The sequence below is a fragment of the Pygocentrus nattereri genome, chromosome 10 (assembly GCF_015220715.1).
Source record: "Pygocentrus nattereri isolate fPygNat1 chromosome 10, fPygNat1.pri, whole genome shotgun sequence".
Taxonomy (NCBI): domain Eukaryota; kingdom Metazoa; phylum Chordata; class Actinopteri; order Characiformes; family Serrasalmidae; genus Pygocentrus; species Pygocentrus nattereri.
The window spans coordinates 24,024,650-24,149,742 of record NC_051220.1 but is presented as its reverse complement, the minus strand read 5'-3'; the positions used below and the strand labels follow the sequence as shown (position 1 = coordinate 24,149,742).

At 39.9% G+C, this 125,093-nt stretch overlaps 1 pseudogene; it reads right to left on the bottom strand.

The window, feature by feature from the left end:
• Positions 1–63,810: 63,810 nt before the first annotated feature.
• On the bottom strand, positions 63,811–122,789 carry LOC108425587 (annotated as a pseudogene).
• Positions 122,790–125,093: the final 2,304 nt, after the last annotated feature.

Here is a 125,093-nt window from a genome sequence, read left to right as displayed (position 1 = left end):
TGTTGGGGGAGGAGTGGGTAGTTGGCAATGTTATTTTTTAAATATATATATATATATATATATATATATATATATATATATATATATATATATATATATATATGAGAGAGAGAGAGAGAACTATGCAGGTGCACTTATTGTTCATCAAGGCACAAACAATGTAAATGTATCTCAAAGGCACAACAATGGTTCTAAGGTCCAAATGTGTATCTTAAATAAGTTTCTCCCAGGTGAAAATGACATATTTGTTCATTTTCATAATCTAATGCTTTAAAATAGAAAAATAAAATAAAAAAAGCCTGGAGACGAGACTGGGTGTGTGAAGTAAATTCAGTTTAGAAAACATAATTTCAATGGTTTATGGTATGATTATGTTCCCTCACTGGGATGAGATGTACCTCTGAGGGTACCACCCAGAGTGACAAGAGGGGTACTGCCCCAGTGATAGTTTCATACTTTTATTTCTGAGGGTGTAGTTTATACCATAAAAGCAATTTTCTCTACGTTCAACAAAAAGGACTTTATCAGATGAAATTTTTTTTGGAAATATAATGATATTATCACCATTATCTTTGCCTTTCTTGGTCCGAAAGATCCATACCATATAGGTGTACTTTGTAGATCTACAATTACAGCCTGTAGTTCATCTGTTTTTCTGTATTTTTTGGTAGCTCCCTTTTGCCCTGTTCTTTAATGTTCAGGACCCGCAACGGGACCATCACAGAGCAGGTATCATTTGAATGGTGGATATTTCTCAGCACTGCTGTGACACTGATGTCATGCTGTTGTGTTAGTGTGTGTTGTACTGGCACAAGTGGATCAGACACGTAGCAGTGGTGAGGGAGTTCACAACTGATCTCAGTGGTAAAGAGAGACCAGAGCTAGAGTTCACTTTGGAGCATTTTTATAGTGAAGCTGTTGGGAGTTGAGAAAGGATCTTACCAGGCTGCCTGAAAAAAATTCAAAGATCAAGAATAGTAGTGTGCAGTACTGGAGATGTCTGAACGTGTTGAAACAGGCATTTGGTTTTCTTGGGAAATAACTTTTGAGCATTTTTTCTCTCAATGATGGAAGGAATCAGACTGCATCCAAGGGATGAGCTGATAACTGTGGTCAGAAACAGAGCAGGGACCTTGGAAATCATACAAAGGAGTGTAGTTGGGATGGTCCAGCAGGCAATTCATTATTCTGGGCAAGAAACATACAATATACAGTAGAAAAAAATATGACAAAACCCCCAAGAAACACACACACATTTTCTGAAACCGCTTATCCTTCTGGTTTGTGGGGGCTCCAAAACACAGATGTCAGAAAAAATTCTACTTCCTGAAGAAATGACCCCTGTTAAATCAGGAATTATAATACAGCTTTGGGATGGACATGTCACCAGAAAATAATTTAATGTGTCTCCCACCACTCCAAGATTGATGTAACAAGATTTCAACAGGTATTTAAACATACCAAAATTGTACTCCCCATGATATCATCCCTCTTGTTGACCTTGAAACCACACACTTTATAAATAAATTATATAAATAAAAGATAAATACCTGTAACCAGAATTCACTGAGAATAAATCTGTGTCTGAGACCTTGCAAGCCAGAGATAACAACACACAGAATTTCAACAAAATTTTACAATCTCCGATAAAATCCAAACTAACCTAAGACCTAGAGAAATATTTCGTTATATTAGTTTTCTGGGGGAATGTAATTTCAACAAGTGCCAAAATAAATTCTACTTCCCCTACACCAAAGGCCAAATTACAATTTCAAAAACAGACCTGAAATCACTGGTAAACTTTGACAAAAATCTCTTAAATAGTTTGTAGTGTTTGGCTTCAATAAAGTATTATAGAAAAAAAACGTGTTTTTGCAGATTGCTCTGGCTGGTTGCTGTAACTCAGAGGAGCGATGTTGAGGTGGACACACACGCTGAGAGAAGCGAGATTTATTAGGGATAAATCCAGACTCAAGGTCAAAATGGTCCAGGGTCAGATAACCAACATGGATAGATGGAGGGACAGACGTAACAAAAAGGAAAACAGGGAAAACACACAATAGAGGCCGGAAGAACGACGTTAAACACCACAATACAAAACAAAGACTAAACGAAGACCAGCAAAATAAAACGCAGGGCTTAAATATGGAGACTGGTTAACGAGACACAGGTGGTTAACAAGAGGGTTTGCAAGACATAGGTGAAAATGATCAAGGGTGGAGTTTAGAAACAAGGGGGCAGGACTAGGAAGAATCAAAACAAAAGCACATGGAGGACTGGGAGGGGCCAATCATGACACTTGCACAGACATTGATAAGGGGTGGAGGGTCTTTTCTCACTTACAGCTTTACCAGCAAACTGACTGGTTCTTTTTATTGAAGGGTGGGACTTTGCCTATAAACAGACACCTTGTTAAGCGTTACCTGCTTTCCTATTTATTTTTTCAACCCGTGACCTGTCTATAACATCTCTGTCTGTATTCAGTGTTCATAATTCTCTTATACTTATCATTGATGAAACACATTAAATCAAACTTTCTCTGTCAGATTCTTTGTTAGGCTTTAAACACTGTTTTGTTGTTTGAATGAAAACTCAAGATTATTTGCTATTTATGCATAGCAACACCAGAAATCGTGAGTGTGTGTGTGTGTGTGTGTGTGTGTGTGTTTGTGTGTCTGCCCTAATTTCAAAATTACAAGTGCTCTTTTTTATGAGTGTTATGTTTGCACAGACGTGATAGTGCTGCATCCATGTTTTTCATGTGTTCAGCTATCCTGCAAATGTTTAGCAGTGCCTGATGTGAAGGATCTGTGTTGATTACACTGCCAGGTTTTTGCCTGGTGTTGAGTTGTTAAGTTGGAGCTGACCCACATTCCATTCCACAGGGTTCCTAAGCAGTACTGTTATATTCCCTAGACACTTGAATACAGGATGCCAGTAAAGGGGATTGCAGTTGATAAATGCCTTCATTCAGATTGTCCTACAGCATCATGATCACACATCACACATTCAAGAGATGCGCAATTACTCATGGGTCATTTTTTACTGCAGCTTCCTGTAAAGTGATAAACCATTGTTTACTTCACTTCTTTGAAGTTCCCTTCCAACTGAACTTTTCAACTCCCTATGGTTAGGAATCATTCTGGTTCACCCAATACAGTACACTTTGCTGGGAACTATGAGGACGATTGGACCAGATTTCTGAAATGAAAACCGGGGATATTTCCAGTTCAGAGGGCAATATATCATTAAAATATCCAGTGTTTTTATCTGTGAAATAAAACGAAGGGACAGTTCAAGTGTTATGTATTTTGACTATGGTAACTGTTGTACCGTGATAAACTATGGTAAAAGCCTACTGAGAAAATTGAGTACTTTGTAAACCATGTCAGAAAATCCTACTTTACAGAGTCGGGGCCTGACAAAAAATTTAACTGTACTTTGGTCCAACGAAAAAGTCAAAAGTCTACTTGAAAAAGTGATTGAAAATGCTACAACTTTTACCTGATTTTCTGAGAAGATGAGTGAGAGAGAGGATCGTTTTTCTCTGTTCAAACAGAAAATGCTACCTGCCAAATTGACAATACGCCATCACACCAACACGTCAGGCACACACTCACACTCATCAACCCACATAGGTGATGATGACAGGACTAAGGAGTCATACAAAGTTCTTTAGTTTGCTCACTAAATTGCAATGTGAAACCAAAGCTAATAGGATCAGTTGTATACAATGTAACAAAAACATAAACCTTGGTTTGGACTTTTAAGTGTGAAGATGCCCATAGTCTAGCAGCTTAGGCAGGAATGAGACAGGTCTACATTTACCACAAAGGATTTAGTGGTTGTATGAACCCATGATTCATATTCATGTTAAATATTTTGGCAGTAAAAAGAGACCTGTGACTACAAAAAAAGTCCATGACCCAGTATGGCCCTAAACACACCACTGGACTAGCTCCAGTTCTGGAGAGACATTGATGGCTGCTATTAACATATGTGTCTTTTATAGATGGCTGAAAAAGTGATGACGTTAAAAAAAAAGATGCACTATTTGTAGATCGCATGGTACCCTACCTTAAAGTAGACTGCCTATACAAATCAGATAAGTAGGCTGATTCAAATCCTGTAATTCCACCCCTTCTTTTATTCCCTGGGTTAATTTTTGTCTTGAAAAGACATATGTAGTGATGTGGACTCACTTAACACTTGCTAGCTTCATATCAATTTCTATACAGCTGTATTTTCTAAAATTAGGTGAGCAAGTGGAAGAAATTCTTAGCAGATAGTACATTTACGGCATTTGGCTGACGCTCTTATCCAGAGCGACTTACAATTTGATCATTTTACACAATCGGCCTGACTGCATGTCTTTGGACTGTGGGAGGAAACCGTAGAACCCGGAGGAAACCCATGCAGACACGGGGAGAACATGCACACTCCACACAGAGAGGACCCTGGTCACCCGGCCGGGGAATCGAACACAGGCCCTCCTTGCTGTGAGGCGACAGCGCTACCCACCACGCCACCGTGCCACCACGCCACCACGCCATAGTAGCAGCCAGCTCCCTCTGTTGGCCAAAACAAGCGCAATGCAAAATTTCTGCCCGTCTGCTCTGCTGTCTGGTCTTTCTTGTGTATTAATTAATTTTGTGTGTATTAATTCATAGTTAAAAATTTCTGGGGACAGCTCCAGCTTGAGACAGGCCACCAAAATGTGCATTGTCTGCAGAAAAGAGGGATGTCTGGTCACCCTAGATTGGAAAGCACCTACTGTGTCAGTTTGTGCTCATTGAGAGCATAATAATGAGCTCTAGATGTTTAATATGCTGTTGTGAATCCCTTGTTTAAAACTTAACATTTTCCATGGAAGACTGGCATAGCTTGATTGCATTTGTAACTTTCTAAAGTTAGCCTGATCACACCCATTCCCTTTTTATGGCAATACAGACATCAACTTCAAAATGCACTGTAACGTTAGCTTAACTTTCACGGAGCACAAGACTTTTAACTGTTTTAACAGTTTGTTTTAACTTTAGTTCAGGGCAGGTTAACTTGTGTGTTTTATATTGAGGGTTGGTCTATCATGAGTGTGAAGCCTGTAGTTAGTGATAACCTCCCCTGCAGGGTTGACTGTACATTATGTGTGCTTCTGCCCTGGTGTTTAATAAAGAACACTTGGTGGAATCAATGCCTTCCCTGTGTCTTAATTTGAAACAATTCAGCCACTGTGTTTGATAAAGTCTCTGCACACCACTAATATGACAAAACTTCAATGTAGCCGCTGGATCATGAGCCCATTATAGCTGTAGTAGTTACACTCGTAATCATATTCAGTTTGCAACATAAATCATTTGCTTTTATTAACATTTACTCTCACCAAGCACTTTATTAGGAACGCTATGCAATTATCTAATCAACCAGTCATACGGCAGCAGTGCAGTAATGCAATTACACAGTAATGTTTACATCAACCATCAGAACGGGGAAAAATTGTGATATTAGTGATTTTGACAGTTGCATGATTGTTGGTGCCAGACGGGCTCATTTGAGCATTTCTACATCTACTGATCTCAACTGCTGGTGCTTCGGGTTTCCTCAGAATTGTGCAGTAAAGAAAAACAGAAATTAAGCAGCAGTTCTACAGATGGAAATGGCTTGTCGATAAGAGTGGTCAATGGAGAATGGCCAGACTGGATAGAGCTGACAGAACGGCTATGGTAACTCAGTAGTCAGTCTGTACAATTGTAATGATCATAAAAGCATCTTAGAATGCACAACATATTGAATATTGAGGCAGATGGGCTACAACAGCAGAAGACCACATCAGATTCCACTTCTATCAGCCAGAAACAGAAAACTGAGGCTGCATTAGGCACAGGCTCACCTAAACTGGACAGCTGAAGAGTGGAAAAATGTAACCTGGTGTCATAAATCTGATCTCAATTCGCTAGCGCACAAGAAGGCGCTGTTTAACCTCCACCATGAAGCAGTGTGTGGATAACAACATCCACCAGCATCTCAGCTGGTACTACACTAGCTAATATTAAGCAAAACAATTAGACAGTTGTGTTGAACAAACACTTTGTGTTTGAGCTTTGAACAGTTGTACGCATATAATATAATTTTTTTTCTTGAAAATACAAAAACACTTCCTTAATTGCATAAACAAATGACAATTCTTGATGTTTCACACTGTTTTTAGTTTTTTTTTGGACACATTTAATTCAAAACATTAACTTCAAAATTAACAGCTCACCTTGTGGCCATGAGGGCCAAACTTCCTGCTCTAAAATGCAGCAAAGTGGCTAAAATAAGGCTTCGCCAATAGACTAAAACTCTTTGTGTGTTATTAGTGAAATGAAAGCAAGCAAGGTTTTTTTTAATTAAAAAATGAAACTTATAATAAATCTAAATCCTTCAGTGTTACTTTAAAGGAAATCAAGCAAATCTTAAAAACAAATAGTATTTTAACAAGTTGAAATTTAGGGGTTATTCTTTGAGACAACAACCTCCCAAAAGAAATGACCCTATAAATTGTGTTTTTTGTATATATTTAGGTATTAATGCCTTTGCCTAAACATAATTATTGTAAATACCTAAGATCTGAGTACTGGAGTTGGAAGTAATTCAGTAGAATCGTCCATAAACTCTTTTCTAGTAGCTCTTTTCAACAGTACATTGTCACCATTTGTAATTCATTGCACATAAAGTCACATTGTGAAGTGCTGCAATGGAGTTGTGCCTAAGATTGAAATGACTTTCCACTGCTGTATATTCAGTGAGCAGTCTGTCTGCCAAGATGTGCAATCAGACTACATGCTAATGCAACACTAAGATCCCCATGCTGAAGAAAGGAGTGGCCTCAATCTCACCTAAACTTGATTTTCATTCAAGTTTCAAATACTGCAGTACCATCATGGAGGAAGCTGCCTAATTCCTTTACAGGAAAGGACAGAGCAGACTCTACCTGCTCAAGAGATTGAGGTCGTTTGGAGTGCAGGGGCCACTCCTGAGGACCGTTTTTGACACAGTGGTGGCATCAGCCATCTTCTATGGAGTGGTCTGCTGGAGCGGCAGCATCTCCACTGCAGACAGGAAGAAACTGGACAAACTGATCAGGAGGGCCGGCTCGGTCCTGGGAACTCCTCTAGACCCAGTGCAGGTGGTGGGAGAAAGCAGGATGCTACACAAGCTAGCATCCATCCTGGAGAATGACTCCCACCCCATACGTGAGACTCTGGCAGCACTGGGCAATTCCTTCAGTGACCGGCTCCTTCACCCCAAGTGTGTGAAGGAGCGCTATCACAGGTCCTTCCTTCCTGCTGCTGTGAGACTGTTCAACCAGCACTGCTCCCAGTAGACCATACACACATACAAAACACACACACACACACACACACACACACACACACACACACACACACACACACACACACACACACACAATCACACAATATACACACATACAATATACACACATTCAGAATGCAAATATTTTTCATTGTGCAATATGTTCATAAGTGCAATACAGATCTTATGCAAGTCTTATTTTATTCTCATTCTTATTTTGTTGTAAATAGTTTTACTTTAATTTTTATTATTTATGATGTTTATAATGTTTATACTGTTTCCCGTTTACTGAGTGCCTTACTTCTATTACTCTGCTGCTGCTCTAATACTGTGAATTTCCCCGCTGTGGGACTAATAAAGGATTATCTTATCTTATCTTATCTTATCTTATCTTATCTTATCTTATCTTATCTTATCTCTAATTGAACATTAGCACAATTTTGATTGACTCGTATCTCAGTCTGTCACATTTATCTTTAAAGTTAAAGTTAATCCTGCTCCTGACAGCCCATAGCACTACACTACTTTTGGTTTGGTGGACCAGGAAAAGACAGCTGAGAGAGACATTTGAGAGAGCTGTAGAAATTTCTTTCACAGTTTTAGTACTCTGTACACGGCAAGCAATGCCTGCAATGCTATCCTGATCATCTGGAGGAAGGTGCAGTTTTTATTTAATTCCTGAAGCTGTCAGAACTAGTACCTAAATCTGGGTCACTATAGGCTACTGGCTTTATACTGCCAGCAACACATCTCAAAAGATGTTGGGATGGAGACAACAAAAGAAAGTTGTATAATGCTAAAAAACATCTGGTGTTTGATTAGCAACAGGTCAGTAACATTGAAGGGTATAAAAAGAGCGTCCCAGAGAGGCTGAGTTTTCCAGATAAAGATGAGTTTTTCACCATTCTGTGAAAGACTGCATGGGCAGGGCAGCTGATCATTTGTTGTAGTTAGGTCACATAAGTCAATCATTAATCAATGCCACTCAAAAATGATCAAAACTAAAGAATCCATCCTTCACATAACTGTCTACCTGTCATAAAATGATGAGAGCAGACCTTGAAATCAGTTCAATTCAAAGAATTCTCCTTTGCTGGCTCAACCCTTCAGCCTGTTTCCTCTAAAGGGACTGTGTCAAGGCGAGCATAAGACATGCATTAAAAACATGGATTTTAAGAGGCTTAAATGTGAAAAAGTGTTGCAGCCTAAATACTATTGTATCTTTAAACGTGGCCAACGTTTGGCATTTGTAAATGTGTTGCTTTATTACAATGTATTAGCCCAGAGGTTCTCAGCTCTAGTTCTGTCTTGCATATTTTAGTGTTTTCTCTGCTCTAACACACCTGATCTGACTAAACTGGCTCATTAACAAGGCCTTCCTGAGCTGAAGTGGGTGTGTTAGAGCAGGGCAGGAGTACTTCATGACCAGCACTGTATTGGCCTATGGATATGACAGAGCATTAAACCATTCATTGTTTTCAATCACTTTTATGCTCTGCATTAAGATAAAGACATGAAATACTACCAAGTCAATATTTTGTGTGTGCGTAAGCCACTACTGCACTAATGAAAGTGTCCTTCCGACGATTTTTACCACGCTGGCTGCTGGAGCCTTGCAGATTTGCCAGAGCATTAGCATTCAACTCAAAATGAGAGCAAGGCTGAGATACCACATCGCATTTATCTTTTCAAAAGGCAGAGACATAAAACCTAATAATGCCTGACGCTTCAGCAGGTAACACCTTACTCTGATGAAATATGGAAATGCCGCTTGTTTGTTCACTGAAGTCTGCAGTTGGGGGCTGACATTTTCACACATTAAGCCAGTGTAAGCCTATTAATCTGCAAAACAATTCCATATGTGAAATCACAGAGGCAGCAGAGAGGAAAAGAACCCAACTGAATTATACCAAAGTTGTGTGTGATGAATATGTAAAGCTTATCTGGAAGCAGGCTTTCTTTGTTGAAAGCCAAACTTCTCTTCTCCCTCCTTGTTCTTCCATCCCCTCCCTCCTTTTTGATGGTTGTATTAATTAATTAATCTGTGGAACATTTCAATTTCTCATAGTTTTCTGACAGCTTGTTTTATTATGTACTTGTGCTTTTCTTCTCAAAATAAGACTGCCAATAAAACACTGATCTGCCTGAAAATGTGTTGAAGCAGGAATAAAGAGAAAGATACTGGATGAAGGTAAAGAGAAAGATCCTGGATGAAGGTAAAGATTGTTTTCTGTAACAATGTAAGCATGGAGGGAAAACTCACTTCACTTCAAGGACAGCCATTCAAATACAATCATTCCAATGTGAGGTGCTCATCACTTCCTTCATTCCTTTCTGTTTCTTTGCAGTTAAACAAAATGGGGACCTGGTCATATCCTAATAACACCCCATGTCATGTATTTAATTGTCAGATTTGTCATGTCACCTAGATGGGAGGCCTCACTGAGAGGAGAGAGAAATTGCTTTGGACGTTTAACTCCATATTCTCATGTGGGAATAATGGATTCTATTGAAGAAATTGCTGCTCCAAACCTGCCCTCTGCGGCACCTCTACAACGACACAAAGGAAAGCCTAATTTACAGAATTGTCCTTTGAATAAACTGAATATATTTATATATATATATAGGAACATTGAACTATGGCAGGATGTGACCAGCAGATGGAGGTGTGTATCTGCAGATCATGCTTTTCTGGACTGGATTACTGTTCAGTTCTCTATGGTGCAGCAGTTAAACCGCTAAGGATACAAGCATAGAACCTTGGTGAAAGTATATGTATACAGAGCATTCTTAACTTGGACTGATTAGTAGCTTGTTTGGTCATAAGTGAAACTTCCACTACATCCTCTACAGAGAACTTAAAAATTGCATTTCTCTGTAAATTTTTTTGTATAATTTCTTGTTTAACATCCTGAAAAACTAGAAAGCGTACAAGTGTGCTAGAACTTTTTTTTCAATATGTTGAAGCAAATGCAGTAAAGTAAACTTTAACTGAGCCTTAAAATGTGAGAAGTGCATGAAAATTTTACTTCAACAAAACATGTAAGTAGACCAAAGGCGCCCAAACTTTTGCATATTAAACACACGTACTTTCAGAGTGTTGGTCAAATTAAACTACTATAAACTATAGAAAAGTTAAACAGAAAATTTAGATTTTTTCATTTATCCTCATTATCATTTACTCACTTTTGGTTCCAGGTTCTGAAATGTCCAATAGGTTCTGGTTTAGTCTCACCAGGTAGTGTGTTTGACTCAAAACCACAAAATATGCTGTCTCCATCTTTGTAAATGTGTATCACTTTAAAATAATTTTACCCTTTAATAATAACTTAACCCTTTAATATTAACAGGTGGAAAGGTCAGGACAGGGTCACTCTATTTGACACCTGCATATTAAACTCATATATCCAAAGATGGTACCATTATATGATGAGAAAAAAGATTAGTTTCAGTACACATTACAGAGGAATTTCATTGATTCATTTAAATATTTTTGTGTAATTAAATTGTTAAGGTGTTAAAAAAAAAAGAAGAACTAGAGTTTAATGCCTCTAAATGCTAAATCATTGAATTTTCAAATATTAAATTATTATATTGATTTTGAATAGTAAATAAATTGGCTATATTTGTGTTGTGAACATTGAGACCCTGGTTCCTATCTCCAACCCTGTAAAGAAATCTGAGCTGGTAAGTTTCAACCCTTATTGATTCTCTCCTAATGACTTACATCTCAATGATTGAATTGTTGAAACACATTTGAAAAAAACATACAGTGGGATTTTATGCCAAATAATTCTGGACCATTTCCATCAACCCATCAACCAAAAAAAATTTATGAAAATAAACAACAAGGTTTTGAGGTATATGGCTTTGATATGACAGTGAATATATGTTATTGCCTGGCAACTACCTTGGGTACCTTCATGCTCAAACCACTTTGCAGCCACCATTCCAATTTTGAATTTCAAGTATGCAGAGCACTTGACAGGTTATCACATAGTGGGAAGCATACAGCAGTATCTTTGCTGCCACTGCTATACCCAGGTTGGCGTCTGTAATATAAACCTTTGTATCTTTGTCTGATAAGTGTAAGTCCCTGCAATTCCAGTCCATGATGACAAGTTAAGAAATAGTGCTTTCCCTAGTGGTACATTTTCGGCCTGCCAGGGTTTTTTCTTTTTCTTTGAAACTTGCTGTGAGAGCGAGAGCAGCTTTGATTTCTCTGACAGAAGCAAACAGAAAAGCTATTAAAGGACACAGTAGCCTACTTGGCTGAGGTTTGAAAACAGCATACCAGCCCGAGCCCTGCATCGCCCTTATTACCTGAGAATGTCTTTGCTGAGTCGACCATTAGAGACTCCTGCTTTATGTTGAGTACAGCCAGGCTTTTCTACTCCTATTACACCATCACTTATTTACCACATACAGCACAGCAAGAGTACAGCATTCTCATGGTTCAAATGTAGCCAAGTGAAGAATGAATGAAGTATTGAAAGTGGTTGATCCATGCCAGCCTGCACAGTTGTAATTGCAAGTTTAGCACCATGCACTGCAGAGAATGAGAAAAATATTCAAAAGTTTACTCTGAGACACCTATTTGTATTCACCCAGCAGAAGCGACAATCCATGTGTGAAATGTCATTTGTATTAGCTGAACTGGAGCCCTCAGCAGCATCACCTGCACCAAAAATTGGTCAACAGGCCAAAAACAGGAGCAGTCCATGCAGGGATTTGTTTTAACTCCAGTAACACAGCACTTGTGGGTAAGCAATCCTCCAGATATGGGATTATGGACCTTCATTCTTAGCAGCCGGCTGCTTCTACAGAGCATGTATGATGTATGAGAGCCGAATCCACAGGCTTATCGTGCCATGTGTCACTCAGATAGCGCAGACCTGCCAGCCGCTGCAATTACAGAAAAACCTGAATTTAGACCCTTGAACGTGAGGGGGCAGTTAAGGCTCAACGTCTCCTATTAAAACACCATTACCTGAGATGGATTGAAGTATTTTCAACCAGGTTAATGGTCCCAGTGTTATTTTCCGTCGCACATATCGGTAACTGGAGGCTCGGCTGCCCTCACTTGAACCCTTTTCACCACAGAGATGATTTTGCAGAGGAAGGATATTTGTTTTCATAGTGCATTCTTGTGGGCTTTTTGGGGGAATCGCTGCAATATATTACTGACATCAATCCAGACAGAATATTTTTCAACAGTGCCAGCTTCACAACTGCCTGTCCACATGCAAGATGAATTTGCAGACCTTTGATTGAGTCTCTGCAGAGTATACAAAAAAATACAATGCAAATAAGCCTCGCTGTCATTGCTCGACTAATTTTCTCTCACATTATTCATGCACTGCAATAGATAATGACATGCTTTAAAAAACTTTAAGCTTATGTGTTCAGAATGTCTTTACTTACTGTTAAAACCAAGTGTCCATAAATAGATGGAATGGACTTGCATGTCTCATTTTCTCTAGACTGCTGGTGAAATCACATTAAACGGCTTGGTAATCGCATTAAATGACTCTGTTATGGGATTTGTCCATAATAATCTCTGGGCAGTCATTTTGCTAGATGGATAATAATACTCAAACATATCAATGCCACTCCTAATCATTTGTCTGGCTTAATCCATATTCATTCTTTTTCTCTCTTCTGAAAGGGTAACAGGACAGAAGAAGCATTATCCAACACATTTGAATTCTTACTCTGTTTATGTCTTATTAAATGTGATTGGAGGATTATGTAGAGAATCAAGCTGACGTAAAATTTCATTTACTTTCATTACAAACCTTATAACCTAATGCATAAATTATTTACCCGCTGGGCAAATCAGCACTCCAATTAACTTACACCTATTTGTAATTACAACTGATAAGTGCTGTAATGTAGCAAAACTTCAATTGAAAACAAAAGTCAGTCAACTTCTGACCAAACTGTGTTCGCTGAGTGCAGAAAAGAATCTGAGATCATATCTTCTCTCTTGTACTGCAAGGCCTGTCTGTGCTGCATAATATCATAAACCCCTCACAGGGGAGTGGGGCAGGCGAGGTCTCCTGAGGTTTCTCCCTTGGATCAATCATTTGCAATAAAGCCACTTTTGTGGAGCAGAGTAAATGAGCCGGACACTTTCACTGACATGTGCACTTTCGGCCCACCTGCTCCAGCTCAGCCTGGGTAATCACCGTCCTTTTCCAGACCCTGCAGCCACGTCAGGAGAACTGATCAGACAAAGAGAAAGAAAGAGAGCACATTTAGAGCTGGAAAATTGTCAGCATACACCAGTCACCACCATATTTACACAGGAATTAAAGGAAGCATGCAAAATTGCTCAGTGTCACCTAATTAATGATGCAACTGAAGGCTAATCATTGTATTCAACTGCCAGTTGTTTGATTTAATATGATGCTAATTTAAAACAAAGCCTAATTTTGCATGATGCGATTTCGTAGCAAAGACTGTTTATGAAACATACCCCAAAATGCACTGTTCTTCAAAAGGGCATCTGTGATATATAAACCTATCGGTCCAGTTTCTCTACAGTTTCAAATAAAAACATAGCAGCGCTTTATTTTGAGTGGTCCTTTGTAGATGATTAATAAACTCTTAATAGAGTATCACTAACATATCAGGAACAGTAACGTAGCAGTAGTGCGGCATCTGAATATATCGAGGTAAATATCTTGATGATGTATTGTTGATACTTACATTAAGTTGATGTATTGTTAATATAAAGAAGACTGTTACTTCCATTAAGCACAATCTATCCTTACCCACCTTTTCCCAAAACTTAACCCTCACTCTGGCCCTAACCTCAACCTCAAACACAAAACCTAATTCTAACCCTAAACCTGGACCTAATCTTAACCTTAACCTCAACCCAAACTTAACCCTCACTCTGGCCCTAACCTCAACCTCAACACAAAACCTAATTCTAACCCTAAACCTGGACCTAATCTTAACCTTAACCTCAACCCAAACCTTACCCTCACTCTGGCCCTAGTCCTAATCCTTACATTAACCTAAACCTATAGCATGGTGTCAACAGCATGTCTATAACAGCTTGTTGAGGATGTTGAGATGGTGTGTATTATACCTGTTACATGTTCAGTGACCTCTCAGATTAACATCTATGCATATGAACTTGGACACTCCAAATAAAGTGGAAAATAACTGAATTTAGCAGACTACAAATAAATTAAATGTATGCATTAATTTAAAAATCTCTTAATAATATACTGAATGTATTCACTGCTGCTATATCATTGATATGTTGCTGATATCTTATCAAGAGTCTGTTGAGTGCTTATTAAATTTAAAGGCCCGTCAAAATAAAGGGTCACCAAAGATGTAAATACACACTGTGTTATTTCACAAGTCCTTATGTCTGTAGTAGCGCAACGCACTATTGTGACTCTCATTCTACTTTCATGAGAATTCATGTTTCTGAGTGATATTAATCAGATATTACAAAGCTACCATGCAGCAAACTATTACATAAAATGGTTATGTTGCATGATGATAGAGACATTGGAAGGTTTGAGATCAGGTTTTGGCCTAAAATGTATTTTTAAATTATGTGGAGAGACGTAGACGTATGTCCCGAGCATCATAGAGCAAAAGAGTCCCGAGAGATTATTATTTTTTAGCACTATTTTACTACTATCAACATTACATATAAAAACTCATATAAAAGTTCATAGGTCTTCTTGTATAGTAAATAAAATTGATATATTTATGTTGTATACACTGTGATCCCTGGTTCCTATCACCACTACAGTAAAGAAATCTGAGTTGGTAAGTTTCACAACAATTAACCAGTTCATCTCAAACCACTCTGAATAATTATGTTTATATCCCAATGGTTGAATTATGCAGAAAAGTTGAAAAATTGGACTTTGGAATGTAGTTTATACAATAAATACTGAATGACAGAAATAACAGATAATATTTTAATAAACATGGCTGGAGCAGTTTTGCAGTACCATTGTTTTGAATAGTGTGAAAAGACTGATATGATTTTATGTGTTCAGTGAAAGTAAGGCTTCTGTTCCCTCTTACTCTTTTGGCTGACACCCAGAATAATCATTCTGGGTCCCTGCATTGCTTTGATATCATGCAGTGCTTATTCCTCTTGCTCTTTCCACTGTAGTATTCAGCTTGCTCATTAGGGCTGTGCACCTGATTTTCTGTAAAGATGATAAATTGTGATCATTTCTGTTGTAATAAGTACTACATAAATACAGCTGAAATAACATAAAAAAACATTTGAATTCAAAATTAGAATCTGAAAGTGCCATGTGTACAAGGAATTTCTCTTGGTGCAAGGGTCAACATGAAATTATATCCAATAAAATAAATAATGAAAGAGATATAATATGTATAAACATAAAATACACAGCACACAGACAAACTAGAAGTAAAATGATATGCAATGGGAGGTACAATCAAATACTGGTGTACAGAGGTACATATTTAGCAGCAAATATAAATGTAAATGTAAACATATTAACAAAATATGTATATTGCAACAAGATTGCTTTGAGGCTACTGATTGGCCGGCATTTGTGAGCTGCATGAAGAGGACATTGACAGGCTCACAGAGTGCATCACGGACTACATTAACTTCTGTGTGGACTACACTGTCCCAACCAGGACTGTTAAATGTTACTCAAACAACAAGCCGTGTGTAACAAAGGACATTAAAGCTGTCCTCAACAAGAAGAAGAGGGCCTTCAGAGCTGGAGACAAAGTGGAGGTGAGAACGATCCAAAGGGAACTGAAGACAGTTATCAAGGAGATGAAGAACAAATATAGGAGGAAGCTGGAGCGGAAACTCCAGCAGAACAACATGAGGGAGGTTTGGAGTGGAATGAGGACCATCACCAGCTTCAGGTCCAGCAACAACAGAGGAGTAGAGGGCAGTGTGGACGGGGCCAACAAGCTAAATCTGTTCTTTAACAGATTTGATGCTGCAGGCTCTGTCCTCCCCCATCCTGACCCCAGCTCCATCCTCTGCTGCCAGTCCTCAGCAGCCCATTCCAGCCCCTCCCCCTCCAGATAGCCTGCCCCCTTCCTGTGACAGTCCATCTCACACCTCCACTCCTCCCCCACCCATCACCTCTACAGTGAGTCTCACTGCTGACCAGGTGAGAAGACAAACGGAAGAGACTCCACACAAACAAGGCTGCAGGCCCTGATGGGGTCCCCCCCCCAGGGTGCTTAAAGCCTGTGCCTCCCAGCTTTGTGGAGTACTGCAACATGTCTTCAACATGAGCCTGAGCCAGCCTTCTCCCGGAACCCCCTCCAGTTTGCCTCTCCCTCCAGTCAGCCCCATCTGGGAGTTGAAGACGCCATCATATACCTGCTCAACCAAGTATACGTTCACTTGGATAAGCCAGCCAGCACTGTGAGGGTCATGTTTTTTGACGTCTCCAGCGCATTTAACATCATCTCGCCTGCTCTTCTGGGTGACTCAACAAACTGATCTGCAAGGCTGGTGATGTTGTGGGTGTGGAGCTGGACTCGCTGATGGCATTGTCGGAGAGGAGGACACTGTGTAAGCTGCAGGCCATTATGGACAATGGCTCCCACCAAAACTATGACACAGTGATGGAACACAGGAACTCATTCAGTACAACACTCATTCTACCAAAATGCACCACTGAGCACCACAGGAAGTCATTCTTACCTGTGGCCATCAAACTCTATAACTCCTCCCTCAGTGTGTGAAAGTGTTGTTCATCTGTGCAAAACTCATTACCTACCTGTACTGTTCATATGTGTAATAATAATAATTGTGTGCAATAAATCAGAGGTACAATAATTTGCCTTATACTAGATGTTTAATATTTATTATTACAGTCACTGCCACTTTACTGTATTGATAAGAACTTAAATCTCATGTACATATTGCAAATTTCTCTTTTTCTTTGTTTTAAATTATCAAAGTGTTTATTCTTTTATATAAATGGTTGCAACTGTAACAACTGCAATTTCCCTCTGGGATCTGATTCTGATTCTGATTCTGTTTAATGTGCATATGTGTGCTGACTACAGTAGAGGAAAGTAGGAAAGGTTCTTATGTATGCAGTAAGGATTATTTACAGTGAATAATGACTGTGTTCAAAACAGATACAAATACAGATATAAATAGGCAGGTTTGTATTTTTTTAAACTTCACAGGTCCCTTTGAGTGTTTTGATCTGTAGGAAATAACCTGCAATCTACTTTAATTTAGACCCACACTATGACAACCAAAGAGAAAAGATACACTGCAAATGCCTCTGTGCCTGTCACTCATCAATCCATTTCTCTTTCAGCCTGATTTCTGTCCTGCTAACCAGACCTAACACTGCAGTTTGTTTTGGTTGACAGGCAGGGTTTGTAGGCTTGTCAGATGGTCCAGTGTTGGAGTAGGAGTAGGTGTCAGGGCGTGATCCTACATCAGCCTTTATACGCTATATTTAGACAGTAGAGTGAAAGGCTTAAATCAGATTTGCTCATCTTTTGCTGATGGAATGAATTTAGATATGCTGTTGGCATGCGATCGTGTAATGAGACGACTGTCAGTGTGAAAGTTGTCCAAATCGGAACCGAAAAGATCTGATTAGATTTGACTGTTTTATTTTTGCTATTTCATAACATGCGCTCACTGAGAGATTAAACTTGCAGGCAGATGTGGCAAGACTTATGGAAAAGATCAGATATGCATTGCGATGTGTGAAAAGAATCCCATTGGACTGCTTGCCTAACCTAACAGACGTTTGACATGTGTGGGCTGGCAGTAGATACTGCTTAGCTCATGCAGGTCTGTGGTGGAGTTTGTGGTAGCTGATGCACCCACTATCTACATTTATGTCCTATGCCTTAAAGGATAATTTTGAGACATTATCAAAGTTTTGGCTTAATTAAATTTTTATTATGTAAACAACGTCATTCAGAGTAGCTCTGCTCTTGAGAAATCTACAAAGTAAAAAGTATTCACAGTGTTGGTGATAGGAACCAGACATTTGAAGCATTTTAGGCCCCTGAAAACTCCCTCAAAGAAAGATTATGACACAAAGTAGTTATGAATGTGTTCTCTGATGCCTGAAACATAATTTACAATAGTTTTGAGAGGATGTTTTGGCTGAAAATATACTTTTTTAAGTCATTCTGGGCTAAGAGGTACTTGTGTAGTACACAAAGAAACATATTATTTCAGATTTTCCACCATGTTACCATTATTAACATTACATACCAAAACCTAAGTGATGCATGTAGGTTCAACACCTACCTAAGGGATGCTCATATGCTGCTCACCGCTTAGCCTTGAGTTCTTGTTGCCATTCACACATTGTTCTGACTCCGCTGGTAACCTTGGTATCTGTATTGAGTTTTGAGTCTTTGCTTTTCACAAGTTGTACACCTGCGTAAGTAAATAAAAAACTCTTTTGAGTGCGTCTTGCTCTCTGTGTTTAATGAGAGGCGAGGGTAAGACTAAAGTAGGGAGTTTTTTGGATTCAGTTTTGTGGAGCTCCTAGGTTTGGGTTATCCTTTTACGTCTTTAACTAGCATGGCCATCATCCCCTTTGGTGGCACACTGCTTAGCATGTTAGTCTGGCAACATTACGTTTGAAGGTTAGATCCCCCACCCCCTCCACCCCGGATGACTAGTTGTTTCATTCGTTCCTTGCCTAGTTTGTTTTTCTAGCTCTTAGCCCCTTTCGTTTCTTATCTGAGTTGCACCTTTGTCCGCCAGGTGGTTTGTCTCATAGTGCTGCTGAGTTCTGACATAATGGTTGTGAGTTTCATCCTCACTCAGGCAAACCACATAGTGCGATACACTAGATAAACAGTAAATATGTACTGACTCCTGGTTCCTATCACCACTATTGTAAAGAATTGTTAAGAGTTGGTAAGTTTCTCCACTATTAACCAATTCATATCAAACCACTCTGACTGACTTTTTCTAACATCTTACTGACTGAATTATGCAGCAATTTTGAAAACTCACTGGAATTCCCTTTTAAAAATATGGGCACTAGAAAGGATCTTTGGTGCAATATCACAGAAAAAGCACTTTTCAGTGAATCAGATATGTGAACCTATTTAAAACAGAATTCCTTTGATTTTAAACATTTTTAAATCTATCTATCTTGCGAATGACAATAAAGCATTATCTATCTATCTATCTATCTATCTATCTATCTATCTATCTATCTATCTATCTATCTATCTATCTATCTATCTATCTAGCTATCTATCTAGCTATCTATCTAGCTAGCTAAGTTTTACAATGTAGTACTAATATTATTATTCCTTACAACTCTGCCATGAATATCTTTTAAAAAATACATTTGAGGCCAAAACCTTCTCTCAAAACTGTACTCATAATAATTTAATGTAATAGGCTTCTTTGAGGTGCTTTTACAGGCAACAACATGCTTCAGGCATCTGGTTTCCATCATCATCATCATCATTAACCGCTTAGTCCAGATAGGGTCGCGGTAGCAGTTGAGAGAGCAGCTGGTACACTCCCAATGGGAGGGGTCCGGGGGCATCGGGATCAGATGCCTGAACCACCTCAGGTGGTTCCTCTCAATGCAATTCCATCATCGCTATTGTAAATGATTCTGAATCAGTAAGTCCTTCTTGAATGATGGATTGATATTAAGTCACTATGAAGGACTTTGTTTACATCTTGATGATTTAATTATGCAGACATTTTAATAATTTGGTGGAATTCTCCTTTAACTTACCCCAAAGTTACATTTTCCTTGTCCTATAAATTTTACAGATACAAGGTTTTCTTATGCAGGTGAAGTTGATTAGTAGAGCTGACCCTGTGCTGACCTCTCCTGGTTCAAAGAACTTCCACATGATACAAAGGTTCTATATAAGTTTTCTCATAGAACTGTACGTCCAAGCAAAGAACCATTTAGGAAACTTTATTTTCAAGAGAGTACAGGACCATCAACACATTTTAGCAACATATCACCCTTTCAGTGTAGATTCTCCATTCTCTTGCTGTCAGTCTGCCTAGCAGAGATCTGCTGATAAACTCCCCACTTACACCCTTGACTTAAAGGTATGCTTTCATCTGTGGAGAGCACTACAACACCCAGCAGATCAAAGTCTTCCATCTAGTGTATGTGTGTGTGTGTAATGAGGGGGTGGAGGAGGTAAGGATGTACAGCAGGGCTGCAGTACAATTACCATGCTGGACAGCTGACGTTATCACAGAAAAGCCACCAACACAAAAGCCAAGGTGAACTAGGCTCTGGCTTGCGTATTCATCCAATTCATTCTAAAGAACCTGGTGTCCTTGATGCATGTCCTGCTCCTTTGCAGGACTCGCAAACTGCACAAATTTATGAGGTCGTACCTCTCAAGCGTGCCTTGACGACCTTGCATTTTTAAAATCAATATGTAGGATACACTCACATCAACTATACACTTGGTGAAGCAGAGCGACTGCTCGTAATCACCCTGAGCGGTTATGATTTTCAGATGTGATCATGTTTAAATGTAACAAAAATCAATGCAAACACCTAAATCAATCTGAATACTTACCCACTGCATGTAGCCTTGTGTAAATCAATGAAGAGGGTGCTTGGAGGGCCCTTGGGTTTTGTGTAAAGGCGCTATATAAGTTCAACTTATTATTATTATTATTATTATTATTATATAATGGAAACTTGAATTTCTCAAGGAATAAGGAGTTTCACGTGTGTAAAGTTTGAAAGATTAGAGTTCACTCCTTCGTCTATACAGTCCATATATCGAGGTTCCAAAGACAGTCTTTTTTAAATTTGTTGTATTTCATCATGTCATTAAGACCAGCATGTTTACATATTACCTCCCATTCAGCCCTACCAGTTCCAAAAGATAGGCAGCCGAGAAAGATGGGTCCTTGGTAGGACTGTATTATGAAGGCTACTGTTTGTATTAGATAATGCAAAACAATGACACTAGTCTAAGGCTGCTCACATCATTGAGGAGTCATCCCGTGAAAATGAATGGAAAAAATTCAATTGATGTGAATGAAAAGCTGGCAGGCGAAATGCTGATTTAAATGATTTGTTTGCAATAAATACTGTCCTGCAGCTAAAAACAGTTAAATTGATTTAAATCAGGTGCATTTCAACCTGTTCATTTAATATACACTCCTTAAACACACATGGAACTGAAGAAATAGTGTACTATATGGATTGTTATAATTAATAATAATAATAATAATAATATAACTTGCATTTAAATAGTGCCTTTCACAAACCCAAGGTCACTTTGCATAACACAGAAGACCAAAAAAAGGAAGCTAAGACTAAGCAGTAAAGGAGGAAGAGAATTGCTCATGAAAAAGAAAAGTCTTTAAATCAGATTTGAAAGTAGAAAAAGAAAAGCAGTCATGGAGAGATTGAGTTCCAGAGTTTGGGTTCCACAGCACTGAAGAACCTCCAAAGGTAGAAAGTCTGGTGTGTGGGACAGCAAGTAAGTCATTACAAGAAGACTTAAGAGAGCGAGAGGGAGAGTAAGGGGTCAGGAATTCTCTCAGGCAGAGGGAAGGGAGGTTACGCAGGCCTTTGAAAGTGAGAAGCAAAATTTTAAATTTTATACGGGACAGGACCAGTAGCCAGTGTAGCTGAGTGAGAATGGGGAGATGTGAGCTGAATGCTTAGTGTGGGTGAGAACTCTAGCTGCAGAGTTCTCAATATACTATAGCTTTTGAGTATATTTTACAATGAGACCAACAAAGAAAGAATTACAGTAATCAATACGAGACATAATGAAGGCAAAGTTTGCGCATCATCATGGGTGAATGTGAGCAACTCATTTTGGACATTTAACTGACCTGGACTTTAGACTAAAATTCTTTTGATTTGAGTTACCCTGTGCCTCTTTCATGTTTATTTTATGAAAGCAAAGCCACAAGCCAATACATGACTACAAAATGCATCTTTGAATTTTTCATTTGCATGCACATAAAATCATAATATTTTAATTAAAACATAAGTTTACATAATTTTGTAAAATATTAATTTCAATGTTACACAAAATGTTACAATTTTCATACTTTGGGACACATTTACTTAAAAAATGGGATCTAACTGTTCACCATGTGGGATGCAGTCTCACTTCCTGCTATAAAAGGTCATATTGTGAAGTTTGCGGCAGTGGTTGGATGCATCACAAATAGTGATGAGTCTGGCTATAGGCAGGAGGTGGAACACCTGGAGAGTTGGTGCAGTGAGAACAATCTCTGCATCAATGTGAAGAAAACAAAGGAGATGATTGTGGATTTCAGAAGGGGCAACACCATCCCTCCCCTCCCCCTACACATCGGAGGATCTGCAGTGGAAGTGGTCTCCAGTTATAGGTACTTGGGCGTACACCTAAGTAACAATCTTACCTGGAGTAATAACACTTCCAGCCTGATCAGGAAGGCACATCAGCACCTCTACGTCCGCAGGCGGTTGAGGCGTGCTGGACTTGGGAGCTCAGTCCTCACCTCATTTTACAGATGTGTGGTGGAGAGCGTTCTGTGCTCCAGCATCAGCGTGTGGCATGGAAGCTGCTCTGCGGCAGAAAGAAAAGCTCTGCAGAGGGTGGTGAAGGCTGCACAGAGGACTGTTGGAGTCAGCCTTCCCACCACTATGGACATTTACACCTCCAGATGCAGAAAAAGGACCACTGGCATCATGAAGGACCCCACTCACCCAGCACCACACTTTTTGTCCCGCTCCCCTCAGGTAGGAGGTTGCGGAGCATTAAGAGTAAAACAACCAGACTGAGGAACAGCTTCTTCCATGAAGCCGTAAGACTCTTAAATTGCAATTAGACGTCACTGCAATGGCACTTCGTGTCCACTTATTTATCTCTGCTGCTGTACTGAACTAGTGCCCCCACTATATCACCCCTAACACATGTCACTTTATACATGTCACTTTATACCTCTCACTTTATATATTACCAGTATTAAGATGTACACCTTCTACCTCGTACTCATGCTGCTGTGGTTCATGCTGCTGTTATTTGCACCCTTTATTTGCACCTTCTATTTATTGTTTTCACTTTAAAAGGAAAAAAAATCTTTAAAAAAAAATTCAAGTTGAAATTTATGGGTAAAGGTTTGGGACAGCCACCTCCCAAAAGAAAGTATCCTATAAGTAATGATTTTACATAAATTTAGCTTACTACTGTCTCAATTATTGCCTTGAATTTAAACAGATTATAAAATAATATAAGTAGATCTCTAAAGTCGGAATACTTAAAGGTTTTTTTTTTGTGGGTCCACAGTTTGAACTAATTCAGTGGAATGGTCCATATTTGTTAGTGTATATTTTACTAGCCTTTTTAAACAGTGTTAGCATCCACAAAAACTGTCAGAACATAATCTGCATGTCTTGGTTATATTTGAAGGATCCTTCTGATTGCAGCAGCCTTAAATGATGTAGTGGTCTAGAAATGTAGCCCATCTGTACCACAGCCCTTCTTTTAAAATACTGCTCAAGAGTGTTTCAACTCACACTGCTTCTTAAATGTAATATAATACAGGACAGCCAATCAAAAAAGAGGTCATTTTCATGTATCAGTCTTAATGCTGTGTTTACATTACGGTGAAGCAAAGCAGTTTTGTTTCTCTTCCCAATGCATCTTTCGGAGACAGGCAGCAAACCATATTGGACCTTTTCTAACCTGTTTTTAATCCATGCACTGAACTAGCTTACAACTCTGCAAACCCTTCTATGTTGAACAGCTACATTCTCTTGCATTTAAGGGACACTTCCCAAACAATGGCGAGGAAAGCTATCATTGTAATGTAACAAAACCTGTTCAATTTGAAGAGGTAAGTAGAGGTTGAAAAGGTAGCCATGTAAAATTGCATTGTTGCATAAATCATGACAGTTGATATATGGTACATAAAGCCATACAAAAAGTGGACCACAGTGAAAATACACAAGAAATGTAGAATATAGGCCTAATAATTTCTCTCCACTCTACCTTTCTCTATCTGTCTGTTTCTGTCACTCTCAAGAATTCAAAAGCTTTCCTGTGCATCAGCCTTGTGTGAGAAGCAGTGGAGGGTTTTTTTCTGTATGTGTTCTATGTGCTGTGAAAGTACAGGCACATGCCAGGGATATCAAACAGCTTTGAAGCAGTAGGGAATCTCGCTGGTTGTCGGCCTGCAGGCTTGGTTGAGCTCCTAATATCAAGCTGGCAGTGGACGGGCATCCGATCCCTCCGAGACAAATCTAAAAGCTCTGTCTAAAAAGGAGAGACCAAGCAGATGATCCGGGTGGGGAGATGAGTGTGTGTGAGTGTGAGTCGTGAAGGATGGCATGGTAGATCTCGATGAAATGCGTGTCTTTTGCAGTCAACTGTGCATTGCTGTTTATGGAAGCTTACGTTTATGTAAACCAGCTGAGCTTCTGAAATTATTTTTTTTACTGATTGCTGTGCACCATGAGCAACAAACCAAAAAACACTTACTCATGGAATAGCCACCCAATGACTGCTAGGATAGGCTCCAGCTTCCCTCTCGAACCAGAAGGATAAGTGGTTTAGAAGATGTATATATCTTTGACCAATGCCAGGGTGTGTAATCAGGAGAGTGAGGAGAATACCTGGTGGGCTGGTAGTGTTTTGAGCCTGTTAGTGTGAGCTAATGTATAAACACATGCATATGAGCAAAGGAACACTCAGATAAACTGAAAATTATCCAAGTATAAATCTGTAATAATTTAGAGGTGAAACCAGTGCACTCCCGCCCTGAAGAAGTACAGCCCCAATTTGCTGATAATAACTGGGTTTTATACAGTGGATGAAATTTAGATGAAGTTGAAGCTAGCTTCTTATTCCTATTTTCCATTCCAACAAAAATTTAGTTACAGTTACTTTGAGACACCTGTATAGGTGGCTAGCATGTAACTGCTGCTAACCTACTTGAGGAGGATGAGGACATAACTGAGCAAGTAGGCAGTCAAAAATGATGAGTTTGGAGCATATTGACAGTCACAATTACGTCATATTTAGACAAAAGTTTTAATCAGTTTTCATTTTTATTACTAGCTAGCAACCTTCTATTATCTAGGTGCAGCATATAAATATTTAATAATAGTAAGAAAAGAAGAAGCTCAAAATGTGCAGATTTCTGAAAAGTTATTTTGCACATAGTCAATGCTGTATGTGAGTGTATGTGTGTGTTTTAGGTTAAAAAGGCTAAATATATATATATATATATATATATATATATATATAGGGATACACTAATCAGGAATTGTTATTTGGCCAATGTCAATTTTGTTATCATGGCTTGATAGCCATTATTTGGAATGGCACCTAATAGCAATGTAATGCCCCATGATTTGAATTGATTCTTGATTCTCGAGTTCATGATAAAAATATTCTCACAGTATTTAGAAAGAAATTCGAATAAAGAAAAATGATGCCTGAATCTGTTGTTGCACAATTTACTAATGAACATACCAGTGTTGGCTGTTGATTGGTGCTGGTTGTTTGCAACTTCAAATAATGCAAAATATGGAATCAAATAAAGTTCACACATTCAGATATGTGCATGCAATGTTTTGTACACACACAAAATGTGATACACAACTGCAGGATGTGAAATTATTTGTGAATATTGTTTCATAAGCTTAAAATATTAATGATCCTTATTCGATTCCATAGTCTCATCTACACAATGAACATATTTGCATGTCACCAAAACATTAAACATTGTTACAACCTTACTCCTGATTTGCTGTTAAAAACACTTGAAAATCCTAAAAGCAATCACAAAATGTACGAGAAAAACTAGCTGTGCTGGAATCAATTGTATTTTTGCACATTCAGATGTATTCTCCTTAAAAAATTCTACTTTGTGCTAATTGCGCTTTCACCAGATGATACTGTTCTGCTTTGACACCTGAATGATAGCATTTCTTTGGTGGTACAAAACCCCTAAATACACATTTTATCCTGACGTTGTGTGTTGTTATGCCCACACTTAACCGAGGCAATGACATCAGCATGCAGCGTGCATGAGTGGCGCAGGGGGCCAAGTTAGAATGGCAAGGCAGGCGGTGGGGAGGAGGCCGTGATTTGTTTGCATGGCGAGCAGAAAGATTAGCGTCAGACGGAGCTGGAATTTCCCTCACCATGGGACACATTTGCATATTTTCTCTCATCTGTCCCAGGCTCAGCTCCATCCAACCTGCAGCTCTGGGGGGGCCGAGCCCAGAACACCCACCCCCACCTCCCCTCTCCAGTCACGCATAGCACAGGAATGTGCCTGATGGTGGTGTTCCTGAGGGCAGCATGAAACTGCCTGCAGCTCTTTAGCTTTGTGTCTTTGTTGTCAGTTCATTTTGATCGGAGTCAATGTCGATCAACGTCAGAGCCAATCACCGTTCTGGCACAAAGAACCCTCGTTTGCACTGGCCACACTGTGTGCTCCATTTGGAGGAATGTGTGTGTGTATTGGGGAAAGTAGGCGTGATGTTTAAGTTTAAGGAACGGGCTCTGATCCAGGCACGTCTATAGAATCACTTCTTAGAGCTTATGCACTTGGGATGCCAAGCAAAGAAAGCTTTTAAACGGTCCTGCCCTGACGTGCTGTTTCTGAGTGAAATTCTCCGCGCCATGTGTTCTTTTCCATTCTAAACGCGCTCGGCTCCCGCTGCTCGCCAAAGGAGCACATTATTTCTTTCTCTTCCACGTCACCTCAGGGCTTGCTTTACCCACATGAAGAGAAGTTTGCTACGGTGAGACTCAGGGAGAAACTGCTGGTGCTCCACCTTCTGCAAAAATAGCTTCCATTCTATTTTTCCCTTTAAAGCAGCTTTGCATTTAATGTTTTGTGATGTTCTGTGTATATAATATGAATATATACCATTAGTGTTTGGCTTAATACACAATCTACATTTGAATAAGCCTTTTCACTAGTACAATACATGGAAAAATGCATGTGAAGACCTTTTCGAATTAGTTGATGTAGCCATTTCAGGCACTTCCATTGCTAACTAGTGCAGAACCTCAAGCGTACAGTCATGCAATCTCCATAGACAAAGGTTATTGGTAGAATGGGTTGTACTGAAGAGCATAGGGTGCCAAATTTCTGCCCTGCTAAAGCTACCCCAGTCAGCTATAAGTGTTGTGATTGTGAAGTTTTCTCTTTTGGAATAATGCCCCTATAGTTTGTCAAGCTTGAAATGAACTTTACTGAATTGTACAGACCTCTGATCTCTATCCAGTCAAACACCTTTAGAAAGAACCCGACTATGAGCTTGGCCTCATCACCCAGCATCAGTGCCTGACATCACTAATGCTCTTGGTGCTTTCCAGAACACTGGAAGGTGTTACTGCAGTAAACAAACTCCATATTAATGTTCAAAAAGCATATATGTTAAAAAGATGAGAGAGGCCTGTAATTGACATCATAGGTAGACCTCAACTATGAGAGTCAAAATGAGGAAAAAAAATTCAGAAAATCACATTGTCTGATTTTTAAAGAATTTATTTGCAAATAATGGTGGAAAATAAGTATTTGGTCACCTACAGACAAGCAAGATTTCTGGCTGTCACAGACCTGTAACTTCTTGTTTAAGAGGCTCCTCTGTCCTCCACTCATTACCTGTATTAATGGCACCTGTTTGACCTCGTTATCTGTATAAAAGACACCTGCCCACAACCTCAAACAGTCACACTCCAAACTCCACTAGGGTGAAGACCAAAGAGTTGTCAAAGGACACCAGAAACAAGATTGTAGACCTGCACCAGGCTGGGAAGACTGCATCTGCAATAGGCAAGCAGCTTGGTGTGAAGAAATCTACTGTGGGAGCAATAATCAGAAAATGGAAGATCTACAAGACCCACTGCTAATCTCCCTCAATCAGGTGCTCCACGCAAGATCTCAGCCCGTGGGGTCAAAATGATCACAAGAACAGTGAGCAGAAATCCCAGAACCACACGGGGGGACCTAGTGAATGACCTGCAGAAAGCTGGGACCAACGCTACAAAGGCTACTGTCAGTAATACACTACGCCACCGGGGACTCAGATCTTGCAGTGCCAGACGTGTCCCCCTGCTTAAGCCAGTACATATCCGGGCGCGTCTGAAGTTTGCTAGAGAGCATTTGGATGTTCCGGAAGAGTATTGGGAGAATGTCATATGGTCAGATGAAACCAAAGTAGAACTGTTTGGTACAAACACAACTCGTTTGTATTTGGAGGAGAGTGAATGCTGAGTTGCATCCAAAGAACACCATACCAACTGTGAAGCATGGGGGTGGCAACATCATGCTTTGGGGCTGTTTCTCTGCAAAGGGACCAGGACGACTGGTCCGTGTACATGAAAGAATGAATGGGGCCATGTATTGTGAGATTTTGAGTGCAAACCTTCTTCCATCAGCAAGAGCATTGAAGATGAAACGTGGCTGGGTCTTTCAGCATGACAATGATCCCAAGCACACTGCCAGGGCAACAAAGGAGTGGCTTCGTAAGAAGCATTTCAAGGTCCTGGATTGGCCTAGCCAGTCTCCAGATCTCAACTCCATAGAAAACCTTTGGAGGGAGTTGAAAGACCGTGTTGCCCGCTGACAGCCCCAAAACATCACTGCTCTAGAGGAGATCTGCATGGAGGAATGGGCCAACATACCAGCCACGGTGTGTGCCAACCTTGTAAAGACTTACAGAAAAGGTTTGACCTCTGTCATTGCCAACAAAGGATATATAACAAAGTATTGAGGTGAACTTTTGTTATTGACCAAATACTTATTTTCCACCATTATTTGCAAATAAATTCTTTAAAAATCAGACAATGTGATTTTCTGAATTTTTTTTCCTCCTTTTGTCTCTCATAGTTGAGGTCTACCTATGATGTCAATTACAGGCCTCTCTCATCTTTTTAAGTGGGAGAACTTGCACAATTGGTGACTGACTAAATACTTTTTTCCCCACTGTAACTATTCTAGAGCTTGCTTTCAAATATTTTTTGGACTTTCAGCAGGCCTGTAGGAGCACTAAGAACTCCCAAGCAAACCAACTACATTAGGCCTGTTTACAGTTTTTATTCCCCCAACAGTGCTCGAAGACCTCTTCCCTCCAGGGAGCTGCACCTTCTCCAGCAGCACCTAATCTCCTCCTGATCCCTCGCTGCTCCTCACAGTCTCCCAAGTGGCTTCCCAGGCAGAATGCAGATGAGCTACCATGATCATAATCACCACTCTCATGCTTGTTCTCCATTTACAGCATACAGACATACAGTACCAATCAAAGGGTGCACATACTTGATTGAAAGTGTTTGTAATAATAGACATTTAAACCCAAAAGTGTATGCTTATTTGATTGAAGTAGGTTCCGAATGCATATATAAATAGTAAAGTTGGATGACTGAAATGGATAAATTTATATCCATAGTACAATTGTAAAGCTCTCTCTCTCTCTCTCTCTCTCTCTCTCTCTCTCTCTATATATATATATATATATATATATATATATATATATATATATATATATATATATATATATATATATATATATGTATATATATAGATAGATATAGATATATAGATATCTGATCTATAATACATTTTTTGGTCAAAACAGACAGAGGTGACATTACTGAGTCAGGTGGGGATAAAGCACACTAAAATATGGCTTTCATGTGCTGCTGCAGTCACACTGTAAAAAACGGAATGGTCATTTGAAATTCAGTGGTGTCGAGCCAGATTTCATGGGAGGTTTTTGGACTATGTTATATATCTTTAAGTATTAACATCACACACATGCTCACAAAAGAAGGTCCAGTGGCTCGATGTTCAGGTCTCAAATATCTCAAAAGTCAGCATTACTCTGTTGTTATATGTTCACCAAATTTTGACTAAGTTGTCCCTGAATACTCTTTGAACATGCTCACAATCATCAGATTTATCCACTTTGGGTGGTTCTGTAATTGTTCTGTAATTGCATGTTGCATGCAATTATAATCCCCAAAGTTTAAGATAGTGTAGCTTTAAATATAAAACTATGTTTAAGTAATATACGCATTAACAGAAGAGCTAACAAAGTGTTTTAGTGAGGTTTTGGGTCAAGACAGAACAACTTCAATTGTTATACAAGTCTCAGGAACTGTATTAAAGACACAGAACAACATCTTCCATAGTTGTTCAGTTTGGTTGAAGGACGACGACTCTGAAGGCCATAACATTTGATTTTCAACATTTTTATAGTCACCAAACCATTCAGTAACCCCTCGTGCCCTGTGGATGGGGGCATTGCCATCTGCAAGAAAGCACTCCCATTAGGATAGAAAGGTTTCATCATAGAATAAAGGTGATCAGTAAGAGCAAATGCAATGTCTTGCAGTGACCATCATTCTAAGGGGATTAGTGGATCCAAACCATTCCAACACATCTGTATTCTCTTGGTCTGTGCCACACCTTGTAGAGAGTATAAGTGAAGGATGACACTGAACTGTCAAATGTGTTTGTCTTTTTAATGAGTGGTTTATGCACTGCAGTTCTTCTAACATCACTCTCTCTACAGATTTTTCTTGCTGACACAGTCTGATCACGTCCTGCATTGACATTTCCAGTCACCTGAGGAACAGATGTTTCTGGTTTTTTTTGTTTTTTGTTTTTAACGTAGCGCACTAATGTGCAGTGAGCATCACAATCATTAATTGTGTGCTTTAACCCACAATTTCTAAAATTTATCATTCGTTTGTTTAACACTTTTTTGGTCACTGCACAGTTCCATGTGTGTCATTTCATAATCTCAATGTCTTCACTGTTGTAAATAGTTAGAAAAGACATATGCTGAAGAAAATCCTCCACAAATAAGTGGAGGACCCTCTGTATGTTCTGCACAGAGGGAGTCCAGCATTAACATGAAGGCCTTTAATGTCTTTAAATATACTCGCTTACAATGGAAAATTATTCACAGAACGGCCAGTCACTTATGGGGACGGTTGAGATCTTCAGCTGCCTCAGAAGGGTATAAATAAGTCATGAGTAAATGTTCTGATGAAGTGGAGGTGTCTTGGCCTCTCCTACTATTAATGCGATCTAAAGCAGCTTCATGTATGTTGGATGATTATTGAGTGTAGCGAAAAGCTTGAGTCATGTCAAACTCTGCAGGGCACCAGAGTACTTTGGATCAATACCACTGAGGGAATAACTCCTTAACCTCCCTCTCCCTCTCTCCCTCTATTTCGCACACGCTCTCTCAGTTTATGCAGCAGAGTCATTTAAAAATCGCTCCCCGACTTTGTATAATCTGTTTAAGTGTTTTTCATCAAAATGTTCCCGGTTCTCATAGTGTCGGCGGTCCTGGAGAAGCGTCACCCCTGGCTTTTAAATCCAAAAACGCTCCAGAGGGCTTTTGTGACATTATCCACTTTGCCCCTTCACGCTGATAACTGCTTCGCCAAGGTGTTAAACAACAGCCTCACAGCCACTTTCTCCTCGCCTAATCCCACTCACTGTGGCAGTGCTAACAGCGCTAACAGTCTTACCTGAAAAGATACATGCCTGATCTAAATCTCTTGATGTCCCTGCTGGAAAAAAAAAACAGCACAGATTAGGATGCATTTAATGCTGGTCTAAGCTGGTTTATGCTGATCTACTGCTGGTCTGGTGTTAGTTTAGCTGGTCTCCAGCATGCCAGCATCCAAAACATGACAGATGCTAGTTTTGCTCGTGAACAGCATATTAACGTCCATTGCTGCTGACCAGCATATCAGCATCTAAAACACATACATGCTAGTGGCCAGCTGCTGGTCAATCCTGATTTTTCAAAACCAAAATTTGTGAAAACATTGTCTCTTTCACTATGTAGACGAATGACAGAATTGAGAATTATTCGGATAGGATTCGTTTACAGTATCATCACTGGGTGTCTGTAATAGTTATGAACAATTTGTACAGCATAAGTGATCTTAATATAAATCACAAAGGTGGTAGTGGCTACTCGATTTACTTGATCTGCTTGGTTCAGCCTAACCATCTACCCATCTACCTTCATGCCAAAAAAGAGTAGAAAACAAAGTTATTTTGTTTAGCTACCTATCTGTCTTAAGTGAATGTGTCACTAGCACTGTCATTAGCTTGGGTCAGCTAACAGTCCCTGTATAAAATCAACCTTTTTTTTCATTTCATGTTTTAATGTTCAGAGAGAACAAAACAAAACATATAGGCTTGATTTGAGCCTACATTTTTGTAGTTGATTTGTGTCCCTACTTAAGAAAAGCTCTGAAAACTTTTTTCTTACAACTTTTTTCTTTCTTTTTTTCTTACCCTTTTCTTACGATATGATAACATTTTTACTGACGTCAATTCACACTGGATTAACCCGAGGTTCTTTTTACAGTTCATCTTAGAGTAGATAAAAGCCCCCAGAATCTTTACTGTAACAGGGGGACAAAATCTATCAAAATTATTTAAATGGAGAATTCAGAGAGGACTAAAATCACTAAGAACCAGTGATAAAAATTACTCTCTTGAAGAAGATGTTCTTCAGTGGTTCCTTAGAAAAGGGAATGGTTCTAATTAGAACCATGAGTTCTATACCGTACCATTTTTTGCTTTAATGTTTCTTCTACTGTTCTGATATCAAACGTGTAACAAAAAGAACCTTTTTTGTTGAAGAGTGTACCATTTATGTGAAACTAATCCTGTCCAAACAGTACTGTAGTGACCCACTACTTGCTGGCCCTGGCCTCTAGATCCTTGTAAGGCGTGGCCATGCTGAAGGTATAGTCATGCCTTGCTGTGCAAGGGGTCTCTGCATAAGGGACTTAAATGTTGTTTATGATGTTGTTCATTAGTTAAGGATATGTGGTATGTGTTTATCATGTTGTTCTGTGTTGGAGAATGGGTTTAGTGTAGTATCTGTACCGACAGTACAGAGTCCTGTCTGCAGCAAGATCTTGTGTCTTCTTCTGTCTGCCTCTCCATCTTGTGTCTTTACGAGTCATAAAGCTTAAGACAAAGTCAAATCTGAGTCACCAATCTTTTTTGATTGAGTCAAGCCAATCATCAAATTTGTGAGTGAAGCTTGACCTGTGTGTCTAGTTCACGTCAATGTCTGCATTAAGTCTGCCTGTTTGCAAGACTGGAGAGGATAAAGGGATCCCTAAGCTCTGTGGTCCTGCCAGTCTACACTTTAGTGATGTCAACAACATGCAGACATAGAGGCAGGACACCTCAAGGGCCCTTGCTTAAGATGCAGGCTCATGTGATGCACAGTACTTACCGTGATTGTTATCACTTTTTTTAAATCAGGTCACTGCTCATCAATCCAGCCCAATGACAAATTAATAAACAAATGCATTTTAATTCACATCTAAACAGGTTATTTTCTGCTGAACTCATTCACTCTGATTGGCCCTCACCTTTATATCAAGGAATTTTAGGCAAAAGGCCACTGCTTATGCATTCCTCAACAAAGGCTGCAGTAAGGGTGCATAAGGGGCTCTCATAAGAATGTCTTTTAATACCAAAATGAGAAATGAGGGGTCCTAAAGCCTTACGGTCCTTGCATGCACATGTGACTGAAGACTGCACATGTGTCAGCTGGAGTAAAGCTTTAGATACCGTAGCACAGTGATCTGGAAGTTTTTTGGTGGTCTTTAACTGGAATCTGATCAAAAACAAATATGAACAATAATTCTGTTAATGTTTCAAATAAAAATAAATTATGTAACCTAAAGGTTGCCATTATAATGCACCATGATGCCCTACATGTGCTGTCCATGAGCATCTTAAGGATAAGCCTTAGCATAGATAGTTTGCAGTTAGTTGTAGTAGCCTGAAATGAGGAAAGTGCTAAATAAAGGCAAGGTTATTTGGCTAGTTACAGCATTTATTAAGACTTGTAATTAAAGTTTTATTGTAATCTTCATTGTATCCTTGGCATAATATAAAAACTCAGACAATAACCTGGCATCACTAAGACAGTGTTAGGGGGCTTTACTCCCCTCAATATTATTCAGCCCTCCAAATGTATGTACATCATTAGATCAAATCATCAATATTTTGCATTTATTCTTCCTTTTTCAAATGTGCTATCATGTCTCCAAATTCACAATATATTGTGATAACAGGCTGCAAACTGGCATGAACTACTGCTTTAAACCATTGCTTCCTCTGCAGTGCTACCAGAGATTTTCTAACTTAACAGGAGACAGCAATCCTCTGCTGTTTAGCATTGGGGAAAAGTTTAATGCTGGCTAAGCCAATCATATCAGACCTCATAAGTTGTAAGCCAATCATATCAGATCTGGGTAGGTTCATTGGAAATTGCCAAGACAAACAAGACAATATTTTAGGTAAAAACATATTAAAATAAACAGGCCTTTAGGCCTTATGCAAAATATATCATATACAGCCTGAATCAGTAAGTAGTTACAGATTAAAGATACCTATCTTATATCAATATCACTATAGATTTGTACAAATTGTGTTCAATGTAGCTGGAATTTTTAGCCATTTTCTTACTAAAAGCTAGCTAATGTTAAGCACACATGAGGTAAATAAAAGGGAATAGGCCATAAAGTGCAAACATTAGCTTGCTGAAGAGCCACTATTTTAAGAATTTTAAACTAAAAAAAAACAGATAATTTGTTTTCATATTTCTATTATGTATTTCAAAACAATCACACCAGTATTAGCTATATATTATTTATACCATATATATCAAATACTGGTGTTGTGTCGATCGGAACGTGGTTTTATATCCCTGTTTTATATCAATCTATGGATGGTAATTAAGAGGTAGCAGCTCTGTTGAAGACCAGTCAGGTGAGCTGATTTTCAGTTCAGAGAAACTGTGAACCCACTGATTCTTGAGTTCTTGTAAATCTGAGTTAAATAAAAATAAATTTACTGAACACAGGCAAGCAGAGGGAGAGAAAGAAGCTGAAGAAGCAGGTTAGTGATCAAGAAGAAAGCAAGTATTGTTTAAGCATTCATTCCTTCATTAACACTCAATTTGTAGAAATGTTATTCCCTTAATGTATCTACATTTGTGAGACTAATTTAAAAAAATAAGTGAGAAATTATAATCTTTGTGCCTTTAAATGTCACTGTGAGCATGTTGTCAAGACTATTAAACATGTAAGTGCAACTACAGAACAAAATCACACTATCTGGTTGCACAAACTGAGGCTGTACCAACCTGTAAACTGTGAGTTTGAATAACATATTTAGAACCTGCAGCTTATCTAAGATAGTGGAGGTAGTATTGCTTGACATTCATATCTGCGACCTGTGTAGGTGGACAGGTATAGTATTTAAGTCATAGAAGATCTGTGCTTAATACACTATAACAAAACATATTTGTATGTCATCCATCCAAAAAGCCGTTTTTGAGAATTTTTCTACCTATTGCTACTCTCAAAATTCACAATGAACAGACAGTTTGGGGCCATTAAAAACACCCTCTTGGTGAGCATGCCCCCAGATACTAAGGCACAGCACCCCCACTCCCCTGGATGACAATTTAAGTTTTGACAAACATTGTGATCCAAATTTAGTTATGAAGTACCATGCATGAGTGTTAGAGTTTCTAGCATTTTCTTGCATTTTCCCTGGAGGTAATATAATTATTATATAATAATGATCTAATATTACTTAATGATAACTATATTTTGCACAGATGGTAAGTAACACAGTTAAATTCCAATTTTCTGGTCAAGCTTGTCCATTTTAATCTCTTCCAGAGAGCAGATCTCACTTACTGGTTGATTTGTTTCATTTTTCGTGTTCCCCAGCATTGTTTGCCAAACCAGAAATCTATGTTATCATGTTTTCATATGAAACTTTCATATTGAAAGTATGTATTATTGTAGTTAATAAGTTTGACCTAAAATCAAATCTTTGTTTTGTATTAAGTGAATGCTCTTTTATTGAACAGCAACAGTAGCCACTCAGTGGCTAATATGCCACACAGGCAATGTCCTCCTATCCTCCCTGAACTGACTACACTCACCTTAAATTGTTGCACTAATAATTGCCCAAAACAACAACTTATTTACAATAAAATGTCTCGATGAAATGCGTCTTGTGTACATGGCTACTCCCATGGCAGAACGACCAGTAGTGGGGCACTACAATATATTTGACTGATTGTACAAAAGGAAAGGTGGCATAAACATGAAGTGATTAAAAAATAAGACAAATAAAATAAAAACATTTGTGGTTATAAAAAATTTTGCAGAACAATGCAGGGAAGGAGGGCTTCTAGCACTGACAACCCTGGCACTACACAGCTTCCAGTATTCCCTTCACCAACACCACTGATCAATTAATTGACAAGACTGATGGCTTGGATCAGGTGTATTGGAGCATGGAACAGCTGAAACAGAACAGGCCAGCAGCTTCCCAGGACTGTAGCTGAGAAATCCTCCTGTAGAGTGATGGGTCCTCCTTTACTGCGCTGCTGTAGGGCCGGTGTGGTGGAATTCACGGCATGGGCCACCGTGCTGAGTGAGCTGTAAAAGGACAGAATGCTATTGGTAACTGACACAGGCAGATGTTCTGGGAATATTACACACTTTCAGAGCACATGTCACCGATAGAGTGTCTGAAGCTTGAAAAGACTTCTGCGATGATTCCACCTCATCCCCCCATCTCCCTTTCTCTATGTTTTTCTCCTCACTGAGCTATCAGTCCCCCTCAGGGGAGCAGAAGACACCGTGAAGTGCTTGATCTTCTGCCGCTCTTTCAAGTCCACAGCGAGGAGACTTTGCATTGGCATGACAAGCCGGACAGCCGACTATGCGAGGATGCCTACCGTTTATGTCCCATTTGAGTGAGACAGGGAAAGAAAGAGAGTAATATACTGAGAAAGAGATAGAGAGTGAAGGGGGGGGACAGAGATACAATCTGAAGACAAAGGGAGAGTGAAAGGGAAAGAGAGAGTAGTAGCACGACAGGGGAAGAGAGAAACACAGATGGAGACCGAGAGATAAGGGGAAAGATGGGGAAATTAAAAGGGATAGAGAGTGAAAGAGAAGGAGAGAGGGAGAGCGATATTGAGAGTGATAGATAAAGAGAACGAGAATGAAGCAGCATGAGAGGGGGACAGGGAGAGAGGGAGAGAGAGAAGAAGGAAAGGGAAAATTAGGATAAAGGGAAGGAGAGTGAACGGGAAAGAGGGAAAGAGAAAGAAAAGTACAGTGAGAGGGAGACAGAGGAAGACAAAGAAAGGGGGAGGAAAAGGGGAAAGTGAAAGGAAAAGAAAAAGGTAGAGAGGGAGGGAGAGAAATAAAGACAGAGAGTTGAAAGGAAAAGCGAAAAAGATGTCGAATGAGAGGGAAAGGAAGAGTCAGAGTGAGAGAAAGAAAAGGGGAGAGTAAGAGAGAGAAGGAAAGAGCAAGACTGAGAGATGAGAAGTGAGAGAGCTAAGAAGAGACAGAGGAGAGGGTGAGAGAGACAGAAAGTGAGAGTTAGACAGAGCAAGAGTGGGAGAGAAAGAGAGACAGAGAGAGTGAGTTAGAGGATGAAGAGAGGCTGAAAGGGAAAGAAAAAGAATAAGGTAGAGTAAAGAGAAGAGAAAAAGACAATGAGAGAGAAGAAGAGAGTAACAAAAAAGAGCAAGATTGTTTGAGAGAGTGAGAGAGAAGGGAAAGGGAGAGACAGTGAGACAGCATGAAAGAAGTAAAGAGTGGGGAAGAGAGGAAGGAGAGATATGGGAGAGAAAGAAAAAAACAAAAACATCTTGCCTAAATCCTAAATGAAAAAAAAAACTGAATACACAAGTCAGAGGAATTCCCTTTACAGGAAAAAAGAGACAGAGAGAGGAAGAGGGAGAAAGAGAAAAAGAGATGATGTTGAGAGTAAGAGATAGAGGACAAGAGAGGGAGCTGAAGAGAGCAAGGATACAATGGGAGGGAATGGAAGAGAGATTGAGAGGGAAGGGATACAGTCAGAGTAAAAGAAAGAGATAAGGCAGAGAACGAAAAAGAAAGAAAAGTGGAGAGAATGAGGGAGAATAGTAAATAGACAGGAAAAGATAAAGACAAAGAGAGAGCGAAGTAGCATGAGAGAGAGAGAGAGAGAGAGAGAGAGAGAGAGAGAGACACCAGGCGGCTGTGTGAGTGATGCTCAGTCCCCCGGCTCTTTTCCCCCTGCTGAGTGAGGTCAGAAGGCAGGGTGTGTTTCACTCTGTCCTCCCTGCATGATGTGTTTTAAAGAAGAGTGTGTGTGTGTGTGTGTGTGTGTGTGTGTGTGTGTGTGTGTCTCCAGCAGGGACAGACAGACGGTGCAGTCATGGGGATGAAATAAACCTTGGCTGTATGTGGTGCTGGTGGTGCTGCCCCAGGGGAGTGTGTGTGCGTGTATGAAGCAGGGCTGACAGGGAGCAGAGCGGGGAGCCGTGCCCCAGCAGGTGAAGCCGTAGGCGAGGTGTGGTCACTGCAGGCATGCCAGGTGCCCGCGTGTTCGGGCTCAGTGGAGACTAGGGTTCAGTGCTCTGTTTTGGATCACTGCTTCATCTCTCACTACCTGCCACCACTTCATCTCTCCTCATCACCTGACTCTGAAATCCATGAAAACAAAAATTATTTCCACCATAAAAAATGTTCTCTCATACCCCCAAAAGCCCTACAAGAGCCATAGATAAACATTCTTTATTTACTGTGTTTTTCCATTAGTTATTTATGTCATTATCATGAGAATACAAATGATGTTTTCCTGAAAGGGGATAATTTTCTTGAGATTTCAATTTTACAAAACGTTGTTTTCTTAAGATAATGACAATTTGAGATATCAAAAATAAACACTGTTCTGCCAAGATAACAAGACAGCAGGCCTATCTTAGCCCATATTTCATCCATTATGGGTGGTGGGCTGCTGCTTTATGGGTTACCAGAAAAAAGAGCCATACTGGGCACATTGCTTTAAAACCACTTTCTCCATTCAAAATCTTCTGGTGCCAGCTTTAGTAAACATGGCTACTGTAACAGCCTGTTAATACACTTTAGCTGCTAATTTTAGATCTAATTAATTCTCATGTTGAATTATTTAATATTAAACAATATTATTCATGCTTTAATGTGACAGGCACCAGTTTTGGTGAGTATCCAAAGAGGTTTTATGTTTGAGCCACTCTAACAAAAAACACAATATTGTGGTGTCTGCCATGGGCCACACTGTCATGAAGAGCTTGGGGGAGTGGCTATGCAAAGTGGCTCTTAGTTTAGAAGGGGACTTTTATTGTTGTTCTTGCAGATGTTAATGTTGTTATTAGTGTAGTTTTGTTGGTTGGTGTAAACTGTGTCTGAGGAGGGTGGGCTTTGAAGCTAAACAGTGGTTGGAAGCACCTGCCTTCCTCATGAGGTCATGGACTGGGCATTTGTTGCTGCATGATGAAACACCTGTTCAAGTGCATTTGTTTGTATGTAAAATGTACACTGCAATATATTAACCATTCTACCTTTTTTGGATTATCAGTTATTTTGTTATCTATTTTATCTTGTATAGCCTTTTACATGAAAATTTCAAACTATGCTTTGTTTAAGTTTTTGTGATCCCATCAAAAATGCTACTCCATGCTTATATGATTTTTTCTACAAAGGCCCACATTTTAGGCAGCACAGACTAGGCCTCTGTGTTATAGTGTTTTTCTGTTACAGGGCTCAAATGTATGCTATAGTATTTTTACATTGCTTGTCTTTTTGGAGATTCCTATATTTAATGTTATTTGTTACATGCAGCATTGATTGTTTTTTTCAACAACCTGAATGTGATAGGGTTCAGTTTAGCTTGTGCTGGTAATGTTGGTGTGCTTGATGTTGATGGTTTGACGTGTTTTATTGTATGCACCTTATGGGCCTGGCTTGTAACTCCCACTCACTTGCGATGAATAACACTTATGGAAACAATTAATTAGTTTTCATGTTATCATAGTATCATGCGATGAACACTTATTTCATCACATAGTTTGTGGATGAAGAGCACCAGGGGTAATATGGAAGAGTGGTCTTTCACATCAGTTGTTTACACGCAAAGGTTTTTGATTGATTGAATACCTTCCGATTATGATGATAATAAATGACTGAGGTGTTCATATGCACTCATTCAACAATCTTATGGAAAATCTCCGCTTGCATACACTCTACAAGTAATCCAATCCAAAATTACACACATGCATAGAGTAGCATGACAAAGCTCATCATGTGAGTCCAGTCAGTTTTTTTAATTACTTTAAAATTATGTCAGACTCAGGAAAACATACTTCACATGTACTTATTAAAGAAGAATGAGAGGAAGACGTCGTGTTCTGAGGCACATAAGCTGGATGCTTGTCCCACCACCGTCATTTAAAGTTAAAGGCATAAATTTCATCACCTCTTCAGATCAGTTTCTGCTCCTGTCATGTTGAACGTCATAAACTTCTGCTGTAATGCAAATGCACATGTGCAGAATGTACTTACATTTTCCGATTGAGAGTATAATCAGGCATTTACATGTATTATGTATACATGTACATTACATGTATACAGACATTTACATGTCTATTGGTCTTCTATTTAATAGATTATGTATAGGATTACCTATCTTGTTCGATTGAATACAAATTGTATTCCGAATCGCCTCAATCAGACTAGTCTATTGAGGTTTATACATGGATGTATTCTATTTCGATTGACATATTAGTCAGATTATTAATGAATCATTAGGCTGCATGTACACATGGCTAATGACAAAATGTGAACAGAGCAAGGCAGCACAGACTGGACCACTGTGTTAGAGTGAAGAATAACAGCACTGCTCTCTCCAATGAACTACGCCATGCCACTGTAACATAATTATCTATGAATATAGTAAAAGTAGAAGTAGGCTTACGTTAAGATGGTGCTCAGAGTATCTTTCCTTCAATAGGCGTACATCATGATAAGTGTGATGTGTGTAATGTACAGTAGGTATCTGCTTATTCAGATTGTTATATTGGGAAATGTTGTTTTCATGATAACATATTATGCCCTTATGTCTTTGAGATCTTGGGAAAAAGATCACATCTTCTTGGGAAAACAGCATCATGTGGTAACATAAATACTTTAAAATCTCAAGAACAAAATGAAATTAACTTGCTATTAAAGGAAAACAGAGTAGATAAATTATACAAATGCATTGACTTTTAGAGTCTCTGTATGTACCAGGGCTAAATTACAATGAATCCATTTTTAAAATCGAAGGGCTGTAATTTGTTGTCTCCAAACTGATTGTGGAGGCCCTGGAGGTTGGAAATGAAGGGGTGAATGTGCATTTGAAGCGAAAAATACAGGCTTGGTTGAAATAGAGCTCTGCAGTGAGAAGACAGCATGAGCTTTCCATCCTCTTAACTGGCTCCCCGTCTTCCCCCTTAATGCAGTCAGAGCAGAGGAAGCTGCCATTCATCTTCCCTATGCTTAATTTCACAGCTTAAACGCTGCAGATGCACTTCTTACACTTCTTCCACATTACACAAAAGTGGAGTAATTACACCCTTCATTTGAAGTCCTTTATCAGGCCCTAATTGCCCCGTCTCTGCCAAACAAACACTTCTTCTAGTCCTCTGCCTCACCACTGCAACTGTGTGATACCAGCCGGCTCTCAGTGCCACCAAAGTGCGAGGCCTCTCTCGGTTAAGATCATGGGCCAATTTTTTAGTATTTCACTTTCTGCTTTTCTAGTTCCTGGGCTTTTTCAAATAGGAAGGGCGATATATTTTTTATCTGACAGATTAATTGACAATATATAATTCTCTCCACCTACCGTGGCAGAGCTGTGAGGGAGAAAAATATCCATTAGTTGATTTTTATGAACCCAGAGATCATTATCACCAGGTGTGCCAGTGTTCCGTGAGATAGGATATTATAGACTAATCCAGTGTGTAATCCAAGCAATCCAGACCAATCAGTTTCTTCAAACTCAATGTGGAAAATAATGGATTTTATCACACTAATACTGTCAGCCCTTATGTCCAGATATGGCTAAAGTTGGGCTGTAGCTTCCCTTCCTTTGGTTACACATGAGGTTATTTGATCTGGCTATTTGAAAATAGCATAACAGCCCTGTACATCCTCCTGCTGATTACTCACTTTGAAGCGAATCAGCATTATAGAAATGAAATGGTCCGTGGACCAATCTCACTGGAGCATTGTGCTTGTGCTGAAAGGCTCCTTATAGCATTGCTTGAGTGGAACAAATGATTTTAGGGAGTATGATAATTGGGCTCTCTGAGTGGCGCTGATTAATATTACTTGCTGAAAAGCAGGTGCAAAAAAAGGCCTCTGCTGGTACACTACTGTGCTTGGAGCAAAACTTGGATAGAGGCCCTCAGCATTAGCACCAAGTGTAAAACATGAACCTAAAGCCAGAGAAGGCTGAGATCAGGCCAGCCTAAAGTATAATTTAAAGGAAATGTGGGTAATGATGAAACTAAAGAACTGCAGTTGGGCAGCTAATTACACTAACTGAACTGTCAGTACAGATCCAACCCTCAGAACAGCAAGTTCTTTTTTGAAGAGGCAAAGATGGAAATTATATCCGAATTCCCCTGCATCAAAATCAAGTCTGTGGCACTAATGAAAGTCACTGTGTTTGGGGATTTAATTTCTCTCCGCTCAGTATTGTTGTGAGGCAATTTAAATCCCTCTATTTGTTACCAATAAGATTTCTGTCAGTTACTGTTCACGGTCCAGTTGTGCCACACATGCAATTATTCCTCTACTGTAATCAGAAGCCTAATGGAAGTCAATGGAATTGATCACGGGACTCCACTGAACCGTCTCACCTGCTTTTTCATACAAAATACAGCACCCATTGCAGACTGTTTGTGTGATGCAAAACACACATTTTCTTCATCAGAATTCAGGGACTTGCATTGGCCAGCAATTAACCTTAATTATGTACAATCATTAAATTAGGCCATTCTCTCTGCTGTTGTAGCACTGAACTGGCAGAAGACACCGTTACCATGTTGTATGTTTACAGTGTCCACAATCATCCAGTCCTCTTTTTTTCCTCCTTCATATTAAATCAGATATTTAAATTCAGTGTCAATTGGAAAGTTACACTGTAGCACAGGCCTTCTCGTTTTTCTGCAAATAGAGGATTACCGTCACCTGACGGCTGGAAAAGGCCAGGCCTCATCAAAACTGTTCAGGCATTCCTTTTTTTCTTCATGTTCCGCATCACAACAGCTTGGAGGCAAACATCTTCTGTATGCTTCCGTCTGGGTCACTCTGAAGAAACAGCATCTGAATATATGCCCATTTTAGACGCCAAGAATCAGAGATAGGCAGCAAGCGTGAGAGAAAGAGAGAGAGATAGAGAGAGAGAGAGAGAGAGAGAGAGAGCCATGCTCTGCAATTTCAACGTGGTCATGCCTCATAACCAGATTTCATGACTTTAATGAGCTCATTACAGCGAGCAGTCCTCTAGAGAGACACAGCCAGCATCGCTTTGGGCTCCCTCAGACACTCAGCAGGGCCACCACTGCTAAACCAAACACTCACACATCCTAAATCAGGCTACAAACACACAAATCTTCAAAGTGGATTCGGTCCACTGGAAACCGAAATAAAATGCTGTGGCTTACACAATGGTTATTTTTCATTCACACAGAGTTTGATCATTCTCAAAAAGTCACTCTGAATATATTAGCTTATCACTGAAGAAAAAAAAAAACACTAGACTGTGATTATCACCCCTTTCCCTAACACGAGGCTTCCTGAGCAAAACGCTCAGTAGGAAATCAGATGTAGCTTTCGCTCCACTTCTCCTAAACTCCACGAGAATTAGCAACTCTAATGTAATTGGTCTGAATGGATTTAGATTTCCTGGCTAAGTGCTTCATTAAATCATCCAGGTTTTGAACTCAGTTTGTAGCACAGGAATATTTCTCATCAGTGAGTCAGAATCAGGAGATGCTTACTGAACTCTCTTGTAATCTTCTGATTTGGGCATTATCTATTCACGAGGGTTCCTTCCTCAGTAGTCAGTGGGTGTTATTTTGGGAAGGGTGGCTAACGACATCGAAAGTGTAATGCAAAAGTTTCACCAGATTTATCCTCTACTAGCACCATCTGGCATGAGCTCAGTTATGTGAGGGATATTTCACACATTCTCCAATTGCCCTGTCCAAACCAATCACACAGCCAAGTTTAATTACCGTGTTATAAAGATTCATCATTTTCAGCAGTCTCTAAAACTCTTTAATTTTTTTCTGTGAATTTGACCCACTTCAAGCATATGATTCTGGTACTAAATAACACTTAATTGAATAAATGTTGTTTACCTTGTTTTAACTGCAGTTGTTGTTGTTGGTATTATAAATACAGTGGCAGTACATGTTCATGTACTTCATTACTGTACTTTAATACTATTTTCAAGTGTCTATTACTTAAATGAAAGTATTTCTATTTCCATTTTATTCAACTATTTTCTGCACAAATATGTGGTTACTCATAACTGTGAAGTGGGAAAAACTTGATTTTCCAAAATAATATGATGCACATTCAAATTGAAGTAGACCAATCATAGTACACCTTACACTAAACACCACCCCTAACTACAGTTTCTGAAATTTAATTAGGCCCTGTAACATTATATTTGTGGGATATTTATGAATCAAAGAGCTGATATTCTAAGGCTTCATGCATGAAACTTTAGCGGCTTGAAGCCTACATGAAACTAAATTTCACTTGAGTTGCAAAACTTACTTGAGACTTAATACAGCAATTTAACTCAACAGTTGTAATGTCTCAACTTTTTGGAGTATGTTTCATGAAATGCTAATAAACGTGTCCTATGGTCATATCAAACAACATAATTTCAAATATTTGATTTCACAGATGGATAAGAACATAAGACAGAAGATGCATTACTGGGTGGTTGAAACTAGATTCTCCTGAAGGACATTATGCAAAATTGGTAGACATTTTATCAGTTTCCTGTGTCAAGTTTCTCAAAGCTAACATAAATAGCTAGCTTAAATGGACAGCTAATGCTAACAGTTGTTTAAATGACTAATTGTGCCATCATTAATTTTTTATTAGCATGTTGTTATCCTTATGTAGATTTTCTCCTCTCTGGGTGTTCCCCAAATTTACACAGAGCACTGATTCTTCTGAGAAACTGGGAAAATTATTGCAGAAGGTGAGACCGAGATACATTTCTCAATTAATTTGCAGAACAGAAATAGAAATTTCTAGAAGACGATAGGTGAGGCATGCAATCATGATTTTCAAAGGCTTGGCATGTACAGAACAGATTTCAAACATAGTAAAGAAACAGAGTTAGATAAATACAAGACAGAAATATAGATATTGAAAAATGATTGCCAATAACAGTTGGAAAATTTATACAAAGAAAAATAATTTTACACAAAGTTGTAATTTACACCTCATAGATGTCTTATATGTCTATAAGGAGAACAATACAATGTAACTAAAATACAAGATACTAACTGGGTTGCCTAGTGCAGTATTCAAATGTGGAACTGTGAAGTGCCATGGAAATTATGTTGCATGCAACATAAAACATGCATATTTCACTGTATAAAAATAGCCAAAGAGTTTATGTTTTCTTTTTGACCTATTTTCTAAATTGAACACATGAAAGTAGATGTGTGGTATCTAGATTAAACAGTGTGCAAGACCACATTACCAATTAAACCTATCAAAGACCACACAGAACAGGTATGTGGATAACTGCAGCATTTTGAATATGCACCTACTCCTGAATATCTGAATCCCAAATGCCTATAATCACATATTTACTTCCCCTACAGTACTGGAACAGTCCTGTTCTTTTATTTCTGTCATACACATGGATTTTGACAAGATTTTCTCTTTCTAACAGTAGCAATACTGTATCATTTTGTCATTTTTGATGCTTGAGTATGTTTAAAAGCCAGTACTTTTGTACTTTAACTCAAGTAGAAATGTAAATAGGGAAGTTTTACTTGTGTTCAAGTAAGATTTTTTTACAAAGCATATCAGTACTTTCTCTGAAATAGAGATCCAGTTTGCAATATGTAGATTCCGTGGTGACAAACCCCTCAAGAGCACCTTCAGGTAAAAAGACTATGTAAGAACTCACTGGAATGCAACAGTGGCACCTGCTGACCATTAGTGCTGGCTCTGTCATCTCTGTCCCATCAGCTGCATTGACCTTGCCAGCACAGTCTCTCAGGTTAATGTGTGTGCTGAGACAGAGTGCAGAAGACTCTCTCAGGAGTCCACCCAGCTAAAGAGGGTTGAATCCCAAAGGTAGCTGCAGACTGACAGGGACAACAAGGCAAGGCTGGAGCTTGGAGTGAGATGAAGAGCTCTAGATTTAAGCACAGGCTCTTTTCAGTAATTTGTGCAGAAGCTTGGAAATGAGGCATCCTGCTGATCAGAAATCAAGACAGCGATAAAATAATATTACAGCATTTGGCCTAATGGCCCAATGTTGTTTCTACAGTTGATTAGCAATATGCTTCATCTCATTCTTCATATCATTCTGATAGTTAGAACTGATATATAGTGATAATTTATATAGATAGATTGAAAGATAGATAAATGCAACCCCAATTCCAATGAATTTGGGACGTTTTATAACACATAAATAAAAACAGAATACGATGATTTGCAAATCCTTTTCAACCTATATTCAATTGAATACACTACAAAGACAAGATATTTAATGTTCAAACGGATAAACTTTATTGGTTTTTGCAAATATTCACTCATTTTGAATTTGATGCCTGCAACACGTTCCAAAGAAGTTGGGACAGGGGCATGTTTACCACTGGGTTACATCACCTTTTCTTTTAACAACACTCAGTAAGCGTTTGGGAACTGAGGACACTAATTGTTGAAGCTTTGTAGGTGGAATTCTTTCCCATTCTTGCGTGATGTGCAACTTCAGTTGCTCAACAGTCCAGAGTCTCCGTTGTCATATTTTGCACTTCATAATGCACCACACATTTTCAATGGGAGACAGGTCTGGACTGCAGGCAGGCCAGTCTAGTACCCGCACTCTTTTACTACGAAGCCATGCCGTTGTAACATGTGCAGAATGTGGCTTGGCATTGTCTTGCTGAAATAAGCAGGAACGTCCCTGAAGAAGACGTTGCTTGGATGGCAGCATATGTTGCTCCAAAACCTGTATGTACCTTTCAGCATTAATGGTGTCTTCACAGATGTGCAAGTTACCCATGTCACGGGCACTAACACACCCCCACACCATCAGAGATGCTGGCTTTTGAACTTAGCACTGATAACAATCCAGACAGTCCTTTTCCTCTTTGGCCTGGAGGACGACCAAAAATAATTTGAAATGTGGACTCATCAGACCACAGGACACTTTTCTACTTTGCATCAGTCCATCTCAGATGAGCTCGGGCCCAGAGAAGCCGGCAGCATTTCTGGCTGTTGATATATGGCTTTAGCTTTGCATGGCAGAATTTTAACTTGCACTTGTAGATGGAGCGACAAACTGTGTTCACTAACAATGGTTTTCTGAAGTGTTCCTGAGCACATGTGGTAATATCCATTACAGAATGATGTCGGTTTTTAATGCAGTACCGCCTGAGGGATCAAAGGTCACAGGCATTCAATGTTGGTTTTCTGCCTTGCCGCTTACTTTCAGAGATTTCTCCAGATTCTCTAAATCTTTTGATGATATTATGGACTGTAGATGATGAAATCCCTAAATTCCTTGCAATTGCATGTTGAGAAACGTTCTTAAATTGTTGGACTATTTGCTTACGCAGTTGTTCACAAAGTGGTGAACCCTTGCTTATGAAGGACTGAGCCTTTCAGGGATGCTCCCTTTATACACAATCATGACACTCACCTGTTTCCTTGTTCACCTGTGGAATGTTCCAAACAGGTGTTTTTTGAGCATTCCTCAACTTTCCCAGTCTTTTGTTGCCCCTGTCCCAACTTCTTTGGAACATGTTGCAGGCATCAAATTCAAAATGAGTGAATATTTGCAAAAAACAAAGTTTATGCGTTTGAACATTAAATATCATGTCTTTGTAGTGTATTCAATTGAATATAGGTTGAAAAGGATTAGCAAATCATCGTATTCTGTTTTTATTTATGTGTTACACAACTTCATTGGAATTGGGGTTGTAGATAGATTGATGAAAAATTAACCTCTGTATAAATAAGCCAGGTTGTCCCACTGTTTAGTAAACTATGCTTGTCATGATTGGCCCCTCCCACTCCTCCATGTGCTTCTGTTTACATGTTCATGTGCTTCTTTGTTTGGATTCCTTCCCAGTCCTGCCCCCTTGTTTCCTGACCCCACCTCCAGGCCTCCATAGTCTGTTTTTTCCTGTGTTCATTTTTTGTCTGTTCCCCGCTCTATCAATTTTGGCTCCCTGAATCTCGACCCTGATTATGGATTTGCCCTTAATAAATCTTGCTTTTCTCTGCACATGTGTCTGCCTCCTCATTACTCCACGTTACAATACTGTTCACTTACAGCTTGCTAGTAGATAACTTTACCTATACTAGCTATTTGCTTTCAGTCTTGACAATACAAAATAAATGAAAATTGTCAGCTCACCATGAAACTTTAAATTTAAGATGACCTGGCTTCAGCTTCTAGTAGTTGAGGAAATCGCACAGCATGGCTGCTTCTTACAGGTTGTGGTATGGACTGTGATGCTACTAAACTTGAAACTCCATAAATCTCTCTAATGCTTGCTCCCTCAGTAATAAACTGGACTACGTTAGCTCAGACTGTAGCTGACTACACAGCGGGAAATGAGGGATTGCTGGAACATCCCTGACTCAGCCATTAAGCTGAACGATAACCTTAACATTTTTTACACTGTTTCTTCCAACCACGATATTGCCCACTACTAAGGCTTCCTAATAATGCAACCAGTTATATACATTATACTGACATGGCTGCTGTCGGAAGAAAACTTTGTATCTCCATTTTTGTTGTTTTTCAGTTGCCCTTTACATTGGGTGTAAATTTCATGATGAATGGACCAAAAGAAATGGCCCAAAATTAATTGAAAAAGTCTGGTTCCATTGAATTAAAAGTAAAGGAGGTTTTTTCCTTCTCCTGTAAATGATCACTTTAGAGATACAAGGTTGATAATGATAGCAATATACAGCAATATATGATATAAAGATATGATATGATAGCAATATACACTTTAGATGTAGCCTATATGAAACTCTAAGCACAGTCTGGTGTTTGGAATAGATTTACTAATTTACTGAGTGAGATTTTTGCTTTGAGTGATGACGAGTGATGATGCTGTACATCTGGGTGGCCACAGACTGAGCCGGGTGTGTTGTTTTGGACTGGACGCTGGAGTAATGCCCCATTTGAGCCGCTCTTCCCCCTCAATGCTCCCGCTGGATTGGGTGGGAAGGAGGCAGCCTGTGTTGAGCAGAGCACTGATGCAGGAGAGGGAGCTGTAAAAAAAGCAGCACAGCAATCATTTCAGCTCCTCTTTTTAAATCCATCTTTCAACTTACTACCTCACAAATCTCTCAGTGCTTGCACTTTCTCCTTCGTTTTCCACACCCACCCACTCTAACTTCCTCATTTCTTGTCCTTGCTTCATGCTTCAGCAATCTCTCTCTCTCTCCCTCTCTCTCTCTCTCTCTCTCTCTCTCTCTCTCTCTCTCTCTCTCTCTCTCTCTCTCTCTCTCTCTCTCTCACACACACACACTCTCTGTAGCTGAATTGTGGCTCATCATGCATCTGGCAGGTTTGTATGCAATGGCACCTAGACCCAGCAGTTTATGTTTTCATGTTTATTCTGCAGCGCTCACTCCAGAATAAACATTCAGGGTCTATTTGTCCTGTCCAAAACAAGAGTGTAGTTTCAAGAGCTAGATCTCCTGAGTAAATCATTTTAATCCCCTGCGGCCATCGTCTAACAACTCAGGCTGTGTAAAGGTAATGATGACACACTCAGCACTCTAACAAGAGTGCCTTGACATTTTAAAAGAAAAACAACAATCACACATTTGTAGTCTGACTGCATTTACTGGGTGAAAATGCTCCGCTAAAGGAGCGTCCTTACAGCATATAGAGAAAAGATTACTGTCCTCCCATAAGAATAATAAAATCAGGGATTCTGGTCAGATTATATGTAGTCAATACTCTGTGATTTTAAGTGTTCATAAATACTGCAGTTCATTTTACCAAACGTTTAACCCATTTAATTCCAGCAGTCACAACTATGACTGAAATGCCCTGATCAGTTAACAGTTTGTTGATATTCTGAGTGAAAATAAGTTAACATGTCCTCTACAGAGAACAGCCTTCTGCACATTTTAATGCACTATTACTGTCTATTTTCTGAATTTAGCATACTGGAAAGTAGAACATAAAGTGTGGTCTGTACAAAAGTTATGGCACATTTTATCTTGTATGTTATATTTTATTCTAATATGATAAACTCAGCAAATAAAGAGGAAACTGTGAAGTAAATTTAGCAGGAAAATTACGTTTAAGTTTATTATCTGTGTAACTATCATAATTGGGAATAAAACTTTAAATAATATTATATAATAATATTATCAGATAGATATCAGATATTATCAATAGACCCTATTATCTATTATTACTATTATTGTACACCCTATTAACATCTATTACTGATAATATTTAATAATATTGAACTGTCACATTTATATCAAGCTCATGGAGATGGAGATGAGTAGTCTCAATTGTGACCAGTAGGATAACAGTAGATAATATTTACTGTTGATACTCCTGAAAATGAGTTGTTTTCTTTCATATAACTTGACTTTCCACACACAACATAAAGGAACTTTGTCATAGTGCTGTCAGATAACATTGATTATTATTTATTTATGAGGTCCTTTTTTATTGCTTGTGCTTCTGGGATTAATTGTTGGACTTTCTGACTCTGTAGCTTTCCACAGATCACAGTGACCAAGAGACCTTCAATTATTATTAACGCTTCCAAAACATTCTGAAAAGGCAGATAGTTTGAGTCATGGGGCTGTTCAAGGAGTAAAATTCATGTACTCTGAGTTGTGTTTAGAGATCTGCTTGTCATTATACCTTTTCAAAGAAAGATTTTGTTCAGTTCCAGTTTTGTGTGCTATTTAATATCATTTGTTTTTAAACACTATTTTTTTCCATTTTAGTGATGTTTTGTGTTTTGATTTTTGTTTAGTTTTACCAGTAGCCAGTTTCCATTAGCAACCATGATTTATGACAATTATTGCTGTGCACTGTTGCAAAGTTCAATGTAAATCGATGTGCTTGACCCAAAACAGACTGCAACTCACCCCTATTCACGCTCTGCCATTACTGCAGGTGTTTTGGTTAATTACCTCATCACATGATGAATCTCTCTCTCTCTCTCTCTCTCTCTCTCTCTCTCTCTGACATCTGACATCCTCTCTTTCTTCCTCCATCTCTCTTTGACACTCAAACACCCCTCTCCTCCCCTCTTTCTCTGTCTCTCTCTTTGTCTTATTCTCCCCTATCTCTTTCACTCACTTTCCTCATTTGTGTCTCTCTGTTGAGACCACTTTCTCTCTCCCCAATCTGTCTATCCCTGTCTCTCTCTTGCCCCCTCTCTGTCTGTCTCTCACTCTTTCACTCAGTTTTTGTCTCTCTGTCCCCTTTCTCCTTCTCACTCTTTTTTTCTCATTCTTTCTTATCTCTCTCTTCCCCTCCTTTTATCTCTTGCTTTCTTTTCTCTCTCTTTCTTTCCCTCCTTGTCTTGCTCTCTCTCTCTCTGTTCCAATCTCTTTCTTTCTCTTTTTCCTGCTGTCTCTCTCCCTTCCCCCTACTCTCCCCTTGAGGCTCTCTCTCTTTCTAGCTCTCTCTCACTCTCTCTTCCCCATCTCTCTCTCTTTCACTCTCTCTCTCTCTCTCTCACTCTCTCTCTCTCTCTCTCTAAAAGAAGCCACAGATAATCTGTGCAGTAAAGGGAACATCTAATCAAACCACATTCAAAGCAGGAAATCAGTTGAAAATATTGTGCATCTTTCTTCACGCTACAATTTTCAGTCATTTTTGATACGTTCACTCACAGATGGTATTACCCAGCCCTCATCATTGAGTGTCATCCATAAGGTACGTGTTTATACAATAATAAGGCCAGTGTGGAGAACTTCCATTAGGCATAACCACTCGCAGTAAAGACGTCAGCCTGCCTGTGTTTTATAGCTCTCTAAATATGGCTGCCCAATTCCCCCTCTAACAGCCCAATGAGGCTATAATCACCGCCTCCATGTTCTGTGCTTATGACACTGGTGCTGGCACATTTTATTGTCTGCCTCTGTGCTTCATTTGCCACCTCATAAAGCTTGTGGCCTGCTGTAGGCCAGCAGCCCTGCCCCTAACACCTGAGACAACAGGAAAAAGTATGGTGGTCAAAAGACTCAGGTCATCAGCGTGTGGATTTTAAGGGAGGTCCTGTAAGTTCTTTTATATGTAGTCTGTAATAGATTACGTTATGTTTATCATCACATCAAAATTAAGACTGTATGAAAGTGAGTGAAATTTGTTTGTGTCAACTACCAACAGAACTACAGTAGGGGAACTCAGGTGTCTAGAAGTGCTTTGAGGTGATATAACGTTTCACCCTCTTTCTAACTAGCATGCCCTATCATAGAAAAACAAGTTAGCCAACACGTTAGTATGTAAGGCATTATTTTTTCCTTATTGATGTACCATTAGTGCAAAAATAATGAGCCTTAAATGTCAGTGGTGTGACAGCGCAATCCAGGCACTGTTAAATAAGAAATAATATTTGAATGTTAAAATGTAACGGTAAAAATAAACTACTCTCCTCACAAATCTACTTCAGTAGAAATAAAAATATTATCTTAAAAGTACAAATACACTAAAAAGTACATCATTACAATCATTACAAAAGTACAAATACATTAAAAGTACATCATTATACTACAGTACATGTAATTGAATCAATGTAAGAAGTCAGCTCCTACCTCTGATCCAATAAATAACTTGACAACATAACGCTCCACTCATGGTGTGCTTTCATTACATATGTAGGTCTTGCTGATATCATGTTGGTGTGTAAGAGCCAGAGTGAAAGTGTGACAACTAACCTCATGTTCCCCCTTTTAGACATTAACAAATTAAATGAAAAAAAAGAAAGAAAGACACCTCATGAAATATAATTAAAAATTCTATAAATATGAATAAGATTTTATTAATAATAATAATAATAACAAAACATTGCTTTTTTTTAAGTGTTCAGTCTCAGGACTGAGGCTGATAATAGGAGACAGGGCTGTAATTAGGATAACAATTTTAATGAGGTCTATTTTGTAGAGAACTTACCTACATCAGATTGCGAATAAATTATCTGCCGAAAAATGTGATTTAAACCAATTGCCGATTTTTAATTGCAATTAAATTTTCCTCCAGTTTCTCCCTTTTGCTAAACTGAGCAGCAAATGGAACTAAAGCATGCTGATTTAGCTAGTTACAACAGGTCAAAGAAAACATGATGGGGTTTGCATTGTTCAAACATAATCTGTTAGTTACTCTCATAAACCCTTACGTTTTTATCACAGTGTGTCAGCTGTTAGCTAACAGTATGTGTGTTGCAAACCTGTTATCCCAAGCAAAGTTACTATTTTATTGTTGGTATTTACTGTAAATGTGGTTGAGCAAATGACTGTTCTAACAATTTAGAAGAAGATGGTCCTTTAAGAGTTCTTTAGTCAATACAATTATTCTATACCATAGAACCATAGACAATCAAAGAACCATTTGCATTATGAAATGGTTCTTCAGATTGAAGGAGGATTTGTTGAATATGGTTCTATAGAACCTTTTTGAAAAGGGTTCTGTATAGCACTGAAAATGTCTCTTTTATTGTTATAAACCTGGTATTGTACCAATAGAATTGAATAGAATAGAATAGAACCATTTTGTGATGCAGAGAACTCTTTAAGCATGCAAATGGTTCTCTCAATATTGAACCATTGGTTTTACTAGAGGACCCTTGAAGAACCGTCTTTTTAAAGAGTGTAGTAACTTAGTAATTCTAATGTTTCATAGTGTTTGTAATGTACATTCTGCCTTACAATCCTCAACTAGAAGTAATACTACTACCAATAATAGTAATACCTACCCTTGATTAAGTGATTTAGGCCATTAGAATATCCTACTTATAATTTTATATAGGGATCTACCTACAAATATTCATTGTGGTATGACATTTTGGCAAGGTACAACAATTCATCACCAGATCTCGTGCCAGTTACAGCCACGAAAATAAAGACATATTAGTAGAAACACATCCTAAACTTGTTAACCTATGTGCAAGTTGAAACAGATGCTGTGATGCATTATGACCTTCAAGGAACGGAGCTGGACACTGTAATCAGATCTCCACCATTGGGCCTTTGATAGATACGCAGTCTAGTTTTGTTTGTGTGAGCTACACTGTCACTGTAAGGCCCTGTGCTCCACTGCAGCCTGAACATGAACTAGACAGGTCTGAGCCACCTGAGGGCTTTTCCCTCTGTGTGCCAAAACAGTGTGCAAATCAGTCAGTCAGAAGCGCTTGTCACTAGACATAACAGTCAGAAGCATCTTCAATCAAGCATGGCCCAAAAGCGCTGCACTCGAGCTGCTCTCCACAATCTCAGCATCCGCCAGCTCAAGACTCATTTGGGTGAGAAGAGACTTGGGCGAATGCAGGAACGGCAGAGGAGCGCGTGTCCTCCCCATTGTGACGTCGCAGAATACCAAGCCCTCATCATCACCATGGTGACAAGGTTAAGATCAAGGGACGGCAAAGGATTTAACTGGGAACTGGCAGGAAGTGTAACTGAGATGTAACTGTGTGAAGAGAAACAGGAGCTGCCAATTCAGAGTCTCTTCCCAGCATGACAGGAGCTGAGAAGCGGTTTCATTTCAAAACATAGCAATCACCCAGGCTTTTACCGGTAAATATAACACAACTTTAAGCACAGTAATGGTAATTATTATTAGATAATTGAGCAGTAGGAAAGCACATGAATTCATGAAATCCAGAGGTCAATAATTCATGTAATAGCTCAGTTTAATTATCCACAAAATGCTGTAGCCTTAATGTGGAAGATTGTTCTATCAGCATAGTGCAAAACGAAAGATTATGTGGAACAGGTCTGTTTCTGCGTTGCTGCACTTATAAGTCTGCACTTGTAAGTATCTTTCCAAGCCTGTCTGTATCAGATGATGGATGAAAGGTGCATGACACCACTTCCGATAATCATGTTCTTAAGTGGGACTAGTGTATAAAATGGAAATGGTAATTGTACATGACTATGGCTTGTGAAGCCAGTCATACTGATCTATGGTCTGACAGTCAAAAAAGCGTTTTACACAGTGTAATGGAACATTCCCTTGCATTGACAGAAAACACAAATTTGTGGGCCTGCATTAATCGGTCCTTACCATTAGCAAAATAATACTTGCATACACCCAGTATATTATGTTTGGTTCTCTTCTTTAAATACTATTTGAGAACATAAACTGCCCATTGTGTGAACATTTCATAATGAATGGGCTAATCAAAAGTCTTTCAAGCCTTTTTAAAGATGCATTAACAGATGTTAAGGACAGTTTTCCTCCTCCTCTTAAAAGGGTACCAATTCAGAAATTTAAGATCTCTTTTCTTATGATAGACATGATATTCTGGCTTGTACTAGATTTCTTACATACTAGCCTGTGGTGTAACAAGTCATCCCAGGGCCCAAATGCAAACTAGACCCTCTAATCAGAGACAATGGGTTTAAAATTAATCAATTATTCATCATTGACATAAGAAGCAGGAGCTAAGGAAGAATAACGTATAGGAATCTACAGGCTGCAGGCTGAACTCACAGAATGAGGGTGAAGTTTTAATTTAATTAAATGAATAAAAGTAGAATGTAAAATGTGCTTGCACTTGATTTTTAGTGGTGCTTTTCTTTGACGCTTATACTATGTGGTACAGCTGTGCTTTGTAATGTCTGCCACCTGGTGCCAGAGACCGTCTGGTGGCTTGGACCTTCTCGTCTAGTGTGCGAAAGCCTTTAGTCGTTTTTTTGTAGTTTTTATATGCTTCCTTCTTTGAATAAGAAGCTCTGACCATAATGTAAAATGTAGGTTCTTCCACTCTCTGGTGGAGTATAGAATTCAGACAACTCATTGTTCTTGTGAGAATGCATGATGTTAGAGACAAACTCATTTTGCATATCAAACATTCTAACTTACTATTATGGTTTTTTTTTTTACTTTCATGATTGTGAATATTTGAAAATTCTAACCCATCTCTAATATAAAAATATATAAAGTTTAGCAGCTGCACTTTCAGCAGAATTTCTCCAGTGTTTTCAGTGAAGTACAAGTTGAATTATGCCGAGCTTTCATTTTTACTGACAACAATACAGTTTTTAAGGGTCAGAGCTAACCCACTGTACAAACAAAGTGGAGAGTTTTGTAATGATTCTCATTGTGTTCAATTAACGACTGCCATAGTTTCATAGGCTCCTACTACTCACAGTAAACGAGTATAGTGTAGTGGCTGAGAAAGGCAGACACAGCTGCTGAGTTGCACTCTTTTAAGCAGGCCTGTCGTCAGCCTGCTGGGTGGCTGGGTGGCCATGCGTTGACATTTCAGATTACAGGGCTATGTTTGCAGCTGAGGCGGTGGGGGTTTGGTTCACTGCAGTCTGGATCCCCTTGCACTAGCTCCATTAATCAGAGCCCACACCCACTGGAACAAGGCACAGACATTGTCGGGGTGTGCACCGCCTTATGGTGCACCAGCTGTGGGCAGATGAACCTAGCCATCACATTAACTGGAGCACACATGCATGCAGAGACCCATTGTAGCCCCCTACACTTCACCTACTGTCCCTGATCGGAATATAAAACATGCTAATATCATGAAATATGCGGCGTAGGCATAAAACACTATCCCAGTAGAGCTGGATTTGTTTGTGACCATGACATATATGGAAAGTTTCTTTTGATGTGCTTGAGGTTGATCATATAGCAGGGAAAGTACTGTAATTCCCCAGTGTGGCAAGAAGAACAGCTCGGAGGATCAAATGTAATGGATTATTTCAACATCAGATGCGTTCTTTCCACGCTTGCAAGGAGAGCAGCATAAAAGCATTGGGAGCGGCGCGACTGCTGTGGTGTCTGGAACCTGAGCGGCATGCGAAAAATGACAGTGTTGAGTTATGAAGTCCAGTCTTTCAGGAACACATGGATCTGAGGGAAGAGGCCCATAATCTTTATGAAATGCTTCCGACAGTATTTGAAACAGTCCATTGCCTAGGGGACACATTTTGAATACTACGACGCATTTATCATATTCTTCTCTGGCAGCTCCAGGCTATTTCTGTTGCATCATGGCTTTTATGACCATCTGTTGCAGAATGAAAATTTTAATTAAAAATTACATTCTGTTGCTCTTGAGTGCCAGCATTTTGAAAATGTTCTGAAAGTTTACCCCATCCAATGACGAGGCAAAGCCAAGGCTGAACTAATCAATAATCACCAAATATTTATTTGTGTCAAAAGTCTTATGCTGTGTAGAAACTTCAAATGAAGTGGAAATAATGCTCACTTCCTGTGAAGCACACATGCGGCAAGCAGACGAAAGCAAATAAAGATATAGATACAGAATACTTGATGGAGCACACAGCTGCACAATAGCGATAGGCATAGTAAAGTTGATTTCACAAATTTTGTTTTGCTCTGAAGTCCCTGAGAGGACAGCAATTTAGACAGGAAAACAAATTGCAGAGTTGAAAAAGAAATAAGTTATCACATTTACACATGCCACATTTGTCATTTTCAGGGAAGATGTGATGTGTTAAATATTTGCAATAAGAAGGGAATAAATTGTCAAGGATACCGTTTACAACAGTGGTTCATGGCCCTGGTCCTGGGCTGCCACTCACCTGAATTATTATTGTAAAATGCTCCTTTTGTAGCAACTGCTGGAAGGTTTGACAAGCTTTACAGAACATTAGAGGAACTCCTATTCAACCTAAAGCAATAGCAAAATAAATTGCATATGGAATAAGTTAGTAATTCCAAATGATGTTTGTTGTGTATGCAAGTAAAAGGTCACACTGTTACACTGGTAACACTTTACATCAAGGGTACATGATCTGCCAGTAATTAAGACATTTACTCATGAACAACTAATCAGAAAGTAATGAGTCAGTAATCAGGAACAAATGAATAAGTCATATATTAACAACCAAAAGAGTATATTACTAAGGCATGTACTAATGAATGAAGATGAAGGTAATAAAGGCTTTCTGCAGTGCCTGAATTTATTAGGAACTCATGTGTTAATTAATGTTTGTTGTCATAAGATCCCTTCAGACACACTGCTCTGGAATATTATGCCTATCAAAGTCAACTGTGGTTTTTCTGTATCTCCATCCTTTCATCATCTTGTCCTTCTTTTTCATCTTGCTCTGTAAGCAGACCTTGTATTTGCCTGTTTCTGTCTGTCAGGTCTTAAGATTATTGTTTTTGATTTCTAATGTTACCTCATCTGTTTCTACCCACCTAGTGACTGTTTAATTGAATTAAAAGCTTACACTGACACTGTTTTGCAAGTAGTACTCATTTGTGACAGTTGCCATAGTTTTAATTAATCTTTAATGTTAATAATATGATGTGTTAACTCTATTGATACACAGTGCCTCATGAGGGAATGGTTTATCCTACAGTTACGACTGAACTCAGAAATTAGTTCATTATTGGTAGGGAAAGTGCAGTGCCTTTCTCATAGCGTTATACAGGGAATCCTTAATTGTATGCACATTTTTGTGCTTTCTCACATCTAGTGCACCTGATTGAACTCAACTGCTAATTTATAAGCCCTGGTTGTGCTGGTTGAGGCGTGTCAGAGTGAGAAAAATACAAAACTATGTAGTGTCAATTCTCAATTCACTATAAAGAAAGCAATGATTACTGATGACTCGTGATGAATTCATAATGTTTGTGCCCCCAAAAGTACAGTGATGAACCAGTCACACTTTATTACTGATTTAAAACTAACAAAATAGCAAGGGTTAATCGTTTTACTTGCTAAACTGACAGTCATTCTTTTGCCCTTCCAAGAACAATGATGAAAAACAAGTACAATATGGCTCACATAAAACACGACATTGACGAAATTCTCAGGAATAAAAAGCCATATTTTATTATCATCTTATGACTTCTACACAATACACATAACCAGAGAGTGTGAATGTGTCGCTGTAGTACACGGAAAACAAAGAGGAACCAAGTTACATAACCTACTGGTTCTGTTCCACAAACATCTGTAAAACAGACAGAACTGCCAGCTAAATAATGTAACAAAGATATTCATATTGCAGCGAGTGGTGTTTCCAAATAACTCACACAAGTTGAAGATAGAGTCTGTGACTCAGCTTCACTGAAAAACACAAAAGAAAGGGGAGAATATTGCGCCAGGTTGGCCAGGTATGGCTGTTTACTACTAGGCCCTGTGAAGCTCTGCCACCGTGCACACATAGCCCTTCAAAATAAGAGTCGCTCTCTACGGGGGGATAACAACTGAACTAAGCAGCATAAAATCAACGTGTGATTTTAACCAGACAGAACAAACGTGCCGGACGCCACATAGTACTACTAGAATCACTCCACTCTCGTTAGAAACACAAATACCTTACTACTCTTAAAACCAAAAAAAGGTTTACTGCAAATAAGTTCCATTCTATTTCATCACAGAAAACCAGGGCATATTTTACACGTTATTCTAAAAAGAGGTGAGGCATGAAAAAAACACCCAGACAACAATATCATGTGTAAATATTATATTGGCGATGTAAATTACATATATAATACAATATGCATATGCATAACTCACCTTTAAAAGTAAGAAAATATTTTGAAAATGCAAAAGGAGAAATATTACAGTTTTTTAAAATAATTTTTTCAATTATTTTCTTTTGCTTCTCTTAAACGGTTTATGAGAAATATTCACTGAAGACTCTATGGCTGCTTGACATATAGCATTTATCACAATTACTGCCATTTACTGGAGAAGAAAAATAGCAGTAATTTCCAGCTGTGGAAACAGTTGAAGTGTGACATTTGAAAAGTTTCGATTACTAAAACATTTAGATATAGCAATTAAAAAAAAAAGAACAGCAAATGTATAATGGGAAACACATTTTCAATTTTCTGAAGGTAGCATTTTTTTGTTTGCTTAATTAACACATGAATTCCTAGTAAATTCAGGTGCTCTTCACTCATTAGTACATGCATTAGTGACATGAGTTGGTTGCTGTTACACTGAAATGGCTAAAATGCACCATGTTACTCAAGTGAGTACTTGTTTATCAATCTGAAATCTTGCAGTGATGCAAGCGTTCCATTATTTTTATATATTCCACCATTGGTGCCAAACATTTCTACTTTGCATTAAAATAAAGAACAGCTACATGTATCACAGTCAAAGCAATAATTACAAACCTGACTTGATATCTGCCTCTTAATTATTGGTTTGTCAAATTGAATGTAATCAAGCCATAATCAGGTCTCTGATGCATGTGCTAAAATTACACGCATCGCTGTTACTTTATTGCTCCTTGGCTGTCTTTAGCAGCAGCTTGTGCTGCAAAAACTATATGAGTGTCTGTCAAGAGTCAAATAAATGACATTAATAAGGCTGATTATGTGGACAGTACAGAGCTAATGTGCTGCTAGAAGGCGCAGAAAAGCATGCTATGATGTTGACAAAAAAATCACAAAAATGCCTTCCATCCAACATGAACTGAACCAGGGTTCATCTGGAAGGAAACCAAGAACCTTGCACACACACACACACACACACACACACACACACACACACACACACACACACACACACACACACACATCATCTAAGCTGCTTCTTCTTCTGGGTTGCGAGGGGTGCTGGAGCCTATCCCAGTGGTCATCAGGCGGAAGGCGGAATATACCCTGGACAGGTCACCAGTCCATCACAGGGAAGAACCTTGCAATGATAATTAATATATGTGACTTTTTTTTGTAAATGTCATATATGCATTGAATGGCACTGTTTGGTGCCCAGTATTTAAAACAGAAGCATCACTAAAATGTAAATAAAGCACTGGATTTTTAATGTAAAATTGTATAAAATAAATTAGAAAACAAAACTCATAATGATATTAAAAAGGGTGGAATGGTTAATATGTTTTTTGTTGGATGGGGCTTATTTGACAGACCACAGTTCAGCTGTTTAGTGTGCACAAGTGGAGCGTTTATCTGTCAAAACTAAAGAAAAAGTTCAAAATTCCAAACCAAACAATGTAGGTACCAAAAAATATACCCAACAGTTGCTACAAATGAAGGCATTTGTGGCCATTCAAGTCAATTAACAAACCCTTTCTTTGTTGAAGTGGGTTAAAGCAGGAATTAAAACAGTAAAATGTGCAAGGCAGAGGTACTCTAGGAAACACTATTATTCTTGATGCAGTATGTCAACTTGTGCCTTGGCCTGGAAGTGGAAGATGACTGCAGACAATTCTGACAGGACAATAGTAGTCCAGGCCTGTCATGTACTGATATATAGAAAAGAAGAAAAGAGAAGAATAGAGTTATTACCAAGTTAGAGCAGGGTGACCTAGACTTGCTCATATGCCAATTCACAGTAGAAGCACAGAGCGTTCTGATGCACTGACAGTGTGAAAAATCCATCTCACTCATGATCCAACACGACCCGGCGAGATTGATTTCAGGGCTTTAGGGCTTATGAAACTTGTCCTGAATGTGGTTTTGCTGGAGGATGGCATTTAAAAGAATGTTGTCAATTATGTAAATGTCATGTGATTATACAGTTTCATTACTGCTGCCTTATGACCATTTCACCACTGCCACGCATTATGTGGCTTCTAAAATTGTTGCTTCTCCCGAGGTTAGTTAAAGTGTAATGATCCCGCTCTCGTTGTTCTGTCTCATTGGTTTTATTGATTAAAGTGCCACCGATTTCACAGATTTTCATCACTGGTAGACTGTACATCACTAGTGATTACAACAAATAGGAACACATTATTAAGCTTGAGACTGTGTTGGCTGTAAGTATATGTCCATTCTTGAAAATGCAGCAACCATATTATTTAAGCGACTTCTTTTGGTCTGTACACTGAAAGAGTAATAACAGAATGAAGGGATTGAGATAAAAGTAATTAAATGATTCTGACTAGTCAAAGAATTACACACCAGCTCATAGCAGTCTGTCCACAGCAGGGAATTACTGCCATTTTACAAACTAAAGCCTGATCTTCTTTAGCTCCAACATTATAGAAACACATAAATAAACCCAAATAAAAGACCAAGATGGTAACGCTTCATTCAAGGCTTCCATAAGTAGATGGTTAAAAGAGAAACGATCAAATTAATGGACGGTATTTTTGAGGAAAACTGCTTTTACCATGTCAGTGGCATGTTTTTCCTGAGATGCTAATTTCAATGATTGGATCTTTTTTGCTTCAAAAGCATGTCTCTTTGTGCAGCTGTAATGGATTCCAACAAAGAAAACAAGGAGTAAATTATAGTGCAAAACTGTGTCTTTTCTTAATGCTTCTAATAACAAACCATAAGAATGCATGGAGGTGGATGCAGTCTGGGTACACCTGGTCTGTTTATGTATCAAAGGTTTTTGCTTGCATATGTAAAATGGTAATACTCCCACAAGAGCATGATGTTCCAAACGTTTTAATGAGCTGTGATTTACAAATATAATAATGATGAAAAGACTCCAGTCCAGTCTTATCAAGAGGAAAAAGCTAGTGTGTTGTGGGGAAGTGGTAAAGAACATATGCTGAAGAACATATGCTCAGGCCTTGCACAAAAGGAATTTGCTATGAAACAGCTTTGAAACTGACCTGCCTGAGAAACTAGTTTGCATGTTCAAGCTTGCTCTGTTGACTTCACTCCAAAGCATTATACTATGATAAATTACTCAGTACAAACCCAAGAGTGGACAGAATTAAATGGCTATTAGAAATTATAGGCTAAAAGGAACCACATCAGTGGATCTTAAAGGTTTGAAAAAGAAGATAACTACTATAAAAGCCTCTTACAATTGTTCACTGACATTATACAAAGTTAAGAAGTGATTTAAATGTTACATCACTTTCCTCCATTTCCTATGGTTTCTGACCTGTAGTCAGTGCTACATTTTCTTTCTTTTCTCTCTTTCCTTCTAAGCATTTGCCCTTTTTTCACAAGTCAAGCCTCTATGTTCAGCATGGGAGCTGTTTCAAATGGCCCTTGAGAGGCTTTACCCCATTTTCTGGGTTGGAGGACCACTTAATGTGCCCTCCCCTACTGATAATGTGTTGCATTCGTTCAGATTTCACACCCCCACCATAAGGTCCCATTGAATTTGTCATTGCTGAGGGAGGCGTTAGCCTGTAGAAGGGGTTCCATAGTTGCCCTGGCCTAGACCCTCTTTATCCAGTGTCACAGCAGGTGGCATACTCCTCTACTGCCACTCTGGGTGCTGTTATGTGCTCCTTCGCATTAGCTGCTCTGTGGGAGTAATTACCTGGCCTGAGAGAAGAGGGGGGAAATTGCGGTGCATGCGGTTGACCTCGTAGCTCTGAGGAAGGAGAGAGGCAGACTCATTCTTGACACGTCGCTCTCTAAATTGCCCCTTTGCTGTTTTTTGTACAGGTGAGGCAGATTAATAAAGCTTACAGCGCATACAAGACTCAGCCATTTATCCCTGACTGCCGTTAATGCCCCCTCCGCTCCCTCCACTCCCTATGTTCCATTAATCTCCTCTGGAGGCCCAGCCTGAGCCTCCATAGCGGCAGCAGCAGCTCCTTGCAGTGAGTAAAAGATGTCTCTTCTAGGAGCATTCCTCAACATGCTATCCTGCACATGTGAGCTATGTTGGGATAGATGAGGTTCACTGTGTCTGTGTAGAGGGGTGTAATATGTTAGCATGTGGGCCAAACAGTGTTAAACGATGCACAATAGCATTGTGCTGCCGTAGGGATTTGTTCAGGCTCTGGGGTATCGATTCCCCAGCTGCCCAAAACTAAACGAGATAAATGTTCAGCATCAGTGAGAACCAAGTGCTGCAGAGTGAGATGGAGAATAGCATGAAGTTTTCTAGCTGCAGACACTAAAACCTTTACAGTTTATTCCCAGCAGACTGAACCAGTGCCGTAACTACCAGCAGTGGTAGTCTGCTTAAATCCTGGAACTCATGAAAGAAAAAAATATGTAAACTTGCTTTGCACAACAAAGTAATTATGTCAAACATGACTTCAATCTGCTCAAGAGCTCGCTATATTGTTCTGATTTAATGAGCTGTGTTTTGTTGATTTTCTAAGTGTAAAGAAGTTAACACACCTTCTACAGGGAGCAAATAAAATATGCCATTTAATTTTGCAAAATGCAGCTCACATTTTTTTGCCCTGAGTTAAACACATTGGGAAAAAAATGTAAATATAAAATGCAATGGCTTTTTTGTTAAATTCAGCAAATAAACTGTGCTTGTCAATTAAAATGTGCAGTAGTGTCTTCTCTGTAGAGGATGTGTTTACTTATTTTCACTAAGAAAATTAACAGAACACACAATTTACTGGGGGGTCAAACCTTTTTACATGACAATGTGTCCACTACACAAGCAGTGCTGATCTTGAAAGAGGTCATTGTCCTATTCCAAAAAGCTCCTCACACCTCACAGCTGTGATCATTGTTTAACTGGAATTTTGATTGTGAAAAATTAAATTTTTATGGAATATTTAGTAAGTTTGTTTTATTTGTGGTTTTGGTTTATTTATTAATAAGATTTTTATACTGAAAGTAAATTTGAGTAGTCTTTTTTACATGGGCCGGTGACAAATGTGGGCAGATATAGGCCTGCCTGTCCCCATCACACTCTCACCCCTGCCCCTAATGTCTTTACTGGACCCCTATTATTGCTGCTTACCCCATTTTACACCCATTATTCAAGGGTAACTGTGCACTGTAAATCCAAACATTCAGGTTTTTTATTTTTAAAAACTGAGGAGAATCTGACTGTAAAATCATTATCGGAGTTAGAACGTGAAGCATTAAGATTTGAAAGAGTATGCTTATTTCATATTCACGGTTAAGGTTTCCTTAATGAGGAGCAGCTCAACTAAACACTAAAAAATGTTGCAGAAAAAGTGTTTAAAACCTAAAAAATGGACTTACTTCAACCATTAGCTTACATTAGAGAATAATTTTGATTGAAACCTAATGAGTAAATAGAGAGTAAAAAAAATACATTGTTATTTATTTATTTATTGGAGGTCATTTTCACAAAGGGACCAATAAGATCGTAGTTCCACTATTTCTCCCAAATCTACTGAAAAGAGAGTAGATTCTTAAACACACTCTGAAGACTCTTAAAAAGAGTAGACTCTAAACACACTAAAAGACCCATCCATCCATCCATCCATCCATCCATCCATCCATCCATCCATCCATCCATCCATCCATCATCTTCCGCTTCTCCGGGGTTCAGGTCGCGGGGGCAGCATCCTAAGCAATGCGGCCCAGACCTCTCTTTCCCCAGCCACTTCCACTAGCTCCCTGGGGGGATTCCGAGGCGCCACCTCAGCTGGCTCCTCTCGACGTGGAGAAGCAGCGGCTTTACTCCGAGTCCCTTCCGGATGACCGAACTTCTCACCCTATCTCTAAGGGAGAGTCCAGACACCCTGCAGGGGAAACTCTTTTTTGGCTGCTTGTATTCGCGATCTCGTTCTTTCAATCATTACCCAAAGCTCATGACCATAGGTGAGAGCCTTGCCTTATGGCTCAGCTCTTTCTTTACCACAACAGACCGGTAAAGAGCCCGCATCACTGCTGACCCAGCACCAATCCGCCTGTCAATCTCCTGCTCCCTTGTACCATCACTCGTGAACAAGACCCCGAGATACTTAAACTCCTCCACTTGAAGCAAGAGCTCATCCCCGACCCAGAGAGGGCTCTCCACCCTTTCCCGCCTGAGAACCATGGCCCCTCGGCTGCAAACCAATCCAGCGAAAGCTGAAGTTCACGGCCTGATGTCCCCAATAGGACCACATCATCTGCAAACAGCAGCGATGTGACCTTGAGGTCACCAAACCGGACACCCTCCATCCCCTGACTGCACCTAGAAATTCTATCCATAAAAATTATGAATAGAATCGGTGACAAAGGGCAGCCCTGACAGAGTCCAACTCTCACTAGGAATGAGTCAGACTTACTGCCGGCCATGCGAACCAAACTCCTGCTTTATTTGTACAGGGCCTGAATGGCTCGTAGCAATGAGCCATTTACCCTGTACTCCTGAAGCACCTCCCACAGAATACCCTGGGGAACACAGTCGAATGCCTTCTCCAAATCCACAAAACACATGTGGACTGGTTGGTCAAACTCCCATGAACCCTCCAGAATCCTGGAGAGGGTAAAGAGTTGGTCCAGTGTTCCACGACCAGGGCGGAACCCGCACTGCTCCTCCTGAATCTGAGGTTCGACTATAAGCTGGACTCTCTTCTCCAGTACCCCTGCATAGACCTTACCAGGGAGGCTGAGGAGTGTGATTCCCCTGTAGTTGGAACACACCCTCTGGTCCCCCTTTTTAAAAAGAGGCACCACCACCCCAGTCTGCCAATCCAGTGGCACCACCCCCGATGTCCACGCAATGTTGAAAAGGCGTGTCAGCCAAGACAGCCCCACAACATCCAGAGCCTTGAGGAACTCGGGACGGATCTCATCCACCCCTGGAGCCCTGCCGCCAAGAAGCTTTTTAACTACCTTAGCGACTTCGGCCTCAGTAATGGACAAGCCTATTCCCGTGTCCCCAGACTCTGCCTCCTCACTGGAGAACATGTAGGTGGGATTGAGAAGGTCCTCAAAGTATTCCTTCCACCGCCCAATGACGTCTTCAGTCGAAGTCAGCAGCACTCCATTTCGACTATATACAGTGCCAGTGGCACACTGCTTTCCCCTTCTGAGTCGCCTGACGGTTTGCCAGAATCTTTTCGGAGCCGACTTAAAGTCACTTTCCAAGGCCTCACCAAACTCTTCCCACACCCGGGTTTTTGCCTTGGCAACGGCTGAAGCCGCAGATTTGCCTGTCGATACCTGCCAGCTGCCTCTGGTGTCCCACAGGCCAACCATGCCCGGTAGGACTCCTTCTTCAGCTTGACGGCATCTCTCACCTGGGGTGTCCACCACCGGGTTTGAGGATTGCCGCCCCGACAGGCACCAACTACCTTGCAACCACAGCTACAGTCAGCCGCTTCAACAATGGAGGAGCGGAACATGGCCCATTCTGAGTCAATGTCCCTCACCTCCCCCGATATCTGGTCAAAGTTCTGATGGAGGTGTGAGTTGAAGATCAATCTGACAGGTTCTTCTGCCAGACGTTCCTGACCGGCATCTTCCCCCACCACTTGATCCAACTCACAACCAGGTAGTGATCAATTGACAGCTCAGCTCCTCTCTTTACCCGAGTGTCCAAAACACATGGCTGCAAGTCCGATGACACAGCTACAAAGTCAATCATTGAACTGCGGCCTAGGGTGTCCTGGTGCCATGTGCACTTATGGACATCCTTGTGTTCAAACATGGTGTTCGTTATGGACAAACTGTGGTTTGCACAGAAGTCCAAAAACTGAATACCACTCGGGTTCAGATCAGAGAGGCCATTCCTCCCAATCACACCCCTCCAGATCTCACTGTCGTTGCCCATGTGAGCATTGAAGTCCTCCAGTAGGACAATAGAGTCTCCAGGAGGAGCACTTTCAAGCACCCTTCCCAAGGACTCTAGGAAGGCTGGGTACTCTGAACTGCTGTTCGGTGCATAAGCACAGACAGGACCCGTTCCCCAACCCGAAGGCAGGGAAGCTACCCTCTCGTCCACCGGAGAAAACCCCAACATACAGGCGCCGAGTCGAGGGGCTATGAGAAAGCCCACATCTGCCCACCGCCTCTCACCATGGGTAACTCCAGAAAAGAATAAAGTCCAGCCCCTTTCAAGGAGATTGGACCCAGAGCCCAAGCTGTGTGTTGAGGTGAGCCTGACTATATCTAGCCGGTATCTCTCAAACTAAACACCAACTCAGGCTCCTTCCCCGTTAGTGAGGTAACATTCCAAGTTCCAAAAGCCAGTTTCAGCAACCGAGAATCAGAACGCCAAGGCCCAAGCACTGCCCGATCCACAATGCACCGAACCCATACTACTGCCCCTCCCATTGGTGGTGGGTCGATGGGAGGGGGGACTCATGTAGCTCCTTCGGGCTGGGCACCATGAGTGAATGCCTGGCCACCAGACGCTCGCTGGTGAGCCCCTCCCCCAGGCCTGGCTCCAGGGTGGGGCCCCGGTAACCCTGATCCGGGCAATGTACACATGTCCTGCTTTCTTGTTTTCGTAGGGGTGATTATGGACCATTAAAACTGTTTATATACAATTGTCAAATCAGCCAGCATCTATATTCAAAGCAGCAAGCATCTTTCAGCAAAGCATTCCATTTGGAGGCAGAAGGGTCTGCTGGTCTGAGTCAAGGATGCACAGCAGATTGGTGGAGAATGATAGCTTTTGATTCACAGTAGTCTCCAGCTGTTCCTATTGCACCTCTAGACAGTGTGCACAGAGAGAGTGTAGGAAGAATAGAATATGCAGAAGCCTGGAGTTAAACGCTAGTGGATCTGTGGCGATGAGGAAGCGGCATGCAGCATCCCTACTGAGCTTTCACAGGCCTTAATGAGGACAGACGGGATGTGATGAGATGTCCTGTGATTTCCATACTCATCTTCTGCCCAAAAGAACACGATTACATTTCACCCCTAAAACCTTAGCTTTTCAAGTAACCTGTTTATGATTGCAAGATTTCTCTCTCCCTTCCAGGTTAAAGAATACTCTCTTCAGAAAGCACATCTGGATAAAAGAGAAGCTTGTTACACTTGTTACGATGATAATTACATGGTGCTTACAGCTGCCATTTTGTAATGAGATGTTTTCAGGAGTGGAGCACTAGTGCTGGCAGCTTGTGGATGCAGTTTGTTGTGATTGCGCTAATGCAGTGCTGTCTGAGCTGAGAGGCTGATGTTAGAGGGCTTGATGCTGGGGGGAGTGGAGTTATTTCTCTGCTTCATAACTCACTTAGTCAGATCCATCTGACCTTTAGGAGTGACGTCAAAACTTGTACGTTATTCTGAGAAGATAGAGGGAGAGGCAGAGAGGACAGCTCACACAGAGCATCAATCTCTTTCTACCCCCCCTCCATCTCTGTCTGTCTGTCTGTCTACCCTGTCTGTCTAGCTAGAACACAATGATGCCATTTAGTCAGACATGGTTGGTAGTGTTTAATGAAATTCTCATTTTAATAAAAACACTCTCTCACACACACATGCCTGCAGTACATTGTGTAAACTAGTGCCTAATGAAATCAGTCAAATTTATGCCTGGAAGAGCCACTGGTGGAGCTGGTGGATTTCCATTTGGCATTTCAACGCTTGTTTTTCCAGCACCTCCAGTCAAATGACTAGTATTTTATTGTTGGACAAACACCAATAAATGGTAATTACTAGGACAAATCTTTAGTAAAATTATCCAGTATGATCTTTTTTTATAAAGCAGCATCAAATTTGGAACCCAATTTGGAATTGGATTTATTTCTCAAAACCAAATACCTGGCAACTGATAACAAAATTTATAGACATGATCTTACTTTCAATATTTGGAGAGCAAAGTAGTAATTACTTTTCCTCACAGAGGCTTTTTACATGTGAAATGAATGCTTAAATTAAAATGTAGGTCAGTAAATGTCACATTCTATAGATATACACATTAATGAGGGTTTGCTTTTATCCCTTTGATACAATGAATTAATAAGATGGATCATGTTATCTACTCTACACTTCTCTTTTTCTTGAAAACATGTCTTTTGAAATTGGATACCCATAAAGGTTGATGGAAAATGAAGCAAAATGGAAACTCTGAGGCTTCATCCAGATCAGTGAAAGGACCCCCCACCCCTTCCTCCTCTCAGGATGGCCTACAGGGTGGCTGTAACCTGCTGGTGCCCTTTCAGCCTCTCTGCTTTATGTACATGAGGACGTCAGCACGGCGGGAGGCAGGAGGTGTTTTCGTGAGGTGAGGGGATACCCCCTGAGGGTGTAAAGGCTGGTCACAGGCAGCAGGGTCTAAAGCATCAGCTCTGTCCAGCACTCAAACACCTTGGCACCCTGTGCAGAGGGGCTGGCTCTGCTACCGGTTATATTCTGAACCAACGGATGTGCAAATGTGCTGTTGATCATTAATCAGCCGTCCATCACTTTCATACCTGCACAGACAGGAAGCAATGCAGTGAATTTATTTGCTTTAAATGTGCGCATCATTTCTACATTCATAAAATGTATGATTCTTTGCTTACATCATGTTGTATATAAATGCATTTTATAACTATAAATGACTATACATAAAACTGAACTGAATACATCTTATCTATTGCACAATTTTATCTTTTAGTTTCATTACACATATGTACACAGCTACATTGCAAATGAGGGTCTCCCTCAATGTATTCTGAGTTTAAAAAAAGGTTGATTGAGTGATTGATGTACACATCTGAATCAGCTAAATTCAAGGCATCACTATAGTCAGTGTGTTCAGATAAACTGTTGCCTCCAGATACATTCTTAACCTTTATGAATCCTCTAGACACTTTATTATTATCTACCGTCTGCTGTTGAAAACCCTGGATTTTCATGTCCATCTCCATTAATGGTGGTTATACAGATATAAATAGCTCAATTAATGGTAAACAGCTTGCCAATCAGGTAATTTTTTCTCTAGCACTTCCTGTGAAATGGTTTTATTGTTAGACCAGAACCAATGGATGGCAATTACAAATCTTTAGTGAAAACATCCAGTATAACCTTTTTACAAACATCCAGTATGACCTTTAATCATTAATTTCGGAATCTAATTTAGAAATTAATTATTTTTCATAACAAAGTACCTGAGCCAAGACACACTGAAAAAGAAATGAATACAATTTTGTCTTTCACTTTCTTTAGGCAATACATTTTAGGGGATAATAGATTTTATTATGCCCATATTAGTGCATTATTTGGATTGACATTAATAAACTTGCCAAAGAGATTTAGATGAAATACAGATCTGCTATTTTATGCCTTGTTTTGAACTTGGCAGAGACATTCAGTGAATTAAGTTTCTAACTCCCATTACTATTGAAATTGACTTATTGACTCCAGTTAGTGAGTTGGACTGACTGTCTTAAATAGATGATTTTTACTTTCATGAAGAAGTTTAAATTGCAAATGAATTTCTCTTACTGAAACTCTGAGGCCAATTATCTCAGAAATAGTCTGATTCAATTTAGCTTAATTCATCATACTGTGTGCTGATACTGTCAGCACTATCAAACATAGTATCAGCTACATTAGGAATATACACTGTCAAAAAAGGTAATAAAGGTACTGTGCAGGTACATTTTTCATTCATCTGGGTACAAACAATGTAAATTTACCCTCAAAAGTACAACAGTGGTTTTAAGGTCTAATTGTGTACGTTAAATAAGGTTTTCCCAGATGAAGTCTGTATTTATACCTTTTCATAACTGAATGTTTTAAAGCAGAGCAATAAAGCAAAAAGGCTAGAGGTGAGATGGGGTGTGTGGAGTCAGTACAACTAAAAAAATATAATTTACATGAATTATGGTACAAATATGTCTTCTTTCCTTTGCGGTTTATGTTCCGCTTGGCATCCTTGGAGCTGACGTTGACGGTCTTCATATCCTGTGCGATAGTGTCCATCCACCGCTTTTTGGGTCGCCCTCTTGGCCTGTTGCCACCCGGGTCCATTCGCAGGGCCCTTCTGGCCACTGACTCCTCGCTGCGAACAACATGGCCATACCATCGGAGCCTGGATTCGCACATCTTGTCTGTGATGGGTGTCATGCCCCACTTTTTTCTGATGTGCTCATTTGTCAATCTATCCAGGCGGGTTAGACCCAAAGGCCACCCAAGCATCTTCATTTCCATGGTATTCATGGCCTGCTCATGTTTGGTTGTGGCTGGCCAACACTCTGACCCATAGAGTGCCACCGGGCGCACCACTGACTTGTAGATTTTGGCCTTCAAGTAGATGGGCATTCTCTTGTCGAGAATTCATCCACGCTGCATTGATCCTTGCTCTGACGTCTGGCAACGTGTCGCAGTGGGATGTGACAACGGACCCAAGGTATTTGAAATGGTTGACCTTGTTCAGGGGCTGGCCGTCGATGGAGATGGTTCCGTCGGTCTGTGGGCCGCATTCGAGGTGCTCCATTTTCTTGATGTTCAGGCGCATGCCATTCTCGTCTAGCCAGTCTTTCCAAGCCTGCGTCCGAGTCTGCAGCGCCAAGCGGTCCCCCGCTTCACTGAGGCCAACATCGTTTGCGTAAAGTAGACTCCATGGGTGTGGTGTCTGCAGGTCAGCCCTCGCAGTATCCATGCAGAGGATGAACAGTAGGGGGGGAGAGGGCCGATCCTTGGTGGATGCCGATGGTTATCGGGAAAGTTGGCGATGTTCCTATTGGGCATTTGACCCCGCTCGTGACGTTGCAGTAGAGAAGCTTAGTCCACCGCACGTAGGCTTCTGGGACACCATGGCTGCGCAGTGATCTCCAAATAAGCTCATGTGGGACTCGGTCGAATGCCTTCTCCGGGTCTAAGAACACCATGTGCACTGTCTTGTTCTTTTCTCTATGTTTTTCCATGAGTAACCGAACTGCATGGATGGCGTCAGTGGTTCCACGACCCTTGACGACGCCACATTGGTTTGGCGTGATCGTCACCACCTGGCGGATGCGCTTGTCCAGGATCCGTTTGTACCTTGACTAAAGGTACTGAGATGTATCCATGAGGGTACCACCCCAGTGACAAGAAGGGTACTGCCCACAGTGACAATTTCACACCTTTATTTCTGAGAGTGTAGTTAAACATCTTCTTATTAATTTTTCAATGTATATCTTGCACATTCACCTATATTTAAGCCAGGGATGGACTGGCCATAGGGAGTACCGGGACAATTCCCGGTGGGCCGCTCTGTGTGTGGGCCGCTCTGTTTGTGGAGAGCTAAAAATAGAACCCGATTTAAGTATTCTAATACTGAACTGTGCATTGGTCCACAGTGCATGGTCATTAGCCAGTCACAGACAATAATCACAGCAACTGCGAACGGTTAAAAAAAAAGAAAAAACCCACATTAGTAATTAAGGCAAAATGGAGACAACGTCGAAAAAGCACAAAGGAGGAGCCGAAAAGGCATGTGATAAAAAAAAGAAAAAACTAAAAAAAAGACACAGAAAAATGCATGAAACTGGATGAATTGTTCAACTGTCGGACTGAGGACAAGCAAAATACCGAGGTAATGTCCAGAGAGCCTTTGCTTCGTCAGCTAGCTTGCTAACTATTGTAAGTGTGAGGGTGCGATATAAGGTGGTTGGATCACTCTTAGTTTAAAAAGGAAGGAGGATGGAGACGGATTTCTCTCTAGCTGCGTCCGTTATTTATTTCCCGTGCCTCACGGTCCCGTTGTTCACTCTTCTTTTTTTTTTTTTTACATAACTCCCCGTTCTTTCACATCACGTGACCTCCCCAAACCAATCACAAGACAGAACAGATATTTGTGCCACTAAACGAAGAATAATTTTCTAAAGTGTTTTACACTCTTACACTGCTAGAATTTAAACGTTCAGACTTGTCAACAGAAAACTACCACTCAATCCATCAGCCCAAATTCAACTCTTACACTATGTTTGCCCATTTGTGCAGTCATGCATGAGAAAGTCCTGTTTCAAATGACACCTATATCCTACCTAGAGCACTAATTAAAAATGAAAAACGTTTCAATAAACCATCATTAAATGTTAAATAAGGGGTTATATGAACTATTCCTGAATATAAGTGGCTTTTGATCAGACGTATTTTGCACGGTTTGGGTGGAGATTCTGCCATTTCATGTCCAACATTGCTCTCTTCATAGGAAGTCAATTGAGACGGTACCATTAGTCTCTGATCCTCAAGGTGGACATGGAGAGTTTAATTTAGGAGATTAATCCATCCATCCATCCATCCATCCATCCATCCATCCGCTTATCCGAGTCTGGGTCGTGGGGGCAGCAGCCTAAGCAAAGAGGCCCAGGCTTCCCTCTCCCCTGCCACTTCCTCCAGCTCTTCTGGAGGGATACCGAGGTGTTCCTAAAACAGTCGAGAGATATAATCCCTCCAACGTGTCCTGGGTATACCCCGGGGTCTCCTCCCCGTCGGACATGTCTGGAACACCTCCCTAGGGAGGCGTCCAGAGGCCATCCTTACCAGATGCCTGAACCACCTCAACTGGCTTCTCTCAACGTGGAGGAGCAGCAGCTCTACTCCGAGCCTCTCCCAAATCGCCAAGCTTCTCACCCTCTAAGAGAGAGCCTGGCGACCCTGCGGAGAAAGCTCTTTTAGGAGATTAAGCAGTTCTTATTGTCGTTCAGAAATATTTGTGCATAGTAACTGATGGCAGGCTTATTTGTTTAAGACAGTTATGAAAGTTCAGGCTTCATTCCAGCAGTGTTTAGAAGTTTACTGAGACAAAATGGGGAAAACCCAAGTAAATAATAAAAAACAACAGATTTTTAAAAATGCAATAGATTGATATATAGAACTTTATTGATTCCAAAGCGCAAAAAATATGTTTTCCTTGTAATAGGATGGCTATTCTAATTAACTTCAGTAGTAAGTTACATGGAAACTATCAATAGAAAAAAATATTTAAATATAATGTATTGACATCTACATTGTTCCTTAGGTTCAGGACAGTTCAGAGGAATCAGCTCTAACAGTCAGGCAAAGTGAAGAGAGAACTGCAGGAGAGGAGCCAGTTAGTGAGGTTGAGGAGAGAGATACACAAGAGGAGAGGGCAACAGAAGAGCCAGTCAGTGAGAAGGAAAAAGATGATACACATGACAGTGTACAAGAGAGTGAAAAAGAGATTAACTACTATACTCGACCCATACTGGACAATTTGAAGTTGTTCCTTAGGTATCATCCTCAACAAAAAGCAGCTTGCCCACTGGCAAAGAAAGTGTTCTGGTGCAAAGACGGCACCAGTAGAAAGTGGCTTACATACTGGCAGGAGAAGCATGTGCTGTATTGCTTTGTTTGCACGGCATTTGGAAAGTCCACTGACAACAGCTCATCCATTACTGGCATGACAGATTGGAAACATGTCGCTATTGTCGGAAGAAAACCTTAAATCTCCATTTTTGACATTTTTCAGTTTTGGAGATATTTTGAAAGTACCTGTTGTTCTTTATATTGTCTGTAAAGTTCATGATGAATAGACTAAAATGAACAGCCTAAAATGACTTGAAAAATATTCTGGTTCCATTTACTTACATTAAAAGTAAAGTATGTTTTTTCCTTCTCCTGTAAAGTTACAGTTTTGGAGATACAAGGTTTTTTTTCCAACAACAGCGATGGTCATCAGCGCATAGAAGAGCATGAAAAAAGCTTCTTAAAATAAAAACTGTGCTGAAGCATTTTTTTTACAGGCTACCAAATCAGATATCTCCCATTGGAGAGACACGCTGGTGGGCTAAACATGATGCTCTTAAGAAGGTCTATGGATCATTCGGCCACCCTGAAAAGGGTCTGTATGTTGATCTTCTTGCATTGTCTGTCATCCAAGATCGGGCCAGCATGAAGACCAGATTTAGAGTAAGAGCAATATCATTCATAGAGGCATTGCTGAGGTATGAAACAGCAATAACTGCTCAAGTTTACCTCAGGATTTTTGTGCAGAACTCTCCATTGTCAAAATACCTGCAAACAGAAGGCATGGACATTCTGTCAGCCCACAGAATGGTTGTGGCAACACAAAAAAACCTGCAAGGTATGGCCAGAGATTTTGCTCCTTTCAAAGCAGCTACAGACAGATTTGTCCAGTGGGCAAATGATAAGACAGGAGGACAATGAGACTGATGTTGTAGCAGAAATTGCACTGCCACAGAAAGAGAACAAAAATGTCTGGAGAAATGACTGACGATGAGAGAGTGAGAGATCCACACAAAGAGTATGAGGTTATGGTGCATAATCAAATTATGGACACTGCAGTTGAAACAATCCAGAGAAGATTTCTCACACAAGGAACATTTTATGTTGACCTCTCTCCTACACCCTGGGAACTTTTCCCAGGTCACTTCCACTCCTCTTCCGGGATCAGCCTTACAGGAACTCATTAAGTGTTTACTCCCTTTTAGCACACAAGCGACTGTTGGAACTTGGAATGGAACTTGACACCCCAGGAGCTTCTGGCCCTGACTCCCATGAAGGAGGCACGTCTCCCGGATTAAGAAGTTCCTCAAAGTGCTCATTCCACCGACTGACAATATCCTCATTCCAAGTCAAAGTTTCACCACCCTTGCCGAATACAGCTTGGGCGCAGCCACCCCGGGCCACTCCTGAGTCATTGGACAGTTGTCCAGAAGCTCTTTGAGGCCAAACGAAAGTCTTTTTCCATGGCCTCTCCAAACTCCTCCCATGCCCTGGATTTTGCTTCTGCCACCGTTGCAGCTGCCACCTTTTTAGCCTGTCAGTACCTATCTGCTTAATCGGGAGTCCTTCGGGCCAGCCAGTCCCTAAAGGCCTCTTTTTTCAGCTTGATGGGCTCCCTCACCACCGGTGTCCACCAGAAGGTTCTTCGGTTACCGCCCCGACAGGCACCCACAAGCTTTTTGCCACAGCTACGCCTGGCAGCTTCCACAATGGAGGTTTTGAACAGGGTCCATTCAGACTCCATGTCCCTTACCTCCTCCGGGACATGAGAAAAACTCTCCCGGAGGTAGGAGTTGAAATCATTCAGAACAGGGGCCTCCGACAGTCATTCCCAGCACACCCTCACTATTCCTACCGGATCTGACCATCAGTCTTCCCTGCCATCTGATCCAACTCACCACCAGATGGTGATCAGTTGACAGCTCAGCACCTCTCTTCACCCTAGTGTACAGAACATATGGTCCCAAGATCCCAAGATGAAACGACAACAAAGCTGATCATTTGACCCAAGGAGCTATGGTACCATGTACACTTATGAACATCCTTGTGTTCAAACTTGGTGTTTGTTATGGGCAATCCATGCCTGGCACAGAAGTCCAATAACAATTCACCATTCGGGTTTAGATCGGGCAGGCCGTTATTCCCAATCACGCCTCTCCAGGTCTCCCAGTCATTGCCAATATGAGCATTGAAGTCTCCCAGTAAGACTATGGAATCTGTAGGCAGGACCCTTTCCAGAACCCCGCCCACTCGCTCCAAGAAGGCCGAATACTCTAACCTGATGTTTGGTGCATAAGCACAGAGAACAGTCAAGGTTTTCCTCTCTGCGATTTTAATTCACATTGAGGCGACCCTCTCATCCACCGGGACAAACTCCAACTGCATGGTCACCATCCGGGGACTTGTGAGTATCCCCACATCCGCCCGGCGCCTCTCACCCTGTGCAACCCCTGAGTAGGAGAGAGACCAACCCCTATCCAGGAGTTTGGTTCCAGAGCTGACACTGTGGGTGGAGGTGAGCCCAACTATATCTAGTTGGTACCTCTCAACCCCTCTCAACCTCCTGCACAAATTCTGGCTAGTTTCTGCTGCAGGGGCCTAGGCCACCAAGGGCCTCCCCGCAATCTCCCACTGCCAATATGGCACTGCACTGCTCCCCCATGCTGGACCTTGCGGGTGGTGGGCCCACATGGCCTCCCTATGTTGCCTCGTCCCCACCAGGCGATCGCCGTGGAACACTACCCCCAGGCCTGGCTCCAGGGGTAGGTCCTGGTGACCCTTTCCCGGGCAGGGGACATGATTTTTTGTGCACAATATGCATAGAGTAGTTTGAATCGTGTTAGTCTGGGTCCCTAGACCACACAAGCCCTTCCACCACAACAAGGCCCCGATCCAGGAAGGGATAACTGAATACAAACAAAAGAATTTTTTTTACAGACATGACATTCAGAGGCCTTTAAACTTCAGTAACTATTTAGCCTCCAGATTATCATCAGTGACCTTGGCTCTGTATGGGGTGAGAATCAGGTCTGAATAATCTCTCCACTGCTGCAGAGCTGCTGCAGCTGCACAGCATAAGTACATTTTTAGGTAAAATAACATAATCCTCCTTTACTGTTAAATTGTTAGAACACACAGTTCTAACAGTTTTAACAATAAATGGTCTTAAACACTGGGGTTTACTCATAACTGCTAATTTACCAACCTTTATCGCTGAAGGCTAATGTGCAGACTGTAGGTTACACAATAATGAGGACAACAAAAAGGCAAAGAGAAAAATTTTAAGACGAACATAGATAATTTGAAGATGAATTGACTTATTTGCATTTAGAATCACTCAGCTGGTTTCTTGATACATTTAATCTGCAGCAACTCGCAAAACTGAAGTCTCTTCTCAATCTCCCACTCCTCGTTCAAATTTCCCATTCCACCTTAAATGATGCAACAGTACAATCTGGCGCCTCAGGCACCATTTAAGGTGGAATGGGACAATTCGAACGAGAAGCAGGAGGATGAGAAGCGACTTCAGCCTCGTAAAAAGTTGAACATTGAGAGACATTTTACAAGAAACTCACGGAGACGTTTCCTGAGATGTGAGAAAACTGGATACAGCCGAGCTAAAGGTTAAGCAGAGCAAAGTAAGTGTGCGATTATATTTTTATCCTATACTAGCACATTAGCACATACTGAGTCATGATGGTAAAATGGATATAAAATGTGGCTCCCAAGGTGGTTTGATTTTTGTTGAAAGGATAAAATGGCTCTTCTTAACATTTCAGGTGCGACCTCTGAGTTAAGCCTACTAGTAAGGAGTGATCATCGTGTGGGGCCAGTGCGTAACCATTTGCTCGAGCTGTACATGGCTGAGTCAAGATTGTACAGTTGCCACCAGCCCAGTTAACAACCATGTGCTGTGGTTCAGATTTTGCATGTTTTGCCTAAAGCCTGTAACGAATAGCTACAGCTATTAGCTACAAAAAATTGCAGTTAACTACAAAAAGTAGCATGCTACTTAGCTACTCCCCCATCCCTGCATATAGTATAGTATACAATAGTGTAGTATAGTATAGTATAGTATAGAATATTTCTAAAGTTTTGTTGTGGTCACATCTCATAAGCAAACAATTACGTGATCAAGGAATCCCTCAAATGCACACTGACTCATGACCCATATAGTGCATTAAACAGTATGTGCAATCACCTCTTCTCTTCACTCCTGTCTGAGACATACTCATGTAGGAAGGAACTGCTGAGTAGTGGAATCAGATATGATTTGTGTTTTCTGTTTGTGGGGCTTGACTCTGCCATTATAACTTCCATACTGACTGTTAGATCACCTCTCTGCCTGCAACAGAAAGAGAAAAAAAAAGAAAACTGGGCAATTTCACTGCTGTCATCTCCACTGAGAGATGAAGGCCACTGTTGCTCAGGAAAAAGCAGAAGGAAAACATCACTGTCTGATGAATTAATATACAGCCCCTAGTCTCCCCTCCCCCCTACCATCAGACAAAGCTGCACTCCACTATCTAAAACATATATCAAATCAAATCAAATTTATTTGTATAGCGCTTTTTACAACGGATGTTGTCACAAAGCAGCTTCACAGAATTCCAGAAAAGACAGAATTTTAACAAGAATGTAAAAAATGGAAAAATGGAAAAGCTTTAAAAACGTAAAAAAAAAAACCCGGTGAGGAACCAAGGGGCGACAGTGGCAAGGAAAAACTCCCTCAGAACTGAGGAAGAAACCTTGGGAGGAACCAGGCTCACCAGGGGGGACCCATCCTCCTCTGGTCAAACTACCTACAAGTGATTGTACTACTAATATTAATAGCAGTAGTATTGGTAGTAGGAATAGCTGGGAGAACATCAGTGTAGGGTGGGCAACTAGTCCCATACTAATTATACTAATTAGTATAATTACTAATACTTATACTAATTAGAGTATTTAAATAGCAGTTATTTCTATAATGGTTCAAAGCCACAGTTGTCCCATAGCAATTGCGTATTTGTAATAATTGCCAACCTGCGATAACTGCTTTCAGTCAGACGATGATACTAATTCAGTCTGAAACTGTTCCTGCAGGGCAGGGTAAACCTTTATTTTACTCTTTGACATAACAACAAATGTCATTGTAAGGATATTGAATGTAGCCATAAAAGGTATTGTGATTTTTTTTTCCTAGTTGCTTACTTTCATTTTGTGTCCATTATGACAGGCAGTTGTTGCCATCAGTTGTGGCAGAGCAATCAGGCAGCGGAACTGGAGAGTGGTCGTGTGTTTATTGGAATGTGGGACGATGCAAAGTGACTCCGTCGGTCGCAATGGGGAAAAAACTGGAACTATGAGCTGCCATTAAAAGCTTCAGAAGTGTCATACAGAGCCAGAGACTAGAGTTGCAAGCAAGGCATTTACATATAGCCAAGGTTGCATTTCCATTGTCAGGGGACAGTGTATTAGAAACCAGTCTTTGATTTGATGTTAATTATAGAGTTTATAACTCATACCTGTTAAGTGGTACTTTTTTTAATCCCACAAACGGGGAAATTCCATCTCCGCATTTAACCCATGCGTGAAGTGAAACACCACATACACACTAGTGAATACACACACACTAGGGGGCAGTGAGCACACTTGCCCGGAGTGGTAGGCATCCCTATCCATGGCGCCCGGGGAGCAATTGGGGGTTAGGTGTCTTGCTCAAGGACACCTCAGTCATGGACTGTCAGGGATCAAACCGGCAACCTTCCGGTCACAGGGCCAGTTCATTAACCTCCAGCCCATGACTACCTGTTATACATATTAGCAGTGAACAGCTAGTCCCTCTGGAATCCTGTACATTTTAGGTTATTAGACACATCAATCTTAAATTTGAAGTTGCAATTATCTGTGAAGGCTTCATTAAGCAAGCAATTGAACGATTCATGATCCACCTGCAAGTATGTTATTTCCCAGCAACTGACATTATGGAAATTATCAAAAATTCCAACCAAGTCTATTCAAGTCAGTTTTTATCAAAGTTTGTGTTGTTAATTCAAAATAATATTTGTTTTGCATTTGTTTTGTGCTCTGAGAAAAAATTGGATGCAGGTTTTTGTGAAATCGAGCAAACCAAGAGAGCAAGGCTATAGCGCAAGCTCTACCTAATAAACAACATAAGCAGTTGCTTGTCATATGCCATTTGTTCTGACTTGTAGAAGTATATGTGGGAAGGTATAGTAGAAAAAGCAATTTAAACAGGCTTTCTGAGTTTCATCACAAAAAGAGTTTCATGTCACAAAACTTAACAAACACAGCCATGGATAACTTGTTTTAAAACATAACGGTTAATTAGTTAGCATCCGATCATCAGCGATAGGTACAATTATCCACAATAGCCAATAAGCCAGTCATGAATTCATATAATTTAGACAGCTAGTGGTAGTAAATATTATTAGTGTTTAGCCTCTAAAAATTGGAAACCCACAAAATACTCCTGCTTAGGCTGCTGAAAAGGCTAGAGCCATCCCTGGTTGCAATGTCATTGTCTTTGTCATTGTCTTTTCAACAACATTTCATGCCTGTAGTGTGCAGTTTATGTGTAGTGACTCTAAAATACTCTAACAAATGTTTTATCAGTCCAATTTGAATAATTATATTTTGAAAAAAAATTATGCAATACAATTGTAAATTTTTCCGGGCACATGCCGTGAGCTTGTCCAAACATGCAACACACCTGTGGGCAGAGCGTAAATACCTAAATTATTAGTGTCTTGACAAAGAAGAAGACACAAGTGAGAGCATGATTTCTGTAGCAAGAAGTGCTCCTTATTTACAGCAGCTGAAATAGCAAATAACACATTTTAACCCTTGTGTGGTGTTGGGGTTTGTGGGACCCATTTTCAATGTTTACCAACAGATAAATTATGCAATTTATTATTATTTAGACCTTAGATGACTTGACCTTGGCTCATTTTCTGTGAAAAACACATAAAATAACACATTTTAAATACCCTCTCACTGCACTCCCCCTACACACTTATATTACACGTGGTGCTGGGGTGAACCCTTTTGGAATGAAGGCCTTAAATATATCTTTTAAAACCTTTTCATGGTGGTGTAGGGCATTGTAAGATAAAATAGTATCCAAAGGAAACATGATATCATTCTCAACCATTCTATATATTTACCATTATAGCATTACATATACATAAACTCAGAAGATATGTTGGTTATCTTGTTGTCTTAGATAGTAAATAAAATGGCTATAACTGGAGTCCAATGATATTACTGGTTATGTACTGTGCATGCACCTCTCCAACATTTTGAAAATCAAAAGACGTGTTTTTTTTCTGCTGTTCTGTTTCTTACAGTACTATGTCAAAAATGTAAGTAATATCTTAAATTCTTATCTATATTTCAAGATGAGCCAAAGCTTTGAGAAAGAAGTCATTATTTGTGACACATTAAGTCATTATTTTGAGATAATAAGTGTAACGGAGCTCTTGTCCGTTCCATGCTGTAAGTTATTGTAAGGGACAAAAACACAAGACAACCTCCAAGTTTTAAAGACTCTTTTATTGTTACCCACAAGTGTAGAGGTGCTGCATCCCTTCTCTCTGTTCTCCTCCTACATGGCCTGCTGTCAGTGTGTGTGTGTGTGTGTGTGTGTGTATTTGTATATGTGTGGGTGTTTGTGAGGGTGGACAACATGGACAGGCTGCTGACTGGCTACAGCTGCTAAAGGAGAACCCTACACTGGACACTGGAATTTTTTTTTTTTTTTGATATTTTAAACATCTGGTATTTTTACATAAATTGTTCTGGCTGTATTGATTTAAAAAAAAACAACAACAATAATGCGATGGGTCCACCCGACCACTGACTAACAAAAATATGAGCAACACACAAGGATTAAACTAGTAAACACTGACACGATGAGTCATCTGCCATTTACACTGCACTCATTATTTTATAATATAGAAAAAAGTGTTGTTAATTAAGTAAAGTCTAGTTGTAACACTTTAAACCACTGACTAATGCTTTTAATATAATCCACTAACAGTCTTCTGTTATAAAGTCTTAAAATGTTGAAGCCAGTAGGTCAGTCTATACATAAACTTGTCTACTGCCCAAAGGGCCTTGGGGCAAAGGGGTCATAACTGCTTGCTGTCACTCTGGGGAAAAATCACAACTGAAAATCCTCCCACGGATGACTGGTCTCATTTGGAGCGTGACCTGCAACTTAGCTGTCATTTTATTAGTTGCCGGCGGTCTGGACACTGCTGGCTGAATTGTGACCCCTGGAACGGTGTGGTTAAAGGAAATACAATGCCCTTTTCTTCTGACATGTTTGACTTTAAATGCTCCAGTGGGTGTCCAGTGACAGGGCCCTTATGAGCTTTCAGGAAAAAAAATACACCACAGTTTATAAAGCTGAAAACACCAGAAGTGGAGGAAACTAGTTGGCAAATGCTTAAGGGCAGCGGTGTAATGGATTGGAGGCACATCTAAGGCCATGAAGAGATTCTCTGGGAGGGCTAAATGGACCTCATGCAGGTGATGGAATGTGGAGGGGAATCCTGATTTTAGATTCATGGTGGAGCTGAAGCAAAGAGGAGGGAGAGAAGCCAGCAAAAAGCAGAGGTACCACAAGTACATAAATCCTTCACTCACATAAAAGTACAAACACTCATGTAAAAATGCTCTGGCTAAAGATGAATTACAATTTTGAATTCTTTATGCAAGTTCTATTTAAAGCATAGAAGTGGGCTGCCAAAAGAGCATTGCTTTCGTGAAGTGGGTTGTTCTTTGTTGAATTTTAATCTGATCCAAACAAAAAAATCTCACATAAGGAAAAAGTTCAGCCTTGAATGAAGAATGGCTTACAACATTATTGCTACACCAACAACATTACCTTGCATACTCCTTGGTGAATTATTGGCCATATTGTTGCATTTTGAGGTCCTCGCCACCATAGAGAGATCACACTCTTGCTAATTCTGTGGCTCTTTCTGTCCCTCTCCTTTTTTTTGGTGTTCGACACTGTGTTTGCATGTAAGTGTACAAACAGCCTCTCAGAGATTAAATGCAGATACTTACAGATGAGTTTATCGGGTGATTTTTGACCTCTTTATTCTTATTGTCATATCCATTAGAGTTCAGAAGTTAAAATCCAAAAATTTGTAGAATACAGAGTAATGAATTTGTTCTAAAATTGTGAGTAGAAAGTAGAGAATTTTCTTTAGAAATGTAATACAAACTCAGGTAAAGTACTGCTGTCTAAAAATGGTATTTTATGTTATTTAATAATATTCACCATGGGTCTCTGTAGTTCAGACATACACACATGAACAAGCAATACTGTTGATAATTATTAATAGCAATATGGACACCAACTCATCAGTTTTTGAAGTAAGTGATCACTAAATTATCTCTGTTTCTGAATGCAGCCTTTTAGCATTACCATCTCTCTGACTTCAAAAGATTCAGCAAAACAATCTCTACTCTTCTCATTTGTGAAGAGAAATCTGAAGATTAATGTAATGCAAACAAAAATAAAATGTAAAAAAAAAATGTAAATGCACATCTTTACATTATACAGCGGTTTAAAAAGGTTGTTGACACTCACACATCTTATTTAAAATGCACTGAAAGATTGTGTAGAGAAAGAAGTGGTTCTTCTATGACAGTGATCCAGGATATCCTTTTTGGCTTTGTTTTTAATAGTGTGCCTAACCTCTGTTCCAGTGATTTAATGGCTCTATAAAAATAACCACATAATGAGAGTTGTCTGAATAACAATAGCACTTTTATTAATGTTCCTCTCATTTACTCATGTTATCAGTGTTATCTTTGCTTGCCTTCCCTAACATGATCAGGTACAGTATAGTAATATTTGCATTACGTTTAGTCTCTGCTGGATTACATCCGCTGTGTTTGATGTTATAAGCGGAACTGCACCGATTTTTCAAAATTTCTGCCTGATTCAATCTTTGAGATGTAAACAAAGTCATTCAGAGTGCTTTGATGTAAAATGCTCCATTTTAGAGAAACATATGGAGGTGGAATTTTTTACAGTGCTGGTGATAGGAACCAGACATCTGTAGTATTTAATGCCTCTGAAAGCTTTGGCCTTAAATATATCTTAAAACCTTTTCATGGTGGTGTAGGGCATTGTAAGATAAAATAGTATCCAAAGGAAACATGATATCATTCTCAACCATTCTATATATTTACCATTATAGCATTACATATACATAAACTCAGAAGATATGTTGGTTCTCTTGTTGTCTTAGATAGTAAATAAAATGGCTATAACTGGAGTCCAATGATATTACTGGTTATGTACTGTGCATGCACCTCTCCAACATTTTGAAAATCAAAAGACGTGTTTTTTTTCTGCTGTTCTGTTTCTTACAGTACTATGTCAAAAATGTAAGTAATATCTTAAATTCTTATCTATATTTCAAGATGAGCCAAAGCTTTGAGAAAGAAGTCATTATTTGTGACACATTAAGTCATTATTTTGAGATAAGTGTAACGGAGCTCTCGTCCGTTCCATGCTGTAAGCTATTGTAAGGGACAAAAACACAAGACAACCTCCAAGTTTTAAAGACTCTTTTATTGTTACCCACATGGCTGCAGTGGCAAACACCAGGCGGACCTTTTTGAGACTCTGCAAAACAAATCAAAACAATTGTGATTATCTTGCACTGTTCAGGGTGGCCAACTGATGGTGTAGAGAATGACCAATTTATCTATGACTCTATTTATTTGAAATAACTTTGTTTTGAAATGAGTTTGACTTACCTGCTTGTTCCAGCATGGCAGCAGCCTGTTGCAGGTCAAAGGATCCGAGCCTAGGGGGTTTGTGGGTTATGTAGTCTTGGGGTTGTCCTATAAGTGGAGTGTTCCATCTCCCATGCTTGAGCAGGGGGAGGGGGACCAGCTTTCATGGTTCCAAATAGTAGTGTTGCAGTAGGAATGTTTTAATATTAAATGTTTTATATTTATATTAAAATATTGATTAAATAATAAAATAGATTAACTAAAGTAAAATGTATAAATATAATTTGAATTTGTACGTTTTAAAACTTACCTGCAAACTTACCTGTGGTTGGTGGAATCCAATAGGTTAAGGGGTTGGTAAAATGGAGAACTTGCATGTTTGGTTAGTCAGGGTGAAGCTGGCTTGGCGTGCAGTTCTGTTTGAAAGGCCATGGTTGAAGGCATTTTTTTGATATGCATTTGTATCACGTTGATCAGTTTATTTTGTTTTCTTTTCCCTTTATTTTCATTTTTCTTTTTGAATTAATTATTTTTGGGATTTTGGAACACCGTGCACTTTTTGCTGTGGACTTAATAAACCTTCCTGCATTGGAACTTCCAGTTTTCCAGTGTTTTTAAACCTCCACTCAGCTATCCTGTAACAATAAGGAAAAAAAGAAGATCCATACCCCCGCTTCTTTACCTGGCTGGAGTGTAGTGGGCAAAAGTTGATCAAAAATTTTGGAAAAAGAAAAATGTTCTGTTAAATGATGTCATGTGATGAATTTTGCTTAACATGATCAAAGACATATACTAACAAGGTAGAAGAAAATGTTCACTTAAAAAGTGAGTGGCCTGGTTGCCTTAAGATTTTGAGTATACTGAACTGATAAATTAATAGTAAAATATTTGTTTCTGACTTTCTGACAACTTATTGTCTCTCCATAAAATCCTCATTTCAAAGCCCTTACTTTAACCAAGAAATCAAATCTCATCTTTTTTCCACGGTGTATTAATTTTGTTTCTTCCCACCTCTGGCAGAAAGTGAGAACGATTGCAGATTCAGTGTCTCTTGTGCTGCTGAAGCTGGAGAGGAGGCTGCAGAGATGCTGAGAGATGAGCCCAGCTGCAGGAATGTAAAAAGACAGGAGATAAAGAGGAGAGGAGAGGAAATGACTTGGAGATAAAGAAGCGATAAAGCCTGATTAAGCAGGCAGTGCACAGAGTGCATGTAAATATGAATGCGCACCCAACTCACAGCAAACCTCCTGGAGTCAGCAAGAAGAAATCTCACCTAGGAGCACTTTGGCAATGCAGGAATGTAAAGAATACGAAGAACTTAAAGATAAGGCATTTATGCCTGGCAGGGCATACTATATCAGGACACACAGGCCATGATGCTCTGTGTATTTTCATATAATACACAAACTGGCCACAAACTCCAAATGCCACAATCTCACCCTCATGCAAACATATTTGGATTGAGCAGTTGCTGCATACGAGATGTTGCTTATCAATGCAGCAGGATTCCTCTGGGGCTGTCACCTCTTATCACAACCCCTCTCTTCTGTTGCACTCAATTCCATGAATTCCACAGTATACTGCATTCCACAGACTGTATTCCATAATGCAGTAAAACTGTGGACTGATAAGATGACACTGCTTACTGGACACTGACCACCACACCCCCATTTCTCCAATGGACAGGACATGCAAATTCCTCTGTTGTGCCCTACAGTTCATAATCAGTTGTAGAGTGTCACAATTGGCTCCTCCCACTCCTCCATCTGTTTTTTGTTTACTTTCTGATCATCCACTTGCATTTGTTGTGTTTGAGTTCGGCCCCCTTGTTTTCAGACCCCGCCTCTGATTGTTCCCACCTGTGTTTCAACCTGTGTCCTGCTATCCCTTGTTAGCCCTCTTGTATTTAAGCCCTGTGTTTGCCCCTTGTGGTTGTTGGTCTTTGTATGCTTGTTTGATGTGCTGATTGTATTGTATTGTTTGTGCTGTTTGGAATTCGGTGTTTTGTTTCGTTATGTCTGTCCCTCCTGCTCTTCGTGTTGGCTATTTGAACCTGGACTGTTTTGACCATGACCCTGGATTTGCCGTCAATAAATCTCGCTTTTCTCAGTGCATGTGTCCGCCTCATAGCTCCACGTCACATAGAGAAGCATTTACTTTTTCCCTGTACCATCCATAGAAAACCCTCTGTATCACTGCTGCTTTGAAGGCAGAGCGTTCCAGTACAGTAAATAAATTGCATCTGACACCTGCTATGAGATTCATGTTCAAACCAGAAAGAAGACACTTTATAACCGGCAAACTAAACTAATGCTGATACATTTACTCAGCGTTTGCGCAACATATCAGTGTATGATAAATTTTTCATAATGTATGTAATGTAAGTAAAGACAAGGTTGAGATTTCTTTTCCTTTCTTTCATGCAGAGAGAATTGTACTGCAGGTTATCTCACTGTTCTGCTGCCAAATTACCAAAGAAAGCTGCCTCAAACAATCCATTTTTTTTTATCTCTGTAGAAAAGAAAGCGACATTCAGTCAGCAGGAAACATTTTGGGTGTCTGCAAGGGGGAAGTTTTTCTTTCCTGTTTTTTAACAATATTACATATTATTACAGGCTAATTACATACTAAGGTTTATTATTCAGCAACTACAGGGACTTCAGTGCAAACTGGCTGAGCTATTTATAAGTTATAGAAATGTGTAATGAAATTGGTCCTGCTGGTGGTTACTACTCTGGCTACACCACTTGTTATGCAGTGTGAAATAGCACCTAAAAGCTAAGTGAGCCTAAATGAATGCTACAGTAACATGAAAAGAAGAAGTGAAAAGTTTACTAACTCTTAAATGTTAAGATGTTGCATGTGAATCTTTCGTCAGCAAAACTCTAACTGTAAAGGTCAGACAAAGCCAGCAGAGCAGTTTCTGATGAAGTTCCCATAGCTTATCTTATTGAGTCTCAGAAAAATGCTAAATAAATCATTACTCAAAAATGGCAATGATATGCGTACATGCTCACACACTGGTGCAGCACTCTGACAATGTGATAATACAGTGATGCGTACATGCTCACACACTGGTGCAGAACTCTGACAATGTGATAATACAGTGATGCATACATGCTCACACATGGCATACACAGCACTGCACACACACACACACACACACATATACGTGAGCGTGTATGCATATCATTTCCAAGCAAATTTTCAAGGTTTAGGGTTAGGGTTTTACAACCCCAATTCCAGTGAAGTTGGGACGTTGTGTAAAACATAAATAAAAACAGAATACGATGATTTGAAAATCCTTTTCAACCTATATTCAATTGAATACACTACAAAGACAAGATATTTAATGTTCAAATGGATAAATGTACATTTTGCAAATATTCACTCATTTTGAATTTGATGCCTGCAACAAGTTCCAAAGAAGTTGGGACAGGGGCATATTTACCACTGTGTTACATCACCTTTCCTTTTAACAACACTCAATAAGCGTTTGGGAACTGAGGACACTAATTGTTGAAGCTTTGTAGGTGGAATTCTTTCCCATTCTTGCTTGATGTACAACTTCAGTTGCTCAACAGTCCGGGGTCTCCGTTGTCGTATTTTGCGCTTCATAATTTGCCACACATTTTCAATGGGAGACAGGTCTGGACTGTAGGCAGGCCAGTGTAGTACCCGCGCTCTTTTACTACGAAGCCACGCTGTTGTAACATGTGCAGAATGTGGCTTGATATTGTCTTGCTGAAATAAGCAGGAACGTCCCTGAAAAAGACGTTACTTGGATGGCAGCATATGTTGCTCCAAAACCTGTATGTACCTTTCAGCATTAATGGTGCCTTCACAGATGTGCAAGTTACCCATGCCATGGGCACTAACACACCCCCACACCATCAGAGATGCTGGCTTTTGAACTTTGCGCTGATAACAATCCGGACAGTCCTTTTCCTCTTTGGCCCGGAGGGCACAATGTCCATGATTTCCAAAAACAATTTGAAATGTGGACTCGTCAGACCACAGGACACTTTTCCACTTTGTGTCAGACCATCTCAGATGAGCTCGGGCCCAGATAAGCCGGCGGCGTTTCTGGGTGGTGTTGATATATGGCTTTCGGCTTTCGAGTTTTAACTTGCACTTTTAGATGGAGCGACGAACTGTGTTCACTGACAGTGGTTTTCTGAAGTGTTCCTGAGCCCATGTGGTAATATCCGTTACAGAATGATGTCGGTTTTTAATGCAGTGCCGCCTGAGGGATGGAAGGTCACAGGCATTCAATGTTGGTTTTCTGCCTTGCCGCTTACTTGTAGAGATTTCTCCAGATTCTCTGAATCTTTTGATGATATTTTGGACTGTAGATGATGAAATCCCTAAATTCCTTGCAACTGTACGTTGAGAAACTTTGTTCTCAACAATGTTGTTCACAAAGTGGTGAACCTCGCCCCATCCTTGCTTGTGAATGACTGAGCCTTTCAGAGATGCTCCCTTTGTACCCAATTATGACACTTACCTGTTTCCAATTAGCAAGCAAGCAAGCAAGCAAAATTTATTTATATAGCGCTTTTTACAACAGGTGTTGTCACAAAGCAGCTTTACAGAACAATCAGTATTACAGAGAGAAGAGAAAAGAAGAAAGAAAATCCGGGTCCGAGCCCCCATGAGCAAGCCAGCGGCGATGGTGGCAAGGAAAAACTCCCTAAAAGAGGAAGAAACCTTGAGAGGAACCAAGACTCAGAAGGGGAACCCATCCTCCTCTGGTCGACACCGGATAGCAAACATTATTAGTATGAAGTATTATAGTAAAGTGGGAAAGGAAAAGATCTGAGGGTGAGGACTGCACAGCGCTGTACAGCAAGAAGCTCAGTGGTGGTCAAACCGGTCCAGAAGGCTGGTGAGCAGCGGCACCAATCAAGGCAGTAGAGGCAACAGCATCAGACGCACAGGATGGGCAGCTGATCAGCTTGGCAGAGAAAGGAAAGAAAAAACAGAGTTAGTTCTGTAAAGAGTGACCACAGATTACAGTAAAACAGAGCAGTGTAGACTCCAGCAGGTCTAGACCTGACAGGGAAGACTAATCACCAAATGCTTGACTGTACAAATAAACTGTACAAATTAACCTGTTCACCTGTGGAATGTTCCAAACAGGTGTTTTTTGAACATCCCTCAACTTTCCCAGTCTTTTGTTGCCCCTGTCTCAACTTCTTTGGAACGTGTTGCAGGCACCAAATTCAAAAATTGAATATTTGCAAAAAACAATAAAGTTTATCTGTTTGAACATTAAATATCTTGTCTTTGTAGTGTATTCAATTGAATATAGGTTGAAAAGGATTTGCAAATCGTTGTATTCTCTTTTTATTTATGTTTTACACAATGTCCCAACTTCATTGGAATTGGGGTTGTATTTGGCATTTTTTATACTCTGAATGCCTAATTACTGTGACATTCATGTTTCAACTTATAACTAATATGAACTTTAAAGGGCGTGCAGTCATTTGCAGAAGTTTGGGCGCCCCTGGTCACATTACACATTTTCTGGATTTCTTAAGTGAAAATGAGTGAACATAACCTCTACAGAGAACACAGAACACAGTCGCTGTTTATTTGCTGATTTTAACATATTTCTGGAAAGTAAAAAATATAATGGGACCTATGCAAAAGATACATTTTACACTGTATATTTTAATTTTTATGTCTAGCAAATAAATAGAAATTGTGAACTAAAAATAGCAGAAAACAGTTTTGTACCCTGTAGAGGATGTGTTAACTTTTTTAAACAATACTAGGAATGTTCAAACTTTGTAGCTCTATATCATGGAAACTAAATTTTCCTTGCTTTTTTTTCTTTTTTGGAACAAAATAGTTTCATTATATGTATTCACATTGGATATATAGATAAATATGATCTCCTTAAATTCACCATTCATCTTCATTCGAAATTATTACTCATAAATACTGTATATGTTAGGCTTCTAAAAGACCTCGTTAATATAGGATTATTAGCAAAATATTTTTATTATAATTGTATTGTTCTATTGTGCTCCTTTTTCCAAGAATAGGCCACAAAAACCTTTCCCATCCCCAAAAACATGTCTTGAATAAATAGCTGACGGACAAAATGCAGGGAAAGGTAACCTACTACTTTTCAGCATGAAATACTGAGCATGTCTACAGCGCGACAGCAGCTGTAATTTTCAGCCGCTTTGGAGAGAGGCAGGGACCTGTTTCCGAGAGATAGTCTAATTTAAGTTCTATTCCCTGAGATTTGATTTTTTTAAATAGCACCAGTGATTAATCACTCCACGCTTAAATGACAACGCCAGTATTCACTAAAGCAGGGCTGGCGGCAGCTCATATACTCACTCCACACACAGAATATGAGCATATGAGGTGGTGGGGGGGGTGGTTTAGACCCCCCTCAGAGCAAATAATCCCTAATTTAGCTTTGCTAATTCAGCTGCCCTTCCTATCTCACTGGAGCAGGCCCTGGCATCTGTCCCTCTTAATATGGAAATGAAAGGTGAGGTACAGCTAAGTACTTAATAGATTCTCCCTTTGGGCAGACACAGTGGCCTGGCCTCTGTGCCTTTGCACTGCTCTAACTCTGCCATTCAATCTCTATCCTCTGAATAATAAATTATATTCATAACTTGGAAAATGGACCAAACCCATATACTTAAAATGACACTTTTTCCCAAACCAGGTAAGCCTCAGGTCACCTTAGGGGCTTCTATCACTGTGTAAGGCATGATCTTAAGCAATATAATTACTGATTTTTCATAGTTGTGTTCAAAGCTGCGAGAGTTGAAGTAGTGGACAATATGGAGTTAAATCAAAGGTGCCTGCATAATGTATACCTATTGCAATGCAATTGCAATTGAATAGCAGGGAATGACAGGGCGTTAGTAGTTTTGAATTAAACACATAACCTGGCAGTGGAAACATGTTCTATAGAGTGATGAATCACGTTTTTTTATCTGGCAGTCTGATGGACGAGTCTGGGTTTGGCGAATGCCAGAAGAAAGTTGCCTGCCTTAATGTACTGTGCTATTTGTAAAGTTTGGTGGAGGAGGGTTAATGCTATGGAGTTGTTTTTCAAGGGTTGGTCTAGGCTGCTTAGTTCCAATGAAGGAAAAACCTTAATGCTTCAGCATTTTGGACAATTGCATGCTTCCAACTTTGTGGGAACAGTTTGGTGGATGGCCCTTTTCTGTTCCAGCATGTGCCCCAGTGCACAAAGCAAGGTCCATACAGACATGGTTGGATGAGTTTTGTGTGGAAGAACTTTACAGGCGCACATACAGCCCTCCCCTCAACACCATCAAACATCTTTGCTATGAACTTGAATGGAGATGGCAAGCCAGGCCCTCTCATCCAACATCAGTGTCTGACCTCACAAATACTAATACTCTTCTGGATGAATGGACACAACTTCCCACAGACACACTCCCTGTAGAAAGCTTCCCAGAAGAGTGGAAGCTGTTATAGCTGAAAAGGGGGAACAACTCCATATTAATGCTTATGGATTTAGAATGGGATGTCATAAAAGCTCTTGTAGGTGTCCCAATACTTTTGTCCACAGTCACTACAAACATTGTAACTGATCTCAAAAAATTACACAATGAAGGTAGCAGCTCTAAATTCTTCAGCAATACTTTGTGTTCACTGCAGTGGCTTTGATAGGCACTCTATCACAAAATTATATGATTTTTTAAAAACATTATTAAAATCTATTACAAGATAATATCAAACTGGGATATTGCACAGTGCTTTGGAGATAAAAAGCAATATAAACCTACCTGTGAATATTTCTTTTAATGCCCTGTGAATGTTGGGTCACTCTGATTCGTGTTAGCAGAAATTGCTTCTGATACATTAATCAGACCCCAACACAGCAGAGGGATTTGTTATGGCTAATTATGCTGATAGAATGAAGATGAGTCCTCTTGTTCGCCTACTGTTTTTCCCCTATGGGACATTTTTTATGCTGCTGTATGTGGTCTCACAGGCTGTGTCATGCACATGGGGATGGGATATAGAAGATATAGCAGTCATGCTACTTATTTAACATCCTCTGTGTCCTTCATGGTGAAATAGTGTGTTTAGCAAAACTGTGTATGCTTACAGTCTAGATGAGTTAATATAGCAGGTGAAATTGTTTTGGGGCTAGTGTGCTGATAGAGCACACTAGCTGATAGATCTGTTCAATACTGTGATCTTTAATATAAGTGTTATTCAAGTCTGGAAAAGGATCAGCGTCTTCACACACAGCTGATTAGCATGCTGTGCGTGCATGTGTGGTTGTAAGTCAAAATGAGGAGTGAACTGAAAGATAATTGTAGACTACAAGTGACTATTTCATGCCATCACAGATAATGTGACAGGAAGTGAAGAGTGCGAGGGTTTGTTAGCTCGTGGAGCTAGTGCTTTTAGCGAAAGTGCTTTGTGCGTCACACGTTTCTGAATCAAACATTACATCCTGTTCACAGCGCAAGATGACACTCTGAATGTGCAAGAGTTACACATTGTGACATTTCCAATCTATTGTATTTGCCTAGTTTGTGTGCCCAACCTTTTATACTGAGTGCAGTGTAATAGATAGAACTAGCACATTACCCACTAATCTTCAGCTAATTAATCAATTTATTGGACAGGATGATAAAAGAAAAGAAAAGCTTCCTTAACCCTTATTGGCAGTGGACATAAGTGGAGAAATATGTGGAGAAATACCATCAAAAGTGGGCAATTCTAGGGCTCCCAAGTAGTCTAAGCACTGGCTCTGTCATCAAAAGATTGTGAATTCTCAAGGTTGCAATTTCACAACCAACCATGGCCTAACAAATTCCATAAGTAGACTCGCCCTATCTGTGGGTGGGTTTAAATTATTTTACTTCACAAAAAATAACTTACTTTCTAATGTTCAGTGACATACACTTGTGCAGTAAGTAAGGTTAACTCCAACAGTCCAATCATGTGAAATGGTGTCCATTGAGGTGACAGTATTCTATTGTTACTTCAATTAAAACAATGCTGGGAAGCCCTTTGGAAGAAAGATTCTTTAGTTCTTCAAATGAACTGGACATAACTAAATTCATGTAAGTAACTAAGGATTAAACAAAAAATAAGTAAACAAACTAAAAGAATTAAGTTATTGTGATTATTATGCACCCTTCCTAAGCATCCCTAAGCTGACCTAAGTGAATTGGTGAATAGTTTACATTTACAGTATTTTACAGCATACAGCATTAGTTCCCACATGGCTCTTAATATAGTAACACTGGTTTAGTATTTGTTTATTTTTGTTCCTAAAATGTGACAAGTTAGCGGTATTAGATATGGTACAGTTTTCAATGAAACCCTAGTGTACATTTAATTTATAAAAAAAAAAAACTGTCAGACACATATTATTGGTGATTACAAGATAAGTAGAACGGCAAAATGCAGGCAATTTCATCAACCAATCATCACCAAAAAATGCACAAATTACTTGGAAACCACCAAATAACCAAGACGAATAAAAACCAAAACAAAACAAACAAAAAAACAGAACCAAACTAGCATTAGTAGCAGGTTTGGGGATACCAAGAAAAAAGAGCTGAAATGTATGAAGGCTGCAGTATCATAAGATCAAATAACTTGTTTTGTCTTAATTTGTAAAATGAATAAATAAATAAACAAATAAATCAACTCACCAGTCTGAGTCAGCTTCCAGCATTTATTTAAAAGAGGAGGCTTAAAGAGCTGACTCATTCACAAACTACACATGCCTACTTCACATGACTCAGGGCAAGCACATTAGCTTTGACCCTCTTAGCTGAACAGCGGTGTTAAACAGTTCCATTATATTTGATGAAATATTGAAATTATCCCCAAAAAAGACTCTTAAGGCTACTATACCATATGCACCATGTGGCCACCACCAGAGCCATTGATGCCATTCAGATTATTACAATTGCAATACTATATGAAATCCAGACCCAGACCACAGTGATTGGTGACATGTGGCTTTAAATTTAACCCTAGAAAGGTGTCAATCTAAAATCTTTAAGATAAACAGACAAATACTGTTTTTCACCTCAGTTAACATTACTAACCTAGTTATTAGTAGTTAAATTTATCACTTAATATCTTTTAGCTGGAAAAGAATGAGTTGATTGTATGACTTAGTCAGCTGATACTATATGGTAAATTCACTAAATGATGCTGAAAGTTTTAGGATGTTTCAGGATGCAAAATTAACTTCAGCTTCCCATGTGCTACAGCTGTGCTTTGTACTATCTGCAAGCCGCTGCCATAGGCTTCTCCTCTGGTGTGCGGTACCCTTTAGTTGCCAGGAGTCTTTTTTCTATGCCTCCTTTTTATGGACTAAACAGATAAGAAAATTTCATTAAAACATGAGATGACAATTCTACACTGTGTTCTGATGGAGTAAAGGGACATCTGATGGTTCTTCAGTATGAGAACATAAAACAATACAGTGAAGCTAATTTGCATCTTAAAAGTCATAATTGACAATTTTTCACTCTTTAATGACAAGTCGTATATTCAAACATTCTGACCCATCGCTACATAGTAGCATTTTATTAAGTGGACATGATTTCAGGGAGATGTCAGGACTTGACAGATGTCAGACACACGCAAATTATGTGAAGGGGTTTTTAATAAAGGGCGTAGACAAAAAGGGATGGTAAAAAACAGTCCAAGTCAGCAACAGTAAAAAGAATAAGTAACAAGGTAGCATACCAAAAGACGAAGTCGAGATAAACCAGGCAAAGACCCAAAGCCAAATAAACAGAATCAAAGTGGGAGAAGCAAAACAGAGTCGAAAACAGGCAAAGGTCAATACATGGAAATACTATGAGACATGGAACAGTTCATAATACTAGGGAGCTAGTCAAAACATGGCAAAGAACAGAACAAACAGGTGAGTATATATAGGCTGAGACACAGGTGACAATACTTAATAATCAGGAGACTGAGAGCGAGTGTAGGTCATGTGACTCTGGCTTGGAGTCATGTGAGAGTCAATGGTATTCTGGGTAATGGAGTCCTGGTCAGCTTGGGAGCTGAAGGGAAACGTGACGGGAGAAAACTGGGGGGAAAAAAGTGTATAACCTTTAATGCATACTTTGTTGAACCTTTGTTTCCATAAGTAGAAGAGGACACATTATATCTCATTATGTTTGAATTTGATGGAAAGTAAGTTGTGCATAGTCTTGAGCAAAAACAATTGTAAACAAATGTATTGTTTACATTCTTGCCATGTTTTTGTCATCTTTTTATATTAAAACAAAGTGTAAAAAGTCTGTCTGTCAATACAGACTGCAAAACAAATCTCAATGTCGTTAAGTGCACATGTAATTGCATTTGCAATTACATTTGAATTGTATAGCTAAATGAAAGATTTATAGGGATAAATCAAAGACTGCAAAAGCACTGTTCACAGTTCATGAAATAACTGTTAGGCATGAGTTAGCTGTTGTCACACTTAGACCCTTGCAGGCACAGTAACACTAGTTTTAAATAGAATAAAGAGCTGTTAAAGCAGAGAACATTATGTCTACTGTTTTCTGTCACCTGGGAAGTACTGCATGAATACAGATGGAGAATTAGCTGAGCTTTGACATCAGGTTAGATGTATAGTCAGAGTGTGAATGTGATTTACACCAACACGCCTGCGTCAGCAGGTTCTGCCTGTGGAAAACTGCAGAGGCTTTGGATGCACTGCTCTCATTTAGACTGAAATCCTAGTGGCAGTGGCTCTTTTGACTAACAACATATTTCACTTCTCAAAGAGAAAGAGAGAGAGAGAGAGAGAGAGAGAGAGAGAGAGAGAGAGAGAGAGAGACAGAGAGACAGAGTGATGAGAGAAAAAAAGACAGACAGACAATGAGATGAGAGAGATTGTGGGGGGATAAAACCAAGTAAACAGTGGAGAGAGAGAGACAGATAGCGAAGAGTGAGAGAGAGAGAGAAAGTGAGGAGAGAGACAGACAGTAGAGAGATAATGATAGAGAGAAAGACACAGAAAAGGAGAGAGACAGTGGAGGGAGATAGGCAGATGATGGAGAGAGAGAAAACAGTGGAGAAAGACAGGGAGAGTGAGAGAAACTGACAAAGAGAGTGATGAGAGAATAAAGAGACAGACGGACAGACAGTGAGAAGAGAGAGACAGTGGGGGGGATGAAAACAAGTAAACAGTGGAGAGAGAGAGAGACTGTAGAGAGAGAGATAGAAACAGACAGAAGAGGAGAGAGAGACAGTGGGGAGAGACAGGTAGACAGTGAGAGACACAGATAGTGGAGAAAGAGGGAGAGAGAGAGAGAGAGAGAGAGAGAGAGAGAGAGACAATGAGGAGAGAGACAGTGGGGGGAGAAAAACAGGTAGACAGTGGAGAGACAGAGACAGAGAGTGACAAGAGAGAAAGAAAGAGAGACAGTGAGGAGAGAGACAGACAGTAGAGAGATAATGATGGAGAGAAAGACAGAAAAGTAGAGAGACAGTGGGGGGAGAGGCTTACGATGGAGAGAGAGAGAGAGAGAGAGAGACAGAGACCTAGACAGACAGTGGGGAGAAAGTGACAGACAGACAGACAGACAGATGGAGAGATAGAGAGAGGCAGTGGACAAAGAGAAAGAGAGACAGAGTGACAGACAGTACGGAGAAAAAAGAAAGAAAGAAAGAAAGAAAGAAATGCATCAAAACAGAGAAGCAACGAGAGAGAGAGGGAGAGACAGGAAGAAAGAAAGTGAGACAGGAAGAAAGAAAGTGAGAGAGATAAAGTGTGTGAGAGACTGAGTGAGAGTTAGAAAGAGAGAAAGAGTGTGTGTGTGGGTGTGTAAGAGAGAGAGAGAGAGAGAGAGAGAGAGAGCTTTCTGAAGATTTATATTATGCAGTTTCTGAGGTGGTTTTTGTAGCTTGTGCTCTTTGGCTTTCAGGCATTGAACAGTTTGGGAAATTGAACGGCTGGCAAGGTTTTCACTCTAAAAGCCAGCAGCAGTCAGGTGGGATCTCCTCTCAGCTCTCTAACGACCTTTGTGTGCCTCGGGAGGATGGGGTTGGTAAGCACTCAAAAAAAAAAAAGAAAGAAAAAAAACACAATGACTACATCAACAACAAAAAGCCCGTATCAGTCTGAGACAGCAGAAGTGTTAGTAAACAGAAAGGATAGAAATGGTGGTGAAAATATGTACCTTCACTCAGTGCATCCACCATCTCTCTTCTGCACTCTGAACATAATACAAGTTTTAGCTCACCTTTAAGAGCTCAGTCAGTGGATCTGAATGATCGTACTCACACTCTCAAAAATAAAAGGTTCTTGGTTTGGATGCACAGTTCAAGGACAAACCTTCAATAAGTACATAACCTTTACACAGTGTGTGAAATACCCCCTGGTATTTCAGGGGTCCCGTGTTGGTTGGCTAATCCAGCACTTGCTGGCTATTAATTCAGTCATAGCAGTGCTGAGCTTCAATGGCAACAAAATATTTGGTTTAGTAATTCTTCTTATGGAAATGCTCTTTTCTAGTTTGGTAAAGCACTGACCTTACACGTCTCCTCTTCTGTCTTCGATTTCTTCGGTTCACTCTTTTCTCCAAAATTTTTGAAATTGGGCAGATTTTCAGGTTTACAAATATGCTGAAGCACATTGTAATTTTTTTAAAGGTTTCCCAGACATAGTCACAGTTACTAGGCTATGAACACCACCTGGGTGAGCCAGTTTGCTACAGTGCCACCCTGAAGCAGAGCAGAGCTGCATCTCTAGTTAGTAAAGAACACTAAAAACGGGAGCTCTTTTTGTGGGAGAAGAGGCTAAACAATGTCCTTTCCCTAAATTTGTATTTGAGCATCTGTCATTCCTAATGAACAACATAACCTCATGATAACAATTTTTATTTTGAGACATTTAAGGGGAGATTAGGGAGTCCTGGACCTCTACTGGACCCCCTGTATTTCGCACCTTTACATTATGTGTAGATTCTTTGAACTTTACAAAGGTTCTTCACTCTCACTCATCTCATTAACAAAGTTGTTCTAATAGGAACCATCCACTTAAAGGTTCTTAAAAGGAAAATCAAAGGAAGAGTTCTTCCATGGTAGTGGTCATCAACCCTCTTCCTGGAGATATACTTTCCTGCAGAATTAGGCTTTAGCCAGCATCTAACATGCAGCCCCTACCTAATTAGATTCTGTGGGAAGACAGACCTCCAGGACCAGGATTAGTGACCACTATTCTGCATCATCACACCAGAGAACCCTTTTGGCACCTTTGACTTTATGAGAGAAGGCCTGTTTCGTATTGTAGTTTATATAAATAATACTCAACTAACACTTCAGGTTGTAGTCAGTTTAAAAAAAAGCTAAAATATAGTACATTATGTAATATTTAGTAAAACCGAAGTATATTATCTCATTATGCTGTAAGCCAAATCTGATATAACTAAGCGCAAACCAATGAGAGAAATAACTAAAAAAATGACCTGTGAGCTCATTTCAACACTTCAAGTTCTTTTTTTACTGTAAGTTATATGGCCATGTGCTGAAGCTACTGATTATTCATCTATAATAGTCTAGAAAACAAACACAGCAAGGCGAAGTTCCTTGACAGTGGAAAATACAAATGGCTGAATTCACTTTCAACACTTTTATTCACAGTCACAGATGCTTGTGCTGCCTTTTTAACTCTTGCCCTTCATTTTTCTAAGCTCACATCTGAAAAATCTCCTGTAGATCAAAGTCATCACCTCCACTTATCGGAGGCAAACTCTCCAAAACTATAAGCAATAGCGTTCCACTCTCTCTTGTATCATCAAACAGCACAGCCATCTGTTTACCTTGACAATGTTGAAAGAGCAGCAAACACAATTTACATGCAATTTAACTTAACTTCTTCTGACTCAAATGAGAAAATCATTGGAGAATTACCAAATGTTTGTTTCTTACCGTATCTGTATACGTCCATTAGTCACAAGCTTGAAAGGCATTTCTAAATAGGCCTACTTCAATGCGACATAATTGCATTTTCAAACCAGTGTCCGATTCCCATATCAACCATTCTCCTAGTTTTCTGCCTAAACAAAAATACATAATGATATCTCTAGGGAAGCAGCCTAGTCCTAGTTGTCGGTGAGGAGAGTTTGCCAACAGTAGTCGAACACTGATACAGACCATTTTATGTCTCGATTTCAGGGAGGGTGCCAGCCATGCTGAATGAAGGCCAGATGGGCTGAATTATGTTTACTTACAGTGGAGCTCGGCTTACAGCTACAGCAGTGTTGTATGTTATTGAGGGGGAGCGCAGGTGAAGAGCCATTATTATAAACGAGTAAGGCTGGGTGAGCTCCCTGCCTTCAGTGACAGAGTATGGGTGTATGGTTTCATTTTGTCATCTCATTGCTCTTCTCTCTGCGCTAGGTGAGTGCCTGCACTACGATAAGACTCTCAAGGGAGTATGTTGGCACACACTACCAAAACAGAGATTTAAAACATTTACCAAGTTCATGGTTTTTGCTGTCTTCTTTTTTTCCAGCTATCAGGAAATATGCAGCATTTTTCCACATGCTGAACCAGGACATTTAGACAGCACTTAATTGGCTACTAATGGATTTTAGTCAACATTTGGCATTGGTCTGACCAGGTGCATTAAATGATACATTAGCAAGCCAAACAGGCCTCATCAAAATATCCCAAATCAGACCAACCACGTGGAGAACCCACCACACCATATTTAATTGCACTGCAAACAATTCTGGTCATTTCTACTATACTATATTGTGTTATTATTGTATGGCTACCATAGTATTTTTTGTAATAATAGTCAAAACATATAGTATAATCAGCTTTCCCTGATAAAAAAAAGCATAGACCTATATAGCTGGTCACCAGCAAACCAGCCTATGTGGTGTTTGATGCTGGTGTGCTGGTCAACCTGGTATGCAAGACCACCTGCATTCTATGCTGGTTTAGGATGTTTTATTTAGTGGAGTTTCCAGAAGTGCAGAGAATTGTCATCGCCACTGATTGTTTTACAGATTTCCAGTATTTTAATGTTAAAAGAGCTAGCTGAGCTGCATTAATGTTTGTCCAAAAAAATGGAACTTGTTTATATTCAATTAGTGGCAAAGTTATTTAACATTAGCCAAGTATGTAATGTTAGCTATCTATAGATTGCTAACTGACCTAGCATAATCTGTAAGTATGTATTTTCTTTTCTTTGTAAATATCCTTTTTCTTTGTAACTATCTGATTACCACAGCTATTTGCAGTGTCATGTTAGCACCAATACTATGTGGTGAGCAGCGATACCATATTGTGAGTACCCGACACTAGGTGGTGAGCACCTGATGCTGTGTGGTGAGTACCCAATACTATATGGTGAGTGCCTGATAATAATAGAAAATACACACACATTATATATATATTTTACCAAATGAATTAACAAGCATTTGTCACTGTGTTTGCACACTGTGAAATTAGACTGCTGCATTTAACCCATCCGTGCAGTGAAACACCCACATATATGCATGCTAGTGAACACACACACTACGGGGCAATGAGCACACTTGCCCAGAGCAGTGGGCAGCTCTATCCATGGCAAAGATAACAAAGTAACAAAGTAACAAAGATATTTGTTGTTATTCACAAAATGGGTAAATGACACACCCTTATTCTGCAGTTTATGTATACTTTCACATATACTATGGGGTCAAAAAGTCTGAGACCACTAGGAGAGATGCTTTTATTTCGCATTCCTTTCTAATTGAATACAAAGTTTTTCATTTAGTGAAAAACTTCAGTGCCAGATATAAGACTCAAAAATAAATTTGACCTTTTTGTGCCTCAACATGCCTCAACATAGTTGATGTCATAAATTTGCTTAAATTTGAATAGTGACCTAGAAACAGGGCAGAATTGTGAATATTTCAACTCTTGCCCTTTGTTTTATTTGTTATAAAGTTTCTTTGTTTTAAATTATTAAACATTTGGAGTTGCTTTTTGAGATGTTAGCAACATACCTGGCAAAGCAGAGAACAAACTATCAACCTTCTGGCATTTAGCAAAAAGTATGAGCTGTGTGGGACACAGCTGATGGGTCAAGCTTTGCTGTTGCTATGCCAACCACAGAGGCAGGAGTTAGTTAAGTGATTTGATGTCACCTGCGAAAGTTCTCAAAAACCAAACAGAAAGTGAATAACATACTCTCATTTTCACCATCCGAAAAATCACACTTCAGTTATGCATATGTATGAATTACTTTCTTGGCATCCAAATAAATGTTGTACATGTAATCAAGATAATGTTAGCACTGTGGCTACAACAACACAGCCTTCCTCATTAGTGTAGCATTTTAAACTGGAGACTCAATGCTATGTAGCAGATTTAAATTCCAACCTAAAATCTAATAACCTATTGATTTTTGCTTGTATGGAATACACAAGCAATTTCTTTTAGCAGTACAAACAGGATTTTCCTACCATCTATGGAGCGACAAGTGTAAAACTTGTGTAGAGGATTAGCTTGCAAAGGCAGCCCGTTTGGCATCTCCTCCAGAGCTGGGAGTGATGACTGTGATTTGCAACAGCTCACTGCAGGTAGTCCCTCCCACTGAACACCAAGCCTCCATCAGCAGCCAAGCAGACTGCCTTAAAGTGAATATGATTTACCCGGCTTCCCTTCTAAATGCTCCAAGACCTCTCGTTCTGTGTGGTCCACCCACTAGCTCGCCTTGACAGCAACTTTGCACGTTGTTGTTCTCCTGCACAAATCAAAGGCAGCGTTTTAAAGAGGAACAAAGACAACTTCATTTTCTGTTATTAATGCATGAGTCTTAAAGTTAGAAGGCTTTTAAATTTTTTTGTTTTGACCGTGAATTTTACATTTATAATTATATAAAGCTGTGTAAAAGATATTACCAAAATTGGAGCAGCAAGGCTTTCTGGAAGAGGCTGGCAGATATTTGGAGCCTTGACTTCAGTGAGGCCTTTGCAATTCTCTAACATCATTATGAAAGAGAGTAAATGTACAACCATTTTACATAGATGATTAAACTAAAGCATTATTTAAGTTTTTGGAGGTTCTGAAATGCCATTTGTAAGAGATTTGATTGGGACTGAGATAAAGTATGTGTGTAACATCTCCAGATAGGTACCACACCAAAGATCATACATAATCCTCTCTGACCGCACTCGCCATCTTTCTCAAATAGTGTACAACCCCAATTCCAATGAAGTTGGGACGTTGTGTAAAACAAAAATAAAAACAGAATACGGTGATTTGCAAATCTTTTTCAACCTATGTTCAATTGAATACACTACAAAGACAAGATATTTAATGTTCAAACTGATAAACTTTATTGGTTTTTGCAAATATTCACTCATTTTGAATTTGGTGCCTGCAACACATTTCAAAGACGTTGGGACAGGGGCAACAAAAGACTGGGAAAGTTGAGGAATGCTCAAAAAACACCTGTTTGGAACATTCCACAGGTGAACAGGTTAATTGGAAACAGGTGAGTGTCATGACTGGGTATAAAGGGAGCATCCCTGAAAGGCTCAGTCGCTCACAAGCAAGGATGGGGCGAGGTTCACCACTTTGTGAACAACTACGTGAGCAAATAGTCCAACAGTTTAAGAACAACGTTTCTCAATGTGCAATTGCTAGGAATTTAGGGATTTCATCATCTACAGTCCATAATATCATCAAAAGATTCAGAGAATCTGGAGAAATCTCTACAAGTAAGCGGCAAGGCAGAAAACCAACATTGAGTGCCCGTGACCTTCGATCCCTCAGGCGGCACTGCATTAAAAGCCGACATCATTCTGTAACAGATATTATCACATGGGCTCAGGAACACTTCAGAAAACCACTGTCAGTGAACACAGTTCATCGCTCCATCTACAAGTGCAAGTTAAAACTGAAAGTGAAAGCCATATATCAACAACACCCAGAAACGCTGCCGGCTTATCTGGGCCCGAGCTCATCTGAGATGGACTGACGCAAAGTGGAAAAGTGTCCTGTGATCTGACGAGTCCACATTTCAAATTGTTTTTGGAAATTATGGACAAGGTCTGTCCGGATTGTTATCAGCGCAAAGTTCAAAAGCCAGCATCTCTGATGGTATGGGGGTGTGTTAGTGCCCATGGCATGGGTAACTTGAACATCTGTGAAGGCACCATTAATGCTGAAAGGTACATACAGGTTTTGGAGCAACATATGCTGCCATCCAAGCAACGTCTTTTTCAGGGACGTCCCTGCTTATTTCAGCAAGACAATATCAAGCCACATTCTGCACATGTTACAACAGTGTGGCTTCGTAGTAAAAGAGTGCGTGTACTAGACTGGCCTGCCTGCAGTCCAGACCTGTCTCCCATTGAAAATGTGTGGCGCATTATGAAGCGCAAAATGCGACAACGGAGACCCCGGACTGTTGAGCAACTGAAGTTGTACATCAAGCAAGAATGGGAAAGAATTCCACCTACAAAGCTTCAACAATTAGTGTCCTCAGTTCCCAAATGCTTATTGAATGCTTGTGAATAACCAAGCCTTTCAGGGATGCTCCCTTTATACCCAATCATGACACCTGTTTCTAATTAACCTGTTCACCTGTGGAATGTTCCAAACAGGTGTTTTTTGAGCATTCCTCAACTTTCCCAGTCTTTTGTTGCCCCTGTCCCAACTTCTTCAGAACGTGTTGCAGGCATCAAATTCAAAATTAGTGAATATTTGCAAAAAACAATAAAGTTTATCCGTTTGAACATTAAATATCTTGTCTTTGTATTGTATTCAATTGAATATAGGTTGAAAAGGATTTGCAAATCATCGTATTCTGTTTTTATTTATGTTTTACACAACGTCCCAACTTCATTGGAATTGGGGTTGTACTTTCATAGTGTACTAACCACTCTTAGAGAGAGTAATGTCTTCACACCAGCAAATAAAATGGGATATAGTGTTCTGTTCATCCTCTGATGTAATAGAACAGTCAATTAATGAAAAGAGAAATGTTGCCCACTGTTTGCGCTTCACTGTACTACATACTATATTCTACATAGCATAAGAGGCAGCTGAAGTTTCACCTGTGAGTTATATGTCTTTCTCCTTCAATAACTGTATTTCTATGCAATGTAACGTGTAAGGCTATATTCAATATGCAGATGTTATAATGGCAACTGGCAATGTTATAGCTAACTTCAGCTTGCTAACTTCAGCTAACCTGTACATTAGAGACACATGTTCGGTGACATTAACAGCTCAGAACATAGCAATGTGTATAGGTAGATTTTGTAGAGTAGATTTGTAGAAACTGCAGAGAGGTCAATTAAAAAAAGTATTATTTGGACATCATTAGTTTTCCAGGGAGAGGTGGGGTAATGCAGTTATTGCTTAGTGTTTCTCAATCATTTTATGCTTGTACATTTTTATGGAAACAAAAACAGAAGAAACATACAAATGACTGTAAAAGCTTCCTGGGGCTTAATTGATCAGAGTGTGTTTTCCTGACTCGTTAATAAGAACGTGATTTGGCAGCTACGAAGTGCTAGAAGACAGGCTGAAGAAAGAAAAACCGCGAACTGAGTTTTAGCTCAGTTCAACACGTTTAGATATAAATTTACAGGTAGCAGTGTGTCACCTGTTATGTTAAAGCTCAGACTTTAGTACAGGTTCTTTGTAAGGTATTGCTTCTCTCTGTAAAGCTACTGAGCGTTTCTGTCCATTATACTGCCTTTGTATTTTCCTGTCTGTTTTTTTGGATTTCCTGACTTTGCCTTTTTGTCTTTGCTCTTTTGAATCTGGTTGCCTGATACTGCTTATTGTATTTGTCATTATATGAATATTGTCAAGCCTCTTCAAAGAAAGCCTCATTTCTTGTTTTTACCACAAACATCTGGCTGTTTCTGTCCCATTCCACAGTGTAAATTGTTGGGTTTCAAAGTTCATTTGAAAAGACCCCTGAGCACACAGCACAGAGCAGTAATTACTTGTTTTCAGTTCCCATGTAAGTGAAGCCATCTTTGGTGTTGTATTTCCTTCGTTTTGCTTCTGCTTGCACTGAAAATGAAACATAACTAGCTTGTATTTTACCTGAAAATAAACATAGCTCAGTATAAATATAATATTTTACTTTTGCAAATAATCAGCTATATCTGTCACATTTAAAATGATGTTTGTTTAAATGTGCATTGTAACAAATGTTTGCGCTTAAAAAAAACTGCAGTACCATCACAGCCCACAAGTTAAAAGCCACTGCTGTATATGTTTAAATAAAATCTCTTGGTTGAGGATCTAATTGATCTTTCCAGGATGACTTAACTGAGTGTTATTTATTTGTTATTGTTCATTGGTTCCAAAGTTCAAACATCCCCTGAGAACAGATAATAATGGTATTATTACTCAGCTATATTACTACTGTGGCAATGCTAGTGGCCTATTAAAGTCACGTAGCACAGCTAGGTAGATTGTTAGGGTAAACCACATTACAATTAAAGTAAATGTTTGGACATGATTTCTGTTTGAGAACTTGTGTATGAAACTTTCTTGTTAAAATGAATATGCCTCAAATTTGACTTAGATGATAAAAACATGCTGATCTTTCCCTATTTATGATCACAGATCTGTTTCATGCTCACCAATAGTTTATTAAACAGAAAAGACTAATAGAATTAATATGATATACTCCCTGCTCCTAAATCTCTTTATTATGGTGCTCTGTTTAAATTTAATTTACAAACTCCTATTGCCTGTTCAAAATGAAGGTAAATTTCACTGAAGGCTTCTTGCGACCTGTTCTCCAAAGTGTCATTTGTCTTGATTGAGGACAAAATAGGAGATGACAGCTGAATTAATGCTGTACTACACTGAGGATTTAAGAAAGAGGAGGCTAAGGAAGCACACTACTGGCTGGCTGCAGTCTCTAAATAAAAAGTGCAGTGCTCTGGGAATACAGCTGCCCAAGAAGCAGCGGATAAAGAGAATGGGGTGCTTATGGTGGCTTAGGATGCATTATTCTGTTTGGAGAGCGTGAATGGTAGAACAGAAGGGAAAAAATGGAACAGACAGCTCAACGTGATCTAACGCTTTCCTCAACTGTGACAGCAGACAGGGAGCAGAGGAAGGGCAGATGCACATGAGAGGGAAGTGATGTCATCCCCAGGGCAACGTGAGCACAGACTGACAAAAAAAGCGTGTGCAGTGAGAAACTTTGAAGGAATTTCACAGTTCACCGCTGAGACCAAGTGAGCTAACAGCATTTGAAACACTTCACAAATATGTTATCTGTGATAAATGTCACTCAGAAACTACCTAAAAGACATAAGGAAACTAGCTGTATGGTAACAAATTACATTTCAAGCACGGTAATTCTCAGCAAGGGGAAGAAAGCTTGAGAGGGAAAAAAGACAGAAAAGCAACCCATTGACATCATGAGAGTTATATGAGCTCTGAATGTAGAAAGAAATGAGCCTGATTATCAGACAGAAGCAGCCAGATTAACCAGCAAAACCAATAACTACTGTTATCACCCATTTCAGTACTGGTTTTAAGTGCCTTCGTCCACTTAGCCTTGCCGTTTCTCTTCAGGGGAATCCTCAATGCCATCATACGGTTTGTTCCTCTATTTTATAAGCTCAAGTTAAGTTTATTGAATGAGGGTTTGGAGGAGGGAGGGCAGAAACACAAATGCCGACTTCAGCAGCAGAATCTGCCCAGAAATCATGGCTGACTGAATACATTTTCCTTTTAAAAGCCTAAAAAATGCCAGAAAAAGCAGTTTATGAACCATAACAAGAAAATATTTTAAAATGCTTAATATTTTAAGACCATAACATTCAGTTCTTTTTGGTTACAGTGGGTTTAAGGTAGCAAACTCCTTCCATTATATAGATATAGGTTACTGATATAAGTTACTTTGTTAGCTTGTGAATTAGTAGTATAAAGGCTACACTTCTAACAGCAACTAGGGGTTGCACAGACTAGCCGATTTGGCCATTTTCAGCTTAACCGCTCCGCCATGACGTTGCTTTAAGCGTGATGTTGACTAGTTGCTCATCACATGATTATGACACTAATAACATGAATGCCTCAGAGATGACGACAGATGGGGAGCCTGGTGATTTCAGGGTCAGTATCTCCAGTTTTGTGGAGGCTAGGACGATCCAGAGTTAGTCAGAAAGGCCATGTCACACTCTATGTAGAGTTTGGCTTTGTTCTAACATTTCTCCAACAAGCAAGAACGCTTCAAAGATCAAATATTGAACATCATTAGCTCTGGTTTCCCACAGACTACAATAAAGTCATGTGTCGGGCATAATGCTCTATAATCCTGTTTGAACTTTAAATAAAAATTAACTATTAATTATTTTTGCCGAGTTTCAGAGCTCTAAACTCCTCTGGCTTTCCAGACCTCCACCACAGGTGAGCAAGGCCATCTAGTATGCAATTAAGTCTAATAGAAATTTGCGAGATGCTGGGATGCATATTTCTATCTCCCTGAAGGCTAGCAAAGTGTTCCAGGGCTCTTTGGAAGGGGCACATCATGCTCTACTGAACTGTGGCTTCTTTGCAACTTCTAGAGCAGTAAAAGTGAAATCAGTATATCTCAGTTTTACCCAAATTGCACAGCCAGACAAAGTAATTGTTCACAAAATTTATGTTCATTATGTTTACACATCTCCAAAAAAGGTTGACCCACTAGCTAATTAGCTTAAAGAAGGTAACATAGCCGAGGCTGAGTGCGTTCTGGCCGAAAAATACGCTGTTCACTGTTCCTTCCTCCCCTTTGTACTGCGAGTGGCCACCTTGTAACAGAGTTACAGAATTCTGAGTGGCATGAAGAGGTAAAATCTAGGTAACAAATGAAAAAAAAAAAGAAATACAAAGTCTAGCAGTGTCTGATGGTATTTCTCAGCCTTTCTTCTCCTTCCCTTTTTTTGGAAGAAGAACTGTGAAGGGTTCATCTTTTTCCCTTCATTTTTTAACACTATTCTTTTTGACTATTACTTCATGCTTCAGCCTAAGTGTTTGAGTGTGAGAAAGCTTTTTTCCACCTGGTCAAGATGTTAGGGTTGGCGTTTGACACATTCTGCCATATGCTAGGGCCACATGCTAGGGCCACCCTTTCCCTAAGAAGGCCACAATGTCATTTCAAATAGGTTAGAAATGCTATACATTTCCACATTTTCAACGTGGTCTATACATGCAGTGATCCGCAATTAGGGCTGTACCGTATCGTATAGTTCGCGATAATACCGGTATAACTTTCTAAACGATAAAAAAATCCATATTGTGATAACAGCGATATTCTGACTTGTTGACGCAATGACGTCATGCGCATGGCGTACGCTCGTTGCGTGAGTCATTTTGGATCAAAGGCGCAAAGCAGCTCTGTGGTGGAGTTTCTTCCCAAAAGGGGAGCGACTTGAGAGATGGAGAGTGGAGATGGTTTGGTTATAAAATCTCGCATGTACAACAGATCACAGTAATATGCAAGATATGCAAGAAGCCTGTAACAACAATAGGGGGAAACACAACTAATCTGTTTCACCACCTCAAGCAGAAGCACTCAGCTGAGTATGAGGAAAATCAAGAATGGCTGTGTTGACACGCGAAGACTTTTGCCAATCCGATTGAGTACAATCGGATTACAGATTCAGACTGAGGTGTTTATATGCTCACTCTGTTCAACAGTCTGATGGAAAATCTTCGTTTACATGCACACTACAAGTAATCCGATGCAAAATGACGCGCATGCGTGGAGCAGCGCTTAAAGTAAACGTTACCATGACAGTGACCATCACGTGAGGTCCAGTTGGCGTGCTTGTGTTTTTAATGGCTTTAAAATTATGTCGAGAAGAAGACGTCGAGACACAAACTGAGCTAGAGACAAACTGGACGTCCATCCCACCGCCGTCTTTTAAAGCTCAGAGCATAAGCCTCGTCTCCTCTACAGACCAGTTTCTGCTCCGCCATGTTGAACGGTATAAACCTTTCGCTGTGACGCGACACGCATGCGCAGAATGTACTTGCACGCTCCGATTGGAGTGTAATCGGATTCAGTCATTTACACGGATATTATTCTATTTATCAGAGTATTTAGAGGATTACTCACCATGTTCAATCGGACAGAAATTGTATTCCGAATGGCCTCAATCGGACTAGACTGTTCCGACTGAGGTGTTTACTTGGACGTATTCCATTCCGTACTCTATTAAACGTGGCTAATGCCGCGAAGAGTGCTCAACAGCCGATAGCCATGTTTACATGCATAATAATCCGTTAATAATCAGACTAATACCTCAATCGGAATCATTTTTTGTGTCTACTGAATATTTGAAACATTTATATTAAATAAAACGTTAACATTTATTTTGTTGCAATAGCATGTTTTTGAAATTAATAAAATGTTATTAAGTGTTTTGTCATATCGGCAAAAATAGCGTTGTCGCAAAAATAGCCTGAAATATCGTGATATTATTTTAGAGCCATATCGCCCACCCCTAGGTACAATACATCTTAATTAACACAAAGACGTCAATCCTTTGGTTGACTTTTTCCTCAGGAGCTCTGTAGATGCCTCAATCTATCAGATAGCAGAAAACATCATTTATTATTCAGCTTTGAGATTATTAGACATAAACATACGCAGTGCTGTTGTTTTACAGGCTGCATTTGTCTGCTATGTGATAAAGCTGCATCCCAGAGTGAAGTAAACATTTTAATTAGAGAAAAAACTACGGGGGGCATATTTATCTCCCCCCTTCCGGTGCGTGTGTCACGGAGAATCCACCCCTCCTCCATCTTTTCCTTCCCTCCGCTTACACAGAGCCACAGGCCTCATGCTGAGCACTACAGCGCAGAGTACAACCTGACTGATGAACACCATGCTACATACTACTGCTCCTAAACGCGCACAAGCTACATCACAGCCACAGTGGGAAGCACTGAGAAGAGAGCAAACACACACCACGCCATCCCACCACAAATGCCACATGAGTTGACATACGATCAGACAGTGACACATGCGGCGGGCTGCGATCCTTCAAACGTTCATGTTCTGTGGCTTCATTTCATCGTTTCAGAGCCACGGTGCATAGCTGTGAAACAGGGGAAATAAAACCTGGCTTCCACAGCACTGCTGCATGCTCCTTCAACCCCCCACCCCCCCACCCACGAACTGTGGCTAAGATGAGCTACAAAAAGGTATCTGAAATTATATTAAAGGGAACATAATACTTCCCCTCTCTTCGAGGAGACAATCACTCAGGGGGAAATAGAAGAAGAGATGCCTCACATTTGATAGCATCAGATCTCTGAGATGTGAAAAGTTGCAAAATTCAAGTTTTAGTAGAGCTCCATAATTCATCAATGGTAGGTTGGATTCTTAAGGGTTTCAATAATGCAGCCTTTAAGAAGGCTACGGCACTCTCTGACGATGTCTCTGCTTTGTACCATGAATTATCCTGAACTAGAACTGTCGCTCTCTATTAAAAGAATCAGAAATATGAACGCAGAAAGTGCCTCCAGCTCGAGATGATACAGGTGAAATATTCATGCGCAGGTTATATATACACATCATGAAAAAATGATTAAACCCTAATGAAACCCCTCTCGTTAAAGTCCGGCTGTAACCATTTCAGGCACTGATCTCATGATTTCATGCCTTCGTGCCATTAAAAACTGATTAGTAAATGTCATCTGCGTGCAAAGGGAATTTTGCTGCTGGTCTGGGATGCAAATATTGACAAGTATGCAGGGATTCGAAGTAGCTGTCGGTAATAAAAGAATAATGTTTATGTAAGCACAGTACATTGTTTCATTCTTGCGCTGTGCATGAGCACAGAGATGATGCTGGCAAGTATCCTCAGGGATGAACTCACCTTGAATTACGCATGCTGCTGCTAATATGAGAAGACAATATCTATTTGCTGTAGGTATGTTTGTATTTGAGGAATCTTGCTATAAAAATACAGCACTATTGCACATATAATGTGAATAACCCTTGTCTTTATATATATCCTCATCCATGATATATATCTAAGTATATCTCCTAGGAAATAGGAGATAGCAGTTCCATCTTTGCAGTGTACTTGAGACAGTGTCATCCTGCTGAGAAAGAGCTTCTTCTATATGTATTAATATGCATGGTCTGTTCTCAGCTTGGTAAGGACAATTCTTGGGAGCGTCGATGACAAGGGCAGGGCTTTCCAGCATCTCAGAGGACTGAAGAACAGCATGAATGAGTCCAGACCCATGCATAGAGGTTCAAGGGCAGTCCAGTGGGTGATTGCCTTAAGGCCTGTGCTCCCATACATCACAATACGCTGCTTAGGAGTGAAAAAAAATGGTTTTAATGGGGTTTCGGCAACCAGGCTGGCACTGCGTTCCACCATCTGTCTTCATCAAATGACTTTGTCAAAGAGCACTGAGGCCCAATGTACCTTATCAACTCTGCTTGACTAGAGGTAGAGCAAAGCAGCATAACTTTGCTTTTGTCACCAAGGATTACAGTAAGCAAGTTTACCTTTATAGGATGACATTTGAAAAGGAATGTTGAGCATTTAACAAATTACGATGTACATGCCCTACCTGGAATTTAGGGTTTGTGACATTGTTGCGCTGGCATTTACAGAAGTGTTGTAAATGCATTTCTTCTTCTGCACCCTAATTTTTCTTGTAACTTTCCGTGGTTGTAGCAGAGACAGCATTAATTTCCTCCCAAGTCCTTTGTCTTGTGATTTGAGCTGCCGCTATTTGGTGTCTATTAACTGCTTGATAAATAACGGCCACACTTTGCAGCACCAGATAGTCTGAAGGAGCAGAAGATAATAAATGACTGCGTAAAACACTAGAGACCAGAGGGAAATGATAGTGTTTTAAGTGTTTAGGTCTTATCTGCTTCACTTGGTGAACCTTGTAGCCTATGTGTGACTGAGGTTTAGCAGAGAATCTGAGTGCTAGGTATCTCAAAAAGGGTCATTTCAGTCTCAGTGTGAGGCCCTGGACCTCCAGCTTCAACAAACTCCAGTTTGTCTGTGTCGTCTTGCTTGTGTGTGAGAATACTGACAAATGCAGTAAGCTCATCCCATGGTCTACTTTTCAAAGAGGAACCAGCTGTCTCTTCCTGGACCCGGAGTGCTGCGACGATGAAGTAAAGGCCGAGATTTACAGCATGATCACCCTTTTAATGCTGCCTCTTTTATGCGAGGCCCCTTTTTTCCCTTCTGTGCATCGAATATCTTTGTGATGAAGGGGAGAAACTTCAGAGAGCTGACCTCTTTTTTGCACAGTGAACTTTGTTTGATCAGCATTACCCTTTGACAGGGCTCAGGAGAGTCCTATAGGAACGCGAGATAAAAAAGCTAAGACTCTGCTCACGTCAGGCTTATTGAAAGAGGAAAAGGTTAAACAAAAGCGCAATGCCCCACAAATGCTATATGTCCTTATTTAGCCATACACAACAGTCCTATGGCTAGGGTTCCTTGATTAACCTTCATGGACCTGTCAGCAAGTTCAGACTTCCTTTCCTCACTCTTATACTGTAAAAATAAGGTCACTAATTTAGGCAGAGATGAGCTGAAGCTGTTTTGACAATCAAGAGCCAAACAAACTACTTTCCTTCAGTGTTCTCTCTAATTTAATTGAAAAAGCACTCTATTGTTATCTCTCATACTTCTTCTTCCACACTATTCTGCAATTAATACAGCCCAAACCGCTTAACGTACAGACTCCGTTCAAACTGCGTTTCAAAGGGAACGCTCAAATAACACATCCTAGATCTGAATGAATGTAATATTTTCATTGAATACTTTGTTCTGCACAAAGTTGAATGTGCTGACAACAAAATCACACAAAAATCATCAATGGAAATCAAATGTATTAACCAATGGAGGCCTGGATTTGGAGTCACACACAAAATTAAAGTAGAAAAACACACAACAGGCTGATCCAACTTTAATGTGATGTCCTTAAAACAAGTCAAAATGAGGCTCAGTATTGTGTGTGGCCTCCACGTGCCTGTATGACCTGCCTACAACGCCTGGGTATGCTCCTGATGAGGTGGCGGATGGTCTCCTGAGGGATCTCCTCCCAGACCTGGACTAAAGCATCCGTCAACTCCTGGACAGTCTGTGGTGCAACGTGGCGTTGGTGGATGGAGCGAGACATGATGTCCCAGATGTGCTCAATTGGATTCAGGTCTGGGGAACAGGCGGGCCAGTCCATAGCTTCAATGCCTTCATCTTGCAGGAACTGCTGACACACTCCAGCCACATGAGGTCTAGCATTGTCCTGCATTAGGAGGAACCCAGGGCCAACCGCACCAGCATATGGTCTCACAAGGGGTCACAAGAGGATCTCATCTCGGTACCTAATGACAGTCAGGCTACCACTGGCGATCACATGGAGGGCTGTGCGGCCCTCCATAAAAATGCCACCCCACACCATTACTGACCCACTGCCAAACCGGTCATGCTGAAGGATGTTGCAGGCAGCAGATCGCTCTCCATGGCATCTCCAGACTCTGTCACGTCTGTCACATGTGCTCAGTGTGAACCTGCTTTCATCTGTGAAGAGCACAGGGCACCAGTGGCGAATTTGCCAATCCTGGTGTTCTCTGGCAAATGCCAAGCGTCCTGCACGGTGTTGGGCTGTGAGCACAACCCCCATCTGTGGACGTCGGGCCCTCATACCATCCTCATGGAGTCGGTTTCTAACTGTTTGTGCAGATACATGCACATTTGTGGCTTGCTGGAGGTCATTTTGCAGGGCTCTGGCAGTGCTGCTCCTGTTCCTCCTTCCACAAAGGCGGAGGTAGTCCTGCTGCTGGGTTGTTGCCCTCCTACGGCCTCCTCCACGACTCCTGGTATACTGGCCTGTCTCCTGGTAGCGCCTCCAGCCTCTGGACACTACGCTGACAGACACAGCAAACCTTCTTGCCACAGCTCGCATTGATGTGCCATCCTGGATGAGCTGCACTACCTGAGCCACTTGTGTGGGTTGAAGAGTCCGTCTCATGCTACCACGAGTGTGAAAGCACCACCAACATTCAAAAGTGACCAAAACATCAGCCAGAAAGCAGAAAGGTACTGAGAAGTGGTCTGTGGTCCCCACCTGCAGAACCACTCCTTTATTGAGTGTGTCTTGCTAATTGCCAATAATTTCCACCTGTTGTCTATTCCATTTGCACAACAGCATGTGAAATCGATTGTCAATCAGTGTTGCTTCCTAAGTGGACAGTTTGATTTCACAGAAGTTTGATTTACTTGGTGTTATATTGTGTTGTTTAAGTGTTCCCTTTATTTTTTTGAGCAGTGTACATTACATAGATAGGTGTTAGAAGTGGTAATTCGGGTTTTATATTCTATAAAAAACAGACACAGGCCAAATCAAAAACAAGCAAAAAACAGGCAAACACAATCCAAACGCGCAAGTCCAAAAACACAGTCTGATACACAGGAAGACAAATGCATACAGGAATACCTGCTCAGTTACTCAAATGAAAAAAGCAGTATCTCACAATGACTTAACTAAAACCTGGGCTTTAAATACTATATATAACAAGTCATATAACAAACAAGACAGGTGTTTCATATTATTATTCAGGTGAAGGGGAACAACGATTGGCTGTGGATAGTGGTGTGGTAGTCATGTGATCAGCAAGGAAGTTCTGGGAACTGGAGTTCTCCAAGGACTCTGTGCCAGAGGGATGCAAGACAATATTTTACCAAATTCACTGACAACAATGACGCAGCACCTTTTTTAACCCAAGCTGATATTTTTTTATTTGTGCTTGCCTTTGGACATGTGTAGAAAACAATACACTATACTCTGTCTGGTTATTGGGTCGTGTTTTACAGTTCCCTAAGCACCTGGCCGTATCTGGAACCATGCCCCTCCTTGATGCTAGGCCTTCCTGACTGGTTGAATGTTGGTGGTCTACATTATTTGCTTTTTCTTCTGTTTACAGAGCCTGAGGCAGTCTGAGGCCAGATTTGTTTTCCTCTGAGCATATATTTTATTGATAGCTGCAAGAAAATGAGAAGAATATTGCCAAAGGATATTAGAAAAGTGCTCTAGCCTGAAACAGATGATCCCACTATTAATAATAATTGCTTTTTGTGTAGTTCTTCACTAATAAGCCTTAGAACACATGGAGAAATAAAGATGCTCATGAGGTTAATCACAGTCACAACATTGCACTGGAATGTGTGATATGAAGAGAATGACCTTCAAGCTGCCCCATCTATAAATGTATCATACACCACATTAGCCTTTTCATTACCAGGCCGGCATGATTATGTACAGTGAGTAATTATCCACTGTCCACATCCGTTGTGTCTAAAAGAAGAGGCTGAAGTAAATAGCTAAGGGCAGTGGCATCAGAATCTCTTCTTGGTCTTTGGACATGTGGGAACAACACAGACAAACTCTGGGAATCCAGCTCTTCCACACTAAGCTGCTCAGTCTGGGAGAAAAGCTGAGGTTAATTGGCCTTGGGCTGCAAGTACTGGAAAGGTCCAGCTCTGTGTGCTGCTAGACGGTGATATGTTGTTCATCCTCTTTCACTCTTGCGCACCTTCTGTAGAAGGCCAGCATCAAACATGTAGGCTGAGCTGTAGTACTTCTGCTGGGACATTGAAGGCAATCTCAATCCTGCTATCAAACCACACATCTGCAGTGTGAGCAATCATCTCACTGACACTGTCTGTGTCTTGCTAGATGTCAGAGAAATCTCCTGGCCCAAAAATGAAAAAAAAAGAAAAGAACTGAAAATTTGTATGCTGTGCAGCATGCTATCACAGGTGAAATAGAGACAAAAGATTCAGTCTGAGGGGGCCTTAACTTCGGCAGCACATAATGGAGATCAAAAAGCCTCCTCTTTGTGTGCTCTTCAGCACAGCAGGTGAAGATGTCCTCGGAAAGCATGCTCCTAAGCGTATATGGAATAACTGAAAACAACTCTTTGTCCAGGAGGAACGCCAGCCAGGTGCCACACAGTCATCAGTGACCGATTGAAAAGGGAGCCGACGCATAACAGAAGCAGACTCCACAAAGCGAAGAGTGTCTAATTCCTTTGGGTGAGACCATGTCTAAAATTGATTAGCATGGTGTAATGGTTATGCTCACAGGAGCTCATTAAAAAAAACGCATATGCTCTATAGCAGAGAAGTTTCTTTGAGAGCACTCCTGTTTCCTTCGAAGCCTTTGTCAGTACAGATGCCTCCCTGGTCCAGACAGAAGGGCTATTTTAAGGAGAACGCTTCTCGCCACATGCAATGAGATTCGGAGATGATTTTCCATCCGAGGCATTACACTTTCTTATTTCACACTAGAGCGGTGGCAAAAAAAACTACTCTTAGCCCCGAGGAGCTTGACATCTCATAAAAGATTAAGATTAAAGCTGGCCTATTTGTAGAAGGTTATTCGCAGGCTCTAATACTCCGTATCGAATGTGATGAGACTGTTTATTGGGATGCGCCTTCTATTTTTTCCCTCCGTCATTCTCTTTTTCAATCCCAAAGTCATGGAAGCACGCACTATACTGTCAATTCTGATCAAGACAAGATGTTCGGGAGAATTTAGTTCTCTTTAGGCTTTTACACTTTTTTTTCCTTTCTCATCTGTCGAGCTTAAGAGCTTCGTAAGCTACATCTTCAGTAATAGCTGAATGCAGATTAGCTCCAAGTTACATATTTGAGTTTATATTTAGCACTAATGATTACACCAGTAGCCCTGATCTAACATACCCGACTCAACTCACAAAGAGCTTGATAATTACTTAATAAAGGGAGTCATAGCAGGAAAAGCACAAAAATGTGAACGGCAAAATTGAGAATAAGTCTTATACATACAAACCAAAATTCCAAAAATGGTATGACAGTATGAGAAATGCTAATACAAATAGACTGCATTTTGGCCTGCATTAAATTGATTTCTCAAACATTCTTGTGGAAATTTTCAGTTAGAAGTTTATTGATCTCTGTTTTCAACAAAAGGTTTAATCATAAAAACAGATGAAAAGAAAGATGATTTATGGAAAAACCAAAGTGACTGACAGCTGCTGATATTGGGGGATGCTAATCATTCTAGCAGTATTGGCATCAAAGTGAACAAAAAATGCTGTTTGAAAATAATTCTTTGAATGTCAAATGAGTCTTGGACATTAATCTACACATAAAAGGATTAAGTTGGCCGAGTAAAGTGCTTTCATTTATTTACCGTTAGTTTAGATTATTTTTCGCTTGTGGCTGATAGATGGGGTCTCTACACTAGGCTTTGAAATGCCCCTCTAAATTGCTAAAAATTGGTACCAAACATAAAAGTCATGTGCCAAGTATTTGAGTTTTCTTGGTAACACTTAATTTTGAGTGGTTCTTTGTAGATGATTAATTAATAAACGTTTAACAGTTTATCAGTAAGACATCAACAACATATCAGTGAAGTAGCAGTAGTGAAGCATCTCAATAGATTGAAGTAAATACGTATCTTGTAGACGTACTGTTCATACAGGACTTAAGTAGACTTACCCAAAACCTAACCCCAACCCTGATCCTAATCCTAACGCTTATGTTAACCTCATTCCAAAACCTAATCCTAACCCTCATATGTTTTTGACATATTACTGAGAATCCATTGAGTATTTGTTTCATTTAAAAAGGACCACTTGAAATAAAATGTTACAGTTTTCTCACTTGCACTGGAGCATGAACTCAGCTATGTTCAGTAATGCAGCTAAAATAACTAATGAAAACACATTTGTAAACAAAGATTTTAAAAGATGATTATTTTCAATATCGGCATCATCACTATTGTCTTGCTGAGCAGAAACTTCATCTCCATCTCTGATTAACGGAACACTTTTAAATATTATTTTTTAACAGTAATGTTTTTCAAAAGTCTTGTGCTCATTGTGAAATGAATGCATAAACATGTATAACTCCAATTCCAATGAAGTTGGGACGTTGTGTAAAACATAAATAGAAACAGAATACGATGATTTGCAAATCCTTTTCAATCTATATTCAATTGAATACACTACAAAGACAAGATATTTAATGTTCAAACGGATAAACTTTATTGTTTTTTGCAAGTATTCATTTTGAATTTGATGCCTGCAACACGTTCCAAAGAAGTTGGGACAGGGGCAACAAAAGACTGGGAAAGTTGAGGAATGCTCAAAAAACACCTGTTTGGAACATTCCACAGGTGAACAGGTTAATTGGAAACAGGTGAGTGTCATGATTGGGTATAAAGGGAGCATCCCTGAAAGGCTCAGTCGTTCACAAGCAAGGAAGGGGCGAGGTTCACCACTTTGCGATCAACTGCGTGAGCAAATAGTCCAACAGTTTAAGAACAACGTTTCTCAACATGCAATTGCAAGGAATTTAGGGATTTCATCATCTACAGTCCATAATATCATCAAGAGATTCAGAGAATCTGGAGAAATCTCTGCAAGTAAGTGGCAAGGCAGAAAACCAACACTGAATGCCCATGACCTTCGATCCCTCAGGCGGCACTGTATTAAAAACCGACATCATTCTGTAATGGATATTACCACATGGGCTCAGGAACACTTCAGAAAACCATTGTTAGTGAACACAGTTTGTCGCTCCGTCTACAAGTGCAAGTTAAAACTCTGCCATGCAAAGCGAAAGCTTTTTGGAAATCATGGATGTCGTGTCGGGCCAAAGAGGAAAAGGACTGTCCGGATTGTTATCAGCGCAAAGTTCAAAAGCCAGCATCTCTGATGGTATGGGGGTGTGTTAGTGCCCGTGGCATGGGTAACTTGCACATCTGTGAAGGCACCATTAATGCTGAAAGGTACATACAGGTTTTGGAGTAACATATGCTGCCATCCAAGCAACGTCTTCTTCAGGGACGTCCCTGCTTATTTCAGTAAGATAATGCCAAGCCACATTCTGCACGTGTTACAACAGCGTGGCTTCGGAGTAAAAGAGTGTGGGTACTAGACTGGCCTGCCTGCAGTCCAGACCTGTCTCCCATTGAAAATGTGTGGCGCATTATGAAGCGCAAAATACGACAACGGAGACTCTGGACTGTTGAGCAACTGAAGTTGTAAATCAAGCAAGAATGGGAAAGAATTCCACCTACAAAGCTTCAACAATTAGTGTCCTCAGTTCCCAAACGCTTATTGAGTGTTGTTAAAAGGAAAGGTGATGTAACCCAGTGGTAAACATGCCCCTGTCGCAACTTCTTTGGAACATGTTGCAGGCATCAAATTCAAAATGAGTGTTCATTTGCAAAAACCAATAAAGTTTATCCGTTTGAACATTAAATATCTTGTCTTTGTAGTGTATTCAATTTAATATAGGTTGAAAAGGATTTGCAAATCATTGTATTACATTTGTAATCATGTTTTACATAACGTCCCAACTTCATTGGAATTGGGGTTGTACTATGCAGAGAAATACAAAATAGAAATAAATCTAGACATAAGTTAAAGTACAAGAGAAATAAAACAAAAGTATGTCTATTTACATATTTACATGGCATATGAGACAGATTTGTTGTATTTACAAGACAGCAGACAATGCATGGTAATAGGCAAACTAAAAGCACACATTATAGACATAACTAACTCTAAGTTGCATTATATTTTAGTGTATATATATATATATATATATATATATATATATATATATATATATATATATATATATATATATATATTATAGTGTATATTATAGTGTAACGTAAAGTGCATAGTGAAAGTTCTTACACAGTTATTATACAGTCATTGTTGTTATATATTGCACAGTGTGTATTGATCAGAAAGGAGATGCAGTTGTGTGGTTCAGCACAGTTCAGATAGCAGGAGATCAGTACGTTGTAGAGCCTTATAGCAGTGGGTAAGAATATATTCTCACAGCGCTCTTTAAAACAGCATAGCTGTAACAGATGGCCACTGAATGTGCTTCTCTGTTTATCCAGTGTAGCATGCAGAGGGTGTGAGGTGTTGTCCAACAGGGCTAACAGTTTGTTGAGTGTCCCCTATTCTGCCACAACCTCAAGGATTCCAGCTACAACAGAGTCAGTCTTCCTAATAAGTTTGTTTATTTTGTTTAGAGCACTTTTGTTAATACTGCTGCCCCAGCACATAACAGCATAGAATAGAGCACTCACTACAACAGACTGATAGAATGTCAATAGGAGCTTAATGCACAACCCAAAAGACCTCAGCTTCCTCAGGAAGTAGAGGCGGCTTTGGCCTCTCTTGTACACTATGAGAGTCCAGCTTGTTGTCCAAGTGCACAACCAGATATTTGTATGTCCCAACCACCTCCACATCAACTCCATCGATAGTGACTGGTGACAAGGCAGGTTTGGGCTTCCTAAAGTCCAGCACCATATCCTTAGTCTTACTGATCTATGAGCTTACACCAGTCAAAAAAGTCCTTACCAGCTACCTGTATGCCTTATCCTGTCCATTCCTTGTCCACCCCACAATGGCCTTGTCATCCAAGAATTTCTGCAGGTGATATGACTCTGTGTTGTACCTGAAGTCAGAGGTGTACAGGTTGAACAGGAATGGATCTAATGCAGTCCCCTGGGGTGCCCCAACACTGCACACAGCCATGTCTGAGTCACAGCCCTGCAGTCACATATATTGAGGTCTTCAAGTCAGATAGTCCATTGTCCACGAGATGATGGATTCATCCACCTGCATCAGCCGTAGTTTCTCCCCTAACAGTACAGGAGGTATGGTGTTGAATGCACTGGAGAAATCAAAGAACATAATCCTCACAGTGCTGCCTGATGTGTCCCATTGAGAGTACGTTCTGTCCAGCAGGTAGATAACAGAATCATCCACTCCAATGCCATGCTGGTATGCAAACTGCAGAGGGTCAAGAGCTGTTTTGACCAGAGGTCTCAGATGAGCTAGCATCAGCCTTTCAAGTGGCTTCATTAAGTGCAACCCATCGATAATCATTCAATGCTGTCAGTTAACTTTTCTTGGGGACAGGAACCACACAAGCTGTTTTCAACATATCTGGGACTCCCTTCAGGCTGCAGCTCAGATTGAAGATGTGCTGAAGAATTCCACACAGCTGCTCTGCCAGTTTCAGCTCCCTGGGTTCAGTGCCATCAGGTCCCACTGCTTTGCTCTGCTTGAGTTTTTCAGTTCAATCTTCACCTGATTAGCAATGAATTTAACAATGAATCTGTTGGTTGAAGCCAGTGATGCCTTTCCAGACATCACAAGCATTATTCAGCTCTAGATTATTTTCCAGCTTGTACCTGTACTCCTGTTTGACTTTCTTAATTGAGGTTTTAAGCTCTTTTTGTACCCTCTTCAGCATTTTCTTCTGATTCAGCAGAGACTTTAAGTCACTGGTTAGTAAACACTGGGTTTGTTGTTCGAAAAAGCAACATGCTTGTTGTATGCAAGCTTGATTGCATCACCTATTTGTGATGTTTTTAGCCTTAAATAGCCTCATCTTGAATGCTTGGAATGTATTACAGGTGCCAATTTCAGAATCCCCTCATATTTACAAAAAACAATGAAGTTGATTTAATAAAATGTTATAAATTACTTGACTTTGTTTTGTTTGAAATACAGGTCAACGTGAAATCACTGCTTTCTGTTTTCATTTTCATTTCACATACTATCCCAACTTTTTTGGAATTGAAGTTTGTATATTTAGTATTAACATAAAATATGATTTCAGACTTCTGAAAAGCTGACTTTTTAGGAGGCATTTTAAATACTCAAGCGCTTTGTTTATTAGAGTGTATTATATAAACTCTGTACCTGTATGGCTCTTGTTTACCAGAATATTGAAGAACAGCTGCTGCTAACAAAATGGCAGGTCCTGTGAGGTCTTACGCAGACAAATGTTAATAAATACTAGGTTATTTACAGTGGCTGTGGGTACACTAAAATAAAATTCACCCTTGCGTAGGAGAAGCAAACTTTCGAACTGTCATTTCTGAAAGTACATAATGAGTTTTTAATGAAGAGTGCTACGTAAGTAACTGACTCACCTGATCTCTCACAGCCAGGCTGCCAAAATCAATGTTTCCTCCTGCACCGCTGTATACTGCACAAGCTAAATCTCGATGCACCTTGTGATAAGTTGTTCACTATATTTTGCTTACATCTTTTGCATCTTTCCAAACGAACATCTTTCTAAGTGAAGCAGTTGTGCCAGCATGTTTTATTCCAAATTAGCTTCCCGTTTTGGAGAAACATCCATCAGATTGCTGGGATGAGACAACATACACAAAAACTGTAGATGTATTTGATGAGCATATTTGATCTGATGTGGCCACAAATGTACAAACAAGATAGCTGGGTTAATACAGTGTAAAAAATATAAAGTATAAAGTAGAAAAATCCACCCATAAAAGTTTACGGTGAGAGAACTAAACCATGTTTTTGGCAGAATAGGCTCCCAATTGATGATTTAATTAAATATGGGCATATGTCTTACTCAAAAGTGCAGGGAGATACAGCACAAGAAACATTATAATATGCTGCTCTGTAGCACTTAATCTTAAGCAGAGCCTGGAACCAATAAACAATGACCACTGAATCATTACCACAGTTGTCAGCCTCCAGAATTTTCTTTCATAAAACAGTTAAAATAGCTGAGTCTTAATGCTTGTTCAGACTGCAAAGTCATGGCCAGCCCCTGCATTGCATAGTTTAATACTTTCTCTGAGCTAACTCACCTAATTCATCTCACGGAGGGTTTGAAAACTACCTGATGAGCTGAATCAGAAATGTTAAGTGGGGAATTTATTAATCTTTGATGCATAGCTCAGTAAATTGAAGCTTTTTTCATGTTTATATGGCTGGTTTTAGAGCCCCTCAAACCCATCAGTATCTCCACAAGAACATCTAATAAACAGAGCATCTCAGCAGGGCTGCAAATTA